Source organism: Mustelus asterias, chromosome 15 (genome assembly GCF_964213995.1).
Source record: "Mustelus asterias chromosome 15, sMusAst1.hap1.1, whole genome shotgun sequence".
NCBI lineage: Eukaryota > Metazoa > Chordata > Chondrichthyes > Carcharhiniformes > Triakidae > Mustelus > Mustelus asterias.
The window spans coordinates 14,566,646-14,710,824 of NC_135815.1; the positions used below are offsets into that span (position 1 = coordinate 14,566,646).

Consider the following 144,179-nt stretch of genomic DNA (forward strand, 5'->3'; position numbering starts at 1 on the left):
CCCTTTTGGGTACAGCTGCTCAGCTATTTAAGTTTGACCGGTTAAAGGTATGCGATAGTAATACAGATTAGAAACACTACTGGACACAGCATCTTGCATTCTGAATCATTTAAATATGCCTGTCTTTCCCACCCCAACAAAATAAAAACCCTAATCTATTCACACTTTTCAGAATGCCTTTATTTCCAAATGTCAATACTTGATTTAAAAAATCCTTAAAAGAAGTCAAACAATAGGAAAAGTTTGATGAATTGGATGGGGTCTTTGTGAAGGCCGAATCAAGCAGTTTGCGCCTGCAACAAATTATAGCAGGGTCCGATTAAGTATGCACCGATGGTATTATTTTCCTTTCCACCGCAACAAATTAAATTAGAGTGGATTGCATCCAAATTTGTGGAGGTAACTGGTTAACATAATTTCTCTTGGATATGTATTGCCATTAAAATATTTTGCATTTCACCCCCCTCACTTCATAATAGGCCTGGAGAATTGACGGAACCCATGCACTAAAATCTGGCATCTAGCCACTTGGATATTTATCTTTGTCCCTTTTGCCCTCAGATGTTGTTAGATCTTCCCAGTGGGAACGTTCATTAATTTACTAATTTGTCGCACAGTACTGCATTCCACTGTAGTGTGGCGTGGGCACAGATGTAAATTGTATCATTGAGAGAAACTGATAAGCACTTATTCGAGAAAGGGAGAAGGATAAACTAGTTACCCTAGCATCAGTTGTGGGCAAACTCTTAGAATTTGAGATATAATCAGTAAGCACTTAGAAATTCATAGACAAAAAAATGTCAACTTGGATTTGTTTAAGGGAAACCTTGTTTGAAAAACATAATAGTGTTTTTTTTAATGACCAATTGGATGTATTAAGGGAATGCACTGAAAGTACGCTAGATTTTCAGAATTTTTTATTAAACTGTCTCATAGGAGGCACACTAAAACAATTCAGGTGTTTGATATAAATGTACAAAATTAATTTAATTTACTGGCAGAGTTCGAATAACTTTGGCTGGATGGAAGTGGTGAATTCCAGAGTCACTTGTTTGTTCTTGGTAGGAAGTAATATCTAATTGCTGATGAGACAAAAGTAGGCAGTTTGGCAAACATCAAGAAGGCCTGTAAAAGACTCTGCAAGATGTTGACATGGAAAATGCAAACCCGTGGTCAGTGCAATTTAATACAGAAATGTATGAAGTCATACATTTTGAGACAAAAACAAGGGAACAACTTGGCGGGAAAATTATGAAAGGTGTGGATCAACCAAGTCTTAGTGGCATAAGCCATAAATAATGTTGCCAGTGGACCCAAAGAAAGGGAATTCATTGAATGTTTACAGGATGGCTTTTTGGAACAGCTTGTGATGGAGCCCACGAGGGAACAGGCTATTCTGGACTTAGTGTTATGTAATGAGCCAGACGTGATAAAAGATCTTAAAGTAAGGGAACACTTAGGAAGCAGTGATCATAATATGGTAGAATTCAGTCTGCAATTTGAAAGAAGGAAGGCAGAATCAGATGTGAAGGTTCTACAGTTAAATAAAGGTAATTACAGGCGCATGAGGGAGGAACTGACAAAAATCGACTGGAAGCAGAGCCTAGTGGGAAAGACAGTAGAACAGCAATGGCAGGAGTTTCTGGGAGTAATTGAGGACACAGTGCAGAGGTTCATCCCAAACAAAAGAAAGGTTATCAGAGGGGGGATTAGGCAGCCATGGCTGACAAAGGAAGTCAGGGAATGCATCAAGGCAAAAGAGAGAGCCTATAATGTGGCAAAGAGTAGTGGGAAGTCAGAAGATTGGGAAGGCTATAAAAACAAACAGAGGATAACAAAGAGAGAAATAAGGAAGGAGAGGATCAAATATGAAGGTAGGCTAGCCAGTAACATTAGGAATGATAGTAAAAGTTTCTTTAAATACATTAAAAACAAACGGGAGGCAAAAGTAGACATTGGGCCGCTCCAAAATGACGCTGGTAATCTAGTGATGGGAGACAAGGAAATAGCTGAGGAACTTAATAAGTACTTTGCGTCAGTCTTCACAGTAGAAGACATGAGTAATATCCCAACAATTCAGGAAAGTCAGGGGGCAGAGTTGAATATGGTTGCCATCACAAAGGAGAAAGTGCTAGAGAAACTAAAAGGTCTGAAAATTGATAAATCTCCGGGCCCAGATGGGCTACATCCTAGAGTTCTAAAGGAGATAGCTGAAGAAATAGTGGAGGCGTTAGTTATGATCTTTCAAAAGTCACTGGAGTCAGGGAAAGTCCCAGAGGATTGGAAAATCGCTGTTGTAACCCCACTGTTCAAGAAGGGAACAAGAAAAAAGATGGAAAATTATAGGCCAATTAGCCTAACCTCAGTTGTTGGCACAATTCTAGAATCCATCGTTAAGGATGAGATTTCTAAATTCTTGGAAGTGCAGGGTCGGATTAAGACAAGTCAGCATGGATTTAGTAAGGGGAGGTCGTGCCTGACAAACCTGTTAGAGTTCTTTGAAGAGATAACAAATAGGTTAGACCAAGGAGAGCCAATGGATGTTATCTATCTTGACTTCCAAAAGGCCTTTGACAAGGTGCCTCACGGGAGACTGCTGAGTAAAATAAGGGCCCATGGTATTCGAGGCAAGGTACTAACATGGATTGACGATTGGCTGTCAGACAGAAGGCAGAGAGTTGGGATAAAAGGTTCTTTCTCAGAATGGCAACCGGTGACAAGTGGTGTCCCGCAGGGTTCAGTGTTGGGGCCACAGCTGTTCTCTTTATATATTAACGATCTAGATGACGGGACTGGGAGCATTCTGGCCAAGTTTGCCGATGATACAAAGATAGGTGGAGGGGCAGGTAGTATTGAGGAGGTGGGGAGGCTGCAGAAAGATTTAGACAGTTTAGGAGAGTGGTCCAAGAAGTGGCTGATGAAATTCAACGTGGGCAAGTGCGAGGTCGTACACTTTGGAAAAAAGAATAGAGGCATGGACTATTTTCTAAACGGTGACAAAATTCATAATGCTAAAGTGCAAAGGGACTTGGGAGTCCTAGTCCAGGATTCTCTAAAGGTAAACTTGCAGGTTGAGTCCGTAATTAAGAAAGCAAATGTAATGTTGTCATTTATCTCAAGAGGCTTGGAATACAAAAGCAGGGATGTACTTCTGAGGCTTTATAAAGCACTGGTTAGGCCCCATTTGGAGTACTGTGAGCAATTTTGGGCCCCACACCTCAGGAAGGACATACTGGCACTGGAGCGGGTCCAGCGGAGATTCACACGGATGATCCCAGGAATGGTAGGCCTGACATACGATGAACGTCTGAGGATCGTGGGATTATATTCATTGGAGTTTAGGAGGTTGAGGGGAGATCTGATAGAAACTTACAAGATAATGAACGGCTTAGATAGGATGGACGTAGGGAAGTTGTTTCCATTAACAGGGGAGACTAGGACGCGGGGGCACAGCCTTAGAATAAAAGGGAGTCACTTTAGAACAGAGATGAGGAGAAATTTCTTCAGCCAGAGAGTGGTGGGTCTGTGGAATTCATTGCCACAGAGGGCTGTGGAGGCCGAGACGTTGAGCGTCTTCAAGACAGAAATTGATAAATTCTTGATTTCTCGAGGAATTAAGGGCTATGGGGAGAGAGCGGGTAAATGGAGTTGAAATCAACCATGATTGAATGGTGGAGTGGACTCGATGGGCCGAATGGCCTTACTTCCGCTCCTATGTCTTATGGTCTTATGGTCTTAAGCACGGTAGAAAAAGTATTTTAAAAAAGCTACTCGAGCCTTTGGATTTTATCAGTGTAGGTAGAAAGCACAACAAACAAATAATTTGTACAAAACATTGGTTAGTTTGAGTATTATGTACATTTTCAGGTTTCCCATTATAGAAAAGCCATTAAAGCTATCATACAGTTCACTATGCTTTGCAGCATAATAGTGTAAGAACAAACATAATGCATGGTTTAATATTATGAAGAGATTTGTTGAAATGAGTAGGAACAAACAGTTTCATCACGGTAGGTGGCGAATTAGTGACAAAGGGCTGTCAGTTTAAAATTATGCCAAAGTAAATAAGGAGAGAGAATTATGAGAAATGTCTTTGTATAGAAGTTTGTCAGAACGTGGCATGCTTTGCCACAGGAAATGGTTGAGGCAGAGACCATTGTATTCTTTAAAAGAAAATTTGCATGAATATTTGAGGTAAAGGGACAGGGATAGGCCATTTAGCCCCTTCTGATCTATTTTGTCATACAGTGAGATTATGGATGATGTGTACCTCAACTTAATTAACCAACTTAATCCATATCCATCGATGCCCATGCATTACAAAAATTAGAGTCGCTTGGTATCACAGTATTGCTGAAAAAAGAATCATGCTGTCAAAGCTTTTCATCTTGCACTTAACAGAACAGATGCGAGAATGCCAAATCTCTCGGGGAGCAATAATTTATATTGCATAAGAAGAGGGTGCTGATTGGTTGGCCAATTTACTAAGGTCGAGCATTGCCATGGATAATGCACCCACGGTTTTGTTTAATTGGAACAAGGTGTAATGAACTGACATGTTCTTTTTGCCTGCAGAGGACAGGTCCCTGCATATAAGTAGCTTCTAGTGAATGTAGATGAGCTTCATTGTGAGCCCAACTGATAATCTTAAATTGGTTACTAGCGTAATTTGTAGCACACTCAAGATTGTTCAGCAAATGCTGTCCAATCACATCTCACGTTTATTATATCTCATTACTATTATATTATGTCATGTTATGAGTTTGCGAGCCCAAGTTGGTTGAGTACGGTCAAAAATTACTTAAGATATATGACACAGATGCCCGCTGTTCGGCTTGGTGGGTCCATGCCGGAGTTTATTCTCCACTTAAACAGCTTCCCTTTTTTCTCACCTAAGATTGACATTTTAACTACCTATTCCCATCTCCCTCAAATGTTGGCCTGGTTTCCCCTTAAATGCATCTGTTCCATTCACTTCATCCACTCGCTGTGGTAGCGAGTTCCACATTCTTAGCACACTTTGGGTTAAATAGGCTTCTTTTGAACAAAGAACAAAGAACAGTACAGCACAGGAAACAGGCCCTTCGGCCCTCCAAGCCTGTGCCGCTCCTTGGTCCAACTAGACCAATCGTTTGTATCCCTCCATTCCCAGGCTGCTCATGTGACTATCCAGGTAAGTCTTAAACGATGTCAGCGTGCCTGCCTCCACCACCCTACTTGGCAGCACATTCCAGGCCCCCACCACCCTCTGTGTAAAAAACGTCCCTCTGATGTCTGAGTTATACTTCGCCCCTCTCAGCTTGAGCCCTATTGGATTTCTTGGTGGCTATTTTATTATCTATTGATATTAACACAGCATCCACAGCCTTTTGGGGGAGAATGTTCAAAAGTTACATTCTGCTTTGTGTGTGCAAAGAGACCACATTGGAATGAGTTCTGGATTGCTCTCGTAAAGAGCTGGCAATGAATTGTCGAACTAGATGGCCTACTTCTGTGCTGCAAACTTTGATGATTCCGTGCTTGAGGACATTAGTCTTCTGGGAAGATTATATGCACATTGTAATTCCAACTTTGTCTTGTATCTTAAATCTAGCTTCCACGTTGAAAAAAAATCATTCGTACAAAACTGCATGCAAAAGGTTATTTATTAGCAACCTGTGAGAGCTAATGTACTTAGTACAGGTCCACGTAACAGACACCTTCCTTGTTATTCAGTAAACTGCTCTTTTAAACAGGCTCGCTTTATGTGCTGGACCACAGTAATGCATCCTGAAACCTCTACTTTTGTTGGCTTGCTTGAGGCAGTTCTCCCAAGTTATGATATTGATTCATTGTGGTTTTGTTGGAGATGTATGTGATTATTTTAGGCCTAGCAGCTTGACATCAAAGTTACAGATATCTTGGAAATTCCCTGCTATGATGTGTGTTTTGAAACAGTAATGTCTTGCAGATTGAACCTAAAGAAAGTAATCAAAGTAGGTGATCTGGCCGAAGAAAGAGATCAAAGGGTCATGAGTTGAAATAAATGTCCCTGCAGACAACAGAAAGGGAATGTCCTGTTTAATTAAAATTCTCAGGTTATATTGAAACTTATGGTTTGAAATATTTTATGTGAATATGGAATTTAATTGAGTATTTATGCAATATAGTTTTCTTGTGGCTGATTTTTTACAAAGGTCAAAGCAATGTTTTGTGCGTGTCTTGTACTGAGACTCCATTTATTTTTCTCCCTGGGGTCACTCGCCTGTCGTGGACAAGTAGACAAATGATCATCTTCACTTTGAATCTTTTTGTACCAATAAAAAAGTTCAAAATTTAGCAGAGGAGGAAGAATTGAAATCTCTTCTCCTTTGTTATATATATAATAAAGTTGCTGAGTACATACATGGCTATTCTGCCTACCTGTTAAATTTTATGCTCATCAGAGATCTCCAAATATTGTAAACCTTTTTTGTAGTTTAGACTTAATGAAACACCATGCTGTTTAAAAAATAATCATTCATATGAAGTAATTTGACAATTCAATGAAACAGATATTTATAATCCAGAATTTAAAAAAATTCCTAGTATAGAACAAGTGACTGCCTCTTAATTGCAACAGCTCATTTGGTAGCACTGTCTCTAAGACAGGAGTTTGTGGGCATCATTCCAAGGCCACATAATGTGGATTAATAAATCAGTATGACATTGAGCAAGTGCTATGTTGAGACAGGTTTCCTGCTTCTTCAGGTGGATATTAAAATATCAATATTCTTATTCAAAGAGGAGTAACTCCTTTTATTCCTGGCCAGTATTTTTTTGCAGTGAGGCCAAAACATGTTTCACCTACTCATGAAGCACTGAAAAGTGAAAGGATAAACTGTGATGAAAGAGATCAAAATCAAAACCTAATTTCCTTTTGAACAGTCTGTGAAAAATCTTCTCTTTGTTACTCACTTCTAACAGTCGAAACAAGACTGGACACAAACTTCACATTGTCTAATTAAAAATTTTCAAATGTAAACCCTTTCTGTACCTACGAAGTACCTCCGGAATAGAGCTGCATTTTCTCCTTGGTGATGGTTATGGACTAGTAATCTGGCCACCCGACTTTATACTCTCGAGCGGTGCTTTCCAAACTTTCTAATATGACTTTTAGCACTTGAATTGTAACCTGACTCCAGATGTCAAAAAAATTAAAACGCCAATAAAGCTGTTTCTGAGCGAATGCACCCAGGTGTCATCTGCATGCTGAAGCGCGATGACTGAAATTGGAATGAGTTTGGTTTTGAATTGAATTTACTGTAGCTGTGTGTAGCATTGCAGTGAGGAAGATGGAGAAGAGGTTGGTTCAGCGACAGAGCCTTGTTTGACCACAATCTTCACTGAGTTGAAATAGAGTCTGTAGTGGTTCTGTTGGTGAGGATAAAGGCTTGCATGTCATCATGGAATAGGCAGAGGATACTAACAAATCTCTGAGGACAGCAAATTTGAGATGGATATGCCATAAACCTTCATATTTGACAAAGTCAAAGACTTTCATGAGATCGAAAAGGCCACGCAAAGCAATTGATGATGTTCCTTGCATTTTTCTTGGATTTGTGCACAGTGCAGACCATGGCCGGGATTCATTTAACATCTGGAGCTTATGACATTAACAAGGACCAATCCCCAATGTGGAATAAAGTGCTGCAGTGATTTTGAAGGCTTCCAGATGTCCATTGGGCATGGATATCAAAGCGACCAAGGCACTTCAAAGGTTTTAAAGGACCAAGACAAGAATGAATATCTTTCCCAGAGTGGTGTCTGAACTCTCCCTCCTGAGAGTGAATGCTACCTTTCCCAGGGCAATGAGGATAAGTGCAGTTATGAGATCCTCATCATGGGGGAGAGTCTCAAGGTCAACCCCTTCCTCCCAGCCTGACCCCAACCATCCCCCAGGTCCCTTGGGGAGAACCTCCCTCTTCAGCCTGGCAGCTGCAGAGGCACACAACTCCTAATTCCCTGCCCCACTCTCCCACCCCCTTGCAGTCCAAGTTGCTAGATCAGGCTGAGACTGCCAGGGGCAGTGCGAGGTTGGCACTGGAAGGGGCGGAGCCTGATGGGGCCCCATCTTGGAGTGTCTCTGGTTGGGGGTGCTAGGGGAAGTGGTTGAGACCTTGGGGTGATGGTGGTTGGGTCACCCTCGTGCCTGTTAGGGGGTGAAGGGTTGGCGGATGGAGGAGAGAATGCTCCTCTTTGCTGAGTGGTTGGGGTGCTCCCCTTGTCATCAGGGGTCACCATATCTGTTGGGGGAGGGGGGCTGTCTTGCAGTGCTGAGATCAGTGCTCCTTTAAAAAAAGACACCCAGTCTCTTTAATCGTGATTTGATTTATTATTGTCACGTATTAGTATACAGTGAAAAGTATTGTTTCTTGTACGTGATACAGACAAGCCATACCGTTCATAGAGAAGGAAAGGAGAGTGCACAGAATAGTGTTACAGCCATAGCTAGGGTGTAGAGGAAGATCAGCTTAGTGTGAGGTAGGTTCATTCAAAAGTCTGATGGCAGCAGGGAAGAAGCTGTTCTTGAGTCGGTTGATATGTGACGTCCGACTGATGGAAGAAGGTGGAAGAGAGAATGTCCAGGGTGCGTGGGGTCCTTAATTATGCTAGCTGCTTTTCTGAGGCAGCGGGAAGTGTTTTCAGTGTAAGTAGGTGGGAGGCTGGCTTGCGTGATGGAATGGGCTATATTCACGACCTTTGTAAGCGGGCTGGCTGGTGCGTTTTACGTTTTGAATATTTTTAAATGCTAAAGGTGGGAGAAACCCACCTGACAGGCGCTGGTAACACCAGCGGGAAACACTCCGGTTTTCTCTTGGAGTGCAGTCGAGTGAATCCTGGCCCATGTCTGTGGTGCCTTATCTTGGCAAAGGCAGACATAGATGACAAAATTCATCAGTGTCTCCAATGTGCCAGCTCAGCCTTAGACTGACTGAGGAAAAGTTTACAGTCATGGTTTACTGGATAGCAGTGTTCCCCATGCTCTTATGTGCTTCAGAATCTTGGACAACTGATAGTAGGCATATCAAAACACCGGGGAAGTACCACCAGCAGTGCTTTGCAAGCCCTTCCAAATCAGCAGCAAGGAAACTGATCCAAATCAGCGCCCTATCCTAAGCCAGTATCATCAACATCACTCAAAACCAGCTCCGCTGGGCCACACACATTTTTGTATTCTTGACACCAGACACCAGAAGCAACTGCTCTACTCTGATCTCAATGACAAGAGGCTCCAAGGGGACAGCGGAAATGCTTTAGGGATGTCCTCAAAGCATCCTTGAAGAGGTAGCACCCCGCTGACTGATGGGTGTCCCTGGCTTGTGACCAACCAAAATGGCGAGTGTTCATTTGGGAAGGTAGTGAACACGTAGAGAAACTTAATCAGAAACATGCAGAGACGAAATCAAGGCATCTGAGAGAGGCGGCAAACCTCCCAACAACTCATCTATCCAACCTGCCAAGCACCACCAACCCTGCATGTGGCAGAGTCTGCAGGTAATGTATTGGACTTATCAGCCAGCTCAGAACTTATTGAACTGGAGTGGGAGCAAGACATCCTCAATCCTGATGGACTGGCTATGAAGTGCTTTGAGATGTCTGGTGGGCCTGAGAAAAGCTGTATAGATGCAGGTGTTTTTCTTTTATTTACCTACAAATACACTACATTGTGTTGACAGCGTTATTTTTGTTTTTATGTGTTGTTTTAAATTGCTGTTGGTGTTCACATGGAACACCTGCTGATTGTATTAAAAATACATTTTTAAGTATTCCAAATGGTTTTGCATTTAGTCAATTTGCAAGTCTTGCCCAGAAGTATTTTCCATGATAGAGACAAGGGATCCAAGAGAGATCAGATATCTCTGCAAGATAAAACAAACAAATTAGAATATTATTGGAATTGAGGCTACTCCCTGTGGTAATGAATAGTGTAGAATTTACCCATTACGTTTTATTGCATTGGGAACCTGATGCTGCTGTATTGTTGACAATGACAGTTGCACATAAATGGTTCAGGAAATTCTATTTTCAGTCACTTTACATGATCACCTTGAATGGGAAGATACAAAGGCCCCAAAGGTTGTTTTCCTATTTTAAACCAGAAGTTGTTGCAATCCTAATAGAGACCGATAACTTTTAAAAAGATTTGAAATTCCAGTGTCTGACTGACTAGAAGGGATCACACAGGATTCCAAATCATACTGTAACAACCAAGCTAAAAGCAATGTTTGACGAAACACTATTTGAGTAGGGCAATCCGTACTCTAACGTACAGAAATGTTACCTCTTAACTTTTAAAACAACCAAAAATCCCCCTCCATGGTTATAATATACTCTGTCCGTTAAGTGTTCTCTAGGAACCAGTTCAAAGCAATTCTGATGGCTTGAAAACAAAATTGGAGGCAAGCAAAAAGACTTGTGGGCTGAGTCCCCATGTTCCCCCCAACACATCCAATTTTCAACAGATCCTATTCTTGCCGGTAAGGACAAGGGGCTGGGGTGGGGGATTTGGGGGGTGTGATTCACAAATGAGCACAACTCAAACTCAACAGGGCCATTTGAACATGGTGCTGAGTTCAAACATTCAATTTTCACAGTAGCAAAGGCCTTACCTGCAGTCTGAGAGTCACAAACTTTTAGAGTAGATGTAGATGTTTGTGAAGGGAGTACAGGGTCTGTAGAACTGTAAAACCAGAGTTTTTATCCGGCATATCTTTCTGGCACAGCACTGTCGTGGTGCCCTGTTTTCATTCCTTTCTAAAATAACCCGTACTTTAAAAAAATACCTTATTCATAAAATTTGGAAAAGTGCATTGCATAATCATTCAAATTAGGCATTATAAAAAGTGCAGTATAGTCAATTTCTCTCAGTACAGTATGTGGCACTCAGATGCCTTGCTACAGTTGCCAGTTATATTTATAATATAAATAATAATATAAATAATATAATATAAAGGGGTGGCACGGTAGCACAGTGGTTAGCACTGCTGCTTCACAGCTCCAGGGACCTGGGTTCGATTCCCGGCTTGGGTCACTGTCTGTGTGGAGTTTGCACATTCTCCTCGTGTCTGCGTGGGTTTCCTCCAGGTGCTCCGGTTTCCTCCCACAGTCCAAAGATGTGTGGGTTAGGTTGATTGGCCATGCAAAAATTGCCCCTTTAGTGTTTTGAGATGCGTAGGTTAGAGGGATTAGAGGGTACAATATGTAGGGATGTGGGAGTAGGGCCTGGGTGGGATTGTGGTCGGTGCAGACTCGATGGGCCGAATGACCTCTTTCTGTACTGTAGGGTTTCTATGATTCTAATATACATTTTGTGTAAAATATTTTCAAAATATTGCATACAAAATAACCCCCACAGAGTTAACATTCCTGGTTACTATCCAGTGACACACAGGCTGGAAAGTAAGTGTGAATGAATGCCTGGTGAAAACAGATGCCCTTTAAGGTAAAATAAGCTGCAGACAGTCAATATCGCCCGTGGAAAATGGACTGTCAGGCAATGTTTTGCCAGCAATATGGGAGTGTCCCTCTGAAGGTGCAGGTGTTTTACATGAGAAATAGTGAAAAATATAGAAGAAAAAAAGGGATGTTTTTTGATGGGATTCTGAAAACTATGGTGCAATAAATGAATATGTATTCTTCAGTAATGAAATTCATGTCCAACTAAGCTGTTTTTGGTATGTCAGTTGAGGGACGAACATTCACCAGGGAGCCAGAGGAACTTTCTGCCCTTTTAATCGTGCCTCGGGATCCTTGTCCACCTGAGCCACTAAAAACATCCTTCAATTTAAAGTCTCAACTAAAGAATGAGGTTTTGAATAATGTACCATTCCCCTGTGTTAATTCTAGCGTGTGAATCATGGCATGGGATATGAATCCCCAGTCTTCTGAATCAGTAATATGAGTGCTACCGACTAATTTAATTTTGAATGGTTTAGCATTCTAGAAGTTTTTAGATAGATTTTTTCTTGTAGTTATTATTGTAATATCACTTGGGCACATTAACTTGCACTGTAACTAGTTAATTATGCTGCACAATTTTCCAAGCTGACAATTAATGTTGATCAGCCAGTATTTCCAGTTGCTTGTTGCGTGGATTTTTAATATTGTGAAATGTACTATAAACATGCTTTTGCTAAGATCTCTTTGTGTAAATGAAAATAAATCATATTGTTCTACTCTAGCTTGCAGCAGAAATTGCTTAGAATTATGCTGAGAATGTCTGAAACACAGACTAGAGATGAATGTTTTTATTACAATTCAAATACACTTATCCAATGTTACATGAATGAGCAAGAGCCCATCTTTTGATGATGATGCATGAAAGTAGCGCTGAGAACTTTTGTATATGCTTTTAGGCAGAAAATTGCCTTTGTTGAACTGGTCCATTATAATGCTACAAACCCCGCCCTGTCTCCTCACAGTCCCCCATTGTACATTCCAGACAGCAAGTTTCTCATGAACTATAGGCGGCATTAGAAATGTGCCATACAGGAATTATATTTGCAAATCATTATCCCTATAAATCAACTTTCTGACTAATGAACAATGTTAGCGTAGTTTTTGAGGTCAATTGTAGCATCTCCGCCACTGCTCTGACATTTATGGCTCAGTACCACAATATTCAGTGCATTTATCCATTAGGGGAGCCTGTGGGGGGGGGAAAAAATGGAACAGAAAAACAATGATGTTTATCAGGCTCCTTCAGAGTAATTGTGAATGTACGTAAATAAGAAATTGTAGTGGAATTTGAAGAGGGATAAATTGCATTAAATCCTGGAATTCCCCCTCCTTTAACAACGCTGTGGGTGTACCTACACCTCGGGGACTGCAGCGGTTCAAGGATGCAGCTCACCACCACTATCTGAAGGGCAACTAGGGATAGGCAATAAATGCAGGCTTACCCAGCAATACCCGTAAATGAAAACTGCTGATTGAGATAATCCAAGGCATTGCTCATATTTCAGTGTGTGAATTAACATTTCTGATAGTGTTTGGACACATTTGAGAAATCTCATAGCTTTTACACACTGCTATTCCACTTTTGAAATGTATTGCTTCATTAAACAATTTAGCATCCAAATGTGAACTCTTAAAAATCTCCAGTGCTGAACAATATGACTATTTAAGGTGCTTTTGGTGTTGTGGTTTCAATTGTTCTTGTTGATCCATGGTAGTTTTTGTCACTGTCAGCAATCCTTATCAGCAGTTCAGCTATTATTCTGCAACACCTTGATAATATAGCTTTGATGTTGAAAGTGCTGGAATTTAATATTCAACATTTCCATTGCAGCAAGCATCAGAGAATTTTAAATGCCCTTAGGGTCTAGTTAAGCTTAGTGAAGAAAGCAGTATGTGGATATCTTTCTCCTATTTGTAATATTTAACATATTAATACAGATACATTATATATGTGTAATAATCTGATACGTCTGTAATTATCTTGTTGTGCCTGTGAAACATTTCCTTACTACCTACTATTTGCTGCCTTGGGTAACACTTTATTTTTCAAACATACCCAACGTGCATGGATATAACCTTACAGTGGAAGTCATCCAAAAAAGGTATTGCTGTTGGGACTCCATTCTCTGGCTCCTAACTGACCTGACTGTGACTTATGGTCTCGTCCTTGTCATTCCTGAACTGTCCATCTCCTGATGTCCCTGTCACTTGAATCAATGGTCACCCATCCTTTAATATGCTTGGCTTTCACTAGACTTAACTTTTGGCATGCCTTCCCACTGCTTCCCTGGAAATAAGGCAGCAAACTATTGTCCCTGTGTCACCTATGGCTCTGTAGCAGCCTTAAATCAGAACACATATGCTCCAGAGATGCGAGCTCGCAATTTGTATATGTACGAACATACAAATTAGGATAAGGAGTAGGGCCACTCTGCTTTTTGAGCCTGCTCCGTCATTCAATAACAGCATGGCAATCTGATTGTAACCTCAACCCCACATTCCTGCCTACCTCCAATAGCCTTTTGAAAAAGACTCTTCTTCCACTGCCTTTTGAGGAAGAGAGTTCCAAAGACGACCCTCTGAAAGAGATTATTTCTCCTCATTTGTCTTAAATGAGAAGCCCCTTATTTTTAAACGGTGGCCCCTAATTCTAGATTCTCCCACAAGAGGAAACATCCTCTCCACATTTACCTTGTCAAGACCCCTTGGAATTTTATATGTTTTAATCAAATTGTGCTTCGTACTCTTCTAAACTCCAGGGAATACAAGACTAGCCTGTCCAATTTTAGTTCCTAAAACACCTGTCCATTCCTGGTGTTAGTCTAGTAAATCTTCTCTGAACTGCTCCTCACACATTTGCATCTTTCCTTTAAAATAAGGACACCAGTACTGTACTCAGTACCCCAGATGTGGTCCTACCAATGCCCTGTACAACTGGAGCATAACCTCCTTACTTTTGTAATAAATTCTCTTCACATTAAACAATAACATTTTATTGGCTTTCCCAAATTCTTGCTGTACCTGCATATTAGCCTTTTCTGGTTTATGCGCTAGGACACCCAGATCCTTCTAAATATCAGACCCCAATCTCTCAGCATTTAGATAAAAAGTTTATCTTTTATTGTTCCTGTCAAAATGGAACATTTTACATTTTCCAAAATTATACTCCAGTTGCCAGATCTTTGCCCACTCTCACTTAACCTATCTAACCTTTGAAGCCTCCTTATGTCCACTTCACAATTTACTTTCCTACCTTTGTGTTAGCAAATTTCGCAACCATAGCTTTAGTTCCATCATTCAAGTAATTTATATAAATTGTAAAAAGTTGAAGTACCAGTACTGATCCATGTGGCACATCACTCATTAAATCCTACCAACCAGAAAAAGACCCATTTTTGCCAGCTCTGTTTTCTGTTAGTTAGCCAGTCTTCCATCCATGCCAATATGTTACTTCCTACACCATTGTTATGTTCGTTTTTCACGAGACTCTTCCGTCCTTGATACAAAGGCAAACACCAACCGTTGTCAGAATCAAAGTTCTTTATTTGTCCTACATATGTAGGCTGCCTAACCTTTGCTACTCAACTTCCACTCAGTGCTGGAAGTCAGTTAGCAAAAAGCGCCCCGAGTAACAAGGCTGAGCCCTTTTACTATTTTGTTTCACTATTGCATCAGGTAGATGTGATTTCAAACGAGACTTAAGCACACACCACCCGATTCAATCAAAAACGAGTAGTTACAGGAATTGCTGCATAAGAAAGGACATTCTATTCAAATACGCATTTACTAGTAACAACCCCCACCCATCAGAACATAAGCATGATGTCTTTAAGATACGCTATTTGTTAGCGCAAAAGAGAACATTGTCAAGTACTTAGCTAAACTCGCATCCCAGCGTGCCCAGCAAGCTGGAGCCTGTGGTTATCTTGTTTTGTCAGTTTGCACCCATGAGCTGTTTCTCTGCCGTTCTTGCAAGCCCAGTAGTTCACCTTGCCCTCTACAGTGGATATTAGCTCTTTAATATCTCACCGTGAGCTTTTATTTTCCACAATAACCTTTGATGTGGCACCTTATCAAATGCCTTCTAGAAGTCTAAACACAGTACATCAACAGGTTTCCTTTTATCCACAGCACATGTACCTTTAAAGAATTGTCATTTAGGCTGTCATTTCAATGCAATACACAGGGAATATTGCAGTGTTGGAGGTGTGGACAACAAATAAAATAAAAGTAATGTTTATTTATTAGTCACAAGTAGGCTTACATTCACACTGCAATGAAGTTACTGTGAAAATTTAACCAAGCTCCAGGCTGCCCTCTCAGACAAATGTAAAACATCTCATGGGGTCTGCTGCCACTCTGCCTGAGATCAGTGAGGGGGAAGGGGGGGGGTGTCCGCTGCCACTCTGCCTGTGATCAGTGAGGGGGAAGGGGGGCCCACAATCGGTCTGGGTGGCGGAGAGGGTGGGAGCGATGTGGCATGATGCGCATTCTATCACTTTTTCTGCACATGCGCAGTTGGAGGCGCCGGTTGGAACTGCAGGATTTCAGGTGGGTTAAGCCCCGCCCACGGGCTTGTGCGGCGTGATTCAGAATCGCTGATATTTTTGCAGGCAGAGTGTGTATGGTGGGGGGGCGGGGGGGGTGCCTGAGAACAGGTCTAAAGTCGGAAACACTCCCAGTTTCAAGTTCGCCCATCACTTAGAATCAAAATGGTAAAATAGGGTCCAAATTATGGCAAAGCCATTTGCTTACCAAATAAGCTTGGGGGGGCATTGATTTAGCTTTTCAAAACACATGGGATCAAGATTCCAGATAAATGTTTGAAATTCTGTTGCTGTGCTAGATTTGAAATAGCTGGATCACTCTCTGCTGGAAGGTCCCAGCTCTGCCCCATTCACATCTTTCTCAACCTGCAGGTGTAAAATCTGACTTTTAACAATTGTAAATCTCTACCACAACACCCATCACTTCCCATTAGAAAGGAGAGCAGAAACTGGTGGAGAAAGAAGCAGAGGAGCATTGTTGCTTAAAAATAAAGATAAGAGAAGACGGGTACAAAAGTGGAAGCGATGGTCAATAGGAAAGTATTAAAAATAGAAAACAACCAAAAGAGAAACTGCATTCTCCAATGTTCAATTCCAGTGATTTTGCAGACACCAGTTTTGGTTAAGGATGGCACAGTGGTTAGCACTGTGGCCTCACAACTCCAGGGACCCAGGTTCAATTTCGGCCTTGGGTGACTGTGTGGAGTTTGCGCCTTCTCCTTGTGTCTGCGTGGGTTTCCTCTGGGTGCTCCGGTTTCCTCCCCCAGCCCAAAGATGTGCAGGTTAGGTGGATTGGCCATGCTAAATTGTCCCATAGTGTCCCAAGATGTATTGATTTAGATGGATTAGCCATGGTAAATGTTTGTGGTTATAGTGTCAGAAAGTCAGTGCAGACTCAATGGACTGTATGGCCTCTCCTGCACTGCAGGGATTCTATGATTTTATGAATTTTAATATTGAAATTGGATAACAAATTTAGCATTTCAATTGAAGAATGCAAATTTACAATGAAAATGATTGTCTACCAATCAAAAAGTTTGAAAAATTTGAAAAAAGTTGTGTTGAATTGCAACTTCCTTTGCTTTTCAAATTCCTTTTCTTCATATAGTACCAAGCCTAAAGCTCCTTTATAAGTGAGTAAAGACTTAAAAGGAGATGACAAGAAAGCCGATTGGGAAAATATATCAGATGTTGAATGATGATAGAGAAAAGAACAAAAATTAGAACAGTAGAAAAATATGGAAGAAGAAAGAAGTCTGAATCACCAGTCGGTTCCTGTGGCTTGTCAGTGTGAAGGGATAGTTCGGCTGACCACATTGAATGGAGGGCTGAAGTCCTTGGGGATGATTTAAGCCTTCAAGGTGACCAAGGTGGAGTCTTAAGCTGCAATGTTGAGTTTGCCTCCATTTAGCACAAAACTTGGTAAAGGAGTTGAAATCGGTGCTAGAAACAGCCTCCCAGTGGCTTGTTAAACAGCTGATTGCTACTTAAGATGTCTGCAAGCACTCATTAAAGAAGCTTTGGTGCCAGCATTTCAACTCATTTATGCTTGTTAGACATCGATTATTTATCTATAACTTACTGTTCACAATTTGATTATTTTGAGAGTGCTATCATTCACTACCCTGCATAAATCCTTCAGTTGCTCCATGCAACTGGGATAATGCTATTTGTAGCATTGCAGTCTGGTTGGAATAGAAAGATTTATACTCTAGAAACCAGTTGTCACTTTGACCACCCCAGTGAGTGCTTAGAAGTATGATACTATGTTGACATACAATAAGTACTAGTGAGACAATGAGTTATTGTGTTACGTTAGTTGTTTTTTCTGCCTGTAGGTGATTTGCTTGTGCTAATCTTTGGTTCTGTTTTCAGCGTTGCAATGTCCACTTTGAACTGATTTTGCTAAACTGTAATTCCTTTGTCAAAATTTGACTATCCAAACAATATTATGAGCTTTTGATTAAATGGTTTTCTTCCTTCATCCCTTTTTCATACAGCATTCCTGAGTGGAGGAGGCTTTGTAAGGAAAGCTATGCCAGGGTTGCGCAGATGTTTATTTTTTTTGTGGAAAATTATGTTGTTTTGCCTGGTCTCTCTTACTACAGCACCTGACCAAATGAGCAGTGTGACTGCACGTCCAGGTTATGCTGCTCCTCAGTGCCTGTTTGAGACAGTTGTATGAATATGGTAGAAAGTGCAAAGGCAGCGTTAAAGTTTAAATTTAACATTAGATGCGCTCTCAACATGGATGTTTACTTGTTTGAGATATTGTTGCATTGGTTTTGCGTTCATATTATTTGCTTAAGGCAAAATTGAATTTCTGCCAGATTGTAAACAGTCACTTACCTCATTGACATTCTGTTGATGCATCTGTTTTCTCTCCAGGATTTGGAATGCACTGACCGATAACTATGGTAATGTAATGGCTGTGGACTGGAAGACATCCCACACTCGTGCTTTGCACCTGCCAACACTGAACCTGTCAGAAAAGACAGTGAGTGATTCACCATTACTGACTCGAACATCACTGAATTTGCAAATTTTGGTTTCTGCTTTAAAAAATCAGCTTATCAGTTGTATGAAACTGTCTGGCAATGTGATCTTTATGGATTACTCTATATGATTTATAAATAATAGAATTGTATTTCTAAGCCTAATCTTTTGGGAATCAGTGATTAAGGACCACAGAAACAGTTTGCTGCTGTAAAAAAGATGTAAATTTATGATCCTTTTTATATTGGTCTTTTCATTCAGAATTTGTCAGCTATGTGGCCTTCAATCTACTTTGCAGCAGACCTGTAACCAGACAAAACAGTGTAAACTCTTCCAGAATTCAAATGAAAAGACCACAAATATAAAAACAGCATTATAACCTTGTTCAGGCATTGCACATGGTGTAGCCAGATCAATTTCTGTTTGCAGTTTTGGTCTCCATATTTAAGGAAGGATATACTTGCATTTGACTATAGCACAAGTTCACTAAATTGTTTGCTTGGATGAGGGTTTATCTTGAGATGAAAGGCTGAGTACATTGAGCCTATATTTAGAAGAATGAGAGGTGATCTCATTGAAACATACAAGCTTCTGAGGGGGTGTGATAGGGTAGGTGTTGAGAGATTGTTTCCGCTGGTCAGGGAATCTAAAACTTGGGGGCAGAGTCTTTGGACTGAGGTGAGAAGAAATTACTTCACTCAGAGGATTGTTAACCCAGAGGGTTGTGTTTCTCCATCATTGAATACATTTAAGGCTGGGACAGATTTTCATTCCGTCAGGAAATCAAGGGATATGGGGAGCGGGTGAGAAAGTGGAGTTGAAATCTAAGATCAGCCCAGATGAATAGGGTATATTACAGTTGACTTCTGATGTAGGATCATTTTTTTGACTTAACATTGTCGCTGAATATGAATCTGTTCTCACATGACATCTAAACGTGTACCTCCCAAACGACACCTTCAAGTGTGTTCAGGCCAATTGGACTACCCTACTTGTGTAGTAAAGGCAGTGTCAGTAATCCCAGTACCAGACAGATCAGGCAAAAGCAAGACAGAGAGCAAGGGAAGTCCAGATTAAACTGCATTTATTTCAATGCAAGGCAGATGAACTCAGGGCATGGATGGGTACGTGGGACTGGGATATTATAGTAATTACTGAAACATGGCTAAGAGAGGGACAGGACTGGCAGCTCAATGTTCCAGGGTACAGATGCGATAGAAAAGATAGAACAGGAGGTAAGAGAGGAGGGGGAGTTGCACTTTTGATTAGGGAAAGCATCACAGCCGTACTGAGAGGGGATATATCCGAGGGTTCGGCCACTGAGTCTATATGGGTAGAACTGAGAAATAAGAAGGGGGAAATCACTTTGATAGGGTTGTACTAAAGGCCCCCAAATAGTCGGTGGGAAATTGAGGAGCAAATATGTAGGGAGATTACAGATAGCTCCAAGAAAAATAGGGTGGTAATAGTCAGAGATTTTAACTTTCCCAACATTGATGCGAAGTGATGCATTTTGGAAGAAATAATGTAGGGAGGAGTTATACAATAAATGGCAGAGTCATCAGGAGTATAGAAACACAGAGGGACCTAGGTGTGCAAGTCCACAAATCCTTGAAGGTGGCAACACAGGTGGAGAAGGTGGTGAAGAAGGCATATGGTATGCTTGCCTTTATCGGACGGGGTATAGAGTATAAAAGCTGGAGTCTGATGATGCAGCTGTATAGAACGCTGGTTAGGCCACATTTGGAGTACTGCGTTCAGTTCTGATCGCCGCACTACCAGAAGGACGTGGAGGCGTTAGAGAGAGTGCAGAGAAGGTTTACCAGGATGTTGCCTGGTATGGAGGGTCTTAGCTATGAGGAGAGATTGGGTAGACTGGGGTTGTTCTCCCTGGAAAGACAGAGAATGAGGGGAGATCTAATAGAGGTGTACAAGGTTATGAAGGGGATAGATAGGGTGAACGGTGGGAAGCTTTTTCCCAGATCAGAAGTGACGTTCACGAGGGGTCATGGGCTCAAGGTGAGAGGGGTGAAGTATAACTCGGATATTAGAGGGATGTTTTTCTCACAGGGTGGTGGGGGCCTGGAATGCGCTGCCAGGTAGGGTGGTGGAGGCAGGCACGCTGACATCGTTTAAGACTTACCTGGATAGTCACATGAGCAGCCTGGGAATGGAGGGATACAAACGATTGGTCTAGTTGGACCAAGGAGCGGCACAGGCTTGGAGGGCCGAAGGGCCTGTTTCCTGTGCTGTACTGTTCTTTGTTCTTTCTTTGTTCTTTATTGACTGGGACTGCCATAGTATTAGAGGGTTGGATGGAGAGAAATTTGTTGAATGTATTCAGGAGGAATTTCTCATTCAGTATGTGGATAGCCCAACTAGAGAGGGGGCAAAGCTTGACCTCTTGGGAAATATGGAAGGGTGGGTGACAGAAGTGTTAGTGAGGGATCACTTTGGGACCAGTGACCATAATTCTATAAGTTTTAAGATCGCTATGGAGAATGATAGGTCTGGCCCAAAAGTTAAAATTCTAAATTGGGGCAAGGCCAATTTTGATGGTATCAGGCAGGAACTTTCAAACGTTAATTGGGGGAGTCTGTGGGAAGACAAAGGGACGTCTGGTAAGTGGCATGCTTTCAAAAGTGTTAACCAGAGTTCAGTGTAAACACATTCCTCTCAGAGTGAAGGGCAAGGTTGGTAGAAGCAGGGAATCCTGGATGACTCAGGATATTGAGGCCCTGGTCAAGAAGAAGAAAGAGGCACATGACATGCATAGGCAGTTGAGATCAAGTGAATCCCTTGAAGAGTATAGGGGGTATAGGAGTAGAGTTAAGAGAGAAATCAGGAGGGCACGAGATTGTTTTGGCAGATAAGGCAAAGGAGAATCCAAAGAGCTTCTACAAATAAAGGGCAAAAGAGTAACAAGGGAGAGAATAGGGCCTCTTAAGGATCGACAAGGTCATCTATGTGCAGATCCACAAGAGATGAGTGAGATCCTAAATGAATATTCCTCATCAGTATTTACTGTTGAGAAAAGCATGGATGTTAGGGAATTTGGGGAAATAAATAGTGATGTCTTGAGGAGTGTACATATTACAGAGAAGGAGGTGCTGAAAGTCTTAAAGCACATCAAGGTCGATAAATCCCTGGGACCTGATGAAGTGTATCCCAGGACATTGTGGGAGGCTAGGGAGGAAATTGCGGGTCCCCTAGCCGAGATATTTGAATCATCGATAGTCACGGGTGAGGTGCCTGAAGATTGGAGAGTGGCAAATGTTGTGCCTTTGTTTAAAAAGGGATGCAGGGAAAAGCCTGGGAACTGCAGGCCAGTGAGTCTCACATCTGTGGTGGGCAAATTGTTGGAAGGTATTTTGAAAGACAGGATCTACAGCATTTAGAGACGCAAGTACTGATTAGGGACAGTCAGCATGGCTTTGTGAGTGGAAAATCATGTCTCACAAATTTAATTGATTTTTTTGAAGGGGTAACCAAGAAGGTAGATGAGGGCAGTGCAGTTGATGTTGTCTACATGGACTTTAGCAAGGCCTTTGACAAGTAACCACATGGTAGGTTGTTGCATAAAGTTAAATCTCACGGGATCCAGGGTGAGGTATCTAAATGGATACAAAATTGGCTTCTTGACAGAAGCCAGAGGGTGGTTGTAGAGACTTGTTTTTCAAACTGGAGGCCTGTGACCAGCGGTGTGCCTCAAGGATCAGTGCTGAGTCCACTGTTATTTGTCATTTATATTAATGATTTGGATGAGAATATAGGAGGCATGGTTAGTATGTTTGCAGATGACACTAAGATTGGTGGCATAGTGGACAGTGAAGAAAGTTATCTCCAATTGCAACGGGATCTTGATCAATTGGGTCAGTGGGCTGACGAATGGCAGATGGAGTTTAATTTAGACAAATGTGAGGTGATGCATTTTGGTAGATTGAACCAGGGCAGGACTTACTCAGTTAATGGTAGGGCGTTGGGGAGAGTTACAGAACAAAGAGATCTAGGGGTACATGTTCATAGCTCCTTGAAAGTGGAGTCACAGGTGGACAGAGTGGTGAAGAAGGCATTCGGCATGCTTGGTTTCATCGGTCAGAACATTGAATACAGGAGTTGGGAGGTCCTGTTGAAGTTGTATAAGACATTGATAAGGCCACACTTGAAATACTGTGTGCAATTCTGATCACTATTATAGAAAGGATGTTATTAAACTAGAAAGAGTGCAGAAAAGATTTACTAGGATGCTACCGGGACTTGATGGATTGAGTTATAAGCAGAGGCTGGATAGACTGGGACTTGTTTCTCTGGAGCTTAGGAGGCTGGGGGGTGATCTTATAGAGGTCTATAAAATAATGAGGGGCACAGCTCAGCTAGACAGTCAATATCTTTTCCCAAAGGTTTAAGGTGAGAGGGGAGAGATACAAAAGTGTCCAGAGGGGCAATTTTTTCACAGAGGGTGGTGAGTGTCTGGAACAAGCTGCCAGAGGTGGTATTAGAGGCGGGTACAATTTTATCTTTTAAAAAGCATTTAGATAGTTACATGGATATGATGGGTATAGAGGGATATGGGCCAAATGCGGGCAATTGGGATTAGGTTAGGGTTTTTTTAAAAAAAGGGCGGCATGGACAAGTTGGGCGGAAGGGCCTGTTTCCATGCTGTAAATCTCTATGACTCTATAACCCTGACTTGATGAAACAAGCCATCTGATTTTATTATAAAAGTGCAAAATTATGTTCAAAAAATGAAATTCAGAAGTAGCATTAAATCTAGAAATATTATTCTCGTCATACTTCTGGTCTGATGTGACGCACACAGCCACTTTCTTGTTTGGTACTAAGGGCATTTCATTATCGCTCTGCCCTAATACATCATTGACGCAGAACCTACCTTCACTCACATGAGTCACAGGCAGGGGGCAAAGTTCATTGGATAGAAACTATTGAAGATACTTTGTTGAGACAGCTGTAAGCATTTATTATTTATTTGTTTATTCAGAAATTGTTCTGGTAATTAAACTTGGCTTTTTCTGATCATGAACATCGAGTTTTGACTCCAAGCGAGCATTTGCTCACAGCTGATTTCACCCAATTGCAGAAAAATGTAAAAAGCAAAAATCAGAAGGCTACCAATGAGTTTCATTAATTGAGACACATGTCTAAAAGTGAGCATCTTCACTGTTGAACCAGTGAATTGTGTTGACATCTAAATAATTCCAGATTTAGTTTGGCCAACAAATGCACAGAACTTCACTTATGGCAATACACCTATCAAAAAATGTATGCAAATTGAAATGATTATTATTTACTCAAATCCAAAAATGTAATACCGAATACTGCAGTTATAACTAAGCCCTATTGTCCCAAAGTGTTGGAATGATGTCCTTTTGATACAGCTGGTAATAATTGGTATTATTTGGCAACAATTAGGGGAATCTCTCTTTTAATTGCCGTGCTAAATTAGTAGTTACACTATTTCCCTAAATTGATTCAGGTTTCATATTTGCAGGGGAACAAATGCGATTAAAAGCTATTCTGGTTTAAAAATAAAATGCAAATTGCAATCTTTTGCCCATCAGTATAATCCTATGTTCCCGTATATATATGTTATCTAATCTAATTAAATAAATGGTTGCTAATCTCTCCGTACTTGCTCATCGAGTTAGAGGATATGCTAATCCGAATAGGTAGGAGCCAACTGGAGCTCCACTTCCCTGACCATTGTCTGACTGTTTATTCCTTGACACAATTAGGATATGGGGAGTGGGTGAGAAAGTGGAGTTGGAAGTCCAGAATTAGGACCATATAGTTGAAGATTAACCCTGCCAAAGGCAGATTCAGGATCAACCAAGATCATCTACAGCTGATGGTGTGATGCCAGATCCAGATATGACACTGGCTATACGACAGATGTCCATTCGTGAGGACAAGCATGCTTTGCAGCGCTTCCTTAGTATGACTATCTTTCCAAGTTCATTCCTTGCTACAGTGAGGTCATTGGACTCCTTTGTCAGCTTCTACGCCAAGATGTTGAATGGTGTTGGCAAGCATTCAACAAACTCAAGCAGGCACACTCAGCCCCTCCATATTTTGACTTTTGAGCACCTGTACCCCTATCAGCAGATGCCCTCTTGGCACTGCATCCATAATGGCAGACCAGTAGCCTCTGCATCCAGGGTCTTCACTGAGCCTTGTTGTGCCCAGATCGAGAAAGAACTCCCTGCTCTCGTTTTTGCTTGTCAGAAGTTTCATGACTTCCTATATGATCATCCATAATTGTTTAAACTGATCATCAGCCACTCATAACTATTCTTAAAAAGCCTTTTCACACTGTATCTATTGGTTGCAGCACATGGTGCTCAAGCTGCAATACTACAATCTCCGTGTTATCTACAAATGCAGTTATACTATGCTGATCTTTCCAGAGCCCACCACTGACCAGTCAGAGGAGGACATCAACATCATGACTATAGAGGTACTTTCCACTTGTTGAGTTGAGGAGCTCAAGAAGGCCCTACAGGCAGATCTCACATGCAGGCAGCTCTACAATGCCACCATGAAAGGTTGGCCCAAGTACTCAAAAGTAGCTTCCCCATGAGCTCCACACATTCTTCTCCATGGAAGAATGACTGATACTGCATGACCAGCAGTCGTCCCATCTCTCTGCAGAGGTACTGTACCCAGCAACTGCACAAGGGCACCTAGGGCTGGAAGCAACCAGATACAGGGCAAAAAAATCCCTATACTTGCTCTTGATGTAGGAGGAAATGGAGCAGGAAGTATCCAGGTATGTACCGTGCAATGCATTCAATCCGCAGCAAGCCAAAGAAACACTATACCATCTCAGACCTCGCATGGTCACTCATGAATGGTAAACAGCACTTGGTCCTGGTCGACTTGTACTTTGTTTGGTTTGAAATCGACCACCAGTCAGATGTGAAGGATAACATAGTCATAGGCAAACTCAAGAGATACTTCATCACATACAGCATCCCTCAGAGGATAATGATGGACAACACTCACCAGTTTGTCGTTAGTGAATTCAGGGACTTGCATTTATACGGGACAATGAGCACATTATGAGTAGTCTCCTATACCTACAGTCAAATGGCCTAACAGAATGGATAATAGGCTCAGCCAAGCACCTACTTGAGAAATGTGCCTGAGACCACACAGATATCTATGTTGCACTCCTCAGCCTGCGAAATGTGCCTGAAAAGGGTCTGTTCTCATCAGCACAGCGAATGTTCTCCAGGACCACGATTCCCACTGCCAAGACCCTCTTGCAACTGAAAGCCAACCAACGTGAATGGCGCCCACATTGGAGCGGCAACAAAGGGGAAAGGGGGATTATGATCAAAATGCTCGCAGACTCTTCCCGTTAGCACCTGGTAATGCGGTCCAGACCCCACACGGCCATGACAAACTGATTTGATTTGATTTATTATTGTCACATGTATTAACATACAGTGAAAAGTATTGTTTCTTGTGCGCTATACAGACAAAGCATACCATTCATAGAGAAGGAAACGAGAGAATGCAGAATGTAGTGTTACAGTCATAACTAGGGTGTAGAGAAAGATCAACTTAATGCAAGGTAAGTCCAGTCGAAAGTCTGACGGCAACAGGGAAGAAGCTGTTCTTGAGTCGGTTGGTACGTGATCTCAGACTATTGCATCTTTTTCCTGACGGAAGAAAGTGTCTGGGGTGCGTGGAGTCCTTAATTATGCTGGCTGCTTTGTCAAGGGCTCCCTAAGCGAATGGAAATGGAGGCTCGTACAGAGACCAAAGGCTGCAAACCCTGCAGCCACAGGGTACACTGATGCGACCCACGCTGAGCGCATCAACCCAAGGGCATCTCAACCACAGCCAGCTGGCACAATCACACACTAAAGGCGAATGAGTAAACCAAATACAAGGCTCCAGGATTATATGATGAACTAGTCAACAAATGGCCTTGTTTTACAAAGTGGGGGAGGGGGGAGGATACGCGATGGGCTATCTGTCAGCTGCAGCAGCCTAATTAGTGTTTTGTACAGTGTGAATAGTTACTTGTTGGCACGTTAACTTCTGTATGTTGTAAATAGTTGACATTCAGTGACTGTTCTCTTAGACTGTTACACTTCCGTCCTAACTTAAACAGGGAAGATTAGACCAAGTGGTCTTGTGAATGCTGAATGACATGGACACAAAACAGGTCACGTGTCAGGAGCGTGGGAGTTCTCCCTGGAGCGTAGGCAGACACACACAGCATGTAAGAGCTGCTCAATGTTATCAATAAATCTTTACTGTTGTAAGTCCCTGGTCGTCAATCATTGCAACCCAGTGCTTTCTACAACAGTAATGGTTCACCATCATCTTATCAAGGGTGACAAGGAAAGGGCAACAAATTCCAACCTTGCCAGCAATACCTGGAGACAAAGTGTCAAACAAAAGAGAAGAAAAAATTGATAGATTGAATGCACACAATAGTCGGACTCCAAGTCTTGTTACTTAGTGCAGTACAGGCAGACTGTCTGACTGTAATGATAATACAAGAGCATGATGTACATTAAAACAGAATGCACAAAGGTAATTATTTTATAATTTCCCTTTTTCCAGTTCTCAATGTTGATTCTTACACTTCTGAGAATGTCTATGACGACATGAATATTATGCTAAATAGTGTTAATCTCACAGTGCTTTAATCTCAATGTTATATTGAAATCACAGTAGAACCGCCATTTATTGGTGATTATTGATGCACTGATTGACACCTGTAGTTAATTTTGTGCCTCTCATCTGTATAAAAGCATGCAAAATGTTTTTAATGGTGCACTGTGAAAGAGTCGGCAGCTGGCTTTGGGCTAGAGACGAGCAGCAAGCTCAAAGAAGAAAAATGAGAGAGGTTTTGGATTGAAGTCAATCGCCACTTTGTAGTGGCAACTGTCCAAATCAGAACAGCATGCATCCTACCACAGTGGGGAGTTTGACTTTTGTCAGTCACAGTTAAGAATTTGCAATTCAACTGACTTATAGTCATGAAATTGAATTCCAATTAGCAGCCAAATTACATCTCAATTTCCCATTATAAAATTTATCTGTCTGAGATTCCATGGGACTGCAATCCCTGTCAAAAGAGTTGTTGAACCTCGTCGTCCATCCAGTGTTAAGAGTACAGCTTACAGCACTCCTATCTGAGGATTTAACTGCTGTGAGTCGAGGGAGACACTAATCCCAAGAGGCTCCTATTGATGCACAGCAACCAGTCATCTACAGTTCTGTACAGAATATGGGTTAAGAGTTCATAGTTCACACACTGTCACCTCGGGTTTGCGTGGAGATAAAAAGGACTAGGCACATAATGAGATTTGAATAATTGAATAAATAACCCTTGATTCTTGGCCAGATTTATAAATATGCTTCTATATCTCTCTGTCTATATATCCATCTAGGATATATACTTCTTGCACGCTGGTCTTAATTATTATTGCCCATTTAAGCCTTACTTTGTGTCAGTAGTTAACATTATAACGTGTTATCTCATTTAGTTTTCCAATGCTTCCTGTCTCAGTAAATTAAGGATCTGGTAACTGCATCAATTTTGATACAATCTCCCATGAGGTAACCAGTAACCAAAATGATCAAATTTACCAAACAAACCACTGAAAGAAAAAATTACTAACAGGATTTCACTTTTTGTAACTTCTACCTCAACACACAATCAACACAAACTAATCATGAGTTAATAGGCAAATGGTACTTCAAATAAAAAGGCAAATTTTACTTTTAAGCATTTAACACAAGAAGGATCTGCTTTAAATGACCAATTGCATAATGCTATGAGAAGTGTGAATCAGAAGTTTTATTTTATCATGCTTTGAGAAATGTGCAGCATGCTAGGTACCCACGTTATTGAGATTGTCAATCACTTATGGTTGTCATGATAATGCTCAAAATTCACTCTGCTGGCTCTTGAGCAATGCTGTATAACACTGAATCACTAGGTAGGTACAAGCCCTTGCTTAAAGCTGTGGCCACATTCCTGAAATCACGACTAAGTGAATCATAGTTCTTTTGATTCATGGTCAAATTACATCTCAATGTTGCTGTGCATCAATTGATGCACAATGTTGCTGTGCATCAATAGGAGCCTCTTGGGATTAGTGTCTCCCTCGACTCACAGCAGTTAAATCCTCAGATAGGAGTGCTGTAAGCTGTACTCTTAACACTGGATGGACGACGAGGTTCAACAACTCTTTTGACAGGGATTGCAGTCCCATGGAATCTCAGACAGATAAATTTTATAATGGGAAATTGAGATGTAATCATGGTTCTTTTGGACATTTTTCACGTAGAAAAAACAATGTACAATGAAAATATTTTACCATACATGTGCAGCACTGTGCGGTCCTAGCTGAAATCACTTGCAAAATAAAATTACATCACTAATTATTAGAGAAATACAATATACAATACAATTGACTGCTTTAAAACAATTCTGCTACTCACCTCAGTGCAGTACTTGTAGATTGGCCAGGCTCCATCTAGTGGCAGAGCTTCATCAGTGCAGGCAGCATCTGAAGTCTGAAGATGACCTGCATTGATCAATTTATGCTACCATTTGGTGTCCTGGACTATAGTGTGAGATTGCGGGGCCAGCAGGGGAGCCAGAAGTTGTGATTTGCAGATCCTGAGGACTAAGGGAAGAATGAAGGCTGGGCGGCGAGGTTGGGAGTCAACGAGGTCAAGTGGCAAGGGCAGGGGGAAGAAGGGTTTTAGTTCAGTCGGGCAGCATAGTCGGTGCAGGCTTGGAGGGCCGAAGGACCTGTTCCTGTGCTGTAATTTTCTTTGTTCTCTTCGTGCACGAAAGTGGAAGCACTACGTGAGCAGACAGGCCATTGTAGAGGAAGTCTGTGAAAAATTACGTTAAACTGAAACTGGCAACATTAAACAGATATATTGTGATATAGATATATATAAACAGATATATTAAACAGATATATATCAAGTGGGGGAAGAAAAAAGAAATGTAGTAGAATTTGGGGATAGTACACTTTTGGATGCTGTTGGGGGGGATGACTTAGCAGGGGTAAGCCATGGTGTACAGGTCACTGGCTCAGAGTCTGTCCTTGTTGCTCAGAAGGGAAGGAGGGAGAGGAGTAGAGGATTAGTCATTGGGGACTCCATAGTTAAAGGGACGGATAGGAGATTCTGCGGGAACGAGAGAGACTCGCGGTTGGTGTGTTGCCTCCCAGGAGCCAGAATCCATGATGTCTCGGATCGTGTTTTTGAAATCCTTATGGGGGAGGGGGACCAGCCCCAAGTTGTGGTTCACATAGGCACTCAAGACATAGGTAGGAAAAGGAATGGGGGTGTAAGGCAGAAATTTAGGGAGTTGGGGTGGAAGCTTAGAGCTAGAACAAACAAAGTTGTTATAGAGATCATAGAATCCTACAGTGCAGAAAGAGGCCATTCGGCCCATCGAGTCTGCACCAACCACAATCCCACCCAGGCCTTATCCACATATCCCTACATATTTACCCACTAACTCCTCTAACCTATGCATCCCGAGACACTAAGGGGCAATTTAGAATGGCCAACCAACCTAGCCCGCACATCTTTGGACTGTGGGAGGAAACCGGAGCACCCGGAGGAAACCCACGCAGACACGAGGAGAATGTGCAAACTCCACACAGACAGTGACCCAAGCCAGGAATCGAACCCAGGTCCCTGGAGCTGTGAAGCAGTGGTGCTAACCACTGTGTTACCGTGCCGCCCGTAAATCTCTGGTTTGTTACCCGTGCCACGTGATAGTGAGGAGAGGAATAGGGAGAGAGAGCAGTTGAACATGTGGTTACAGGGATGGTGCAGGAGGGAGGGTTTCAGATACCTGGACAATTGGGGCTCTTTCTCGGGTAGGTGGGACCTCCACAAACAGGATGGTCTGCACCTGAACCAGAGGGGTACCAATATCTTGGGGGGGGGAAATTTGCTAATGCTCTTCAGGAGGGTTTAAACTAATTCAGCAGGGGGGTGGGTACCTGAATTGTAGCTCCAGTGTACAGGAGGTTGAGAGTAGTGAGGTCATGGATGAGGTTTCAGGGTCGCAGGAGTGTACTGGCAGGCAGGAAGGTGGTTTGAAGTGTGTATACTTCAACGCCAGGAGCATCCGGAATAAGGTGGGTGAGCTTGCAGCATGGGTTGGTACCTGGGATTTCGATGTTGTGGCCATCTCGGAGACATGGATAGAGCAAGGACAGGAATGGTTGTTGCAGGTTCCAGGGCTTAGATGTTTCAGTAAGTGCAGGGAAGGTGGTAAAAGAGGGGGAGGTGTGGCATTGTTAGTCAAGGACAGTATTACGGTGGCAGAAAGGACATTTGATGAGGACTCGTCTACTGAGGTAGTTTGGGCTGAGGTTAGAAACAGGAAAGGAGAGGTCACCCTGTTGGGAGGTTTTTATAGACCTCCAAAAAGTTCCAGAGATGTAGAGGAAAGGATTGCAAAGATGATTCTGGATAGGAGCGAAAGTAATAGGGTAGTTGTTATGGGGGACTTTAACTTTACAAATATTGACTGGAAAAGCTATAGTTCGAGTACTTTAGAGGGGTCAGTTTTTGTCCAATGTGTGCAGGAAGGCTTCCTGACACAGTATGTAGATAGACCAACAAGAGGCGAGGCCACATTGGATTTGGTACTGGGTAATGAACCAGGCCAGGTGTTAGATTTGGAGGTGGGTGAGCACTTTGGTGATAGTGACTACAATTCGATTACGTTTACCTTGGCAATGGAAAGGGATAGGTATATGCCGAAGGGCAAGAGTTATAGCCTGGGGGAAAGGAAATTATGAAGCGATTAGGCGAGATTTAGCTGGCATAGGTTGGGGAAGGAACTGCAGGGGATGGATGCAATTGTAATGTGGAGCTTGTTCAAGGAACAACTACGCGTCCTCGATAAATATGTACCTGTCAGGCAGGGAGGAAGCAGTCGTGTGAGGGAACTGTGGTTTACTAAAGAGGTTGAATCTCTTGTGAAGAGGAAGAAGGAGATTTATGTTAAGATGAGACGTGAAGGCTCAGTTAGGGCGCTTGAGAGTTACAAGTTAGCCAGGAAGGACCAAAAGAAAGAGTTAAGAAGAGCCAGGAGGGGGCATGAGAAGTCTTTGGCAGGTAGGATCAAGGGAAACCCTAAAGCTTTCCATAGGTATGTCAGGAGTAAAAGAATGACTAGGGTAAGATTAGAGCCAGTCAAGGACAGTAGTGGGAAGTTGTGCATGGAGTCTGAAGAGATAGGAGAGGCACTGAATGAATATTTTTCGTCGGTATTCACACAGGAGAGGGACAGTGTTGTCGAGGGGAGTACTGAGATGCAGGCTGTTGGACTGGACGGGATTGAGGTTCATAAGGAGGAGGTGTTAGCAATTCTGGAAAGGGTAAAAATAGATAAGTCCCCTGGGCCGGATGGGATTTATCCTAGGATTCTCTTGGGAGGCTAGAGAGGAGATTGCAGAGCCTTTGATCTTTGTGTCGTCATTGTCTACAGGAACAGTGCCAGAAGACTGGAGGATAGCAAATGTTGTCCCCTTGTTCAAGAAAGGGAGTAGGGATAACCCTGGTAATTATAGACCGGTGAGCCTTACTTCTGTTGTGGGCAAAGTTTTGGAAAGGATTATAAGAGATGGGATTTATAATCATCTAGAAAGGAATAATTTGATTAGGGATAGTCAGCACGGTTTTGTGAAGGGTAGGTCGTGCCTCACAAACCTTATTGAGTTCTTTGAGAAGGTGACCAAAGAGGTGGATGAGGGTAAAGCGGTTGATGTGGTGTATATGGATTTCAGCAAAGCGTTTGATAAGGTTCCCCATGGTAAGCTTTTGCAGAAAATACGGACACATGGGATTGAGGGTGATTTAGCGGTTTGGATCAGGAATTGGCTAGCTGTAAGAAAACAGAGAGTGGTGGTTGATTGGAAATATTCATCCTGGAGTTCAGTTACTAGTGGTGTACCGCAAGGATCTGTTTTGGGGCCACTGCTGTTTGTCATTTTTATAAATGACCAGGATGAGGACGTAGAAGGATGGATTAGTAAATTTGCGGATGACACTAAAGTCGGTGGAGTTGTAGACAGTGCGGAGGGAAGTGGCAGGTTACAGAGGGACATAGATAAGCTGCAGAGCTGGGCTGAGAGGTGGCAAATGGAGTTTAATGTGGAAAAGTGTGAGGTGATTCACTTTGGAAGGAGTAACAGGAATAAAGAGTACTGGGCTAATGGTAAGATACTTGATAGTGTGGATGAACAGAGGGATCTGGGTGTCCATGTGCATAGATCCCTGAAAGTTGGCACCCAGGTTGATAGGGTTGTTAAGAAGGCATGCGGTGTATTAGCTTTCATTGGTAGAGGGATTGAGTTTCGGAACCATGAGGTCATGCTGCAACTGCACAAAACTCTGGTGCGGCCGCACTTGGAGTATTGCATACAGTTCTGGTCGCTGCATTATAGGAAAGACGTGGAAGCGTTGGAAAGGGTGCAGAGGAGATTTACTAGGATGTTGCCTGGTATGGTGGGAAGATCGAATGAGGAAAGGCTGAGGGACTTGAGGTTGTTTTCGTTAGAGAGAAGAAGGTTAAGAGGTGACTTAATAGAGGCATACAAGATGATCAGAGGATTAGATAGGATGGATAGTGAGAGCCTTTTTCCTTGGATGGTGATGGCTAACAAGAGGGGACATAGCTTTAAATTGAGGGGTGATAGATATAGGATAGATGTCAGAGGTAGGTTCTTTACTCAGAGTAGTAAGGGCGTGGAATGCCCTGCCTGCAGCAGTGGTGGACTCGTCAACATTAAGAGCATTCAAATGGTTATTGGATAAACATATGGATGATACTGGAATAGTGTAGATTAGAGGGGCTTTAGATTGGTTTCACTGGTCGGCGCAACATCGAGGGCCGAAGGGCCTGTACTGCGCTGTTATGTTCTATATTGACACTACTTTATAAACAGCGTTAAGCATGTCAGAATTAAGCTCACATTTAGCACAACCTCCCCACCTACAGATCATCTTACTCTTGAACACTTAAGAGTCCTTATCCTTTTACAGAAAGTCATTAAGTTGCCAACTTTTTGACGTTTAAGTACATATAATTAAAACAACAGATTTTGCATGTTCACATGAGTTACACCTGAGTTAATATTTACTCAGTATGGATAACACACAAAACAAAACAAATATTACTTCCATAAAAATTATCCCAAATTGATCTGAAGTTGGGAATATGTTTAAACAAAACTTTTTTTTGAAAGTCAAAACCCATACAGACTATCTTTCCATTACCCTTCATTTGTCAAAAAATAAATTTCTTTATCCCCCAAACTTTAGGTAAATTCCCTATTTATATAAGTTGCTATTCCGTGCACTCAATTTGTTCATTCAATTAAATATTAGAAACAGAAGGGCCGACACTAATCACTTTAATTCAGAAGGTAACATAAATCTGAATGAGTTAAACTTTTCTACAAAAGGCAAAGACTTTAGGTTCCAATTATCACTGTGCTGTGATACACAATCTTGAAGCTGATAGATTTGTTTGTTGTCTGTAATTCATGATCGACCTATTTTGTAAACAAAACACAAAAGGTACATTCAGTTTGCAACCAAGTGAGTTAATTTGGCCTGGATATATGTCAAATTCTCATTAGCAAATTAGATATGTAATGAATTAAACAGAAAATAGTCAAGTTTCTGCCAGTTGGGGAAACAGAACAAAAGTTTCAAATGTAATGCAACGAGACATAGATAAGATGCAAGACTGGGCGGAGAAGTGGCAGATGGACTTCAACACAGATAAGTGTGTGGTGGTTCATTTTGGTAGGTCGAATAGGTTGAAAGAATATAATATTAAGGGTAAGACGCTTGGCAGTGTGGAAGATCAGAAGGATCTTGGGGTCCGGGTTCATAGGACGCTCAAAGCAGCGTCGCAGGTGGAGGCTGTGGTTAAGAAGGCGTATGGAATACTGGCCGCCTTCAATAGAGGAATTGAGTTTAGAAATTGGGAGATAATGCTGCAGCTGTATAGGATCCTGGTCAGACCCCACCTGGAGTACTGTGCCCAGTTCTGGTCACCTCATTACAGAAAGGATGTGGAAGCCATAGAAAGGGTGCAGAGGAGATTTACAAGGATGTTGCCTGGATTAGGTGACATGCCTCATGAGGATAGGTTGAGAGAGTTAGGTCTTTTCTCCTTGGAGAGGCGAAGCACGAGAGGTGACCTGATAGAGGTGTATAAGATGTTGAGAGGTATTGATAGAGTGGATTCTCAGAGGCTTTTACGCAGGGCTGAAATGGTTGCCATAAGAGGTCACAGGTTTAGGGTGCTGGGGAGTAGGTACAGAGGAGATGTTAGAACATAGAACAGTACAGCACAGAACAGGCCCTTCGGCCCACGATGTTGTGCCGAGCTTTTTCTGAAACCAAGATCAAGCTATCCCACTCCCTATCATCCTGGTGTGCTCCATGTGCCTATCCAATAACCGCTTAAATGTTCCTAAAGTGTCTGACTCCACTATCACTGCAAGCAGTCCATTCCACACCCCAACCACTCTCTGCGTAAAGAACCTACCTTTGATATCCTTCCTATATCTCCCACCACAAACCCTATAGTTATGCCCCCTTGTAATAGCTCCATCCACCCAAGGAAATAGTCTTTGAACGTTCACTCTATCTATCCCCTTCATCATTTTATAAACCTCTATTAAGTCACCCCTCAGCCTCCTCTGCTCCAGAGAGAACAGCCCTAGCTCCCTCAACCTTTCCTCATAAGACCTACCCTCCAAACCAGGCAGCATCCTGGTAAATCTCCTGTGCACTCTTTCCAGCGCTTCCACATCCTTCTTATAGTGAGGTGACCAGAACTGCACACAATATTCCAAATGTGGTCTCACCAAGGTCCTGTACAGTTGCAGCATAACCCCACGGCTCTTAAACTCCAACCCCCTGTTAATAAAAGCTAACACACTATAGGCCTTCTTCACAGATCTATCCACTTGAGTGGCAACCTTCAGAGATCTGTGGATATGGACCCCAAGATCTCTCTGTTCCTCCACAGTCTTCAGAACCCTACCTTTGACCCTGTAATCCACATTTAAATTAGTCCTACCAAAATGAATCACCTCACATTTATCAGGGTTAAACTCCATTTGCCATTTTTCAGCCCAGCTTTGCATCCTATCTATGTCTCTTTGCAGCCTACAACAGCCCTCCACCTCATCCACTACTCCACCAATCTTGGTGTCATCAGCAAATTTACTGATCCACCCTTCAGCCCCCTCCTCTAAGTCATTAATAAAAATCACAAAGAGCAGAGGACCAAGCACTGATTCCTGTGGCACTCCGCTAGCAACCTGCCTCCAATCCGAAAATTTTCCATCCACCACCACCCTCTGTCTTCGATCAGACAGCCAGTTACCTATCCAATCGGCCAACTTTCCCTCTATCCCACACCTCCTTACTTTCATCATAAGCCGACCATGGGGGACCTTATCAAACGCCTTACTAAAATCCATGTATATGACATCAACTGCCCTACCTTCATCAACACACTTAGTTACCTCCTTAACAAATTCAATCAAATTTGTGAGGCACGACTTGCCCTTCACGAATCCGTGCTGACTATCCCGGATTAATCCGCATCTTTCTAAATGGTCGTAAATCCCATCCCTAAGGACCTTTTCCATCAATTTACCAACCACCGAAGTAAGACTAACCGGTCTATAATTACCAGGGTCATTTCTATTCCCTTTCTTAAACAGAGGAACAACATTCACCACTCTCCAGTCCTCTGGCACCATCCCCGTGGACAGTGAGGATCCAAAGATCAAAGCCAAAGGCTCTGCAATCTCATCCCTTGCCTCCCAAAGAATCCTAGGATATATTTCATCAGGCCCAGGGGACTTATCGACCTTCAGTTTATTCAAAACTGCCAGTACATCCTCCCTCCGAACAACTATTTCCTCCAGCCTATTAGCCTGTAACACCTTCTCTTCCTCAAAAACATGGCCCCTCTCCTTGGTGAACACTGAAGAAAAGTATTCATTCATCACCTCGCCTATCTCTACTGACTGCATACACAAGTTCCCACTACTGTCCTTGACCGGCCCTAACCTCACCCTGGTCATTCTTTTATTCCTCACATAAGAGTAAAAAGCCTTGGGGTTTTCCTTGATCCGACCCGCCAAAGACTTCTCATGTCCACTCCTAGCTCTCCTAAGCCCCTTTTTCAGCTCATTCCTTGCTAACTTGTAACCCTCAATCGAGCCATCTGAACCTTGTTTCCTCATCCCTACATAAGCTTCCCTCTTCCTTTTCACAAGACATTCCACCTCTTTCGTGAACCATGGTTCCCTCACTCGGCCATTTCCTCCCTGCCTGACAGGGACATACCTATCAAGGACACCCAGTATTTGTTCCTTGAAAAAGTTCCACTTTCCATTAGTGCCTTTCCCTGACAGTTTCTGTTCCCATCTTATGCCCCCTAATTCTTGCCTAATCACATCATAATTACCTCTCCCCCAATTGTAAACCTTGCCCTGCCGTACGGCCCTATCCCTCTCCATTGCAATAACAAAAGACACCGAATTGTGGTCACTATCTCCAAAGTGCTCTCCCACAACCAAATCTAACACTTGGCCCGGTTCATTTCCCAGTACCAAATCCAATGTGGCCTCACCTCTTGTCGGCCTATCCACATATTGTGTCAGGAAACCCTCCTGCACACACTGCACAAAAACTGCCCCATCCGAACTATTTGACCTACAAAGGTTCCAATCAATATTTGGAAAGTTAAAGTCCCCCATGACAACTACCCTGTGACCCCCACACCTATCCATAATCTGCTTAGCAATTTCTTCCTCCACATCTCTATTACTATTTGGGGGCCTATAGTAAACTCCTAACAACGTGACCGCGCCTTTCCTATTTCTAACTTCAGCCCATATTACCTCAGTGTGCAGATCCCCCTCGAAGTGCCTTTCCGCAGCCGTTAGACTATCCTTGATTAACAATGCCACTCCTCCACCTCTTTTACCAGCTTCCCTACGCTTACTGAAACATCTATACCCCGGAACGTCCAACAACCATTCCTGTCCTTGTTCTACCCACGTCTCCGTAATGGCCACAACATCGTAGTCCCAAGTACCAATCCGCGCCCCAAGTTCATCTACTTTGTTCCGGATGCTCCTTGCATTGAAGTAGACACACTTCAACCCACCTTCCTGTCTACCGGTACCCACCCTTGACCTTGATACCTTCCCCAGTACCTCACCACCCTCAACACTGACTTCTGGACTACAACTCCTTTTCCCACTCCCCTGACAAATTAGTTTAAATCCCCCTGAAGAGTCGTAGCAAATTTCCCTCCCAGGATATTGGTGCCCCTCTGGTTCAGGTGCACCCCGTCCTGTTTGTACAGGTCCCACCTTCCCCAGAATGTGTTCCAATTATCCATGTATCTGAAACCCTCCCTCCTACACCATCCCTGCAACCACATGTTTAACTGCACTCTCTCCCTGTTCCTCAACTCGCTATCACGTGGCACCGGTAACGTACCAGAGATGACCACATGTTTTGTCTTGGCTCTCAGCTTCCAGCCCAGCTCCCGAAATTCCTGTTTTAAATCCCCGTCCCTTCTCACTTGGGGGTAAGTTTTTCACTCAGTGGGTGGTGGGTGCGTGGAATCGGCTGCCGGTAGTGGTGGTGGAGGCGAATTCGATAGGGTCTTTTAAGAGACTTTTGGATAAGTTCATGGAAGTTAGTAAGATAGAGGGTTATAGGTAAGCCTAGTAGGTAGGGACATGTTCGGCACAACTTGTGGGCCGAAGGGCCTGTTTGTGCTGTAGCTTTTCTATGTTCTATGTAATAATATAATCACTGCCTATTTTTAAAAAAACTAAGAACAAAGGTGGAAGCGCATGGTCTCCTGCCAAGCTTTAGATTTTTATTTCACAATTTGAACTGAGTATCCAGGATTACTTCATGCTCAAATGGGTTATTTTCAAATTCCAATGGATATACTTTGATTTTTATATTTTCCATTTACTTTCTATGAGTTGTGTTCAAAGGAACTTTCAAAATGTATATTATGTATAACCTATGGGGGCGCCCTTATTGTCTCATCACGCCAGTCGATGGGTGGGGTGAGCGATCTTGCCGGCACTGGATTGCCGGTGTGATCAGCCTCGTGTCCAGGACGCGAGGCTGATTATAATATTTAAATGTCAAAGGATAACTGACAGTACAAGTATAGGTGTTGCTTGCATGAGGGATGTTGTCGACCAAGTTAACCAGGCACCTCATAAATGGTGCAAGCGAGAAAGAAAGATATCATAGAATCCCTACAGTGCAGCAGGAGGCCATTTGGCCCATCAAGCCTGCACCGAGGACAATCCCACCCAGGCCCCATCTCCATAACCTCACCTATTTCCCTGCTGGTCTCCCTGATACTAAGGGGCAATTTAGCATGGCCAATCAACCGTACCCACATATCTTTGGAGTGTGGGAGGAAACTGGAGCACCCGGAGGTAACCCACGCAGACATGGGGAGAATGTGCAAACTCCGCACACTCAAATGATCCAAGGTTGGAACTGAACCCGGGTCCCTGGTGCTGTGAGGCAGCAGTGCTAACCACTGTGCCACTATGCCACCCCATGCCTTGATTTTCCTGGTTGTCTGGAATAGGACCCGAGCCCATAGGGGTTGATTTCACTGGTTCACCTCGCCCATCGATGGGCAGGGTGAGCCGGTAAAATAGCGCAAGAGCCAAGAAATCAGGCTTGCACCCCATTCCTCCCCTCTCGCGATCCCACTGGCACTGGATATCTGATGCATTCAGCCTCTCGACCATTTCTGGCGTGAAGCTAAATAAAGTATTTAAATTTATTTAAAATGTATTTGACATAGATTTAATGAGCCCAGGACACAATCGGAGGCTATTGAGGCCCCCTGGAGAGCTCAAGGGTAATTGCCAGCTTGGCATCCTGGCACTGCCCGGTGGGCAATGCCAGGGGGTGAGACCTGAAGGGGTGAGGCCAGGGCGGGCCGATTGGGTAGGGAGGGAGGGGGCTTGCTGCCACTCTGCGTCACAATCAGTGGGGAGAGGAAGCCGCTGTGACTCTGCATTGCAATCAGTGGGAGGGAGAGGAGTGACGGCGATCAGTCAGGGCAGTGGGGGGGATATTTCTGGACGATATGGGGCTTGTGATCAGCTGCGGGCCCCCACAATAACTGGGGGCTGGTCAAGGCCAGCTGCAGCAGCAGAGGCCTGATAGCACTCGCTTGTGCTCTCTCTCTCTCAGACCCGCCAGCCCTCTTGTTTGTTGCAATTGTGAATTTGCAGCCACAGATGTTTGCACATGTGCAATAGCTCCTTCTGCTGCTAAAGCAGGCCGACTGGCGATTTAAGCCCTGTCTACTCCATCTAGTGGCTAGAAATGGTCTAGTCCATTTTTTACTTGTCTAAGTGCAGAAGAATGTAATTTTGGACGCACCCAAGAAAACGGATCTGAAACTCTCCCATTTTCATGCTAGTTCAGTATTTAGAATTTTTCCCATAAAATTCTGCCCCTAATCTCTTACTCTTTTGTGGAAATGCCATCATTGTGTCCAGGTTCAATCTGTAATAAGTGAGTTGTGAGGCAGAGATATAGAAAGATTTATATTCTGTTTGAGTACTAAAATTTTTGACTTCTAGTACATTGTCTGTTCAGTCTTTGCCACAGTATCTTAAGGCTGAAAATAGCAAACAAAGTAGGATTCAAATGATTTTGATACAAGGAAAATAAGCAATGACCCTGAAGTACATGTGGATCAGACATCAGCGATTTCCTGTGAACAGTGGAGCCATCATTTCATCCTCAATAGACAAAATTCACATTTACGTTATTGAATTTTCTGTTGAGTGGTTCTGAAATGCCGGCATATCATCTCCACTGTCAGTATTGCATGCATTCCGCAGTATTGTTTGATGTATGTAGAAAGCCAGCAGAACTGAACTGTATTTGCAACACTTCACTAACTAACCGAGACCTGACTCTTATGAGTTCAGCTCTTCCTTCCATAGTCTGCTGCCATATCATTTTTTGTTTGTCATTTAGAAGATAACTGGTATAGTGCTAGGACTTTCCTTGTCCAATGCACATTTTAAGAACATGTAGGACACCAGGAAGTACAGAGGGTCCTTGAGGTGCATATCTAAAGATCCCTGAAGGCAGCAAGATAGGTAGATAAGATGGTTAAAAAGATATTTGGTATACTTGTCTTTATTAGCTGAGGCATAGAATTTAAGAGCAGGGAGGTTAAGCTGCATAAAACACTTGTAGGGCCACAACTAGAGCACTATGCACAGTTCTGGTCACCACGCTAGGAAATATGTGAACATATAGAACATAGAACATGTGGTTGCACTTGAAAGAGTGCAGAGGAGATTCGCCAGCATGTTGCCTGGGCTGGAGCATTTCAGCTATGAAGAGAGCGGGATAGGATGGGATTGTTTTCCTTAGAGCGGAGAAGGATGAGGGAGGAACCTCATCAAGGTGTACAAAATTGAGGGACATGGATAGGGGTAGATAGGAAGAAACTTCTCTTAGTGGAAGGGTCAATAACCAGGGGTGTAGATTTAAGGTAAGGAACAGAAGATTTAGAGGGGATTAGAGGAAAAACATTTTCACCCATTTGGTGGTGGAAATCTGGAACCCTTGCAGCGTTTAAGAAGCATTTAGATGAGCCATTGCATACAAAGTTATGGGAACAAGTGCTGAAAAATGGGGTTAGAGTAGATGGGTGTTGATGGCCGGCACAGATATGATTGGCCGAATGGCCTCTTTGTGCTGTAAAACTCTGTTACTGTGACTTTAAAAGGCTTTAATCATAGAAATCATAGAAACCCTACAGTGCAGAAACAGGCCATTCGGCCCATCGAGTCTGCACCGACCACAATCCCACCCAGGCCCTACCCCCATATCCCTACACATTTACCTGCTAATCCCTCTAACCTACACATCTCAGGACACCAAGGGGCAATTTTAGCATGGCCAATCAACCTAACCCGCACATCTTTGGACTGTGGGAGGAAACCGGAGCACCTGGAGGAAACCCACGCAGACACGAGGAGAATGTGCAAACTCCACACAGACAGTGACCCAAGCCGGGAATCGAACCCAGGTCCCTGGAGCTGTGAAGCAGCAGTGCTAACCACTGTGCTACCGTGCCGCCTTTAGCATTAAGTGTCTTTCCCCTCATTAATCGGAGGGGATTAATAATAGCAAAGTAGGTAGTAAAAAAAAATCGATAGATTTTTCCGAACAGATCAAGATAAACTCTCTAACTAACTCCCCTTGAGTTTTACCAAATTTTCTTTACTTCCTGAAAGTACAAAGTTCTTTTGGTATAGCACTCTCAGTAACACCAGTTTCCATATATCTTCCATGTAGCTAGTCTCCCCATGAGCCTAGACCTGTGGTCTTCTATTGGTATACTGTTAGTTTCTGGACCGTGAATCCTTTTTCTGCAGGTTACACAGAAGTTTGAGGCAAGACGTAGCAGAGCATGGCTCTGAGAGTTCATCTTTCATCTTACTTATGAAATTCTTCCATTCCAGTTGGTGAATTGTAACCTCGTTAATGTCCCTGAGATAAAAGGAAATCTGAAGTATTTTTAAATACTTTTCCACTGTCAACAGTGCTTCAGAGAGAATGCTTGTGTATTCTGATCTGGTCCTGATTTAAATAGTCTATTCGTTGCTGTTGGCTATTGCTAATAATACATTTAAAATATTAATAGTCTATGAATGAAATTGTTTTTGTACTTTAATTTTTTTTAGTTGTTAGTTTGCCGAAGGATGTCTGCTTTACTTCACTTAAAGGCAATGTGCATGGGGCATGGAGGGGATTGTGCCTGAAGGGGCAGGGCCATGATGGGTGGAGCCTGTTGGGAGGGAGGGGGGGTGCTTAAACAGTGGGGGCAACAATCGGGGCTTGGGGGTGGCGATCAGCCAGGGCGGCAATTGAGATGTGATGGGGTGTTGCACATTACTTACTCGTTGAAAAACCCTACTGTTTTCTCGCCCATTCGACCCTCAGAATGTTTTTGAGAAAATTCCACCCACAATCTTATTAAATGATGGAACAGGCTTGAAATGTCTATTGCTGTTCCTAAGTTCTACGTTCCTACATGTGAATTACTGATTTTGATTAGGACCATTCAGTGTTGTACCAAAACCTGTTGAAAGGGATCCAAGTAGAGTTTTGAGGAAGATGGGCCCCGATTTGGGAATTGACTACTTGTTCAGGGGCTTTGGAGAGGAAAGGATGGGGCAGTAATTTGCAAGGACAGAGGGTCATGGGTGGGTTTTTGAAAGAGGGATGATGACCACATTATAAGGGGAAGAGCGCCTGAGGAGAGTGAACAGTTATGAATATTAGCTTCTGTGAGGACCAAGAAGTTAATTTGGGTGGTCAGCAGTTTTGTGGGGATAGGATCCATGAAGCAAGGGCTGGTTTCACGGACAAGAAGCTCCTAGAGGCAAAACAGGATATAGAGAAAAGTGCAAGATTATGGCGAGGGGACAAGTGACACTTTGAACGTTTGATGGGTTGAGGAATGGAGAGAAGTGGCAGAGACAGCTGAATGGATATTCTCCATCTTAGTGACCAGAGTTCATGAGCTCCTCATATTTGTTTTTGGAGGTGGGGAAGAGGGGTTTCAAAATAAAAATGTTGGAATCTGTAGCAAGAACAGAGGATGCTGGGAAAACCCTGCAGGCCTGGTAGCATCTGTCAGGAGAGAAAGTCGAGTTAACATTTCGAGTCCTTTGGCACTTTGTCATAATAGAGCAGAGAAGCCAGGGCTTATCTTTGTATTCCAGGTTGAGCAGTTTTTGACAGAAGAGAGCAGGACACGATAGTGTCTTGTGATCCAGCCAGATGTGTCCACCATTATCATTCATGTCCCATGGACGTCAGGGAGCAGAGTTGAGGAATGTACCAGGGAAACAGGCAGGGAAAGAGCATCAGAGGTGGAGGTGAGGGTGCGATTGAACAGATTGGTAGCTGCAGAAATGTTGAGGGAATGGAGGGCCAGTGGTTGAATAGTTGGAAATTTACAAGTGACTTATAAGAAAAACCTTTAATTTTCATGACTGCTGATGGTTTGGATCTCTAAACCTGGAGAGAATGACTATCAGTAATTAGCTGTTTCATCAGCAAACAATATCCTAGGTCCCAGTAAAGATCAGCCTAATTTTCAATCCTGCAGATAGGTGTAGGTTGTCTAATTGAGTATCTTTCGATAATCATCTGAAATACTTATTCCTGATACTAGATTACAGTTTACCAGCTTTTGTTGCCTTTCTCCAAGCTGTATGAACAAATTAAATCCTTACTTTGTAGCACAAATACAAAGCCACCTGGCTTATCCCATAAGCCACTATTTGGAGCAGCATTGCATTTCAAGTAGTGGCGTGCCGCAGGGATCGGTACTCGGGCCGCAACTGTTTACCATTTATATAGATGATCTGGAGGAGGGGACGGAGTGTAGGGTAACGAAGTTTGCAGACGACACAAAGATAAGTGGAAAAGTGAATCGTGTGGAGGACGGAGAAGATCTGCAGAGAGATTTGGACAGGCTGAGTGAGTGGGCGAGGATATGGCAAATGGAGTATAACGTTGATAAATGCGAGGTTATACACTTTGGAGGAAATAATAACAAATGGGATTACTATCTCAATGGAAACAAATTAAAACATGCTACCGTGCAAAGGGACCTGGGGGTCCTTGTGCATGAGACGCAAAAGCCCAGTCTGCAGGTACAACAGGTGATCAAGAAGGCAAATGGGATGTTGGCCTATATTGCGAGGGGGATAGAATATAAAAGCAGGGATGTCTTGATGCACCTGTACAGGGCATTGGTGAGGCCGCAGCTGGAATACTGTGTGCAGTATTGGTCCCCTTATATGAGGAAGGATATATTGGCATTGGAGGGAGTGCAGAGAAGGTTCACCAGGTTGATACCGGAGATGAGGGGTTTGGATTATGAGGAGAGGCTGAGGAGATTGGGTTTGTACTCGTTGGAGTTTAGAAGGATGAGGGGGGATCTTATGGAGACTTATAAGATAATGCGGGGGCTGGATAGGGTGGAGGCGGAGAGATTCTTTCCACTTAGTAAGGAAGTTAAAACTAGAGGACACAGCCTCAAAATAAAGGGGGGTCGGTTTAAGACAGAGTTGAGGAGGAACTTCTTCTCCCAGAGGGTGGTGAATCTCTGGAATTCTCTGCCCACTGAGGTGGTGGAGGCTACCTCACTGAATATGTTTAAAGCGCGGATGGATGGATTCCTGATCGGTAAGGGAATTAAGGGTTATGGGGATCAGGCGGGTAAGTGGTACTGATCCACGTCAGATCAGCCATGATCTTATTGAATGGCGGGGCAGGCTCGAGGGGCTAGATGGCCTACTCCTGCTCCTGTTTATTATGTTCTTATGTTCTTAAGTAGTCACATATGGTCTTTATTGATACCTGTGTGGTACAACATAGACTAATGATTGGCTGCAGTAAAATGTCAGCAATGAACAAAAGCAAGTGAAAGATATGATGAATTATAAATGAAGACTTTGATTTATTAGCTTTCCGGTGAGCAAAGATTAGGCAATTTAAACATTGATTTTATTTTTGTTTTCTAGCTGAATGATAACCTTAACCTTGATCTTTCTGATGACGAGGAGCTACGGGATCAGTTGGACATGCATTCCATTATCGTCTCTTGTATAAACGATGAACCACTCTTCACAGCTGAGCAGGTGACTTCAGTTTCAAACAGATATTTTTAAATCATGTGAATTAATTAACAAAACAATTGTTCAACTGAAACTGTGTGACCTAATCCCAGCTCTTTTCAGTTATTCCAAGTCATTGTATCCATTATTTTACTGATATACTTAAAAGTGCTCATTTGATTGTTGCAATATTAGCAGTCTTTTATTGAAAAGAATGATAAGTACATGTATGTTTGTAGCAAAATATTATCCCCATTATATCTGTGTTGCCTCACATCAGACAGAAAATATGATCCACTTCTCCAACTTCTCTACTTTTACATGGCGGAGGTTGCACATCATTCAGAATGCCTAGCAAAATATCTTGTCCACCTTTTCTCTATCCTGTTGATTTATCCTAAAGTTATCCTATCCTGTTTTTAATTCTCAGCCCAGTTAAATAAACATATCAAAAGTAGGATTCAGTAAAGCTGATAAACAAATCATACAGCATTGTCAGCGTTAGGTTTCTGCTATATTACAGCATCAGTTGATATGAATATTGTGCCCCTTCACGACCGAGTGACTAAAATTACTCTGTACCTCAATATCAAGTGTTCTACTCAAAAAGATAGTGTTGAGAGTATTTCTGCAAAGTTCAGCAGCTTCAACTTCTGATTGTAGGAACCCTTTTCTTAGAGCTGTATGTTGTATTGTCTTGATTGGCCTATCTAAGTCAATGGTCATTGATTACAAACAACTTCAGTACCTTTACATCTTTTTGTGAATCCTTTCTGATGCCAGTTTCGAGTAAGAAATGTATGGGCTGTCGATCAGTGAACCATAGTTTCCCGGAATATGCAGTCTGCTGTAAGTTCAACAGTAAAGTCTATCATGACTGCTAAGAGTATATTAACCCTCCTTGTCCTCTTCAGCCTCTCCACAGCATTCAACATGGGTGGCCATGCCATCGTCCTGCAATATCTCTGTTGGCCAACTCATGGACATTATATAAAAAATGTTTAAATGATGTGGATGTTGCTGACTAGGCCAGCATTCAGGGATCCCTAGATCCCCTTGAGAAGGTGGTGGTGGTGAGCTGCTTTTTTGAACCGTTGTAGTCCCTGTGATGTAGGTACACCCAATGTGCTGTTAGCGAGGGGATTCCAGGACCTTGACCTAGTGATAGTGAAGGAACGGTGATATATTTCCAAGTCAGGATGGTGAGTGACTTGGAGGAGAATCTCCAGGTGCTGATGTTCCCGGGTATCTGCTGTTCTTGTCTTTGTAGATGGTAGTGTTCGTGAATTTAGAAGGTGCTACCTAAGGAGCCTTGGTGAGTTCCTGCAGTGCATCTTGTAGGTGGTACACATGGCTGCCACCACTGTTCATCGGTGCAGGGGGTGTGGTGAATGAGACGACGTCAGTAGCTCACCACCACCTAGGAGTGGACAATATATGCTGGCCTAGTCAGTGACACCTACATCCCATAAAATTAATTTTAAAAAACTACACTACTCTAGCTGGGCCTCTTGAGCATTTTATACAGCTCCATCATAACTTCCTTGCTCTTAATATATTTTTATTCATTTATGGGATGTGGAATTCATTGGCTGGGCCAGTATTTATTACCCATCCCTAATTGCCCTTGAGCTGAGTGGTCTACTGGGCCATATCGGCTAATAAAGGCAAGTATCCCATGCGTCTTCTTTCTCCAGTTCAACATTGAGAAGATCAAAATTGTCGTCTTCTGCCTCGACCACAGACGCTATTGTCTTGTCACTGATCTATCCTTGTCTGTATTGACTTTTCCAAGCTGAACCAGACTGATTACAAGCGTGCCATTCAGTATGACCCTGAGCTTTGCTGTAAACCTTGCTTCCCATCGATCACCCAGACCATTTATTTCCCAATCAGTAGTATAATTTGCCTCCAACTGTAACTTAACCTTCCAGCACTGAAACTTTTGTCACCTCCAGGCTTGAGTACCTTGATGCTCTCTCTTCTGGCCTTCCATCCTGCATAAATTTGCCCGAGCCTCCGTATTATTAGTCCAGTGGTTACTACTATGCCGCCATCTCCCCATGATAATCTAATTTGATACATGTCACTCTTAAACATGGCTCCATATATTCAAATAGTTTACCCATTATGTCGCTATTGATGATTCTAACTGTCTGCCCTGACATTCAAGAGAAACTGACAACTCTGATAAAGAATTGAATGTGCTTCATCAAGGACATTGCAATATCGTAACCAAGGTTTTCATCCCCCTTTAAATCAAGTGGCTGTCCTATTTCAGTATCATAAAGCTTAACATACAACAATAGCTGAGAAAACTCTCCTTTATTGTATCAACAATAAAACTGCTTCAATTTTTAGTGCATTAACTAATCCAATTTTCAGCTCCCACACTGCAGCACTAAAATAAGACTGATATAATAAAATTACTCTGATATCAAGGTTTATGGTGTTACTGGAATATTAACCCTTTAGAACTCGTACTTAACAATTCTGCTTGAACTGTCCTTCTAGTTTCCTCCTGCTGTTCCAGAACCATCGAATCGTACAGTGCAGAAGGAGGTCATTCGGCCCATCGAGTCCGCACTGACCACAATCCTACCCAGGCCCTATCCCATAACCCCATGCACTTACCCTAGCTAGTCCCCCCTGACACTAAAGGGAAATTTAGCATGGCCAATCCACCTAACCCGCATATCTTTGGACTATGGGAAGAAACCGGAGCACCTGGAGGAAACCCACGCAGACAGTGACCTAAGCCAGGAATCGAACCTGGGTCCCTGGTGCTGTGAGGCAGCAGTGCTAACCACTGTGCCACCCCTAATAATTCTAATCTAATAATTCTATTAATTTCTCCTGTTCTATTTTGATGTTCCATCTTCAATGTTACTTTTTTCTACCCATTTTTTCTTAACCGTTTCTCGACTAAAATTAAAGAGCCTTTAACTTCCTCTAATAGCACATGTAGTAGACAGAAAAATGTCGAAAGATCGAGTTTCGTTAGCCTAAAAAAAACTTTAAAAATTTTTTTTCAGCCAAATAAAAACCCAGAGTTTGAATTTAGTGGTAATTTCAGGATACAGCCACTGCGATAGAACATAGAAATAATACAGCACAAACAGGCCCTTCGGCCCACAAGTTGCGCCGGTCATGTCCCTACCTACCTAGGCTTACCTATAACCCTCAATCCTATTAAGTTCCATGTACTCATCCAGAAGTCTCTTAAAAGACCCTATCGAGTTTGCCTCCACCACCACTGACTGCAGCCAATTCCACTCACCCACCACCCTCTGAGTGAAAAACTTACCCCTGACATCTCCTCTGTACCTACTTCCCAGCACCTTAAACCTGTGTCTTCTCGTAGCAGCCATTTCAGCCCTGGGAAAAAGCCTCCGAGAATCCACCCGATCTATACCTCTCAACATCTTGTACACCTCTACCAGGTCACCTCTCATCCTTCGTCTCTCCAAGGAGAAAAGACCGAGCTCCCTCAACCTATCCTCATAAGGCATGCCAACCAATCCAGGCAACATCCTTGTAAATCTTCTCTGCACCCTTTCAATCATTTCCACATCCCTCCTATAATGAGGCGACCAGAACTGAGCACAGTACTCTAAGTGGGGCCTGACGAGGGTCTTATAAAGCTGCATCATTATCTCCCGACTCCTAAACTCAATCCCTTGATTGATGAAGGCCAGCACACCATACGCCTTCTTAACCACCTCCTCTACCTGCGAGGCCGATTTAAGAGTCCTATGGACCCGGACCCCAAGGTCCTTCTGATCCTCTACACTGCTAAGAGTCTTACCCTTGATATTATACTCCTTCATCCCATTTGACCTGCCAAAATGGACCACTACACATTTATCCGGGTTGAAGTCCATCTGCCACTTCTCCGCCCAGTCTTACATCCTATCTATGTCACGCTGCAGCTTCTGACATCCCTCCAAACTATCCACAACACCACCAACCTTCGTGTCGTCGGCAAACTTACCAACCCATCCCTCCACTTCCTCATCCAGGTCATTTATGAAAATGACAAACATCAAGGGTCCCAGAACAGATCCCTGGGGCACTCCACTGGTGACCGACCTCCATTCAGAAAAAGACCCATCTACAACTACTCTCTGCCTTCTGCAGGCAAGCCAGTTCTGGATCCACAAGGCAACAGCCCCTTGGATCCCATGCCCTCTCACTTTCTCGAGAAGTCTTGCATGGGGGACCTTATTGAACGCCTTGCTGAAGTCCATGTAAACCACATCTACCGCTTTTCCTTCGTCAATGCGTTTAGTCACATTTTCAAAGAACTCCACCAGGCTCGTAAGGCACGATTTGCTATGTTGAATCACAGCAGGAAAGACAGCTTCGGAGTATTTGTGCCACACATTTCAGAAAGCAATGTGGTGTTCTTTTGCTGAAGGTATTATGTTATTAGCAGATTCACCTCTGGATTCAAAACTCTCCACTCACCACCTTCAACAATTGGCTAAGCAATGGAAAAAGTTGGCTCGTGGCTCCAAATGCAGTACTAAGTTGGAAGGTTAAATTTATCCCAACTGTTGATTTGCCTGGGCACCCATTTCAGCCTCTAGGATGAAAGAACACTTTTTTGTAACTGTAGGCAGATGATTAAGCCCAGAGTTCCAATGTAGGGTTAGGTGGCAGTATGTAAAACGTTAGGATTAGTATCCTTGCTTCAGCATGCCATGGCATTCCTCAGAAGAGCTACTTTTTCCCACTTGTAGGACTGAAAGTAAAGCTGAGAGTTAGGTTTTTGACAAAAAATGAAATGACCTACCTCAGTATCCTGGAGAGAATCAGTCTATTAGCCGTGTCTTTTGTGGCACAGTATGTAGATGACATGAGCAGGAGCTCAAATCTAAGCTTTAAAGCTTTCTAATGTCACTGTCTTCTTGAAGGATCTGTGAGGAGCTAAAATGTGTTTCTTTGGGGCCAGCTGCAAGATGAAACTCTCCTAATGGTATTTTAGAACCAAGTCCCTGGGGTGAACTAGGTAAGCTGATAACTGAGCCTGTGAGATCTGTACACATTTGATGATTAATCAGCAAGCTGGGCTCATTTATGCCACCCGGAGGGGATAGACTAGTCAATGGCAATTGGGATTCTTGTTATTCGCCATCTCTAGGGCAGAGGGAATTCATGCCTTGATGCCATTAACTCCTGTTAGTAGAATCTGGGTAAAACGAAACAGAAAGTATCCTTACTTGCTACTGCTGCCTTCCATTATATTTGATTTAAATCAAAGCCTACATGAAACCTAGCTGTAACCAGTGTCCCAGGAAAAGAAAAAAGAATTGCATTGCAAGGCTAAATATATTGACTGTTAAAAGCAAATTACTGCGGATGCTGGACGCTTTGACAAAGGGTCATCTGGACTCGAAACGTCAGCTCTTTTCTCTCCTTACAGATGCTGCCAGACCTGCTGAGATTTTCCAGCATTTTCTCTTCTGTTATATATTGACTGTTGTTGTAGTCAAATATGGAAAGTCATTAAATACCGCAAGGTCATACAAATAGCAAATTAAATGGATGGCTAGCTTAATTCTGTTAAGAGATGTGGGCATTGCTGGCTAGAGCAGCATTTATTGTCTGTCCCTAATTGTTCTTGAGAAGCTGATGGTGAGCTGCCATTTCAGACAGCTGTAGTCCCTGAGCTATAGGATCACCCACGATGCTGTTATAGAGGAAGTTCCAGGATTTTGACCAGGGACAGTGAAGGAACAGCAGTATATTTCCAAGTCAGGATGATGAGTGATGTGGGTTTGGAGGTGCTGTCTAAGGAGCCTTGGTGAGTTGTACCTTGTAGATGGTACACACTGTTGCCACTGAACCTAGGTGGTGGAGGGAGTTAATGTTGACGGTGGTTGATGGGGTGCCAACCAAGTTGGCTGTTTTGTCCTGGATGGTGTCCAGCTTCTTGTGTAGAGGACCTGTAGATGGTGGCTAAGGAGACAGGAGGTGAATTACTCTCTGCAGAATTCAACAATCAGGTGAATTCTGCAGAATACTCTCTTGTAGCCATGGTATTTATAGCTGGTTCAGTCCAGTTTCTGGTCAGTGGTAACCCCCAGGATGTTAATAGTGGGGAAGTCAAGTTTAGTAGTGCCATTGAATGTCAAGGGGAGATGGTTGGATTCTCTCTCCCTGGAGATGGTCATTGCCTGGCAGTAGTGTGGCTCCATTGTTACATGCCATTTATCAACTCAAGCCGAAATGTTATCTAAGTCATGCTGCATATGGGCTTCAGTATCTGAGGTATCACAAATGGTGCTGAACATTGTGCAATCAGCAGCGAATGTCCCCATTTCTGACCTAATGATGGAGGGAAGGTAATTGATGAGGCAACTAAAGATGGTTGGGCCTCGGACACGACCCTGAGGAACTCCTGTAGTGATGTCCAGCTCTCTGACTGGAAATTAATGTAAGAAATGTTTGAAGTGTTATTAACTGAGTCAAACTGATTCATCTCTTTGAATAGTCTGATGGGATTTTTCCACATCTGCATCCTTAGTGCTGATCTGCTAGAAAGGGTCTTAAATCTCTAATTTTTCTGATTCAGAGACAAGAATTTCTGACAAAGCTAAGTTGAGATATAAATGCTACAAAAAGTTGTTAAATAGCAGTCAGTTCACAGTTATTGAGCAGAAAATTATAAATTTAATTAAATTTGTAGAAGCTGTTATAAACACATCCATCTGTTATGCAAATATGATGGGTTATGCTTTCAGCACATTAGGTGCTTGTAGTGTCATCTCAAATTACCTTTTACATGAAATTCTATTTCATGTTCTAAATTTCATAATCAGTTCTTGCTCATGCTACAAAGCAATGCATGTGAGGTAATTTAATTTAAGTCTTGAAAATCATTTTTGTTATTCTGTAACTTCCAAGAGTTGAAATCTTTCTGCAGTTTAAATGAGTTAAATTTCCCAAAGTATGTTGTATTAGTGCGTGTAAATTTGGATATTTTCTTAAAATTAAGCCATACTTTGCAATATCCGTGATTAAATTTTAGTTGATATTTCCTCATTGTACAAATTTTAAAACAGGCTCTGAAATTCTCCACACAGCTTTTTCCAGGAAGTGGGTGGTGAGAAAACCCTGTCACCCCTACCTTTCTATCCATTATGTAATTGGCATGATACTATAGCAACCCAGAACTTTAATCGTCAGAATGGAGCATGGAAATCATTCTATCTTAAGAATGGTGCTGTTTTAAGAAGACTTGACTTGGATCCAAATCAACAAAACTTCTCCTTCTAAGCTCTTTGTCAGTTTGCACATTGAAGACGTTGTTCCTTCCTGTTGTACAAAGGAGACTCAATATGAGTGTGTAGAGGCACTGATATTATGTCGTTATTGCTGGGTTCTCAAAAACCCTGTCTTGCATATCTGCTTGCAAGCCAAGCATGCAGCTGACAGAATAGGCACACATTTTACTGACCTGGAAGACTCCCAAAAATGAGTGTTCCTGCATTTTGTGTTGACAAAATCCAGAATTTTGCATTCTGATTTGATTTGATTTATTATTGCCACATGTATTAGTATACAGTGAAAAGTATTATTTATTGCGCGCTCCACAGACAAAGCATACCAAACGTAGAGAAGGAAAGGAGAGCGTGCAGAATGTAGTGTTAGCAGTCATAGCTCGGGTGTAGAGAAAGATCAACTTAATATAAGGTAGATCCATTCGAAAGTCTAATGGCAGCAGGGATGAAGCTGTTCTTGAGTCAGTTGTACGTGTCCTCAGACTTCTGTATCTTTTTCCCAACGAAAGAAGGTGGAAGAGAGTATGTCTGGGTTACGTGGGGTCCTTAATTATGCTGGCTGCTTTTCCGAGGCAGCGGGAAGTGTAGACAGAGTCAATGGGTGGGAGGCTGGTTTGAGTGATGGACTAGGCTTTGTTTACGTCCCTTTGTAGTTTCTTGCGGTCTTGGACGGAGCAGGAACCGTACCAAGCTATGATACAATCAGAAAGAATGCTTTCTGCGGTGCATCTGTAAAAGTTGGTGAGAGTCACAGCGGGCATGCCAATTTTCCTTAGTCTTCTGAGAAAGTAGAGCCATTGGTTGTCTGTCTTAACAATAGTATCGGCCTGGAGGGACCAGGACAGGTTGTTGGTGATCTGGACATCTAAAACCTTGAAGCTCTCGACCATTTCTACTTTGGCCCCATTGATGTAGACAGGGGCATGTTCTCCACTGCGCTTCCTTAAGTCGATGACTATCTCCTTTGTTTTGTTGACAAAATTATTTGAGAGATTATTGTCGTCGCACCAGTTCACCCGATTCTCTCTCTTTCCTGTACTCCGTCTCGTCATTGTTTGAGATCCAACCCACTGCAGTGGTGTCATCAGCAAACTTGAAAATCGTATTGGAGGGGAATTTGGCCGCACAGTCATAAGTGTATAAGGAATGTAGTAAGGAGCTGAGGACATAGTTTTGTGGGGCACCAGTGTTGAGGATGATCGTGAAGGTGGTGTTGTTGCCTATCCTTACTGATTGCAGTCTGGGGGTTAGGAAGTTCAGGATCCAGTCGCAGAGGGAGGAGTCGAGCCCCAGGCTTGGAGTTTGGAGATGAGTTTTGTAGGAATAATGGTGTTGAAGGCTGAGCTGTAGTCAATAAATAGGAGTCTGACATAGGGGTCTTTGTTATCTAGGTGTTCCAGGGTTGAGTGCAGGGCCAGGGAGATGGTGTCTGCTGTGGATCTATTGCAGCGGTAGGCGAACTGTAGTGGATCTAGGCAATCTGGGAGGCCGGAATTGATTTGTGCCATGACTAAACTTTCGAAGAACTTCATAATGATGGATGTCACAGTCACCAGATGATAGTCATTAAGGCGTGCTCCCTGACTTTTCTTTGGTACCGAGATGACGGTCGTCTTCTTGAAGCAGATAGGGACCTCAGATTGTTGTAAAGAGAGGTTGAAGATGTCTGCGAATATCCCTGCAACTGGTCCGGGCAAGACCCGAGTGCTCGTCTGGGTACCCCACCCGAGCCAGTTGCTTTCCATGGGTTGACCTTCGAGAAGGCTGCTCTGTTTGCAGCTAGCTACTTGAGATGTAGATTACCTTTACATCATTTAGCTTTGCCTTTAGCTCATTGATGTTGGAAGCTCTTTAGCGTTAAATGTGATTGTATTTTGATATGGATAAGCCCATGAGTAAGTCAGTACACACATGAAAGACTTATTTAGAAATCAAATTAATACAATAAGTATATTACTGTTATTTGTACTGCAGCTGCCATTAAAAGCTAATGGTAATATGTTGTATCAGCTATAAAACATAATTTCATGCTTTTTCACAAGGTGATCGAGGAAATAGAGGAAATGATGCAAGAATCTCCTGACCCTGAGGAAGATGACACACCCACACAGTCTGACCGACTTTCCATACTTTCCCAGGAAATTCAGACGCTCAAGAGATCTAACACCAGCAACAGCTACGAAGAACGTAAGCAAATTGAATGCATGTAATTAAAGCTGGGTTATGAGAGCAATGATATTTGAAATACTATCAAAGCAAAGCAAAATTTTCAATGTTATTGTCATAAAGACAACGTGGGTGTATAATCCCGTAATCGAGAGTTGTAGTTTTTATTTGGTGCAGGGTGAATGACCGGAATAAGATAAGATTGTTTGAAGTAGATATTTTAAAACCAATATTCTGATGTAAAACTTTGTGACTGTCCAGTTTAATACTGCCAAATTTGGTAAAGGTTGTGATGTGAGACAGATCGATAAGGCACGTGTTGAGCTGGTTGTTTTGTGCCACGGTGGGATTTAAAGTCCTATAGTTTATTTTGATTGTGTTTGGAACAGCGCAGTCTGTCTCAGAATGATGCAAACTTATCATGCTGATGTCTGGGGCTCAATCTGTCTTGTTCTAATGGTCACTTAGTCACTATGACTGAATATTCCTTAGGGCTTATTGCTTTTTATGTTTAACTTGTAAATATTTTTTGGATAAAATTGTATAGATTTAGACATACATGTTTCAGCATTTTTTTTTGCCTCCTGTTCAACAACACGAATTTACATAGCACCTTTAACACAATGAAATATCCCAAGGCACTTCACAGAAACATTATGGTGCTAGTTATTTAGAGCAAAATACAAATTAAAAGAAAATCAATGTTGAGGGATCTCAACGAACTATAAAATATCCATTCTTAAAACAAAAAGTGCTGGAAATACTCAACAGGTCTGACAGCATCTGTGGAGAGAGAAGCAGTTAACATTTAGAGTCAAACATGACTCTTCAGATGAAGTATCCATTATTTACATTAAAACACAGAAAAATTAGGTGGCTATAATTTATTGAATGTTCCATTTTTGTCTAGTTCATTAAGTTGTAAACTTTCCATGGACAAAAATTCACTGATCATCAGATGCTTGCTTTAAAGATTACCTCCAGGAGGACTTGAAGAGCGTTGCAAGTTCTTCTTGTGCCTACTTTTTATGTCCAGAGCACATCAAAGGGAAATGAGTTGGACAAAATCCTCGCACAAACTAATCTGGATAATAACACTAATTCCTTGCTTCACCACATTTGGAAGGGATTTATTCATTGGAGTTTAAGTAAAGGCATTTAGATTGCCTTAAATAAAGGCATTTTCTAATCATTTCTGAAGAATGTTCAGATTACTTTTTAAGAGGACACAAAGTAATCATTTTTTGTCAGAATGTAAGCTTCAGATTACTTTTGTTTATAGGGGCCATACAGTGTAATTAGAATTAATGGAATGAATTGATTTAAATAAGTAATATATTAGTGTACACTTGCCATTACGTAGTCCAGAGAAGTGACTAGCACCAATCTTTTTAGGTACGAAATATGAACATGGGATGTTTTGTTCCAATTGTATAGGACCTTGATGAGGCCACACCTGGAGTATTGTGTGCACTTTGGGTGTCCTTATCTGAGGAAGGATGTCCTTGCCATAGAGGGAGTACAGAGAAGACTTACCAGGCTAATTCCTGGGATGGCAGGTCGGTCATATGAGGAGAGACTAAGTTGGTTAGGCTTATATACACTGGAGTTTAGAGGAGTGAGAGGGGATCTCATAGAAACTTACAAAAATTCTAACAGGGTTAGACAGGGTAGATTCAGAAAGAAATTCATTACCACAGAAAGTAGTTGAGGCCAAAACGTCGTCTGATTTCAAGAAGAAATTAGATATAGCTCTTGGGATAAAGGGACCAAGGGATATGAGGGGGTGGGGGGGGAGGGGGTATTGAATTTGGTGATCAGCCATGATCAAAATGAATGGTGGAGCAGGCTCGAAGGGTAGAATGGCCTACTGCTGCTTCTAGTTTCTATGTTTCTATTTAGAATAATTGATTCTGCATAAGTAAGTCACACATTTACTAAGGCAAGAGAGCATTGTGGGAGAGAAAGAGCCTTCAATAGACGCATTTTCAGAAGTTGCAAAGTGTTATAATGGCCAGTGAGGCACAATTGTACTATTAGGGTGAGTTGAATGATCAGCCATGATCATAATGAATGGTGGAGCAGGCTTGAAGGGCTGAATGGCCTACTCGTGCTCCTATTTTTTATCTTTCAGTATTTAGTTCTTAGCAGTAAGGGTTGTAGGCCTGAGAGATTGCTATTGAAGAAAGATTGATAAGTTGCTGCACTGCATCTGCAGATAGCATCTGTTGCAGCCACAGTACAGTAGTGGTGGAGGGGTTGAATTTTGAATCTTTACTACGGGTGATCAGGTGCACTGCTTGGTCTCGATGGCCCTGAGGTTCTTGACTATTGCAGCTGCACCATCCAGGCAAGTGATTAATGTTGCATCACATTTCTCACTTGACCCTTTGGTCATGAGATGAACCACTTGTCAAAGATTACCCAGCCTGTGTCCTGCTCTTGTAGCTGCAGTGCTGACACAGCTGGTCCACCTGAGGTTCTGGTAAATAGTGACACTTCAGATATTTATTGGGGAACTTGACAAAAGGGGAATTGTGGAAATTCTAGAAAGAGGTAGGGGCTGGATTTTCTTTTTGGTCATTCCTGGCTTTTATGCGACATAAATGTTGTGTCATAACCCCAAGCCTGGATGATATTTAAGTGCAATTAAAGCCAACATGGGCTGCATCGTTATTGGAGGAGGACATTGTGGAACCATCAGTAAACAGTCACAGTCCAGATCATATAATAATAGATAAGCCATTAATAAAGCAGTTGAAGATGATTAACTCATTTGAAATCTTAATTCCTCGTTCCAAGATTTTACTTGGAATTAATATTTTTCATTTGTTCTTGGCGTTTAGCGCACTCTGGGCCCTATTTTACCATTTTGATTCTAAGTGCTGGGCAGACTTGAAACTGGGAGTGTTTCAGATCTGATTTTTAGATCCGTTCTCAGGCGCCCCCAAACACCTCCTGCCTGAAAAAGTATCAGCAATTCCAAATCGTGCTGCTTAACGCGCCCAAAACCCTGCAGCTCCGATTGGCACCTCCAACTGCGCATGCGCAGAAAAAAAATGATAGAATGCTGCTCCCCTGCTACATCTCCCCCCCCCCCCCCACTGATCTCAAGCAGAGAGCCGTCGGACACTCGGCACTTACCTCACTAAATGGAGTGCCCGAATCGGACTTTTGTGGAGCATGTCTGTTTCGCGCCAGTTGTGGATTGGCGAACGCGGTGACAAAGGAGGAAGTTCCGGTAAGATTGGGCATGCAGTCCATTAAATCAATTGAAATACATGCAAATGCATTTAAATGGCTGTCGCGCCCATTTTAGGCGTGGTCCCAATTGTGGTCACTTTTGGGCCTTGGTAAAGTGGGAACAGGCGCAGAGGCGGCCGCAGATTGCGCTACTCGCCTCACGCCTGGCTTTACCAAGTTTTCATGCCTGAGAATGGGCACAACCTGATGGTAAAATCGGGCCCTCTGAGTCACTTGCATGTTAACTGCCTTGGCATTTGGCTTCACTTCTATAAATTAAGCTCATAGAAGCAAAAGGGATAAATTGATCATCACCTTCAAATTACTTGGCAATTATACCAAATAGCAGAACTTATCAGCACAGAGCATATGGGTCCAGATCTTTTAAGTAGATCACAGAGGTAGACTTGAACTTGCGATTTCAATGTTGTGTGAAATGCATTTAGATTAATTTAAGCTCTTTAAGCAGCTCATTCAGTTGCATGTTCTGATAGCAATTTGTCAGGAGGAAACCCAAATACGGTCGCTGCGTTATGAAGGCCCCATCAAAGCTTCAGCCTCTTGATAAAATGCTGATGCTTGTGAGTCCTTTAGCTGCGAATATTGTAATTCTTTCCTGCTGTGTATCAAAGATAGCCACCCTGCCAGATGGGAACAGAAATGCTCATTGTGTGTGTCATGTGTTTTTCTTTAAAAGAAAACAGACCACCAAGCATATTGGAGCCAGTTTTCTTTTCAATAAGCACAGGGTCTGTAGAATATCAATTAGCGCTGTAGTTCATTTTGTTTTACGTATGTTTAAATGGAATTTTAAGAGTAGCCATTGATTTTACCAGGGCTAACATTTGATATGCTTGTTACTTTATTTGTTGGTTGGGATATTTATTAGCCTTGAGGCATGTTACTTTACTCTATTTAAAGTGAACATTTTTTTAATCGAGTTGGGTTGCTCATGCATTCAGATTGCTGTAATGCATCCCATTTATTGGTGTAAGCATGATAAATTTCTCGCAGTTATTTAGGATTACATTCAAGGGATACAAACCAGAGAAAAAGGCCATTCGGCCTAATCAGACTATGCTGGCATTTATGCTCCACTTGACCTTCTCCCATCATTCCATCTAAATTTATTATCACAATCTTCCATTCTCCTCTTCCTCATAAGCTTGTCTAGCTTTCCCTTGCATGTATCTGCAAACTTAACATATCAATATTCTGTATTATGTTACAGAAACTAGGCATGTAGTTAAACTCCCATCAATTCCAAAGAGTTGCAGAGGCAATCTTTTAAAGTAAGCTGCGAAATTCTGCTGCCAACCTTTGGAAATTTGGGTATTACCCATTAGCTTGGATCGCGGAGTGCCGCTGACAGCTATAAACCATAACTGTTGTCAGCATTGAACTTTCATCTACCACTTCGCATGGTGCCATGCTGGCTAACTCTCCCAGCCCACTATACCTACAGTTTCAGCAGATGAAGGAGGCCTCATCAGCATAGGCCAACGTAGGCGGTCTATTAAGTCCGTTACACGGAATTGCGATACATTTTGCTTCACAAAATATACACTCCCTATACCTCCCCAAACCACGTGATCTCCTAGGAGAGATGAAAAATCAAATTAAAATCCAGACCAATTTGGGGGAAACTTCTGTCTGACCCATCTAGGTGATCAAAACTAGTCTAGGTGATCACTCTTGCCCTCAGGTTACTGATGTTACCTACACTTTTTAACAAATGTAACAGCCATCGCTTGAGGAATTTGGCGAATTGGCATGATTCCACATGTTATCTTCTTGTTCTCAGCTAGGAATGGCACTGAGTTACCCACAAATGGGGAAAAAGTGTATTTAGGTGGATACTTTTTAGTACAGGTATCTGTGCAGCCATTGTGGAGTTTTAAGCCATCTTTGTCACAAAATGCAGATGTTTTAGCTTTGTGTGTCTGAGTTCAAATGCTGGTTGAGACACAAACCACTCTGTTTCAAAGCTAGCAATGCATAAAATCATTCTACTTGTGCTATACATTCTAATTGGGTGGCACAGTGGTTAGCACTGCTGCTTCACAGCGCCAGGGACCTGGCTTGGGTCACTGTCTGTGTGGAGTTTGCACGTTCTCCCCGTGTCTGCGTGGGTTTCCTCCGGGTGCTCCGGTTTCCTCCCACATTCTGAAAGACGTGCTGGTTAGGCTCTTTGACCTGAACAGGTGCCGGAGTGTGGCGACTAGGGGGATTTCACAGTAACTTCAATGCAGTGTTAATGTAAGTCTTACCCTTGTGACTAATAAATAAGCTTTAAAACTTTTACTTTAATTTTGTGATGAGTATCAAGTTGCAACACATCAAATCATAATCCTATTTAAATATCCAGTGTTTCCACAGGATTGTGTAGGATATAGAGCAAGGAAACACGAGTTTTGATCGAACTGAACCATGCTGATGTTTATACCCCACTCGAGCCTCCTCACATTTTCCCTTGCCTAAAACTATTATCGTAACCCCATCTCCCTCATATGCCTAACCTCCCTTTAAATGCATCTATAACTATTCGCATCAGCCACTCCCTATGGAAGTGAGTTCCACATTCCCACCACTCTTTGGGTAAAAAAAAATCTTCTGAATTCCCTATTGGATTTCTTGGTGACTGCAGTAAATTATCTCTCAAAATTATGCTTGCGTTCCTGAAAATAACGACTTTAAGTGAATCAGATGTTTCCATAGAAATCAGTGTGAAAGCCAGAGTTTGGTTCATTCAGACATTTCTGCTGGTTGGCACAGTGGTTGGCACTGCTGCCTCACAGTGCCAGGGAGCCGGGTTCAATTCTGGCTTTGAATGACTGTGTGGAGTTTGCATGTTCTCCCCGTGTCTGCGTGGGTTTCCTCCGGATGCTCCGGTTTCCTCTCTCAGTCCAAAGATGTGCAGGTTGGGTGGATTGGCCATGCTAAATTGCCCCCTGGTGTCCATAGATCTGTAGGTTGGGTGAATTAGCCATGGATTATCCAGGGAAATAAAGTATGCAAGTTGAAATACTGTGCCGTAAGTGTGCAGCACTATGCATTCTTAAGTGAAAAAACTTGCAAAATAAAATACACCACTAAATGTAAAAGAAATACAATATACAAATTAAATTATTAAATTACAGTACTTTTAGATTGACCAGGCTCCATCTAGAAGCAGATGTCAGTAGCTGCAGTTACCTGCACTGCTGCACTAGATGGTGCGCAGGATTTGACACGAGTTCAGGAACGAAGCAAGGAGTCGGGTGCCACTGAATAACAGACGCCAAGGATTTGAGTGAGAACAGAGGCCGGAAGACAAGAGGCGTCGGCAAGACTGAGAGAGACCATTAAGGCTGGTAGTCGGCACGACTAAGAGAGAGGCAAGACCAGGAGTCAGCATGGGGAAGAGAGGCAAGTCTGAAAGTGGGAGGAAGAGGGACTGAGGGCAAGGATAGAAGTACTGTGGGAAAAGTCATGTGAGCAGACAGACCACAGAAGAGGAAGCTTGTGGCAAATAATGTTAGTGAAACTGACAACGTTAAACAGATGTACTGACACAAAATCAACATAAAGTGAAACAGTGTTAACCAAGGAGGTTATAGCAGAATACTTAGAAAATTGTAATGTGACCAGGCAGAGTCAACGTGGCTTTCTGAAAGGAAAATCAAGTTTAACTAATTTATTTGAGTTTTTTGAGGAAGTAACAAGCAAGATGGATAAAGGGGAACCTGTAGATGTGATGCCACAGCAAAGCTTATTATACAACATAAGTATATGGTGTGGGGGCAACATATTAGCATGAATAAAAATAATGCTTAGCTAACTGGAGGCAGAGAGCAAGAATAAATGGGTCTTTATTAGCTTGGAAAGCTGTACATACTGGGAGGATATTTCCTCTTGTGATGTAGGTTAGAACTAGAGGACACCATTTAAGAATAAGAAGTCTCAATTTTAAAACTGATACGAGGAGATTTTTTTCCTCTCAAAGGGTCATTGTTATCTGGAATTCTCTTCCCCAGAAAGCAATGGCGGCTCAGTTATTGAATTTATTCAAGGATAAGTTAGATAGATTTTCGACGGTCAAGGGTTGTTTGGGGGATTGCAGACAGCAAATGAAGTTCAGAACACAACCAAAGCAGTTATATTCTTTTTGAATGTTGCAGCAAGCTCAAATGGCCTACTTCTGCTTCTAAATCCTGTTTCTAAGGTTTGTTTGCAAAGCAAGTTTGCCTGGTTTGTACAACTCTCCTCACAGGATAGGAGAAAAGCACAACAAAACTGGGAAACGTTTTAAACTTTACAAAAGCCACCAGTGACACAAAACTAATTTCAAAATGAAGACTTTTAAATAGCTGTTTAAAATGTTTCCATCATGGTGAACAGTAACAATTTTAATTTAATGCTGCAGGTGTGATGGATTCTATTATGGATTACTTTGGGGAACTTTGGCTGTAAAATAAGACAAATCTGTGAACTATCGGTCGTGCTTGTGAAACCAGTATGTTTTTTTCAAATTCAAATGTGGAAATTGGGTTGCTGGATGTTAACTTTCAAATACGGTTATAAAGGAAAACAATTAGCTGAAAGTTCAAGGAAGTTAAATTGTGTGTGCTTTTCAGTGTTGATTTATGGAATTAAAGGAAAATAAACATTGGGAGCATTTAGTATGTTTGAACCAGTGTGGAGGCAGGAGGTTGACCTGGATTATTGGTGTCCAATAATCCAAATTACTAGTGTCAAAAGTAGAAAAGCACCCATTTTATCTTTGCAAATAATAAATTAGTGAGCATCTTCTGACATTTCATTATATTTTGCCAGTTTTGAGTAAAGTTTGTTTTTTGCTGAATACAAAATTGAGATTTGGGGGCTGAGATTAGAGATGGCAGGAGTTTAAAAATAGCCCGGCCGACCTGCATGCCAGTTCCTTGGCTCCAACCCATCAACCTAACTGAGGCAAATTACAGGAAGCTGATCGGAATGTTCCTGTTATCAGCCTGCAGGTTCCTGTAAGCTGAAACCAATCCAATCCTGTTGAGCAATCATGCAGAATTAAAAATTAGATTAACTATTTAATTTTAAAGCCAAATAATTTGACATCATTTGTTGGGATTAATTACTCTTGAGCTCTCTTCAGAGCACTACAGAGTGCTGTACATCTATTATAGGTCACTGATGAGAGTTTTAAATCATTGTCTGAACCAATGCCTGTGAACCGTCGAGAAGACAAGGATACTCATATGTCTGAGCTATTGTTCAGAGAACCTGGCAGTACATTATTTCATCTCTGTTCAGGCAACGGTAACCTCTGTAAATGAATACTCTTCACAACTGATTTTGGCATTGGTGGAGTCAGCGCAGGCAAGTGTAGGTTTGTGCGCCTCTGTGTATAAAATAGTATGGAATTGATTATTTTCACTAATTAAATAGTTCAAGGGAGTTCAAAATTCAATAGTTCAAAGGATGCCCTTTTCTTTTGGGCTGAAATATCCAAATATACATGAAATAATGAATAATATAGATGCAGGCATCTTTGAAACCAGCCTTGTGGGACAAGGGAAGGGATAAGAAAGCTACTGCATATATCTTCTGTCATCTAGAAGGCTCATACTTTTAGTTTTACTCTTTGTTGAGCCCCTAGGATGGTTAGTTGTGGAGCAGATGAAGCAAAATAGCAAAAAGTAACACAGGAAATCTGCAATTTGCTCACATACAGGTAAACATTTTTACTTGCATCTGTGTGGATGCAAGGATATCAAGGCTAAATACTTTACATTAGATCACTTAGCAGTGACACCTTGTAGCTTCATGTGTGGCACTTGTGGCAGAACCTTCCCCTCAAGGATTGGCCTCTTTAACTATCAGCAAAGGTGCATCATATGAAAACCCATTATTGGCTACGTGTCCATTAACTTGAGAACAGCTTCTTCCCTGCTGTCATCAAACTTTTGAATGGACCTATCATGCATTAAGTTGATGTTTCTCTACACCCTAACTATAACTGTAACACTACATTCTGCACACTCTCCTTCTCTGTGAACAGTATGCTTTGTCTGTATAGCGCATAAGAAACAATACTTTTCACTGTATACTAATACATGTGATAATAAATCAAATCAAATCAAAATAGATGGACGAATGCTAATGCTGGGAAACAAATCACATAACGAGTGTACATAAACTAAGAGAAGGAAATTGCAGTAAACCATACTACTGCCGTCATATTTATACTTGTGGTTTTGTGACTGGACAAATAATTCTGTGGTAATCATATTTCTTGATATTCTGAGAGGATGCTGTTACTATTTAGTTTGCTAAATGGAAGGTTATTAGGTATTTGACGCTAATGTTCTGCTTTCCATTAACCTTGATGGACGACTGTAGATCATACCTATTTTCCCAAATACTATTTCATGGTTTGTAATAATGCAAAAAGCCGGTTTATTTGATCAGCCAAATAGTCAAAACACAAAATTGCTTAAATTTTGGATTCTGCAAGCTGCCACAGAATTCTTCATTCCACGCATTGGGCATTTCACTTAACCTTTCAAGCATTTCTCTTGACCATTTTTTCAGGTGTGAAGCGCTTGCCTATGGCTGAATTAAATGAGCTTCTGGAGGAGATCGAGACTGCAATAAAAGATTACTCAGAGGAGCTGATTCAACAGCTAGCCTTGCGTGATGAGCTTGAGTTTGAAAAAGAGGTGAAAAACAGCTTCATCTCCATACTCATTGAGGTCCAAAACAAACAGAAGGAGCACAGGGAAACAATGAAGAAGAAAAAGAAACAAAAGAATGGAAGCCCGCAAAATGGAAAGCAGGAAAAAAGTCACATGCCAGGAACGGTGAGTCATGGCTAGATTACCACAAGGACAAAGCTCTTGGCATTATCGGTGATTAATGCGCATTTTCTATTCAAATAATATTAAATCAGCAAACTATTTTGCAGAATATGCAGTGATTTTCTTTTCCCCCTATTTATTTGTGGAAGGAAGGTTATTGAGGAGCACAATTAAAAACAGTGATTAATTGCATCCAGCACGGCCTTATTGTGGCATGTAGTAAGCCAGCTTTCTCTCGTGTGAGGACAGTCTTGAGGGAGGAAGCAGGGGAGAAAACATTAATTTGAAACTTCATGGCTGTAGCACTGTTTGATCTATTGGCAGGGGAGATGGTGCTATCCTATTAGTTGACTGCAAGCTGTCAGAGATGTACTTTCTTTATTTCCTCAGATAGAATAATAATGAGAAGGGGGATACACACATAACTGCATGGTTTTGCTGTAGGTTTATCTAATGCACCATTTTAACTCCCATTTTAATGTTCGGACATGGATAATTTTAAGACTCCAATTGCTACATTAAATCAGTTGTGCTGTCAGATTCTATCATTTTAATTTTTTTTTATACAGCCAGGCTGACAGCTAAGGAGATGAAAGTTTATTTACAGGACCCAAATCAAATGATTTTCTTTTATGTTCGTGGAATGAATTCCCAGATGAAGGTATTGAGAAGTGCATGACTGCTTCTAATAGATGTTCCAAATTGTACTGGGGCTCCCAGTGCACCAAATCCTCCCCATTACCACTTCATGGCAGCAAAGTTGTCTGTGCATGAGCTCACCCAAAGTTGCATCTGATTTTCTGGATGTGGACCTTCTTCCATGTTGTCATGTTGATTGGTGTTGCAAAAGCTATACGGACCTTTTGTTATCAACATCACTGACAGATAACACAAATAAACCACTAAGCAAATTCAGTGAATTAACATGTCAAAGAAAACAGCAGTATGTGATGGCAAAACTAGAATGTTTCCCCGGAAGAAGAAAGATAATTTCACACCTGTTCTTGTGCCTGTGAGCACTCTTCAATGTCAAAGTGAGGACTTTGGATTGTTTCTGTTTTTCAAGTGAAAAGGCTTCCAAGTTGATCTGTGACTACAGCTCCTTCCCAGGGAGATTTTTTGATTAGTATTTTACCGACAGAATCATGTCATCAAAACTCTTCATTTAGTTATTTGAGATGCCTTGTTCTGCCTGCGCAGTTATCAAACACAGCATCCTTGTATTTCAGCTTGTCAAAATGCAGATAGTTTCCTCCTGCATCTTTCAAAAAACTAATAGAAGACCAATTCCTATAATAGATATGATAAGTAGGTCTCTTTCTTCCTCCCAGTATCTTTTTTCAGATGTATTTTTAAAAGTTTCTTCTCTCTGTCTTGGAGTGCTGGCTGTTTCATCTTTTCAACCTGCAGGGAAGTGGCAAAATTATTTTGACCAAGGCAAGCAAGTTTCAAAGACAGGGCCTCCGGAATTCAAACCTAAGGCAGGAATTCTCCAGTCCTGCTGCGGTGAATGGAGTTTTGGCTTGGCACCATATTCTCTGTCTCGCTTGCAGAGATGGTAGGGCGAATCAGATTGGAGAATCCCGGCCTAACACTTTAATTGAAGGTTTAAGCTTCAAATAGATTCTTCTTTGCTGTGAGATATCTGTCATCCTTTAATTTAAGCAGACTGATTCCCTACAAAGCATAGGATAGGAAATAACATACTTGGAGCTGTCACATCCAACTCAGAGTACTTTATTATTTGGTAAGTTAATTTTGTGTTTGTTTTTTGTCTTTTTGTGATTCCTAACTCCCCTACCCCACCCATCTAAAATGGATAGCAATGACTTTGATAGTAGATCGCAGATATCTTCAATCCTGTGATGATCTTCTACCCAAAAGAACTAGAGTAGTGATGGCACAGAACATCAAAACCCAAGTTGCACGCCACCCTGACTAATATTTCATTATTGTGGATCAAAATCCTATGCAATTATGGAATTTCCTATCCAAGACCATTATTAGGCAGCACAAGAATTGGAGCCATTGAAGGAGAAGGTCCAATGCCATTTTCTCAAAAACAATTACAAAAAAAACCTCGTGAGTATTAATGGTGATGCCATCAATAGGAAAGCAGTGTTGATACTTCTGTTTAAAAGTTTAAACTGATTAGATATTGTAAGACCAACAGTTCCTTATTGAGTCTTTCTGGTTGTGCCTGGTTTTCCTGGGTCAGTGCAAGCACGCATGCTTAACAGTACGGCACACTTTGATGCCTTTGTGTGCCACTATTTCCTCCCAGCGATACAACGTTGTCACTACTCTGCATGTGCATCCTTACCAAAATGTCTGTGCCAATGCAAAATGATGGCCACCACGGTGTAGCCAACTTCCATAAAGGCTGGTAGCACATAGCTTACTCTTCATAGAATCTTCATAGAATCCCTACAGTGCAGAAGGAGGCCATTCGGCCCATCGAGTCTGCACCGACCACAATCCCACCCAGTCCCTATCCCCATAACCCACATATTTACCCTGCTAATCCCCTGACAGGATCGATTTAGCATGGCCAATCAACCTAACCCGCACATCTTTGGACTTTGGGAGGAAACCGGAGCACCCGGAGGAAACCCACGCAGACATGGGGAGAATGTGCCAACTCCACACAGACAGTGACCCGAGGCCGGAATTGAACCCGGGGCCCTGGCGCTGAGAGTAGCAATGCTAACCACTGTGCCACCATACCACCCCAAACACCAGCTGCAATATCAAAGTGGCTTCTTATAAAGAGAGATATTAGGCAAGATTTTCCAGCCTCGCTCGCCCCGAAACTGGAAAATCCCACCCGAGGTCAACGGACCTTTCCATGGTCCGCCCCTCGCCCGCTCCTATTCCCGTGGCGGGTGGGATGGTAAAATTTCGGTCATTAGGTGGCCGCATTTGAAAGTGTTTCAACAATGTTAGTTGACAGAGCAGTTGAATATCTCTAAAATATGCCATGTAGAGTCTGCTTTATATGAAACTAATTAAATTATTTTAAATGATGAGAATTATCAGTTTGCTTCATCTTCACCAGTTTTGCTGTCAGGAGTTCTGTCGCTTTCATATTCTTACAGCTTCTTGTTCACAGCCCTGAAAATCTTCAAGGATGGAATTTAGAAAGACATTTTTTAAATCCCTCAAATTTATTTAATTTTTGGAAATGAATGGAAATATTCAGATGACAAGATATATTTCTGTATCAAAGTTGAATTCATAAGATTATTTACTTTTCTCTGATAGTCAACGTATCATGTTATAATTAGTGTTATATTCAGGTGAGTTTAACTAAATAACTCAAAAGTGAAGTTGTGAGAAATTAGATGTGATCCCTTATTTATTATATCACCGTGCTGATTACAGTGATACAGCTATTACTTTTCCACACAAGTGATGCAAAGGTTCTGATTTTAAAGATAAATTCTAGATCCGGAAACATGAAACTTGCTTGGGCTTGTTAATACAGTGCGTATCTTTCAACATTGTAAAGGTGATCTTTTAATGTGTGGTTTAATGCTTTATGTTTAATAGTTGGTCCTCATCTTGTATCTTCTTGCTCTTGTCCTTGCTCTGTGTGTTGGTTGCGAGCCTGTGATTTCATGTGCTCTTTCTCTGTCCTTTTTCTGCTTTCTGCTGCTTCAGCGTTTCAGCATGGAGGGACTCTCAAATGTCATTCAGAATGGCTTTCGCCAGACATTTGGAAGCTCAGGTGGTGAAAAACAGGTGCATTGTATGGTTTATATTTTTATTTCCCTTCCGGTCACCTTTTTTCATGTGGTTACTGCCCGCTTCATTTGTGATCATACGCTGGGTTGATGCTACATAAATTTTATGTACATAGTTTCTCTGTTTATCCAATAAGATTAAAATGCTTTTGTAGAGTTGGGTCTCCCGCTAACATGGGAAACAAAGCAGATCTTTGTTGTACATTAACAACCAGCAATAATGACTGCAGGACAGTCTCTTAAATAGCAAGTGTTTGCTATGTCACCCCAATGGATCGTCCCTTGATGATTAGAAGATATTCCATTGATAACATAATAGCCACCAGGAAATAACTTAGCTGTGTATAAGGAACTTAATTCAACCATTAATTATCCTAAGAATAAATTCATCAGGGGAAACCTAATTCTTGACTTTATAACAAACTTAGCATCTTGATTTAGAGCATGTTTCGTAAGTTGTGTAAAGTTTATTGAGGGAAACAAACAGCAGCACAGGCTAGGAGAAACACACACAAGCATAGCCTGTCTGGTTGGTTGCCTGGCTGAGAAATGGTAGTCATGATGTGGAGATGCTGGCGTTGGACTGGGGTAAACACAGTAAGAAGTCTAACAACAGGTTAAAGTCCAACAGGTTTATTTGGTAGCAAACGCCACTAGCTTTCGGAGTGTGCTGCTCCTTCGTCAGGTGGAGTGGGAGATCTCTCACTCCACCTGACGAAGGAGCAGCAAGCGCTCCGAAAGCTAGTGGCGTTTGCTACCAAATAAACCTGTTGGACTTTAACCTGGTGTTGTTAGACTTCTTACTGTGAAATGGTGCCATCTACTGGTAAAGAATGCTACATGCCTTGCACAATCCGTTCTTTCAGTAATTACAATTTATGGAGGTTTTTATTGGCCAAAAATGATCAGGTATGTTAACAATATGCAAACTAAGAAGTGACTGGACTGCTGAGTATAGGAGCATGAGTAGGCCATTCGGCCCTTCGAGCCTGCTCCGTCATTCAATACGATCATGGATGATTTGGTTGCGTTCTGAACTCTCCTTTCTGACTCCATAAATCTTGAGTCCCTTGTCTATCAAAAACCTTGAATAAATTCAATGACCTAACCTCCACAGCTATCTGGGGAAGAGAATTCCACATACTAAATGACCCTTCGCAAGAAAAGAATTCTCCTCGTATCTGCCTTAAAAAGGAAGACCTCTTATTCTTAAATGATCTCCTCTAGTTCCATTCACCCTGTGAAGAGGGGACACCTTCATATCATCTACCCAGCCAAGTCCCCTCAGGATCTTATGTTTTAATAAGGTAACCTCTCATTCTTCTAAACTCAGTGGTACAGACCCAATATGTTCAGTATTTCTTCATAAGATAAGTTCCTCAACCCAAGAATGGGAACCTTCTCGGTACTGCTTCTATCTAAATTATATATATATTTTCAAATAAACAGACCAAAACTGTATCCAAGATGTAGTCTCGCCAATGCTCTGTACAGCTGCAGTCAAACTTCTTCCTTTGCAGTAAATGGCAACATTTCATTTCCCTTTTGAATCACCTGCTGTACCTGCTACTAATTTTAATGATCCATGTACCAGTACAACCAGATCCATTGTACCTCTGCGTTCTGAAATAGCTCTCCAATTAAATAGTATATTGCTTTCTATTCTTCTGCCAAAGTGAATAACTTCACATTTTCTCTCTTTGTCCTCCATCTGCCAGATTTTTGACCACTTACTTAACCTGTCTGTATCTCTTTTTGGTGTCTCTGCCTGCTTTTGGCAACTTACTCTCGCTACCTATCCCAGTGTTATCAGCAAACTTAGCTACCAGACATTCGGTCTCGACACTAATCCCTGGTGATGACCCATTTATCCCTGCTCTCTGCTTCCTGTTAGCTAACTAATCCTTCATCCATGCTAAAATGTTACCCCCTACACCATGTTCTCTCTTAGCTTTCAGCTTCTTATTTCCAGCAAATAATGCATGAGAACTTTTCAAACCCCTTGACCACCTCCATTCGAGGGCCAGAGCGTCAGATAAACAGGGAGAGCATCACCTTCAACCATTCTCACCTGGCATTTATACAAGGATTGTTTGATATATTTTGGGAGCAGGAATCCAAGCTTACATTGCCTTTTCTTGGCTGAAGATACTGTGTGTTAATCAAGTTAAAAGGCTCAGGGTTCACTTCTCACTCCAGGATTTGAGCACAAAAATCAAAGTTGACACTCTAATACAGTGCCGAGGGAGTGCTGTATTGTTGTAGGTGCTATTTTTCAGATGAGATGTTAAACATCGGGTGGACATAAAAGATTCCATGACACTATTTCGAAGAACAGCAGGGTTCTGCTGTGTTCTGGCCTAAGTTTGTTCCTCAATCAACTTTGCAAAGGCAGGATATCATCACATTGCTGTTTGTGGGAGTTTGTTTGCTTGCTGCCATGTCTCTTTCTGCCCCCCACACGTAGAAGTGAGTTTTATAGCCAGTGAGATTACTGTATCATTTGGATGTAAGGAAGCACCTGGACTTCACTCAGCACCCTCAGGGCATTGCCAAAATCTAGAATTAGCTGCCTCAAAAGATAATGCTTGTACTTTAATGGGTTTTGCTGGTCACGCCACAGTTCTTTTTGAATCATGAGACATTCATATAAAGATGACACAACCAGACTTCTTGTCTTCATGTAAAGTTAAATAATGAAAATACTAAAATTGACTGGCTGAGAATTCACAAATATCGAAACTTTGCAAAAAAAACTTCGCTTGAATCATTATTTCTTGGTAAATACTTGGGAATAGGAAGTGATTTGATAAATAAGAAATTTCTTTGAACAGGATTATAGTTTGATCAGGTCTCCCTGGGAGAAAATTGCATCAAGCATCGTGCATTAAGTTGGCATTACATTAGTCCTTTGCTTACTGATGAAATGTGAAAGTAATTTTCATTCTCATTTCACCAAAGAATGATATTGAAAAATGTTGAAGTTGTCTTCTCATTTGACAAGAAATACACCTCTATTTCATGGTTTTTGGCATAAAAATATTTCTTATTAGTGTAATGGCAATATATGTGAGAAAACTGTCATAATTGTATTGGTCAGACCTGATGTCACTTTGCACTGTTCATAAATTCAAGGATGGTCCAACAAAATAAGCAAAACCATGAGCTGGTTTAACGTACAGTAAATGTTGAACCACATGTAGCTTGACAATTTGATGCCTTGATTAAAGCTGGCACTACCTCAGTGCAATACTAAAGGAAGGTGCTTCATGTGCTATATTTTCAATAAGTCAATAAACTGAGGTTCCCTCTGTATGGCAGCACTGTTGTATGCAGTTGGGGATGGAGTTGTCCTGGGAGTCCTCAATTTTAACTTCAGATTCCATGAAGCGTCTCATTGCATCAGGTCAAACATGTCCAAGCCAGAGGATCAACCCTGGTTCATTGAAGAGAGTGAGTGAGCGGGCGGGCGGTGCGAGCAGAAGGGCGGTGTGAGCGAGCACCGGGCAAATCTACAAATTAGGTGTTGTTAACCTGGTGAAGCTACCACACGGGGCTATTTGCGAGCCAAACAACATAAGCAGCAAGTGATAGAGCTAAGTGATTCCATAATCAACAGAACAGATCTAAGCTCTCCAGTTCTGCCACATCCAGTCATGAATGGCGGTGGATAATTAGAAAACTCATTGGAGGATGAGGTTCTACAAGTATCCCCATCCTTAATGATGGGGAGCCCAGCACATTAGTGCAAAAGATAAGGTTGAAGTATTTGCAACAATCTTAAGACAGAAGTGTTGGGTGGATGGTCCATCTCAGCCTCCTCCTGAGGCCCCAGCATCATAGGTGCCAGTCTTCAGCCAGTTTGCTTAACTGCGCATGAAATTAAGATATGACTGACGGCACTGAATACTGCAAAGGGTATGGGCCCTGACAATATTCTAGTACTAAAGGCTTCCAGAACCTGTTGAGCTCCTAGCCAAGCTGTTCCTGTACAGCTACTGATTTCTACCCAGCAATATGGAAAATTGCCTCGGTATGTTCCGTAAACAAGAAACCGTACAGATCCAACCCGGCTAATTATTGCCCCATCAGTATACTCTCAATCTCAATAAAATGGGGGAAGGGATTAACCAACAGTGCTATCAAGTGGCACATGAGTTAGCAATAACCTGCCCACTGACACTCAGTTTGAGGCCTCAAGGGCTACTCAGCTCCTGACTTTATTATAGCCTGGTTCAAACATGGACAAAAGAGCTGAACTCCTGACGTGAGATGAGGTGAGAGTGACTGCCCATTGACACCAAGGTAACATTTGATCAAGTGTGGCATCAAGGAACCCAGGCAAAACTGGGAGTACATGAAAATCAAGGGGAAAACGCTCCATTGGTTAGAGTCATACCTATCAAAAAGGAAGATGGTTGTGGTTGTTTGAGGCTAATCATCTCAACTCCAGGACGTCACTGCTGGAATTCCTCGGGGAAATACCTTAGACCCACCCCTTTTCAGCTGTTTCATCAATGACTTTCCTCATCATAAAGTCAGAAGTGGTGATGTTTGCTGATGACTGCACAATGTTCAGTGTCATTCATGACTCCTCCGATATGGAGCAGACCAAGTCCAAATGCAGCAGGACCGGGACAGTATTCAGGTACAGGACCGGGACAGTATTCAGGTACAGGACCGGGACAGTATTCAGGTACAGGACTGGGACAGTATTCAGGCTTGGGTTAACAGGTGGAAAGTAACATTTGCACCACACAAGTAACCAGGCAATGGCCATCTCTAACAAGAAAGAGAATCTAGCCATCACCCGTTGACATTCAATGGCAGTAGCATCGCTGAATCCCCCAGTGTTAACGTCCTGAGGGTCATTATTGAGCAGAAACTGAACTGGACTAGCCACATTAATACTGTGGTTACAAGAGCATATGAGAAGCTAGGGATCCTGTAAATTGCTTCCTGACTCTCCAGAAACTGTCTCCCATCTACGAGGCATAAATCAGGAGTATGATGGAATATCCACTATTCTACGTAGTGGTAAGGCAGTGGACAACATTAGGCAGGAAATTAGAGAGGCATGTAGCAAGGGCTACAGTGATCATGAGTGCCTTTAATCAACATATAGACTGGGCAAATTAAGTTAGCAATAATATTGTAGCAGATGAATTCCTGGAGTGTGTACGAATTCCTTTTAGATCAGTATGTCAAGAAACCAATGAGAGAACAGGCCCTCATAGATTTGGTATTGTGCAATGAGAATGATTAATAATCTTGTTGTCAAGGATCCTTTAGGGAACAGTGACCATAACATGATGGAATTCTTCATTAGGTTGAAAGTGAAGTAGTCCAATCCAAAACTAGGGTCCTAAATCTAAACAAAGAAAACTATGAAGGTATGAGGGATGAGTTGGCCACAGTAGATTGGGGAATTTCATTAAAAGTTGTGGCAGTGAATAGGCAATGGCTAATATTTAAGGAACGAATACATGCATTGCAACAGTTAATTCCTCACCTCAAGAATTCACCTCTTTTGTCCATGTTTGAACCAAGGCTGTAATGAGGTCAGGAGCTGAGTGACCCTGGCGAAACCCAAATTGGGCATCACTGAGCAGATTATTGCTGAGCAGGTGCTGCTTGATGGCACTGTTGATGACGCCTTCCATCACCTTACTGATGATCAAGAGTAGACGGATGGGGGCAGTGATTGGCCGGGTTGGATTTGTCCTGTTTTGTGTACAGGACATACCTGGGCAATTTTGCACATTTTCAGGTAAATGTCAGTGTTGTAACTGGAAGAGCTTGGCTAGGGGAGCGGCATCCTACCTTGTCAAAAACCTTGCTGAAGTCCAAGTCAAATGCATTGCCCTCATCTAGACACCTGGTCACCTCTTCAAAAAATTCAATTGTTGGTCAGACATGACCGCCCTTTAACAAAACCAAGCTGATTGTTCTTGATTAATCCCTGCCTCTCTAAATGTAGACTAATTCTGTTTCTCAGAATTGCCTCCAATAGTTTTCCCACCACTGAGGTTAGACTGACTGGCCTGCAGTTTCCTGGTTTGTCCCTTCCTTCCTCCCTTCTTGAATAATGATACCACATTGGCTGTCCTCCAGTGCTCTACCACCTCTCCTGTGACCAGAGAGGAATGATTGCCAATTCTATGCAGCTGTACATACTGTATGGTGCTCATCAGTCCTCTGAATAAATTGACGACACTCTGTCATTATGGCCCTTAAGTGTTTATAAATTCATGCATCCTCTTTTCTCATGGTTTGTTCAGTGTAGAGGAATACCTCCTCTGAGTATATTGTCTGTCTGCTATTGTGCTCTTCAGGTGCAGTAACAACTGTGATGTATGGTAGTTATTTACCTGCATGTTTGGTGAATTTTGAAGGCTTGATGTTTAATGTCAGATGCTAATTTGACATTTACCAGTGTCTGAGTAAAAAGCATGTAATGGTGTAATTGAATTTAGTACGATAGGACATTACTAGAAGCTTTCCCTCAGCCTCTCCTCCCACTGGCTTTAGCCTGCAGCCAGTGGTGATCCAGACAGACTTAATGGATAAATGCAACTTGTGTTACCAGTTATATCCTAATGTTGTACATGGCAGATTACTATCATCTATTTTACTCTTTTTATGACAGTATTTGACAACAGTCATTCCTTATGAGAAAAAGGCTGGTCCCCCATCTGTAGAAGATCTTCAAATTTTGACCAAAAGTGAGTATAAATGATTTTATAAATTCCAAATGTTAAACTGAGCTCTGAAAACACTGAGGGAAGAATTTATTTTACCATTATTTTGAATAAATTATTATTGTATTTTTTTATTCTCATAATTTACTGGGAGCAGATTGAATTCCCCCTGTTTAATTGTGCTTAATTACGCATGTTAGTGAGCTAAAACCAATTCAAATAAGTGGCTGAACTTAATTAAGCTGTAATTTGATGACCCTAAATAGGTATACAGAAGTGTATAGCTACAGATAGCATTCAGGTGGCCTTTATGATGGGTGCTGCCAGTATATGGTCCTAAAGACAGAAAGGACCAATGGTTCAAAGCATTACTGACTAAAAGCCCACCATGCTTGAATTATCCATAAACATGTTTGCGAACTGTTCCCAAATATTGTCCCTTAAAATTTCAGGTAGCCCACTCGGTGCCGTTGAATTGGTGGCCCAGCATTGGACATATCTCTGGCGCCATTACGGTACAAAAGATAGTCCCATGAAATTGGTTCATTGGTCTTACCTGGTTTCTGTTGTTCCTGATTTATGCTTCATGATATCTACTACAAAAAAGGGCTATGTGTTTGGAGGCTAAACCTGAATCAACCTGCAGTTTTAATTATTATTTGTTGCTAAAGTAGTGAGCACAAAACAATTAATGCATTTATTCATGCCCATTTCCATTTAAATAGTTTGTACTTTATATTTGTGACTGCTATGTGTTTAGTCTTCTGATTATTTAAAATATTGCAAAAACCGTTCTTTGCTTCATTGTACTTAGCTTTTCCTGAGTTAAGAAAGTGTTAATTTGGAAATCTAATTGTTGGCATCTCCCTTTAAGTCCTTCAGGCAATGAAGGAAGATAGTGAGAGAGTGCCAAGCTTGCTGACAGATTACATTCTGAAAGGTTGGTGCAGAATTACTTTCTAAATTGTTCACTGATCCGTTAATAAGTAAATTGCTGATAAATTTGATCTGTACTTTGATATTGTCTTATTTCTGCATTGAAATTTATTGCAATGATCTCTAACATGCTTCAACTAATTCTTTTATTCAAACGTGGTTATTTCAAACAGTATGGTGCAGTTCTGACCTGTATTGAGACTGCCAGCATTTGTTAGTACAGGAAGGAGACTAAAATGTTGCCGTACTTGATTACGTGAGAATTGCCAAGGAATACTTCAAGTAAGATCTTGGATGTGCATCAGCCAAATGTAAAATCAAGATCTGGTGACTATACTTAGAACAAATGGCCTACTAAAATCTAAGACTATTGAAAGCATTCTGATAGATCACCATTTTGCATCTTAACCTAATTTTACCAGCTCGGAAAGGTAAACTAGTGGAGATCTTCATGGATGTTAAACAGTCAGTATGTTCATGGAGGTGTTTGGCAAACCATTTTTGCCGATAAACGATGAACACAGTGACATTAAAACACTTGCCGTGATGCCAGCTAATATTAGCTGGAGTTTGTGCGAGACCTGTTTGAATACTATATTGCCATGTAAAGTGCTTGCATTTAGGCAACATCTGCAAGGGGTTTCCCCAATCTCCATTGGCCAGAAGTTCAGAGTAATCAGAGAAATGGTGATTCCTCAGAGACTCCTCTAAAGTAATGGAGGGTAATCCGAAGAATTGCTGTGGATATTCTAGGCGACAATGATTAACGCATGCTGGTAATATTGTTACTCGGAGCTAGGTATCTTTTTATAGGATCCTTTCTAAAATTGGATCTGAGTTTATTATTGGGACATGTTAGTAGATATACTGTATATCTTGCTCATTTCTATAACTGATCTAGTAGTGTCTGATGCTTACACTGCATGTTCAAATTAAAAGATGTTTTATTTTCCAGCACTATTGACCAGTAAATCATGAGGCATGACCATGCCTTCAACCTGCTTATAAAAATTGGGGTAACCATTCAGAAGTGATTCTATGCCTGTAAAGCTTGAGGGCATCAAATACATCAATTACTGCATGCTCTTCCTCCTCTTTCCTTTCTGGTTTTATTTCCTTCCAAACTAGAAATAATTTATTAATTGTTATTCATGAATACAACTTAAAATGAAACTAGATTGTTGTCAAAGTGAAAGCTTGTAGCAGAGAAATTTCATTTGAAGGGTTTTCATCCTGTGACAGCGCTTCAAACACAAAACCTTTCTCTGCATGCTGCACACACAATGTGCATTATCTGGAAACAATATGGCATGTTACTAAGCAACCTTCATTGCCTATAGGTGTACCACAAAAAGCCCTCATTACAGCGCTGATTTGCTGTAAGCAAATTTGCCATTGTAAGTTAATCTTCAGACACTTTACAGCAAGCTAACTCTAATTGTTCAACACATGACAGTGAAGATAAAGAGAAAAATGATTAATAAAAAGTAAAAGAACAGAGCAGAAAGATACACTTCATAGAAAATTGTACCACGGAGACAGATGGATTTGTTTCCCCCATTGTTGCTGGAGCTAGGTGAACCTGTGGAAATGGATAATTCAGTCACTGATAGTTTTGCAATTGACTTCTGGAAATATGGCCTATATCTAATCATTTAGCCAGAGTTTTCAACTTCATGGTTAGGGCTGGGATGGCACTTCAATTTTTAAGGAAAATTCTTATAGATCACTTTTACAACATTCATTTGAGTACAAAAACTGCAATGGCCACACGACTGTGGTAGGCATTTTGTGAAAATTGTCTTGAAATTTATGAATAAAAGGGTTATTCCTTTTTCCCCACCCCTACCCTACCTACACACAAGTCAGGCAAAGTACACCCAAGGTGGATTCTACCTGACCTGACTTGAAGCTGCATGTAGTTCTGGAGATTAAAGCTTTCTACATCGGTTTGACCTTCCCTCAGTGCAGAGGTATATCCAGAAATGAGAACAGAAATGTCAAATACTACCCTGAGGTAACAGCCACCAGCTTTGGGGCTGTTGATGGCTGTCCAAGATCAATAGTTGGAAGACCTCCAGTCGTAATGGCCATCTTCTTGGTCCTGTAAAAAGAAAAGACTTGTCTTTTCACTGCCTTCAGGACTTGGGCCTTGGATTTTCTCAGACTGAAAGTGGGTGCAGGAGCTAAGGGACCTGGATATATATGTGCATAAATCAGTGAAGATGGCAGGTCAGGTTGAGAGCGCGGTTAATAAAGCATACAGTATCATGGGCATTACTAACAGGGATATAGAGTACCAGAGCAAGGAGGTTATGTTAAACTTTTGTAAGTCACAAGTTTGGCCTCAGTTAGAGTATAGTGTCCAGTTTTAGGCACCACACTTTAGGAAGGATGTGCAGGATTTAGAGAGAGTGCAGGAAAGATTCATGAGAATGGCTCCAGGTATGAGGAACTTCAGTTATGAAAGTAGATGGGGGAGGTTAGGACTGTTTTCCTTAGAGATTTGATAGAGGTATTCAAAATTTTAAGGGATTTGGTCAGAGTAGCCAAGGAGAAACTATTTCCAGTCATGAAAAGATCGAGAATGATGGGACACAAATTTAAAGTAATTGGCAAAAGAAGCAAAAGTCACATGAGGAAAAATATTTTCACTCCGTGGTTGATTAGGGTTTGGGATGCACTGCCTGAGAGTGTGGTGAAGGCAGGTTCAATTAAAACATTCAAAGGGGACTTAGACTGTTATCAGAAAAGAAGGAATGTGCAGGATTATGGGGAGAAGGCAGAGAAATAGCACAGGGTGAGTTGTTCGTTCGGAGAGCTGGTGCAGACATGATCGGCGAAATGGCCTTCTCCTGCACCGTTACAATTCTGAGAGAGCAAACTCCATCAGAGAACCCCCAGGAATTATGTGGGCAAAACAAAGGGGTGTAAACCCAGCATTACAAGGCCCTTCTTCCCCCTTACCATGTCTTGCACCTGGGAAGTAAGTGTGCCTGAGTAAAAGCAAGAGGTGGGGGGAGGGGGGTGAGATCACCTCCATAGAGTCATTCAGTGAGATTTAATACATGTAAAGGAACATTTTAAAATCCAGTTCAGAAGCTCTTTGAACTGTTGAAAGTGATAGATAATCCAAAAGGTATCTCCAAATAGAAGTGCTTCAGATGTCATTATTTAAAGGTGTTCAAAATATCTTATAAAAAACTCACCAAACAGAATTGCAAAGATCTTAAGTGTATGGATGTTCAAAAGCAGTTATAAAGTTAATACCAGACTAATCCATTAGTCATTATGGTGACAGGAAGAGTGTGATTTTCCCCCAGAATGCAGGTTTGAGACTGTAGCCTGTTTAACAACCCAGCTTTGGTTGTGACAACCATGCAACCTTTCAGTTTAGCAATCAGACGGTGCAGCTTTAGAGAACTGAGCTGCCCATGAATAGAGATAGTTAACATTCTAGCTTTATTCCATTTTACACGTATGGGCTCCCTGTTGACCAACACCAATTCTGGTGCCTAGTGTGGAAAGTCCAGAGCTAAGCTTTGGCTTCCTTTCTGTTTGAGAACATACTGACCACATGGAGGTATATAGTTCCAGTGGAGAATCACTGCAAAATTGAAAGATCATTTGTGACACTAACAAACTCAAAGTCACCTAAATGAATTTAATAACGGTGGTAAAGTGGATTGAAAAACTGTTTTGGTCTTTAATTCTCTTCAGGTTTTTTTTTTCTTTTGTTTTTTGTTTCTGTTGAATTTACATTTTCTTTCCTTTCCTCTTTCACCTGACTTTTCTTTGTTTTGCTTTTTTGTTGTGCTAGCGCTCGTATAAAGGCTGGATTGACTGAGGTTTGTGTATTTGTCTGAAGAACAGGGGGCTCTGGGATGTCTAATGTAACTGGAACTTGTATATTTATGTAGCTCTTAGGAACTGGTATCCTGCTCATTTAACATGATGCAAAAGGATTTATTACTTGGATAGTGGGAGAGAGTTATGCTAATGAAGAGATTTCATGCATGCTTATCACCTTCCCAGAGATTCTAATTAACTACCTTTTAACCAATTCATTTTTAATATAATGTATACCATACCTTGTGTTTCACTCTCGAGCAGATATGTTTCATCACAGCACTGCTGGTAGAAAGAGGTTTGTTTATTATGTAAACTTGCGTAATAAGTCACCTGACTCCCTTTTCTCCACAAAAAGAAGTTGTTGTTCTTCTCTCCCATATCCATGGCATTCTCTGTGGATGAGAAGCAGCAGCATTCATGCTGTGCTTTTATCTTCATAGATCTGGTACAGTTAGCGAGCCCTTTTACTAAGTGAAAAAATAAACTAGATATACAGTCAGTGAAGTTTATGGTATTGGGAGAAAACCTCACATCTTTTGTGGAATGACATGCCTCATCTTCGAAAGAAATGACTGTTGGTTTGTTAACATCTGTAATAATTAAAGTCTCTAGTGATGTATAGGACAGCTAATTAGGGGAACTAAAGCCATATATGGACCCTGAAGCTGGAATGTAAAATTGCTGCAGGATAATGAACCAACCTCGAGGTAAATCAGCACATTGAGGATGAGGTTTTAAGGCCCTGTATCTTTTTAATTAATATAAGGGCCTGAAGTGTGTTCTCTGTCTTCCAGGAGACCAGATTCTCTACAATGAATACTAGCTCTGTGTTCTGTTTGTGATTTTTGGGTAGTGCTTGCATAAGATCGGGAAGGTGGCAGGACAGGTGGATAAGGTGGTAAAGAAAGTGTATGGAATCCTTTCCTTTATTGGATGAGGTTTCGAATACAAAAGCAAGGATGTAATGTTGGTTAGGCCACAGCTGGAATCTTGTCACAGTTCTAGTCACCACATTACAGGAACAATATAATTGCTGTGGAAAGGGTGCAGAGGAGATTTACAAGAATGTTGCCCGGGCTTGAAAATTGCAGTTCAGAGGAAAAAGTGGATAGGCTAGTGTTGTTTTCATTAGAACAGAGGAAACTGAATGGTGACCTAATTGAGGTATGCAAAATTATGAGGGGCCTAGATTGTGTAGACAGGAAAGATTTGTTGGCCCTGGCTGAGGGCCAAATACTAGGAGGCATAGAGTTAAGGTGATTAGCAGAAGGATTAGAGGGCATATGACAAAAAAGCTTTCTCACCCAGAGGATGGTGAGTGTCTGGAATTCACTGCCCAAATTGGTTGCGGCGGAGATGCTCAACTCATTTAAAGGGTACCAGAATCTATACCTGAAGGGCGGTAACCTGTTACGGCTATGGAGCAGGAAAGTGGGATTAAAATGAGGGGCTAGTTTCTATTTATTTTTTGGCATGCGTAGACATGATGGTCTGAATGGCCTCTTTCTGAACCCTAACTTTTGTATGGTTTCTGTGATTCTATCTTGGTGCTTTTGGAAATTGAGAGTTAGAAATTCATTCACATAGCACTAGTTATAACATTGCTCTTGAAGAATGCTGTGCAGGTAGCTGGTAGTAGTATTATGCCAAAATCTTTCTGCCCTGGTGAGTGTGTGGAGGGTGAAGGAAGTTTATGATTATGAAACACTTTTTTCACTTTTCCATCAGGTTTAATCTGGGATAGGAACCCTTCCCACTGAAAAACATTATAGCATCTTGGAAAAAAACCAAAACGAGCTTTCTCACAGGTCCCCTTTCATAGCAGATAAGCTTCTTTTTAGGTGCTTCTGTCTTTTCTCCCCCCCCCCTGCTGGCCCCAATTCTTCCCCATGGGCCACCAAACAAACTATAACACATTCTCTGAATAGAAAGCATTGTAGATTGTGTAGATGGGAGGTGGAAGGTACTAAGGGATGGAAACTAATTAAAATGAGTAAGCAAAATGTTGAAAATTGGAGTTCATTCTGGGGAAATGTGAGATCATCCACTTTGGATCCAAGAAAGATGATTAAATATTTTGATGCGAGACTAGAAGTGGTGGAGTTTAGGTGTGTCTGTACACAAATCACTAAAAACTAGTGCACAAGAATGCAAAGTAATCAAAAAAGCTAATGGAATGTTGGCCTTTATCTCAAGGAGGTTTGAATTCAGAATTGAGGAAGTGATGCTTTTGTGTAGATCCTTGTGTCCAAATTGGACATCATGGGGGGGGATTTTCCCATCCCACCCGCCACAGGAATCGTTGTGGGCAGACCACGCAAAAGTCCGTTGACCTCAGGTGGGATTTTCCGGTTTTGGGGCGAGCGTGGCCAGAAAAATCCCACCCCACATCTCAGACGGGATATATTGGCCTTGGAGTGGATACAGTGCAAATTCAGCAGAATAATATTGGGATTTAAAGGGTTAAATTATGATGACAGATTTCATAAACATGATTTGTATTGCCTTGAGGATGTCTCCATCAGGCTGTTTAAAATTACAAAATAAAAATATTTCCTATTGTGAGTAAATCCAGAACAAGAAAGGGTAAAGTTTAAATTAGAGCGAGGCCATTTCAGAGTGAAATCAGAAAGCTTTCTTTCCCCCCACACAAAAGGTACTAGAAATCAGGAACTCTTGTATTTCTGTCCCCACAACACCTACCGCACGCCACCTAACTGCTCACCTGTCTTGGAGGAGAATGTGCAGTGGGTGGTATTCCCTTAAATCTGATGCCCTTCTTCGAAATGGTAGTGTAGCAGGTTTAGATGGTGCTGTTGATGGATCCTTGATGAGGTGCTGCAGTAAGATGGCATGCGCTGTTGCTGCTGAGTGTTGGTAGTGGAGGGAGTGGACATGGAAGTTGGTGGATGGGATGCTTTGTCCTGGATGGTGTTGAGTTTCTTGATCATTTTGGAACTGCACTCGTCCAAGTGCACAAGTGGGAAGCATTCCATCACATCCTTGTGCCTTGTAGATGTTGGACAGGCTTTGGGTAGTCAAGAGGTGAGCTACTCACCTGCAGGATTCTCAACTTCTGACCTGATCTTGGAGCCATGATATTTATGTAGCTGGCCTAGTTAAATTTCTGGTCAGTAATGACCAAGATGTTGGTACAAAATTCAGCAATGGTAATTCTGTTGTTTGCCAAGGATGTGATTAGAATTGTGAGGTTATGCTCATCAGGTAGGCTGCATCTCTTCTTTTGAAAAGATAAGGCTGAGGAGTGACCTAATGTCCATCTTTAAAGACGGAATTGGCAAAAGGAGATAGTGAACGTGTTTCCACTTATGAGGAAGTGAAAAGCTAGAGGTCATCAATATGACACTCACAAAGAAATCAAATAGGAAATTTAAAAGAAATCTCTTTACCAAAGACAGTGGTGCGAATGTGGAACTTGCTACCATGTAGGGTAGCTAAGGCAAATGGTATATATTTAATGGCATGGTAAATGGTATTTAATATGGATGTATTTAAGGGGAAGTTACATAAACGTATGAGGAAGAAAGAAATAGAGGGTTATGCCGACAGAGTTAGTCAAAGTTTGAGTGGAGCATGAACAATGGCATGGACTGGTTGGTTCAAATAGCCTGTTTCTGTGCTGTAAATTCTGTGTAATTTCCAATTCTACTAATAATGTGCTTCTATTCTTTTTGCAGTGCTCTGCCCAACTTAAAGCCAGCACTCGTTTCTTCACACCAGAGGGGCATGAAGATCGCATTCTGCTGACTCCCATGAAGAGAAAAACACCTTTACTTTCCCATGCTTCCCAGTCTACTAATTTATCTTATCCTAGAATGTCTTGCTTAGCTTGTCCTATTTTAATCTCACTAGTCCTCAGAGAGTAGTTTTATCGCATGGCAGTGAAGATTTCTCCCTCCCCATCCCGGACATCGTAGCGACAGTGTTAGACAACCTGCCTGCAGGTTCAAGTGTTACCACCATGCCTCAGTGCAAACCCAGCTGGTTGTTTTTACCAGAGCGTAGAACAAAAGAACAGCTGTACAGTTTTAACCATGAGTATTGTATTAGCAGCGTAATATCTATTTTTACAATGTGTAGGATCTAGAGAAGTTAACTTTTTATCATTAAGGGAAACTGTTCAAGCAACAGTGGATGTAAATAGGCTCAAGAATTTTAACCAAACCCATAAAGCAGCAGACCTGTATTTTATTATTTATTCCAATTATGCTAATTTTCAAAAAGGGAACAAATAATTTAACTGCACTACTGAGGGACCCTGTCACATCATGGCTCCTGAATTGCAGTGCTCGCTAACAGCCCTTTTTGGGGGTTTTAAACGAGTGCCAGGTTTGAAAATGTAATAAGCACCCAAGTTGCTGCTGATTGCAAACAAACAGAATTCTGTAAATTTGTGTGATCTGTTTCTGAACATCCTCCCAGAGATGGGATTTGAGACCACGTGTTGTAATGAAGGAGGAGCTCATCTGCCAATAGATTTGCTTTTTCTGCCCATGCAACTCTTATTTAGATTGAACAATGCACAATGTTATTAAAGAATTACTCTTATTGGTTACAAAAGCTGAGACCTGATCCTTCCTCTCCCCTCCTCCAAAACCTGTCCCTCACTTGGGTATTTTTAAAAGTATATTTTCATAGCAATGTGACCATAATGCTATCGATATTGGCCTCCATTGTGTTCTTGTTGCGTCTTGAAAAAGATCTTTTGGAAGTTCATGTTTATTTGAGGAGAGTACTGAATTCTTTTAGGTGTAAAATGGAAGCTGAGGCAGGCCAACAACAGCAGGGAGGCTGAAATAAAATTGAGCATCAATTGGCTACACCATCTTTATGTTTACTGCACAAAAAGGAAGCGAGTTTGATTTGTGAATTGTGCCAGCTGAATCAGAACACTACTCAACCCGAACCGGACCCAGCACGCAGGCTTCTGTTTGATGGATCATATTGTTGGATGTTTTGTATTCATCCCGTGTCTCAGTTTATCAAAACATACTGATTTATGCTAATCATGTGCAATGAATGTTAATAGGTTCATCATTAGCAGTCTAGTTAAATTATATATTTCTTAATGGTAGACGTAAGAGGATATTATTGTGAATGTGTTTAGCCCATATGTAAATTAAAGGCAGCATGCTAACCATGATTGTAAACTGTGTACGTACTGTGGTTTTCAGTTAAGGTATAATAGGATTTTTTTAAAGTGCTGACTGTACTTCTCCTTTTCTCATTTGTCCCTCCTTTCTTTGCCTTTCACTGCCAAACTTAACAACAAAAATGATGGTAACTAAGCCCCTAAATGTGACTGAGAATCAGTTCACACTACATTGAACCCCAGTGCGTGCAGCAGTTTTGAAGTGAAAGTCCAGCTTTGATACGATTGCTTGCAAGTTTGGCTGGTGGTTCCAGTGAAGTGACTGCTGTGTGGGAAGCAGAGCCTTGTCGTTGTACTGTACCCATCACATGAGATTTACAGGACAGAGGAAAGTCGACATGCACAAAGCACACAAATTAAAAGCTGGTAATGCGACATTACTCGAGCTGCATGAGCAATTATTCTGAAACTATGCTGAAGCATATCACCTTCTAACAGTACCTGCGGAGTCTGTTGAACCAAGCATGCCTGTGTATACACATGCTGTAATAATCCTGTAACTTGGTATGGTTTTCTTTTGAGTTGTGAAATAACTTGTGGCAATGTTTTTGTTAATTCTCATGTAGAATATCAATATTTTTTAAGTGGCAGTAGTCTTAATTTATTATTCCTGTACCTTTGGCAGCTTGTAAAGTTTGTGGCAGTAATTTTATTTCATATTGCAACTCTTTGAGAACAAATAAACTTGATTTACACATTTTGGAGTGTGGAGAAAATGTGCATTGTAGAGTTTTTATCAAAGCAAAGAATGGGGAGATTCTCTGTGCCATGATAATAGGGTAATTGTGGTAGTGGAATCCAGTATTAGATACAATATGGTACACACCTTTGGGGGGGGGGTGTCAAAGGTCAGATGGCTCATGTATGAGAAGATTGTAACCGAATTATTCTTGTGTAACAAGGCTGCAGATGCCTTGTAGTTGTGTGTTCATGCTCTGAAAAATGTGTTGGTAATAGTTTACATCAATGATATCAGTCATTCTGCAATATAAAAACAAGGTAGCTGATCTGATTAATTCATTGAGTAACCAGGAGCAGGCCTTTCAGCCACAAACTTGTTCTGCCTTTTAGTTAGACTATGGCTGATGTGTCTCAAATCAGTTTACAATTTTGTAACCTTTAATGCTGTTACCTACCCTTGTCCATCTCAATTTTGAAGTTTCCATTTGCCCCCTAGCCCCAACAGCCTATTAGGAGAGTGGGTTCAGTTTACCAGTACTCCGTGTTTTGAAATTCTTCCTCACATCATGCTCGAATGTTCCAGTTCTCATTTTAATTCTACTGGAACTCCCCCCCCGCCCCCCCGCCCCCCCCCCCCCCCCCCCCCCCCGCCCCACCTTAAGAAATAGATTCTCACTATCTCCCCTTTTAAACCCTTTAACCGTTTTAAACATGTTTCAGTTAGATCACTCTTCAATCCATATTAGAGTGAATACAAGCCTAGTTGATGCAACTTGTCCTCATAATGTAACTCTGGTTGAGCCACAAAGACCAGAAATGATCCAATTTTAATCCCTATTCTGTACTGAGTTAATTGATATCAGGAGGTACAGGCCTATATCTGCAACTAGCCTCATATACCTGCAAATGATGTCATAGAAATCATAGAAACCCTACAGTGCAGAAAGAGGCCATTCGGCCCATCGAGTCTGCACCGACCACAATCCCACCCAGGCCCTACCCCCATATCCCTACATATTTTACCCACTAATCCCTCCAATCTACGCATCTCAGGAGACTAAGGGGCAATTTTAACCTGGCCAATCAACCTAACCCGTACATCTTTGGACTGTGGGAGGAAACCGGAGCACCCGGAGGAAACCCACGCAGACACGGGGAGAATGTGCAAACTCCACACAGACAGTGACCCGAGCCGGGAATCGAACCCAGGTCCCTGGAGCTGTGAAGCAGCAGTGCTAACCACTGTGCTACCGTGCCGCCCCCATTCTGATTGTTACCCATTGCACATGGATTACAGTAAAAAATACTGCTATCGCTTCTTAGCATTTTGGCTGAGATCAAGTGTTAGATCAAGCCCAAGATGGGATGCAATGCCTTATCTTGTCAGCTTGGATCTTGTTTGTCTCTCTCGAGGGAACCTTGAATTGGATTCAATTGGATTTTGAATTTGGTTTTTGGAGCAAGCAAGGAATGTATTTGGGTTTGCCCGGTCCATTCTGAGCATTGGCTTTGTAACTTAAAGGATGGGGTTAAAAAAATAAAAATAACACTGCTTTGAGAGAATAGGGAAAGAAGAGGAAAACGAGAGAAGACAAAGACAGGCGAAACAACGAAGTTGTGTGTATGCATAAATCACCCAAAGGAGAAAACTGACAATTAATAATAAAAGCAAATTACTGCGGATGCTGGAATCTTAGACCAAAAGAGAAAATGCTGGAAAATCTGAGCCGGTCTGGCAGCATCTGTAAGCATTTGTTTGACAAAGGGTCATCTGGATTTGAAACGTCAGCTCTTTTCTCTCCTTACAGATGCTGCCAGACCTGCTGAGATTTTCCAGCATTTTCTCTTTTGGTGACAATTAACAATGATGGGAGAGGAGTTGGGGGACGGTGTGAGCTATGTTCAGACCGATAATTTGTTTAGTGGAGGCTTTTAAAGGAGAGAGGTTGAGTAGGTATTTGACTTTGGATGTAACTAAATGAATATTTAAAAAGAATAAGAGAGAAATAGAAAAGCAATGGATGAAGAAAATTCACTTTTAATACCATATATAATATATATTGGAGAAAAATGAAGTAGACAATGCCAATGAGAAGGCACGGGCATGTTGTACTCTGGCTGTGATCAGGGGAGGCGATGGCCTAGTGGTATTATCGCGAGACTATTAATCCAGAAACTCAGCTAATGTTCTGGGGACCCGGATTCGAATCCCGCCACGGCAGATGGTGGAATTTGAATTCAATTTAAAAATATCTGGAAATAAGATGACTGTGAAACCGTTGTCGATTGTCGGAAAAACCCATCTGTTTCACTAATGTCCTTTAGGGAAGGAAATCTGCCATCCTTATCCGGTCTGGCCTACATGTGACTCCAGAGCCACAGCAATGTGGCTGACTCTCAACTGCTCTCCAAGGGCAACTAGGGCTGGGCAATAAATGCTGGCCCAGCCAGCAATGCCCATGTCCCTCGAATGAATAAAAAAAAATTAGCACATGGGTATTCCTGGCCAAAGCATTTCAGCATTGAAGCAGACAAAACCCACTGAATCACAGATGGAAGGGGAGCTCAGTCACCTGTTTCTCACCCCAGAGGTCATTCATTACATTGCTGCCTTCCAGTTATGAACTGCGAGATGTCAAGGGACATCGTATGCTATACGATTCCCTATATTAAATAATCATCTACACTATAATTTCCTTCTTGGGAATAGAGACAAGAAATTGGTTTTGGTACATAAACTTCATTTATTTCTAAAGTCTGTCTCAGAAAGAAGAAAACATTTGGATAAAAATGACAATCAGGTTTGATGTACCAAATTGAGCTTAATGACTCTATAAGATTGCTGATTTAATATTCTTTGAGGGGAGCGAATCTGCCCAATGTACTCAGTTTATACTGCATCCTCTGATGAGTCTGCACTTTAAAACTGTGCACCCTGGAACATTAAAGTATTAATATTTGATGAAAGAATTAACTGCAGCTCAAGTTAATTTCAGTTTTAAACATCCCATTGGATAGCTGGCAGTGCGAAGTGCATATTATAACTCGCTGAACAAGGCTGCAAAGCTTGCTCACAGGTGGAGGACTGGGCACCCTTATTAAAGATCAATAAATCTGCACAAGGTTACTATTCTCAAATACATCAAGAAAACAACAGATTGCCAATTACGTTGGTTCACGGAAGATTTTAGGTTTGTGATTATGCAGCTGAATATTAGCAGAAATCTGAACCTAATCTTAGCTAAATGCACAGTAAGAAGTCTCACAACACCAGGTTAAAGTCCAACAGGTTTATTTGGAATCACGAGCTTTCGGAGCACTGCTCCTTCATCAGGTGAGAGAGATCCTCTCCACTTTAAGCCGGCGGTTTGCGGTGTCGATGATAGCCATGATATGGGGATGTATCTGAATGCGACTGTAAATATGCTCTGAACAATGCTGCAAAACCTCGACCCCTTCGGTTTCATTCTGACCCAGACAAAAATACCTGTGATTGCAATTTACTATTACTGACAGAGGAAAAAAAACCATGAACTGGCCTATCTTACATAAGCAATAGTCAGGTACTCGTGGATATGTGCAAGTAGCCTCAGGTAACAGGGATAGAAGGGAAGGATTTCCCTTAAAAGTTCTTATTCCTTTCTCCTTTAAGCACAACAAATGTGCCACAATATAAGCACGGTGGCACAGTGGTTCGCACTGCTGCCTCACAGCGCCAGGGACCCGGGTTCGATTCCCGGCTTGGGTCACTGTGTGGAGTTTGCACGTTCTCCCCGTGTCTGTGTGGGTTTCCTCCGGGTGCTCCGGTTTCCTCCCACATTCTGAAAGACGTGCTGGTCAGGTGCATTGACCCGAACAGGTGCCGGAGTGTGGCGACTAGGGGAATTTCACAGTAACTTCATTGCCGTGTTAATGTAAGCCCTGTGACTAATAAGTAAACTTTAAAATACTCCTGCTAATGCAGTACAACTTCAGATTTAATAAATCTGTTTAATAAATCCACCCAAGACTGGCAATAAAATCACATGTTTACCTTGCTCAGGGGTGCTGGAAGACAGATGTTTTCAGCTACTGGTTAGGCAGATGAGCAGCTCGCATTCAAAGTGATGAGAGCAGAGAGAGAATCCTGCTAACTGCAGAACTAAACTTGTAAAGAAAACCTAGAGGATTGTGGCTTCAGGTATGTGTTGCAAAACAGATCAGATCCTCATGCGCACTGAAATCCATAGAGGGGCTTAATTAACAATTGCATTTTATCTATTATTTCTTTTAATCACATAAAAATATCTCAAAAGTGAACCACTCAAAGTTCTGGTGTCCACACTATAAAAACATGATTTAAAAGACTGCTACCAAAAAATGAGGGTTGCAGCTATAAGGAAATTGTGGAGTTTAGCCCCTTTAAAGGGCAATCTTCTGAAAAAGTCCCATGACCTTTTCCTGACCAATCGGGAACTGAGTTGGGTCTTCACTCCAACTTGTCTAGGCTTGTCCCAGCAGTTAGATCCTAGAGGCATAACTGTGAGCATTAAATCTGCATTGCCTTATATATATTTGTTACTGTTAATAAATGTTCTTTGTTTATTAGTAACTAGTGGAGCCAAGTTACCACAGAAATGTTGACGAGATTGGGGCTTTTGTCTTTAGAAAAATGACTTGGAGGTAACCTGAACGAGGTCTTTAAAATTATGAATGGGTTGAATAGGTTCAATGTGGAGTGAATGCTTCCATTTATGGAGCAATCCAAAACTTAGGAGGTCATCAGTACAAGGTAGTAATAAATCCAGTAGCAAGTGAGGAATGTCTTTACACAATGTGGTTAGATGTGGAATTCACTCCTGCAGGAAATGGTTGAGGGAAATAATGTCTGTGCTTGGGAAGGAAGTTCCAGGAATTTGTTCCAAAGGCAGTGAAGGAACAGCGATATAGTTCCAAGTCAGGATGGTGTGTGGCTGGGAGGGGAATTTGCAGGTGGTGGTGTTCCCATACATCTGCTGTCCTTGTCCCTCTTGGTGGTAGAGATTATGGGTTTGGAAAGTACTGTCACAGGAGCCTTAACAAGTTGTTGCAGTGCTTTTGTAGGCATTGCTGCTACTGTGCGTCGGTGGTGAAGGGAATTAGTGCTTCAGGTGCTGGATGGGGTTCTGATCACGCGGGTTGCTTTGTCCTGGATGGTGTCAAGCTTCTTGTGTTGTTGGAGCTGCACCCATCCAGACAAGTGGGGAATATCCCGTCACACTCCTGACTTGTGTCTTGTAGATGGTGGACGGGCTTTGGGGAGCCAGTTTAACAGATAGGTTTGGTGAAATTATCACTGTACCCTAGCCTGTTGTATTTGTGGAATAGGAAGCCAATTGACCTAAAGGTACAGTCTACGAGTGCTGTGGGAGGGAAGGTACAGTCTGAGAGCTGTGGGAGGGAGAGAAGTTACAGTGTGTGGGTGCTGTTGGAGGGGGAGGGGAAGGTACAGTCTGAGAGTTGTGTGGGGGAGTTACGGTCTGTGGGAGAGTTGGGGGGGTGGAGAGGGAGATATAGTTTGAGTGATATGGGGGTCGGGGAATATACAATTCACGAGGGCTGGCCACCTGACACTTCACTCACTTCATTTGCTTGGCCGCTCTTCATGAATGAGCCCCAACTGTAAACATTGGCTTGATAGCTGACCACAGAGGACGATGGGGTTACATTGCACCCAGTCTCTAAGATCAGCAGATTTTTGGGCAGTGCAAGAATTAGGGTTTGGATGGGAAAGTGGCGTTTACGTTGAAGATCAGCCGTGATGTTAGTGGATGGCCCAACAGGTTCGAGGGGCCGAATGGCCCACTCCTGTTTCTGTTTTGTACGTTCATTTGCTCTGATATTCCTCGCCCAATGGGCTTTCCAGTGGAAAATGCAAAGCGAAAATCAGGAGTAGAAACCCCGAGAAAAAAATTAATTTCCGTCCTTAGCCCAGGGTGCTGAGGTCAACTCACTCAGCACAGATCGTGATTGAGGGCTGGTGCTCCTTCTATTGGCTCAGTTTAATGTTGTTTAGATTTGATTTAATTAATTATTGTCACATGTATTGAGATACAGTGAAAAGTATTGTTTCTTGCGCACTATACAGACAAAGCATACCGTTCATAGAGGACAGTGGAGAAGGAAAGAGAGTGCAGAATGTAGTGTTACAGTCACAGCTAGGGTGTACAGAAAGATCAACTTGGTGCGAATTAGGTCCATTCAAAAGTCTGACAGCAGCACAGAAGAAGCTGTTCTTGAGTCGGTTGGTACGTGACCTCAGACTCTTGTATATTTTTCCCGACAGAAGAAGGTGGAAGAGAGAATGTCCGGGGTGCGTGGGGTCCTTAAATATCCTGGCTGCTTTTCTGGGAAGTGTAGACAGAGTCAGTGGATGGGAGGCTGGTTTGAGTGATGGACTGGGCTACGTTCACAACCCTTTGTAGTTTCTTGCGGTCTTGGGCAGGGCAGGAGCCATTCCAAGCTGTGATACATCCGGAAAGGATTCTATGGTGCAGCTGTAAAAAGTGGTGAGAATTGTAGCGGACAAGCCGAATGATCTATCAGAACGGAGGTTTAAAAAAAAATGAATTTACCTCATTTGGCCAATGCAAAGATTGACGCTTTAAATAGCAAATTAGCTGATCCTCGAGTTGTTTGCAATCAGCAAACCTGCCTCAATGTATCTAAGTGTGTATTTGTGCGTACATCCGACTGAGAAATACCCTGAAACCTTCGTTCAAACTTTGAAATGTGAATACTTCCATTTTCTTGCTGGGGCCGCTGTACAATGTGGGATTACTCGCCTCAAAACAGGGAAGTCATGTTGCAAATTGATTTTGTCACACGGGGCTGAAGGACAACAGATAACCCAGAGCCAGGAAGCTGCAATTTGGCAAAAACTACACCCAGAGTATATTGCGCCTCGCTATCAGTACAGATAAAGGTTCCGTGGGAGTCACACATCTGCTGAGGACAAGTGCAGCATAATGAGCAAGGGACGGGCGAGCTGGTTTGAGGATGGGGTGCCCTGTCGCTCTCTGCCTGCTTTTCTTCACTTTTGGTCATTTATCCATGTGTAGCAATTCTCCGCGACCCGCTGTCCCCAAGGAGGGAATACCAGTGGACGCCTTCCACAACAGAAGCATCATCACCAATCACCAGTAAGTTTGTTGCAAACTCTTGCACATATTTTTATTTCCTGTTATTATGGGCTTATTTTACCTGCTTCTGTCTTGTGATGTTGTTTCGGAAACCTTATTAAAACTCTGCCGTTACGCCGCTAGGTTTTTGAGGGAAATTGTTTTCCAATCATTGTTTAACTTTAAGTTTATTTATTAGTGTCACAAGTAAGCTTACATTAACACTGCAGTGAAGTTACTGTGAAAATCCCCTAGTCGCCACACCGCGCCGCCTATTCGGGTAACACTGAGGGAGAATTTAGGATGGCCAACGCACCTAACCAGCACGTCTTTCGGACTGTGGTAGGCATGGGATTCAAGATTGCTGTAGAGGCGTTTCCAAGACTTTCAGTAGAATAAGGTGAGAGAAGAGGGGTGGCACAGTGGTTAACATTGCTGCCTCACAGCGTCAGGGACCCGGGTTCAATTCTGGCCTCGGGGTCACTGTCTGTTCTCCCCGTGTCTGCGTGGGTTTCCTCCGGGTGCTCCGGTTCCCTCCCACGGTCCAAAAATATGCGGGTTAGGCGGATTGGCCATGCTAAATTGTGCTTTAGTGTCAGGGGGACTAGCTTGGGTAAATACATGGGGATAGGGCCTGGGTGGGATTGTGGTCGGTGCAGACTCGATGGGCCAAATGCCTCCTTCCGCACTGTAGGGATTCTATGAGGAATGAGAGGCACGGGAGCAAGGGGAAGTATAGAAACCCTGAGGAGAAGCGTTCTTCCCGGGAGGACGGGGCCAGTATCTGGCAGTGGGAGAAGTGTCTGTGATTTTGTCACATGGGATCGGAGCACTGGAGAAGGCCCTTGGATGGGGAGGACGGAGGGAGTTGGGGCTGCTGAGGCCTGGTAGCAGATTGAAATGTGACATGATTTTTAGCTCCATTATGGTTGGAGATCGGAGGGGCTGGGAGCTAATAATAGTCCTGTGGCTGGCACGCTGATTCCCAGCTCCTTCCTGCCATCCCCCCCCCCCCCCCCCCCCCCGTCCTCCCCAGTCATTATTTGCAGGATATGAGGGCAGCAGGCCCATCCATCTGTAAACGGGTGGCTACCACCCACAGCTCCTTAAGGGCCGCTTCAGGCCAATGAAAGGAGGCCGAGTGAGATTTTCCAGTTGGAGAGGGGACACCGCTGTTCAAAGTGCCCTCTCTCTCTTTCTCTCTCTCTCTCTCTCTGTCTCTCTCTCTCTCCTCTCTCACCTTCCAGTGTCGCCTGCTGGTCCTTCCCAGCTGGAAGGCCTCTGAGTGGCTCTCCAGTTTCCTCAACCCACCCACCATCCTGAACTACATGGTGAGCCCGGGGCAATCACAACGAGCGTTTGTCTCTCTCACTGTGTGTGGGTTTGTGACCAACATTTCAGCCGGCTGGCAGGGGTTCAGAACCCCACCAGGGAAAATTCTGCCCGCAGGGTCTGGGAGTGAGATCAGAAGGGGTGTGAGATCACAGCCTCTTCCTTGATGGATTAGCAAGGAAGAGCTCGTTCACTCACTCACCAGCTTGTGGGTAACTTAACCCAGGGTGATTAAATTAAATTCATTTTGATTGGAGTTGGATTAAAACTTAAGATCGTTTGGGACATGCATCAACCATCAAACCAAGTTGACGGTGTTGAACTGGATGGCTTGCTGGGCCATTTAAGAGTCAATCTGGAGTTACATATAGGCCAGACCAGATTTCCTTAGTGATCAGATGGGTTTTTATGACGATCAACATTAGACTTTTTAATTACATTTTTATTGAATTCAAACTTCACCATCTGCTGTGGTGGGATTCAAACCAGAGTCCTCAGATCATTACCCGAGTTCTCTAGATAACTAGTCCAGTGACAATACCACTACATCATCATCTCCCCTTAAATTCTAATCCTCGTTTTCAAATCCTCCCTATCTCTATGAATCTCCTCAAGTCCTACAACTCTCCAAGATCTCCGCACACTCATTGTGCATGATCCCCACTTTTAAACCCTCCACCAGACTTCAGTACAGCACAGGAACAGGCCCTTCAGCCCTCTTTCAGATGCCTGGGCCCAAAGCTCCGGGATTCCCAACCTAACTTTCTCCACCTCTCTACTTTTCCTTCCTCCTTTAAGACACCCCCAATAACCTACCTTTTGACCAAGTCATTAATCACCAGCCCTAATATTTCATTCAGCTGCTTATTGGTTGATAAAGTTCCTGTAAAGCACCCTGGTCGTTTTACACCACATTGAAGGTGCTATATAAATGCAAAATGTTGTTGTTGACCTTAGGACTGCAGGTGGGGATGGGGGTGAAAAGAGGGTTCTTCCCAGAATGGAAACTATACAAGAGGACAGTGAAGGAGACGACCAGGTTCAGCTGTCAGATGCCCCCACACTTAGAAACGTAGAAACTAGAAGCAGGTGTAGGCCATTCAGCCCTTCGAGCCTGCTCCACCATTCATTTTGATCATGGCTGATCATCGAATTCAATATCCTGCTTCCCCCCTTCTCCCCATATCCCTTGATCCCTTTAGCCTCAGGAGCTATATCTAATTTCTTCTTGAAATCAGAGGAAATTGTCAATGTGCATTGTCTGGCTCCATACCAAGAATTCTGGCTCTACACCATGAATAAGTGAGGGAGTTGCGGACATCTGCTGTTGTACAAGGAAACAAAGTCGAACTGGAAGTGCGTGCTATCTGGGTAAAGGGGTGGGGTGGTGGTGCAGGGAGGGTAATAAATGGAAGATTTTGTAGTTCAGGTTCCCTTTCCGACCATCCATAAAGGATTCTGCAAAGCTTGGAATGTTATATTCAATTTAAAACCACGTTTGTTTTTCAGTCACCTTGAGGAGGAGTTGAAACCTCATCTCGGAGAGCTTGACTTGGATAAGATGTCCGAACAGGAGCTGGAATTCTATTATTTCACGTGGGTCAGACATGTCTGCGCTTTTGCTGAAAATCTTCATTTCTGTTCAGTTATCTGTCCGGCCTCTGAGTCTGGTTTTTATCACGTTGCTGTCGGTGAGATTTGACTGTGTGCAAATTGACAAAAGTGCTTCCTGCATTACAACAGGGTCTACAAGTCAAACATACTCCGCTGGCTGTAAAGGACTTTGGGATGTGCTGAGATTGTGAAAAACACCCCATATATTTCTTCAATACCACTGTCCAATGCACTGAGTTACATTTGTCATCTGCAGGAGTCATCTTATAGAGTCAAAGAAATTATCTTTGTTAACTGAGCATTAATATGTAATAGAATAGAATCTTACTGTGCAGAAGGGGCCATCGGGCCCGTCGAGTCTGCACCGACTCTCTGATAAAGCATGTTACCCAAGCCCTATTCCTGTAACTCAATGTATTTACCTCACCAATCCCTCTAACCTCCACATCCTTGGACACTAAGGGGCAATTTAGCATGGCCAATCCACCTAACCTGCACATCACTGATTACTAAGGGGCAATTTAGCATGACCAATCCACCGAACCCGCACACCTTTGGACTGTGGGAGGAAACCCACGTAGACATGGGAAGAATGTGCAAACTCCTCAGACCCAAGGCTGGAATTGAACCCTTGACGCTGTGAGGCAGCAGTGCGTGCCGCCGTGCCGTCCCATCCGATCCTTGCAATTTTACCAACCCCCAGCCCCCCACCATGAGGTTTATCAACAGAAAAAGATATCACCCAGTGCTCATTCAAATGGTCTGTAACCCCCATGGACTCGTGTGGATGAATACATGGTTTTCAGAGAGTGTAGATTTTGGATCTCCTGTGCAATGTGCTGGGAGACAGGCCTGACAAAACAAACTCCTGAGACCTCTGTCGCTGTTACTCGACGCACTCTGCTGAATGGTGATCTATGAGCAGAATATACCACAAAACTGGTTAATGTGTCAATTTGAACTTTTGGACAGCTGACCAGTCACTTCCAATCTCTGGCCATAGTGATGTGGAACATGGGAGCCTCATGGTCCCCTCATGCCGACACTATAATTAAGAAAGCCCACCAACGCCTCTACTTTCTCGAAGGAAATCTGGCATGCCTGCTTTGATTCTCATCAGCTTTTACAGATGCACCACAGAAAGCATCCATTCTGGTTGTATCACAGCTTGGTATGGCTCCTGCTCTGCCCAAGACCGCAAGGAACTACAAAAGATTGTGAATGTAGCCCAATCCATCACGCAAACCAGCCTCCCACCCATTGACACTGTCTACACTTCCCACTGCCTCGGCAAAGCAGCCACGGACCCCGGACATTCTCTCTTCCACCTTCTTCAGTCGGGAAAAAGATACAAAAGTCTGAGGTCACATACCAACCAACTCAAGAACAGCTTCTTCCCTGCTGCTGTCAGACTTTTGAATGGACTTACCTCGCATTCAGTTGATCATAGAATCATAGAAACCCTACAGTACAGAAAGAGGCCATTTGGCCCATCGAGTCTGCACCGACCACAATCCCACCCAGGTCCTACCCCCATATCCCTACATATTTACCCGCTAATCCCTGTAACCTACACATCTCAGGACACTAAGGGGCAATTTTCTTTTAGCACGGCCAATCAACCTAACCCGCACATCTTTGACTGTGGGAGGAAACCGGAGCACCTGAAGGAAACCCACGCAGACACGAGGAGAATGTGCAAACTCCACACACACAGTGACCCAAGCCAGGAATCGAACCCAGGTCGCTGGAGCTGTGAAGCAGCAGTGCTAACCACTGTGCTACCGTGCCGCCCCTGATCTTTCTCTACCCCCTAGCTCTGACTGTAACACTACATTCTGCACTCTCTCCTTCTCTATGAACGGTATATTTTGTATGCATAGCAAGAAACAATACTTTTTACTGTATGTTAATACATGTGACAATAATAAATCAAATCAAATCAAAAATGTGACGCAGCTTTCAATGAAATGTTACCTGGATTGAAACTTTGAGTCCTCACCTTCCTTTTCTCAGGGAAATTGCACTCTCCAGACTGGGGAACCCACAGTGTGAAACTTATACACAACAAATGACTGTTGGGCATCTTTCTTACAGGAATTATCTAAATAACCATTTTAACCCTTTGTTTTTAACCGAATCTGAGGAACCTGAAAGAAAGGGGAATAATAATATGATTAATAATATAATTCCCATGTAGCCCTGCACTGGGAGTAGTCCCATTCTACCCGGCAGAAATACAGTTGCAGAATTTTTACATCTTATTTTACCTTTCAATATTGGATGGGTTCTTGAGGGAAATAAACTTTTGATTTGATTTATTATTATTGTCACATGTATTAGCATACTGTGAAAAGCATCATTTCTTGCGTGCTATACAAACAAAGCATACCGTTCATAGAGAAGGAAAGGAGAGGGTGCAGAATGTAGTGTTACAGTCATAGCTAGGGTGTAGAGAAAGATCAACTTAATGCGAGGCAAGTCCATCCAAAAGTCTGACAGCAGCAGGGAAGAAGCTGTTCTTGAGTCGTCGGTTGGTACGTGACCTCAGACTTTTGTATCTTTTTCCCAAACTTTCCATGCCACAGGGACAGAGCAGGACAAATGGACTGAGTGGATTGCTTTACAGAATTCTAGCATGGACTCAATCAGCTAACTGACCTCCTCCTGTGTCTGAATGACTCTATATGTGGAGGAGTGACACTTTATTACCACATTATACCACTGAGGCTTAGGGGAAGATTATATTAATAAGAAATCCTTCGCAATAAGAGGATTTCAGTGAATTTATATTCTCTCTCTCAACTGGGACAAGCCTATTATCTATTAATTCCTTATAATTGATCTAAGAATCCCTGAACTGTTGTCAGTGAAGTTAACACGATTCCATTTAAATCCAGCCTGCTGTGTCACCGCTGAGTTTGTGTGTTTGAGCAGATATTGACAGCAGGAGGGAGACTAACTATACTCCAGCTTCCATGGCCTGATTTATCCGCCTTTTCCGATTCCATCAGTCAAACCTGTTCAGCATGGGCTCATTAATTCCCAGAATGATCACACATGCAACTTGTTGCATTTAATCTGGAGCAGCTTACTAGTTCACAAACACAAAGTTACTCGGGCTCTCTGAATGGCGTTGTGGTTTTATATAATATATATATATATATACACACATACTCTGCATAGCGTGGCAGTGGGCCATAGAACTGCCCCAGTTTCACCACTTGACCCAAGTCTAGTTAGCTGTCTCAATCAAAACACTGTCAAAGCGGTTATAATCCACTTGTGTTGGGCAGGGTTGGAAATGGAGCCAAGGTTCCCTCATCTGTTTATTGAGAGTCTCTCACACACACACACCACCCAGACTTGGCACACACGTTGCTTGCTGTTCCTTAGTTGTTACTGAGTTAAAATCCTGGACCCCCTCCTCCCCACCCCACTACCTAAACTGTAAACCTGGGAAGGAGCGTGTTTGCCACACAGAGTGCAGCAGTTCAAGAAAGTGGCTCAGCATCACTTTTCCAAAGGCAACCCGCGATGGACAATAATCACTGGCCTTGTCAGCAATGCCCACATCTGAGGGGGAAAAATCCAAGAGAAATAGTAATAATGTTTACACGTTTGACTGAATTAATAATCTAAACATCTTTGAGCTGCAAATGGTTTCGGGAAAGAATTATATAATGGACTGTAAACTTTTATTTGGTTAAGACAGCCATACTATTTTATACTATACTATATATTATTTTATATACTATATACTATTTTAATATGTTATTATTTTTAGAGAATCAATTGTAGACATCAGTGGTGATTACTCCAACTTAATCCTTCACTATGGACATTATTACACCTGTTGAACATGGAATGCCCTTCCTGGGGATCATCATCATTATCATCATCATGTGCCAAAGGCAGGACCTTTGCTCGTGGCACTCTTGTTCTCCTGTGCTATTCCTTTCAGTTGCCAATAACTTAATTCAATTTTCAAGCCATCCGATATTGATATTCTCTTCCTCTCGCTTTTTCCTCACGGTCTTCCCTCCATAATGTCTCTCGCTGGTCTGTTTTCTCCTAAAATGGGCCCGACGCTGCTCTTTCTCAATAATGGTCATCAAATGTCTTTGTTTATTCTCCCTCCGCAGCACTGCATCATTTGGGACTTTTCCTGTTCAGCATGTTCTGTCCATTCTCCTCCAAACCCACATTTCACCCCTAGACAAAGCAACACTCCAAATCAACCTCTTTACAAGTTGCTTCTTGAGGTGTTTGCAACCATCTCTTCTTACCAAAAATGGTCTTATCCATTGCGATCTTATTTCTTTGTTTCATCTTCCATCTGCAGATATTATGCTTCCCAAATTCTTGAATTCTTGCACCTGTGCTGGTTCCCTTCCTTTTGTGGATATATGAGTATTTATTTCTTGGTGATTTTTATTAAAACAAACTTTATTTGACAATGCAGTTTAGCTATAACAAAAAGAATTAGCATAACTTTTAACAATTGAAATACTAAAACATGACAGGGTATAACAGCTATCTCTATAGTTTAAGCAATATCCCACAGACATGCATCCTTCTTTTGGATCAGCACAAAACAGATATGATCACGCGGGTGCGATGTTTCCTCTTCAAGTCCTTTCAAGTCCTCTGGACAGAGATCCAGACAGCCACCTGCCTTCTGACTCCCATACAGCAGTCTCCAGCGAAAGACCTAACTTCAAACAGCAGAACTTAAGAGAAAGAGACATATTTTCTGGCAGATCCCAGTCTCCAAATCCAGAGAGAAAGAGACACGGTGAAAGCTACCACTCTCTAAAGATCCCAATTAGCAATTGAGCTAGCTTTCTCTGTGTAAGCCTGATCCTGCCCAGTCACATGATTTTCTTCCTGTCAATTGACCTAATCAAGCCCTACTCTGAAAAAGCCCGGGAGAAACACTAAAATAACAGAACAGCATTAGCCCAGATTAAAACAAACATTTTAGCAATTAAGATCAATTATGCTATTGCAGTATCAACAGGGGCTGTCGGTTACAGACAAAGCAACAACGGGTGAATAGAACTAATTGCTAAAAAAAAAATTCTGCACAAGAAACATGACACAAATATATTTCTTAAAGGCACAGTATTGTCACAATAAGATATCAAAATTGTTAGTATCCGTTACATCATAGGGTTATTTCCAGGCACAGTAATACCTCACCATGTAGTCATCAGCCTGACTTGGAAATATATCACCGTGCCTTCACTGCCGCTGGGTCAAAATCCTGAAACTCCCTCTCTCACAGCACTGTGGGTATACCTACACCACATGGACTGCAGCAGTTCAAGAAGGCAGCTCTCCACAAGGGCAATTAAGGGATGGGCAATAAATGCTGGCCAAGCCAATGAGGCCTAAATCCCATGAATGAATTTTAAAAAAATAATTTGAACATAACTATTGAAAGAGCCTCAAATCTGTGACCTACTGTGACACAAGACTAAAAAAAAACGCAGCAAGGGGCGGCACGGTAGCACAGTGGTTAGCACTGCTGCTTCACAGCTCCAGGGACCTGGGTTCGATTCCCGGCTTGGGTCACTGTCTGTGTGGAGTTTGCACATTCTCCTCGTGTCTGCGTGGATTTCCTCCGGGTGCTCCGGTTTCCTCCCACAGTCCAAAGATGTGCGGGTTAGGTGGATTGGCCATGCTAAAATTGCCCCTTAGTGTTCTGGGATGCGTAGATTAGAGGGATTAGCGGGTAAAATATGTAGGGATGTGGGGGTAGGGTCTGGGTGGGATTGTGGTCGGGGTGCAGACTCGATGGGCCGAATGGCCTCTTTCTGTACTGTAGGGTTTCTATGATTTCAATGAAGGTTAAATTTATGTTATGACAATCCAGGCAGAAAGGAGAGTTTCACAAATATGTTTAACATAAACTTTCCTTCTGCATTCTGTTAATTTCTTTCCATATTTGGCAGAAATGACTTGTCCTCTCGAATTCATAGAGTTATTCGCCAAAATCTTGCTAACGTTCACGCTGGCGGGACCTTACGATCCTTCCAATGGCGCATCCCTGCCATGGGTTTCTCGGCGGCAAAGGATGCATTCAACAGGAAAACCTGTTGACAACGGCGGCACCATAAGACCCCGCTCCCAGCGAGCGGCGAGCTTTCCCCCCACCTCCACGAAACCCACTGCAGAGGGAGAGAAATCCCACCCAGTGACTCTTAGAATCCCTACAGTGCAGAAGGAGGTCATTCGGCTCATCGAGTCTGCACCGACCACAATCCCACCCAGGCCCTATCCCCACAACCCCACGCATTTACCCTAGCTGACACTAAGGGGCAATTTAGAATGGCCAATCCACCCTACATCTTTGGACTGTGGCAGGAAACCGGAGCACCCGAAGGAAGCCCACGCAGACACGGGGAGAACGTGCAAACTCAACACCGACAGTGACCCGAAGCCGGGAATCGAACCCGGGTCCCTGGAACTGTGAGGTAGCAGAGCTAACCACTGTGCCACCGTGCTGCCCATTCCAGGTCTACAGCACAGAAAGATGCCCTTCGGCCCATTGCGTCAGCATCAAAGAAAAACCACCCAACTATTCTAATCCAATTTTCCAGCACTTGGTCCATAGCGTTGTGTGCCTTGGCATCACAAGTGCACATCTAAATACTTCTTAAATGTTGTACCTGCCCTAATAACTCTCTCCCTCTTTGCAGTCTGCATGATTTTGACAAAAATATGCAGTTGGATGGCCTGGAAATAATGACTGCGCTGGAAGATTCTCTTGAAGACACCCTGGCTTTCTTTACAACAGAAGACACAATGAAATTGCTAATAGGTAAAATTTCTGAATTAAGACCCATGTTCGACTGGGTAGCAAAACATTCCAATCCTGGTTCGAAACAGTTTTGAATGAGATTGAGCCACTCCAGCCCCTGGGCAATAACTTTCCTGTGTCAAAAACCTTGAATTTTTGGCAAATTTCTTCAATGTCATCTTAACAAGGTCATCTGGGTGTCTCGGGCTGTCAGGGACAAGATGGGCCAAATGGCCTCCTCCTGCAACTTTTCAATGGTTCCAACTATTGCAAACACAATCCCCAACAGGCAAAAAGAAAACACACCCTCCAACTTACTACAAACAACACAAGAAATATGTTTGCATTTTTTAAAGTGCTTGGGATAGAGTTTCTACAGGATTGCACAGGTTTATCCAGAGTAATTCACCCAAAATTGGCCACTTTACTGTCTTCTGGCCCGATCCGGATCCGCGCTTTTAACGACCGTAAATAAAAGCCATCTCTCCCGCTCTCTTGCCCCTGCAGGGAAGAGTAACCTGTGGCTGGTAGTGTACCAGTGATGGTGTATCCCTTTACAGGCCCAGCTTGGTCCTTCTCCAGTGTCTCCTCTTGGACTTGTACTGATCTTCAGAGCTCCGATCGGTGCGCCAGCGCTAAGCCCCGTCCACAGCACGAATCGGACTGGAGCCAGCAAAATGCGCATGGGCGCGCTGGAAAGAGGATTCCAGGCGCGGATCTATTTGACGCTCGGATTCGGCACTTAGGGCCTGATTTTGCCATTTTGAGTCTAAGGGCCCGATATGACCAAAACTGTGCGCCCGTTTTCAGGCGTGAAATCGCGGTAAAGTCGGGCGTCGGGCCTAAAACACGATCCGCACCAGAGTTTTTGCAAATTGTGCCTTTACCGACAGCCGATTTTGGCGCGGTTCCGATGTGCGCCCGAATCGACCGGCGCGATGATTTAAATGCATTTGCATGCTTCCCGCTCACCTTCAGTCCTTCGACAGCCTGCAGCACGTTGCTCGAAACTGACTTCGAGCCACGGCTGAAGGGACCGGGCTTCACACAGGTCCGCTGGCATCTGCCGGGGGGGGCTGGTGGGGCCAGTTGGAACTCTGGTGGGGGGGATGAGGAGAGGGGCGGGCCCACATCGCCCTCTTGGGGGGGTGGGAGGAGGGGAGGGGGTGTGATGTATCATCCCATGGGGGGGGGGTGTGACTCTCATCCTGTGGTTGAGGGGTTCCGCTGTGTCTGCGGCCAGAGGATGAGAGTCACACCCCCTCTCTCCCCCACCATGGGATGATACATCACAACCCCCCCCCCCCCCCCCCGCTCCCCCCTGACCAGAGGATGAATGGCAGAGAGGCTCTCTCCGCTCTCTGCTTTTTTTTTCGCGCCCGGGCACGTTCTGTCAGGTTTTTTTGCGCAGTTCGGAGCTCCTATCGTTCCGGCGGCGCTAAGCCCCGCCCACTGGACCACGCCGGAAAAAAGTGTATGGGCGCGCTGGAGCGCGGCCTCCGGGCTCGGATCTATTTGGCGCCCGCACCCGGCACTTCGTCTCGAAATGGTCAAATCGGGCCCTAAGTCTTAAAATACACAGTATTTGTGATAAACAGTTCTATTGATAAAACTGCACCAATTTACTGCTCTTAAATACTATCATGGTATGTTTTTTAACGCTTCTTGCTTGAGTTGGCTGAGGGAAGATTTTACATCGGTGGTTGTGCAAATTAGTTTGAGTGGAATTTTGAAACTTAAAGGGTGGCGCGGTGGCACAGTGGTTAGCACTGCTGCGTCACAGTGCCAGGGACCCGGGTTCGATTCCGGCCTTGGGTGACTGTGTGGAGTTTGCATGTTCTGCCCGTGTCTGCATGGGTTTCCTCCAGGCACTCCAGTTTCCTCCCACAGTCTGAAGATCATAGATCATCATAGAATCCCACAGTGCAGAAGGAGGCCACTTGGCCCATCGAGTCTGCACCAACCACAATCCCACTCAGGTCCCATTCCTATAACCCCATGCATTTACTCTAGCTTGTGCCTCTGAGACTAAGGGGCAATTTAGCATGGCCAATCCACCTAACCCGCACATCTTTGGACTGTGGGAGGAGCTCCCGGAAGAAACCCACGCAGACATGGGGAGAATGTGCAAAGACACACAGACAATGACCCAAGCTGGGAATCGAACCCAGGTCCCTGGCGCTGAGAGGTAGCAGCGCTCACCACTGTGCCACCATGCCGCCCTATAAAGATGTTTAGGTTCGGGGAATTGGCTGGGTAAATGTGTGGGGTTATGAGAATAGGATGGTGGGCGGGCCTGGGTAAGATGTTCGGTCGGACAGTCGGTGCAGACTCGATGGGCTGAATGGCCTTCTTTTGCACTGACTGTGCATCTTACCCAAGTACAATATTGAGTGCAATTTGCATTGGACAGCACGCAAAGGGGGAAACTCCATTCCAACTTGCGCACTGTGCATACTTCTGGTAACAGTTTAAATACACATGATGCTGACACCTGCCCTGGTCTTAAAAACCAGATATAGTGGAACCCCGATTTTACGCACCCCGATTTAGTGTGAAATCGGATATGATGCGATGGACCCTTTTTTTTGCTATTTCCGGTTTCGTGATTTAGCGCGACCCCGATAACATTCGCGATAACATTTTATGGACCCCAACCATCGTGTTATAACGGGGCTGCACTGTAATTTAAATTGCTCAGATAAAAAGCAAGATACTGCAGATGCTGGAAACCTGAAATAAAAACAGAAACTGCTGGATAAACTCAGCAAATCTGCCAGCACCTTTGGAGAGAGAAACAGAATTAACGTTTCGAGTCCGTTTGATCTTGTGGAAGAGACATACAGGAACACAAAACGCTAACTCTGCTTCTCTCTCCTCAGATGTTGCCAGACCTGCTGAATTTATCTAACGTTTTCTGTTATAATTTAGATTTCTATTCAATTACCAGGCCTAATTTCACCATCAAACATTCTATCAGGTTGAAGAAATTTTCACACCAACTTTTCTGGGACTTGGGTTTACCCAATCTGCTTGGCTATCGCTGATATAGGGCTATGTTTGTAATACAGAATAACATTGATTTTACGCCATCCATTGGCCTGTTTTTCCATCTTATTTTCATTGTTTTCTTTTGGTACAGAAATGACGGATGAAGTTTTGGAAAAGGATGACGTTGACAGAAATGGCTATTTATCCTATTATGAGTATATGCACTCACAGAACAGGACAGCAAGTCCTACCACAATACTGGACAAAAGTGCAAAAGAAAAAGCCTCAACACAGCAAGGTTGATGCAGAGAATTGGAAGCAAAACGTTCTTAGAAAGCAATGAATCGAATAAAAATGGGCAAACAAATCTGTAATTGGCATTCTTGTGTGGAATCTGTCCTGAGTTCAAGATGAAAAGCTTCGACAGCATGTCTCTTTTTTTGTCTGCTATACTCAAGCTCTGTGCTACCAGGTGACTATATCTGTATCCCATCTTGTAAACGATGTCCTTCAGTTTCAACACCTTGGTCAAACACTGGCCGGAATTCTCCCATGTTTGCCAGCGGGAAAGAAGAATTTGGTGCTCAGCCAAATCTTCATTCACTGAGGCGGGACCGGAGAATCCCAGCTGGTTTGGTGGGGTGGGGGTGAGAGAATTCCAGCCATATCTGGCTCACTCTTGACTCTAGGGTTTGGATTTTACTGCCCCGGGTCCTGGGGGCCTCCAGAAAAGGCGTTCCATGGAGAAACCCTCTCAATAGAGCCATGGAACACCTTTTCTGGAGGCCCCCAGCACCCGGGGCAGTAAAACCCTCTCAATAGAGTGTCCCATTATCTGCTTCCATTCCTATTAAGGTTTTTGATTGCCTAGGAAATATGCAATTTCTCTTCGTAGCCATTTTCATTTCGTAACAATTTTCTCTGAAAGGCTTGGTCCCCTAATTTGTTGCTGAGTTAACTTATCTCAGCTGCTTTTCCAATGAGGACAACGCAATGGAGTAGTGCCTCAGGACTGGAATCTGCGTCTGCAATCCTAGTCTCTATCACTGCTGGACCTCAGTATCACAGGTGATGATAAGATGGTTGCATAACGTACTGGCACTGGTGATAATAACAAAGTATAATTAAAGGTGGCACGGTGGCACAGTGGTTAGCACTGCTGCCTCACAGCGCCGGGGACCCGGGTTCAGATTCCCAGCTTGGGTCGCTGTCTGTGCGCAGTCTGCATGTTCTCCCCATGTCTGCATGAGTTTCCTCCCACAGTCCAAAAGAAGTGCTGGTTAGATGTATTGGCTATGCTAAATTCTCACTCGGTGTACCCGAACAGGTGCTGAAGTGTGGCAACTAGGGGATTTTCACACTAACTTTAATGCAGTGTTAACGTATGCATACTTGTGACAATAATAAAGTCTCGCACGTCAGCTTGGCTTGGTGGCTGTGTTCTGGTGCCAAGCCAGGATTCTAGTATTTAAACATGTAATCTTTCATTATGGAGGGAGTGCTGCAGTGTTGGAGGTGCTGCCTTTTGAATGAGACATCAGATCAAGCCAACGATCTGCTGATTAGGTGGCTAAAAGCTCCCACAATATGAAGAGCAAGGGTCCTCGCTCCTGGCTGACTTTCATCCCTCAAGTCTGAGCAATGAAAACAGATGAACTCATTATTTAGCTCACTGCTGTTTGTGAGACCAGGCTGTGCCTCAACAGGAAGGTCCCTTCACAAAAAGTAGCCGGGTGGCTTTAAAGCACTCTGGAACATCGAGGGTGGGATAAACTCTATAAATGGGAGCCTTTTCACCCCACTAGCCGCTGGTCAAGGTACGCAAGGGGAACTAGACATCACGTTTCATGGTAGCTATACTTTGTACATGGTTTGATTTTAGCAGAGCCTTCGAAGCCAATTCAAATAATTGAGCTGGCACCCATTCAATCAGATAGCCGAGGCCATTTGGGCCATCGTGACCGTGCTGGTTCTTTACAAGCGCTGTCCAAATAGTCTCGTCAAACATACGGTGTGCAAATTTTCAAGTACATTGTTCTTTTTTTGAAATGTACTTCATTATTCTTCTCTCCCCTTTCCACTGAAGTATGAAACCGAGAAATAAGGTTACATAATTTGTTTTAATAGTTTTTTTTCAGAGCATTCTGTCACACCCTCACATAAAACCATAATTCAAATGCTCACCGGCATGTTGCACACATCTCTACTTCACCAAACTGCATTGTTTTGCTGTACATGAACATAGAAAACATGGCAAAATATATCGGATCTTCATTAACAGTGGAATACACAGTCATTAGTTTACAAGGCATTAATTCCTCAGTAGTCGGTGTGGTCTTGTTTGTAAACCAATTGTTGCATTAAAAAAAGGGCTAGTCAGACTGAAAAAAAACCTATTTAAATCAAATCTGATACGAAAGTATTTTGTACAATGAACAATTAAATGCCAACTTTGTAATAGATAATAACTGGATATGAAACTCTTTTAAAAGGTCCAGTTCCTAGTAAAAGATTAGTCCCTCTTAGGCAGCAATGGATATTCAGTCATCAATAGACCTTTCTCGTACAGGGCGGCAGCTAAGGAGATCTGTGGAGAGAAGGAAAGCAGGCGGTTAAGTGTGTTTTCTTCCCTCTTTGTCAATAAAAAGACATTTACTGAGAGCCTCCCTCACTGCGTTTATCGAGTGAATAGCCACTCCATGCAAGAGTACTAACACTCTGGGGCTGATCCCCTGGACTGTGCTGAGTTAGCTCTCCAAGGTTCCTGTAATTGGCCTCAGCGTCCCTTCGTTTCATCTGCGGTTCCCACTGGAGATCGCTATTGAGCCGAGGGGGGTTTGTCGGCTGAGCATAGAACCACACTCTGCACGCTCAACAGTAACTTGGCACTCAATTGCCAAGGTCCATGTGTGACTAATGGCCACAGGGCCAGCTAATGGGCAGCAATCGGCATCTGTGGAAACATCAACGTCTACTATACTCCTTATACACCTATGACTCTGGGTTTTCGCCTCTCCCTGGAGATCACATGGTCTGGAATGGGGGGGTGGGGGTAAGTTAATAGGTTGTAATGAACAAAGCATCGTAGCTGTGAGGGACAGCTCGGTGGATAGGATATTGGTATGTAGATAGGCTGGAAAATTGGGCGGGGATCCTGGATTCAGGATTCAATCCTGGACCGGGGAGCGGCGCGGGCTTGGAGGGCCGAAGGGCCTGTTCCTGTGCTGTATTGTTCTTTGTTCTTTGACTGTGTGGCCTAATTCCCCATCCAATTCAATTTTCAAGTTTGCTGACGACACCATCATAGTGGGTCGGATCTCAAACAATGACGAGACAGAGTACAGGAATGAGATGGAGAATCTGGTGCGGCAACAATAATCTCTCCCTCAATGTCAACAAAACGAAGGAGATTGTCATCGACTTCAGGAAGCGTAAAGGAGAACATGCCCCTGTCTACATCAACAGGGGCAAAGTAGAAAGGGTCGAGAACTTCAAGCTTTTAGGTGTCCAAATCTCCTGTCCTGGTCCACCCATGCCGACACTATAGTTAAGAAAGCCCACCAATGCCTCTACTTTCTCAGAAGACTAAGGAAATTTGGCATGTCAGCTACGACTCTCACCAACTTTTACAGATGCACCATAGAAAGCTTTCTTTCTGGTTGTATCACAGCTTGGTATGGCTCCTGCTCTGCCCAAGGCCGCAAGGAACTACAAAAAGTCGTGAATGTAGCCCAATCCATCACGCAAACCAGCCTCCCATCCATTGACTCTGCCTACACTTCCTGCTGCCTCGGCAAAGCAGCCAGCATAATCAAGGACCCCATGCACCCCAGACATTCTCTCTTCCACCTTCTTCCTTCGGGAAAAGAATACAAAAGTCTGAGGTCACGTACCAACCGACTCGAGAACAGCTTCTTCCCTGCTGCTGTCAGACTTTGAATGGACTTACCTTGCATTAAGTTGTTCTTTCTTTACACCCTAGCTATGACTGCAACACTACATTCTGCACTCTCTCGTTTCCTTCTCTATGAATGGTATGTTTTGTCTGTATAGCGCGCAAGAAACAATACTTTTCACTGTATGTTAATACACGTGACAATAATAAATCAAATCAAAATCTTTAGGAAAGAATGGGGGAGAAAATACACTGAGATCATTTCATTGACAACGTTGCAATGTTTATTCACAAAATCTAAACATCAGCTTGAGTCAGCTGCAAGAGTCGTGATGACTGGATGAATAAAAACAATGTTCACTCCTACTAACAAAAAGCTTTCCTATGCAAAAGTACAATTCACTGAATTGTTACATCACTCGGTCCACCATGTCTGTACTCTTTTCCCCGAATGAGCAATTCATTTTAGTGCATCCTCCCAACATTCCCCTGTAGTGATGAACAAAGCATCGTAGCTGTGAGGGACAGCTCGGTGGATAGGATATTGGTATGTAGATAGGCTGGAAAATTGGGCGGGGATCCTGGATTCAGGATTCAATCCTGGATCGGTGAGCGGCGCGGGCTTGGAGGGCCGAAGGGCCTGTTCCTGTGCTGTATTGTTCTTTGTTCTTTGTAGCCCTGCACATTCTTCCTTTTCAGGTAACAGTCTTATTCCTTTTCGAATGCTTCAGTTGAACCTGGCCTCTAGTCTCAGGCAGTGCATTCCAGATCCTAACCACTCGCTGCGTGATAAAGCTTTTCCTCATTTCTGTTTTTTTTGCATCTTTTGCTACTTACTTCCAGTCTATGCCCTCTCGTTCACAATCCTTTCATAACAGGGAATAGCTTCTCCCTATTGACACTGTCCAGACCCCTCAGTTTTGAACACCTTTATCAAATCTCCTCTCCGCCGCCTTCTCTTCGGGGAAACAAGTTTTAACTTCTCCAACTTTTCTTCCTATATTTACTGTGTCAACATCACAAAGCTCTAACACAGTGTTATTGTCCAAGTGGAAAGGAGGGCCTTAATAATTAAGATAATTGAATCCTCACTGAGTTATCAGGCAATTAGAAACATATTTAACTGCCACCCTGATGTTAACCAGGTCAGTAGTTGAAATATTACAATTCACCTGAATGCCATACCCCTGAGGGTAAAGTATATCACAACCAGGGCACATTCATTGAACGATGCAGCAGAGAGGCCATTCAACCCATAGAGCTTGTGCCAGCTCTTTAAAAGTGCCATCCAATTAGCCCCACTCTCTAGTTTTTTCCAAAATGTTCATCTTCAAGTTAAATTCTAAAAATTATTACTGAATCTCCTCCAGCCAACCCTGCAGGCAGTGCACTCCAGATCACAACTCACCTTCAAAAGTGATTCTCATCTCCACCTCTGGTTCTATTGCCAATTTTTAAAGAATCTATGTCATCTAGTTCCTGGCCCATTAACTAAAGAGAAGCTCTTTCTTGTAGACAATCTATCCTTCACAATTTTGAACACCTCTTATATTAGCCCCTTAACCTCCTTCATTATATACAACTCCATGTAAACACCTACCCAATTTTGATTATTGTCACATGTACTGCGGTACAGTGAAAAGTATCGTTTCTTGTGCATCATACAGGCAAAACATACCGTCCATAGAGTACATAAGGGAGACGTAAAGGAGAGAGTGCAGAATGTAGTGTTACAGTCATAGCTGGGGTGAAGAAAAAGATCAGTTTAATATAAGATAGGACCATTCAAAAGTCTGATGGTAGCAGGGAAGAAGCTGTTCTTGAGAGGGTTGGTACGTGACCTCAGACTTTTGTATCTTTCTCTCGACGGAAGATGTCCATCACAACTGGTACCTTGTCGGCTAAGATAGCACAAACCAAACAAGCAAATATTTCTTGGGTTTGAATTCTTACCATCGCCGCGAAATGTCATACCTTGTCGTCCAGATTTCCAGCTGGAAGACTATCAACCTTTATATACTGAGGGTATGAGCAAAGCAGGAGCTCTACCCCGTCAGCAAGCTGAAAGAGAAATGGAAACACTTTATGTTTGCAGAAAATATATACATTTCTTGAAGCACCTTCTAGCTGGAGCCAACGCATGACCCAGAGGAAATAAAACACAGATGCTCCAGCAAACATTTTCCTGGCCATACTGTACAGATGATTAAACTTGGAAAGAAAATTTCAATGAAAATAGAAGCATTTTTTGAAAATATTGTAGATGAGTCATCTTACCTCTGGATCGATTTCTATACATTTTTGATCTTCCTTGTGGTAGTCTCTGGAATTTTCTATTGTGTAGTAGAGCAATATGCTGCCATTCTCACCACATAATCTATGGAGGACAAGCAATGCAGACAGTCTTATATAAATAAGCATCCCTTTGACTCACTATTAGCAACCGGGTTTTTGGTAGTTTAGGCTCTTAGCTCTGGAGTTCTCTCCCTCACTTCTGCATCTCTCCAACTCTCACCTTATAGAACTCACCTTGATGCCTCCCTCTTTCACTGAGCTTTTAATCGCCTGTTCCATTACCCTCTGTGGCTCAGCATGAAGTTTTAGAATCATAGAAACCCTCCAGTGCAGGAGGCCATTCAGCCCATCAAGATGGCACCGACCACAGTCCCACCCAGACCCTATTCCCATAACCCCATATATTTACCCTGCTAGTCCCCCTGAGACTAAAGGACAATTTAGCACAGCCAATCTTCTTAACCTTTCGACACATCTTTATATTATTAAAACCCAGGGGAAGTGTCTTGGACTGCGTCCCTACTTCAGGAACTATATAAACGCACACAAAAACAGAAGATGCTGGAAAATCTCAGTAGGTCTGACAGCATCCGTGAGGATAGAACTGAGTCTCTCTCCACAAATGCTGTCAGACCTGCTGAGATTTTCCAGCATTTTCTGCTGTTTCAGATTCCAGCATCTTCAGTAACTTGCTTTTAACTATATAGATGCAAATGGTTAGTGTTTATGAGGAAAATATTCAGTGCCAATCACTGCTTCCTTGCCTTTCTTTAATTTAGGGAAACAATTTTTAAATTCAGAGAAATCCTCAGCGTCTTCTCCAGTCAAGAAGCAAGCACAAACAAGTCAGGTTGGTAAAAGACCCAATTTTAATGCAGCATCTGACAGCAAGTGCTGGCACTGACCCAACAGAAATCGGTGTGCAGACAAAAAGAAATGCTGTACGAATGAGAGTTATCATAAAAGCTCTTGAAGATTTCCAACAGATAAATTATAAAAGGAGGGAGCGACAAACTTTGCTGTAGAAGATCCCCCCGTTTTGATCTATTTGTGAAAAGTCATTCAGGTCGTCCCAAAGAGCTTCCCTGGCAACCACATCTGTTTTAAGGTGCAGTCACTGTTGTAATGTGGCACCACTTTGTGTATGGCAAGATCCCACACACAGCAAGAAAAGCAAATTACTGCTGATGCTGGAACATGAAACCAAAAGAGAAAATGCTGGAAAATCTCAGCAGGTCTGGCAGCATCTGTAAGGAGAAAAAAGAGCTGATGTTTAGAGTCCAGATGACCCTTTGTCAAAGCTAAAAGGCATAGAAAGTGGGAGATAATTATATGGTAGGGGGAGGGAATAAAAGATGAGTCATAGCCACTAAAACAAGGGGAAAAGGCTGCTAATGGCTGTCCATAAAGAGAATAAAGGTGTGAATGGCCAAACAGCAGAGAAGCTGAAATCAGAGGGTAAGCTGTGACAGATGAAGGTGTGTTTGTGTGTGTGTGTGCGTGTGTGTGTGTGTGGGGGGGGGGGGATGGGGACCGAGATGGGTGGGAGAGCGGTAAAATTGAGAAAAAGGGGTAAAAGGGGAAGCAAAAGGCAGAAAAGGTAAGAAATGGGGGGATAAAATAGGGGCAAAGAGTGGGGGGGGGGGGAAATAAAAATAAAGAAAGACAATAAAGAAATAAAAGGTAGAGAACAGTAAAAAATGAAATAAAATGAAAACAAAGCGGTCGAGGTGGGGTAGAACTAATCATCTGAAGTTGTTGAATTCGATGTTGACCGGACAGCTGTAACGTGCTTAGCCAGAATGCTGATAACTGGCCGGATATTCTGTCTTAATGCTGTTGACTGAGAGATAATTGTTGGCCAAGAACACTGGGAGAACTTGCCTGTCCTTCTTCAATACTACTATTCTGAAACATGCTGTACAGAAAATCAAGTAGAGAGGAGAGACCTGGCAATGTTACTGCGAAGCATTCGTATCCGGGTACTTCCTCGTATCTGCAGAACGACGTTGCGTGGTCCACCATCTCTCCATCGGGCTGGTGCACTGTACACAGTACATGCTAGCTCCTCTAGGAGAAAAAATGCAATTGCCTTCAACACTGAGAACTTGCAGCTTTGCTTGTACACACAGAACACTGCACGCTATTTCAGGCTGAAACTGAACACTGCTGATCTTTAATCTCAATTAATCTTTGAACAGAAATAGCTAGAAAATGCTACCCAGCACTTGAAATTTCCATGAATGAGCCCCCACACAGATGTCTTGTAATTACCAGTTTCTCACATAGTGCTCCAATGGAAGGCAATTCTTTCATGAGATGAGGCAAGAAGCAAAGGTCAGGGGGAAAAAAAGAAGCTATGTTTACATTCTGATGTGCAATTGATATTAAACACTGGTAGGAGTCACTTAGCGAATAGCTGTGTTTACTGAGGATAAAACAGCATCTACACCTACACACTATTTATCTCACCTCAATAATGTTTTCAAAGCTTCTCCCTTTCTAGTAGGATTTTGGTCAGATATATTTTCTGTATTTGTTGGTACAATATTAGCAAGGAGGTAGTTTACATTAAAAAGAAAGGGGAGCTAGTTTAACCTCACCTTGCATGCAGAAATGTGGCTACAGCTTTCTTTCGAGTCTAGACCAACTCTTTGTTCATGTCATAAGTAAACTAGCCTTAGAGGCCACGAGCTCCATGGTTCTCCCTTCTGTAAAGTGTGCAACCTCCAGTCAACAATCTCCTTTGCCTGTTTCACCATCTTGGCTTTTGTCTTTCATGAGGATCTCAAGATGTGGAGATGCCGGTGTTGGACTGGGGTGGGCACAGTAAGAAGTCTCACAGCACCAGGTTAAAGTCCAACAGGTTTATTTGGTATCCCAAGCTTTCGGAGCACTGCTCCTTCACCAGGAATATCAAATAAACCTGTTGGACCTTAACCTGGTGTTGAGACTTCTTACTGAGGATCTCAGGTGAGACCTTTTCCCTCAACTACCAAAGTACCAATCAGAAACCAAATAGCACGCGCATCTGCCCATCACCCTCTTGTTTGTACATGTAGCCATTGGCTAACGATTAACTGGTCTAGAAATTTTACTTGGCAGAAACATACATTTCAGTAGTAGCTAAGCCAGCAGAACCACACATGGCTCCATCCATGGGGATTAAGCAAAGAACAGCAACATGCGTCTCCCTCACCAAAAGAAACTGGATCATTATTCAATGAGGGCAAACCATACTACACTTTAGCATGGTGAGTAGTTCTCACAGCACAAGGGACATAGGGCAGCATGGTGGCACAGTGGTTAGCACCGCTGCCTCACAGCGCCAGGGACCCAGGTTCAATTCCGGCCTCGGGTCAATGTGTGAAGTTTGCACGTTCTCCCCGTGTCTGCATGGATTTCCTCCGGGTGCTCTGGTTTCCTCCCACAGACTAAAGAGTGTGGGTTAGGTGAATTGGCCATGCTAAATTGACCCTACTGTCAGGGGATTAGAGAGGTAAATATGTGGGGTTACGGGAATAGGGCCTGGGTGGGATTGTGATCGATGGGCCGAATGGCCTCCTTCTTCACTGTAGGGATTCTATGATAAACATGCAGGAGACAAAAATAATGATCCAAAGAGAAAAGTATGGGAAGTGTTTGCAATCTAGAGAGATGGTCGTCAAAAAAAGGGTGACTTGTCCAAGTTATTAAATGTCACAGGTAAGGTGAACCAGAACAGAACAAGAGGAGATAAACTGGAGGTGAAAATAATATTTAAAACAGGTCTTATGAAAATAGTCTTAAAGACACTTCCGATAATCTACAGGGTTAAAAATCAAAGGTGTTAGGGGGGAGTCTCAAAGCCATTGGATGCTTGGTTGGCTGAGGTCAACAGGGATTTTCTCTTATGAATGAACAATGGGAATACTAAAACAGGGAACGTTTCCTGGTCTGCAGCATTAAAAAGGAACTGTCAATGACAACAATGATGAGGTAAACCTCGTGCTTGTATGGTCATTTTGAGGCAAAGTGGCAAAATGTTAAAGGAACAACATTCCCTTTAATCTTGTTTCAATATTGGTAAAAAGCTAAATGTGTGTTATTACTCTTCCCCAGTCCATTAAAATGCAATCGGTGATCTGCCTCAGGGCTGCTTCTCTGCCCATTTCTTCATGCCCTGTACTTTTCTCTTTAGTTGATTGTTACAGAGTCTCCCATTTTCAGCTGGAATGAGCAATGTGATTGGGGCAAAGAGTACAGGAGGTTGTTCCCCATTGCCTTCCCCTAAAGGGAACACAAATCATCTCACCCAAAGATCCTCCTCCTGAGGTAACTGTTGCCCCTCGAAGTTCGAGCTCTTCCACAATTGCCACCGGAAATCCGCCGGTTTCATCATTGGCCGCAGCTCGTAACCCTGAGTATGGGATCCTTACCTTTGGTCTGGGTCAACTTGCAAAAAGGACAGGGATGACCATCTCGAGGTCTCAAATGACCCTGACCTCCATGAAAACACAATTAATAAAATAAACAAAATACCTTTTGTAAGTACAGGGGGTAGGCAGTCATGAATATAATCCTTGGCTTTCTGATCAACAGCTGCGTCAATTGGTGCATATTTGAGCAACTTTCTCATTAAGTTGTATATCTTCTTATTAAACGATTCCCTCCGTGGGTCATCTTCCTGAAAAAGAAAATTCAGACGCAGTCAAGCATTTACAGTCACAGAACTGGAAGTGCACTGGTCAGGAACACCAGTCATACCAGCACCATCTCCATACCAAAAATACTTGTAAGGGTTTATTTATTAGTGTAACAAGTAGGCTTACATTAACATTGCAATGAAGTTTCTGTGAAAATCCCCTAGTTGCTACCTGTTCGGGTACACTGAGGGAGAATTTAGCATTGCCAATGCACCTAACCAGCATGTGTTTTGGACTGTGGGAGGAAACCAGAGCACCCGGAGGAAACCCATGGAGACACAGGGAGAATGTGCACACTTCGCGCAGACAGTGACCCAAATATAAAACAGTCGAAAGGCACAGCTATTAGGCTCTGCTGACTTTTGTGTAGGTTGCTATGATCAGGCATGGCTCAGCTCCTCTCTCCATATCCAACTAAATCTCAACTTCAGGGCTCACACAGGATGCTGAAGGATAGCTGGGAGTTGGGGAATGCTTTGGGACTGGAAATGCAACTGTACTGCAATTCAGTAATTGCCTCGCGCCTGCCACTGGAAATAAAAACATAAAAAGGTTATGTCTGGTAGAAGAAAGGTTAAAATCTCCAAGGATTGAAAAAACTTCTCCCAGAAAGCAGCAACAGCAAGGCAACAGCGACAACTGATGGGACAAACAGTGTGGAGGATTTTTCTCAAGGGTGTGGCACTTATCCAGCACATGAACAGGGAAGAGAAGAGAAATTGGCTCTCACTAGGACACCATATGGAAAACTCTTACAGGACATACTGATTGTGATTGCTCAGTTTTACAACTGACACATTTTTGACAATAAATTAGGAAGATTTGTTCTGGTACCCGAAGATAATTCTGACATTAACCTTCTTTGACCTTGGAAACAGCGTTCACATTTTCACACGAGAGAGGGGTCGGTAACCACCGTGCTTTCAACGTTATGATGTTTTTATGGTATTGATTGATGCCAATCAACTTGAAAAACTTTGTAATCTAAGAAATGTAACCATTTAATTGATGAGATTAGGAGACATACATAACAAGGCCAAACGGAAACGGATTTGGACATGCGCTTGAATTGCCTGCTTTCCTGGAACCAATATAATCTTGCATTTACAGTCTGATTTTAGAGTTCAAGCAATTAAAACATTATTCAGTCATTTGTGGCACAGAAGGAGGCTGTTTAGCCCATTTAGTCCATGCTGACTCGCCGCGCAGCAATCCAGGAAGTCCAACTCTCCCAATTGATCCCGGGAGCCCTGCAAGTTTACTTCCTTCAAGTGTCCATCCAATTTCCTTCTGAAATTATTATTTCCCATTCACCACTATTCAGGGTAGTTCTTCCGCGCATTCCTTCCCGGCATCTCCAGCCCAAAATCTGTGTGTGTCCTCCTAGTCCTTGTATGTTCAGCTAAAAGGAAGAGCTTTTTCTTGTGCATCTCGTATACCTCTATCAAATTCCCCCTCAAACTCCTCTGCTCCAAGGAGAACAACTCAAGCCTTTTCAACCTAACCTTATAACCAAGCACCACCTCATCCCTGGTACAATTCTGGTAATCTCCTTAGCATCCTCTCAACAACTTTCACATCCTTCCTAAAGTGTGGTGACCGGAACAGGATGCAATACTCTAGTTGGGACCTAATCAGAGCTTTATAAAGGTTCAGCATAACTTCCCTGCTTTTGTACTCAATGTCTCTATTTATCAAGCCCAAGATTTCATCTGCTTTGCTAACCGCTTCCTCTATGTCCTGCCACCTTCAAAGATCAATGCATACCCAAACAGGCGCCGGAGTGACTTCATTGCAGCGTTAATGTAAGCCTATTATTGTGACGCTAATAAATAAACTTAAAACATGCACTCCCAGGTCCTTCTGTTTGTGCACATGTTTCTGGAATTCTGTTTAATAGCTGAATTAATAGCTGAGTGGCTATAGTAAGGCATTGGAATCGGAATTCCAGAGCTTGAGAATTAAATTCCCACCATGGTAAACTGTGCAACTGAATTCAATAGATCTGGCAATTTTTGGGCCAGTAATAGTAAACTACATTACATTGAAGACGCAAGATTGTTAAAGAAAAACCCTGGCTGTTTAATAGTGTCCTAAATGGAAGGGGCCTGAGCTACCTTGTCTGACCAAAATGCTACTCCACTTTTCCAGTGGTTGCCTTTCAACATATTCAAGCAAAGACAGGTTAGATTGATCTCCCATGAGTTAATGGAATCCAGGCCAATTGGTGAAGTCCAAACCAAGACACAGAGCTGTTCTTTACTGAGAGATGGTGTGGAGATGCCAGCTTTGGACTGGGGTGGGCACAGTAAGAAGTCTCACAACACCAGGTTAAAGTCCAACAGGTTTATTTGGAATCACGAGCTTTCAGAGTGCTGCCCCACTCACCTGATGAAGGAGCAGCGCTCAAAGCTCGTCATTCCAAATAAACCTGTTGGACTTTAACTGGTGTTATGGGCCTTCTTACTGTACGGAGAGAGTTTACTGACTTTGTTCCAACTCAGAGCGCTGTTCCCACACTCCCAATGTCCCAGCTGTCCCCGATTTATACATGCTCAGAGTACTTAATTAAACAATGTCCTTCGCCTATGTATCCTAACAATTTCATTAACACACCATTAACACAAAGGAATCAAGGGATATGGTGGGCAGGCAGCAAAATGGAATCGAAGTCACAATCAGATCAGACATGATCTTATTGAATGGTGGAGCGGGCTTGATACTCTGCTCCAATTTCTTATGATCTCATGATCAATCCCAAGGACTATCAATAAATAATGCTGCCTGCACCTCAAAACAAAATATAAAGAAAAGAAAATTAATCCCCCCCCCACCCCTTTTTAAGAGGTTATGGGGCAGCAGGTCAAAAGACAGCTTAAAACACTGGCTTGTAAGCTTTGCTCATAAGGTTGGTTCTATTCTTAAATCCCTGATGGAAACTTTAAAACACAGAATTGCAAAAGTAGACAGTTACCCTTTCAGAATTCTGCACTCCCATATAATCTAGGTAATCAAGAGGCAAGCCCTCACGGAATTCTACATCATCTTCTATAGCCAAGTCCAAGGCACCGGGAAAAAGCTGCAATTTAAAAAGACAAAGCATATTTTAAGGATACCTTTCTTTAAAACAAAAGATGAAGTTATGGTGGAAAACATGCCCACACAAGACCAGCCCGTGTGTTCAATTTTCACAAATTACTTTCTACATTTACTATATGCCAGTATGAATGCATTTTTAAAAATCACGTGTATCATTTGCATTTAGCTAGATTAGTTACATCTGGAGACAATCTTCCTGCTAAGAAAGAAATCTAACAAGGTCAGACATGCCATGCCTTCACCCCGATACAACCTGCTGCAAACAGATGATCATAATGAAATTGGAAATCACAACGCATTTTAACATTGCTAACTTAGGATGTTTGCAATTATAGAATCATTAATCAAAAGGCTGAAAACATCCAGTGATTCATAGTTTAGGATGTGCTTTGTGGAACGTGGTCCCTCCATTCTATGAATGATCCAGGAAAATGATGCTGTAGCCCACTCTTGCCACTGGAGGCTGCTGCAGATCTTCTACAATCACAGTAAACAGCATTCTCTTATAATTATCTTAGGATATACAGGGCCAGATCTTACTGGATGAATAACTGTGTTAAATGATGCACACCGGTGCTCAAGTGGGTCAGCAATTTTCGGGGATTAAAAGAAATGCCGCAAGTTGCGAATCTCTAGAATTTGCTGGTTGATTTACTCTGTTCCACCATTTTCATTGCACCAACAGGACCTCAGCCTTAACCTTTCCGTTACTTCCAAGGACTTCCTGGATTTGCACGCCAATTGCTTATTAAACTCGTAAAACAAACTCGTATTAAAGTCCAAGTACCTCTTTGACAACAGGATAATTGTTGTAGCAAAGGCAATCTCACTGGCCTGGAAAGGGGACAAACTAGTCAATCTCATCCCACCTTACATAATTATAGTTTTAAAATTTCAATTCTTCTCTTACTTTTCCTTTGATAATTTGCCCCTTCCTTGTAATCCAATCGTACTGGAGTTGACTTGAAATCATCCATTCTAATTCACCCCCACTTTTCCGTTATTCCTGTTTCTTGCTCAATCCTTAAACCATTTTGGATCCGGGGGTGGGGGCACTGTTGGTCCCTCAAGTCCCAGATGTCCACTGTTATCAGCTTGCGTTTCCATCAAGTTGTTGTGGTGGAAAACCCTTTCAAGCTAAATAGTGAAGGGAAAGGTCTAGCGAAGAGCGGCGCCTCACCCATGTGAACAGTACTCAGATGTGCAAGTGGAGAGTGCTTGCAAGGTTTGCTATCACGGAATCCACAAACTGAATTGTATTATCGCCACCCTCTGTAAAGGCTGACCCGCAGCGGCATTACACTATGGGTGACCTTCGCAGGCAGAGGGTACAACTTACGCTCCAGAAAGTCTCACCCTCATCTGATTAGTCAACAGCTCTCGAAGTCCCAGCAGCACCAGAGGAGAGTAGTGGCCACTGCTGATATTGCAAGCAGTCGCACAAAGAACATTGTTGATGATTGGACCCAGGTAAGCCCAGGGTTTTTTGGGCAGGGAGCAAGTACTAGAGAGGACGCCCCTGATACACACAGGGCACCCCTCCCAAAGGATGCACAACCTCCCCCTTCCTTCTCGCTCTTTTGCCAACGTTGGCAAGAAAAATAGCCTTCCCATTCTTATCCACCTTTCAGTGCCCAGCATACGATGTTACCCACCAGGCATTATCATTTCAGCAGGTTTGGCCCACTGGTTACAGCTGTGAAGTGGAGAATATTCAAATAAGATTATTTTGGAATCAAAGAACCATTTATGAAATTGTTTGCCACAAAACAATAAAACTGCTGCTTGCAGTACTCTTCAATGCTACTAATATCCACCTACTTTATGTAGCAGATCTCCCCAGGAGTTTCTCTGATAAGTTGAAACAGTGATGTGCAGGGAATGTACATCAGCTGTGCAGGTTGCTTGGTGGGTAAAGCCTCTGGGAAAGTACAGCATGTCACCAGCTTCGAGCACAGTATCCATTATCGGAGTGCCCATTTCCTGCTGTGTAAAGTTACCTGGGGTAGACAGCACAAAATAATCATGTGAAGAGAGTTGTTGGTGTAAAGTGTCTCCACAATATACTAAAATGTAGAAATCAGAGCTGAGTACAGCTTTCTGAAAGTACTCACGGCTTGAAATACTTGGAAGAATCTCTTCATTTGATCTGTGAATGGACCAGAAAGCACAATAATATGCCCATTTGCAACAGAAAAAAGGAAAGTAACATCCATTTGTAACAGTAAGCCTGAAGCACAACATCAAGAGTTATAGAGGTTTACAGCATGGAAACAGGCCCTTCAGCCCAACTTGTCCATGCCACCCAGTTTTTAACAATAAGCTAGTCCCAATTACCCACGTTTGGCCCATATCCCGCTATACAAATCCTACCCATGTAACTGTCTAAATGCTTTTTAAAGGACTAAATTGTACCCGCTTCTACTACTACTTCTGACAGCTCGTTCCAGGCATTCACCACCCTGTGTGTTAAAAAATTGCCCCCTGGACCCTTTTGTATCTCTGCCCTCTCACCTTAAACCTATGCCCTCTAGTTTTAGACTCCCCTATCTTTGAGAAAAGATGTTGACTATCTACCTTCTCTATGCCCCTCATTATTTTATAGATCTCCATAAGTTCACCCCTAAGCCTCCTACGTCCCAGGGAGAAGGGTCCCAGCCTATACAGCCTCTCCTTGTAACACAAATCATCAAGTCCCGGTAGCATCCGAGTAAATCTTTAATGCACTCTTTCTAGTTTGATAATATCTGTACAGAGTATTCCAAGTGTGGCCTTACCAATGTCTTGTACAACTGTTCCAAGACAACTCCTGTATTCAATGTTTTGACCAATGAAACCAAGCATGCTGAATGCCTTCTTCACCACCCTATCCACCTGTAACTCCTGTTTCAAGGAGCTATGAACCTGTACCCCTAGATTTCTTTGTTCTATAACTCTCCCCAATGTCCCACCATTAACTGAGTAAGTTCTGCCCTGGTTCGATCGACCAAAATGCATCACCTCGTATTTATCTAAATTAAACTCCATCTGCCATTCATCAGCCCACTGGCCCCCCAATTGATCAAGATCCCGTCGCAATCCGAGATAACCTTCTTCACTGTCCACTATGCTACCAATCTTGGTGTCATCTGCAAACTTACCAACCATACCTCCTAAATTCTTATCCAAATCATTAATATAAATGACAAATAACAGTGGACCGAGCATCGATCCCTGAAGCACACCGCTGGTCATTGGCCTCCAGTTTGAAAAACAACCCTCCACAACCACCCTCTGTCTTCTGTCATTAAGCAAGCCCATTTTGTATCCAATTAGCCACCTAGATCCCATGAGATTTAACCTTATGCAACAACCTACCATGCGGTACCTTGTCAAAGGCCTTGCTAATGTCCATGTAGACAACGTAGATTGCGCAGCCCTCACCTACCTTCTTGGTTACTCCTTCAAAAAACTCAAATTCGTGAGACATGATTTTTCACTCACAAAGCCATGCTGACTGTCCCTAATCAGTCCTTGCCTCTCTCAATGCCTGTAGATCCTGTCTCTCAGAATAACTTCTAACAACTTATCCACTACAGATGGGTTTCTTCTTATATTTTCTAATCATAAGACAATTTACATACACTAGGCATAGTGGGCAGGAGCTGCCTACAGAATAGGACAGTCATTCTAGGTCACAGTTTTATTCCACATAGTAACGTTTAACAGGGTAGCATAAACAACAGCTTTCAAGTGATTCACCTCATTCATACCTTCTCAGATAGATATGGGGCACAGTGATCTGAAGGAATTAAGAACTTACTCGTGTATAATGACCATCTCTCTGCTCCCAACAAAGATGTGTCGTATAGTAAAATGTGACATGGTCATGGCACACGATAACGTTAGCAGAAGCATCTTTATCTTCCACTGTGCCAATGGCGTTAACAGTGATGGCAACGTAGAATAATGGGGAAGATGGTGGTATAATGGTAATATCATTGGTCTAGCAATCCAGAAGCGCCCAGGCTAATTCTCTGGGGAGACACTGGTTCAAATCCCACTATGGCAACAGATGGAGTTTAAATTCAATTAATAAATCTGGAATATTAAAACTAGTTTATAGTGATGGTGACCACGAAACTATCATCGATTGTCATAGAAACCCATCTGGTTCACTAATGTCCGGAATTCTGCCATCCTTATCCTCACCTACACATGACTCCAGGCCCACAATGAATGTGGCTGATCCTTAACTGCCCTCTGAAATAGTGTCGCAAGCCACTACATTCAAGGGCAATTAGGGATGGGTAGCAAATGCTGGCATCACCAGTGATGCCCATATACCATGAAAGAGTAAAGAACCTCAGCATCGAGTGATACCATTTTCTTTTAAAGCAGGCATTTGCTGTCTTCAACAGATACACTCTGGGATGCACCTGTTGATGATAATATTGGAGTGGACCAACAATGAGATACAGCAACCTGCTAGTCCGGCACTTCGACAATTATGTTTTGTAACGGCTATCAATTGGGAAAGGGGCGGAAATTAACCTGAACCACTCAAGTCCTTTCTATAGAAGTCCATCTCTTTTAAAGTTGTGAAATGAATGCCGGGTTAAGCAGCTCTAGGAGGTAGCTTTTACAGTGTCTATGAACAGACCGCATTCTACATACCTAGGATCGTAGACACGCCAGCTCTTTTTCCCTTCCAGCTGAATCACAAATGCTTCAATATCATCAAAATGTGGTGCAAATCCCTGGTTCCCAGGAGGGGTCAGATAACTTCCACAAGAAAACAAAAAAAGATGAATATTAAAAACATCCTCATGACAGCTCAAAAGCAGCTTCATTAAAGCTGAATTTGGCAGTTTTAGAAATTCCCAGTGGATACGAAATTTCCAGCGATGGGAACTGAATGACAAGGAACTTGGCAGGAGTTCCAAATATATTATCATGATTTTTAATAAAATAAAATACGGAAGTAATATCTGTTTATTCAATGAAATGAATATTTCTACACATAACAAATACAAGTCGGAAGAGAAAAATGAGCTCACGTCGCTTCTAGTAATTTCATTTATTACAGACTACAGGACAAAGAGCTGTCACAAAAAAAACTGTGAAGCTACGGCAATGCTTGCGGAAGCCAGCTGTTTTTAAATAATTAATTTACTATTTTAACAAAAGTATAACAGTTCAAAATTTGATTGCCTTCAGTCCATTTTATAAACAACATTACACCTCTGATGAGATGAGCAAAATACTGCTGATGCTGCAACCTGAAACACCTCTGATTATAGGACTTGAAGTGAGAAACAAAAATGCTACAGAAGAGAATGGGTGAATATATTGCCCATGCTTTAACATGTTAATGACATACGTGGTTGGTTTGTTATTTTTAGCTGTGTGTGTTGTGGCGGTGGTGGTATGATTAATGGGGAAAAAGAGCGAGACGGAGAAACCAAGGCATGGATTTGACTCTCCACTGTGGCAAAAATGACGCAAGTGTCTGAAAATCAGAAGTTGTGCACACCCTCCCCACCCTCGCCCGCCCCAAACATGATACTTCCCATTTTCACTGGGGTGGGAATGGGAGTGGTTCATTTTGTGCATGTGTGGTTCATAGAGGCAGCTGGCCATTTAAATCATCATCTGCCTCCACTCAAGTCAGGCGTTGGTGGCCCAGGCCTCTTTGGTGCGCAGAGTAGACTTGGTAAGAGAGCAGGTCTGAACTTGGTGCATTTTTGGATAGCCAACCTCGACACCTCTGTGGGAGGTTAGATGCCCTTGGTGAGAGGTACGCTGCCCTGTGTAATTGCTAAAGGTAAGCATAAACGTGTGTAAGAAGTGCACAAGCTCACTAACATCAAGCTCAACATACCTATCAAAATCAACTGTCAAAAGGACATTTCAAATGGAGCTGTCGAGGTTCTTAAGTCCTGCCCTTTATATCTTTACAAAAATTGTCCGGACTATTAAAAAATCACTGTTTGATATTTCATTCTGTCTGTTGACAGTAATCTGAGGTTTCCATTATTGGATTAGTGCTGCATGACTGATTTCACAGCTATCCATTACCGCAGTGGTGTGTCTGTCATTTTAGTTTGATTGACAGCTACAAATGGCTATAGTCTCTTTGAAGTGGGACCATGAATTCCAATGCTTGCTGTTGTAAGATTTTATGCAGTTGAAGGAATGTAAATGTAGTAAATGGGTTTTTATGAAGGAGTGTACTTTTTTTTTATATAATGAGAACTTTACCTCAACTCTGCATGGGACCTGAGGTCGGCCCATGGTGGATATTGGGTGAGTTGACATGGCAGGTATATGGGCAAAGGATGGTGGGTGGGAGACCATGGGTTGGTGGAGGGGCACAGGTTGGTATTGAGGGTATAAATGGTTACGGGATGGGTGCAGCGTATTCTGCCCCATGGATTGGAATGAACAAAGAACAAAGAACAGTACAGCACAGGAAACAGGCCCTTCGGCCCTCCAGGCCTGTGCCGCTCCTTGGTCCAACTAGATTGGGCATGAGTGTGTGAGGGTGTTTCATGTATTTTTTTTTCTTTCTAAATTTTGGACAGGATGTCAGAATGCAGAGGTAGGCCTTTTGTCCAGCCCACTGGTGAACCAGGCATCTTCCTCAGTATTTCCAAGGTCACTTGCCCTGATTTCTAATGTAGCCCACTCCTCTGGATCAAAACGCTGACAATCGGGCAGCCTTTTTAAAAGTTGGGCTCATGGGAACTGGGAATTCTCCTGACTCTGGGCACCCAACTCACGGATGAAAATCCCGGCCCAAATCTTATTTGTGTAGCAGCTTTGTGATTTCTCCGAAAGCGAGTTCAATGAGAATTGGCGGAAGCACAATAACCCTGTGCAATCCCTACGGAGCATAGAAGAAGAAAAAATATCCCTTTCTATGTAAAAAGTACATCAATATTTTACCTCAATTCATTCAACATCCTGAATCAGAATTACATTAAAGTTTGAAATGGAATTGCCATGAGAATTGCTCATAGAACATAACATTTTACTCTTGAAGTACAAGGGTCTTCAAGTATACACTTTTTGATTTGCTTTTATACAGTTCCCCTCAACATAATTTTACTAGAATCATTTATTAGCAGAAAACAAAAAAACCAAAAGAAAAATACAGATACTTGCACATTAGCCCCAACCATGCTCCCAAAAGACTCCTGAAGAATAGACAGGATATTCCAAACAGTGCCAGAAAAGGCTTGAGGATTCAGCAGCCGCAAAGAACATCCATTCTGCAACAGATATATACATTCTATTTAATAGTTAATTCCTTGACCAGTTCAACTCTCTCAAATAGAATGGCTTCATAAATAGCAGCTAGAAACTCGGCAATAAAAAAAACCTTTGATTGAAAACTGTTTATTACCCATATTTATCACTGCGTTGAACACAATTCTGAACATGCGTGCCTAACGGCAACATTCCTGTCAATACAGCAGACGAACAACTTGTAAATGTCTCTAAGGCAGCTCATATCTAACCTGCATTGCATCAAATATTCAACTCTTTTCTATGTGAAGGTGCAAGTAAATGGCCGAGTTCCAAGCTGACGAGCTAAAAATTGAAACTGCACAGCAGATAAGTCTGCATCTGGGGCTATTCGTCTCTGGGTCTTTGGTTTCAGTCCAGTCTGGCCTGGAAGGACAGTCTCCTGGTTTTAAGTGTCCTGCTGAAAATTAATCTGTCCAGTCACAAATTAGGAGGGATAAAAATGGGCAAACTCACTCTGAGGCCATCTGAGGCCACAGGATGGCTGAGGTGCAGATGAGTTAACTACTAAAACTCACGATGTAAGTTTGTACATGAAGAGTGACCATCGGGGGAGGGGCGACACGGTGGCACAGTGGTTAGCACTGCTGCTTCACACCTCCAGGGACCAGGTTCAATTCCAGCCTTGGATGACTGTGTGGAGTTTGCACATTTTCCCCGTGTCTGGCTGCTCTGCTTTCCTCCCACAGTCCAAAGATGTGCATGGTTAGGTTGATTGTGTCAGGGGGTTAAGCAGGGTAAATCCGTGGGGTAACAGGGGATAGGGCCTTGGTGGGATTGCTGTGAGTGTAGTCTCAATAGGCCAAATGGTCTTCTTCTGCACTGTAGGGATTTTATGATCTGGACAAGGTATCAGAGAACTGGCAAAAGGGCTATATTTCATCCACAGCCAGTATCTTTGGGTAGTGGGGGAGGGAAGGAAAATCATGTTTATTAACTACATAAGAATCAGGGGCAGGAGTGGGCCATTTGGCCCCTCGAGCCTGCTCCGCCATTCAATAACATCATGGCTGATATTTTTGTGGACTCAGCTCCACTTATCTGCCTGCTCACCAGAACCCTTAATTCCTTTACTGTTCAAAAATTTATCTATCCTTGCCTTAAAAACATTCAATGAGGTAGCCTCACTGAGCAGGGAATTCCACAGATTCACAACTCTTTGGGTGAAGAAGTTCCTCCTCAACTCAGTCCTAAATGTGGGCGGCACAGTGGTTAGCACTGCTGCCTCACAGCACCAGGGACCTGGGTTCGATTCCCGGCTTGGGTCACTGTCTGTGTGGAGTTTGCATGTTCTCCCCGTGTCTGCGTGGGTTTCCTCCCACAGTCTGAAAGACGTGCTGGTTAGGTGCATTGACCCGAACAGGCGCCAGAATATGGTGACTAGGGAAATTTCACAGTAACTTCATTGCAGCATTAATGCAAGCCTTACTTGTGACTAATAAATAAACTTTAAAACTGCTCCCCCCTTAATTTGAGGCTATGCCCCCTAATACTGGTTCCACCCGCCAGTGAAAACAACCTCCCTGCTTCTATCTTATCTATTCCCTTCATAATTTTGTATGTTTCAGTCAGATCCCCCCTTAGCCTTCTAAATTCCAATGAGTATAGTCCCAGTATACTCGGTCGCTCCTCATAAGCCAACCCTGGAATCTCAACTCTGGAATCAACCTCATAAATCTACTCTGCACCCTCTCCAGTGCTAGTATATCCTTTCTCAAGTGAGGAGACCAAAACTGTACACGGTGTGGCCTCACCAGCACCTTATATAGCTGCAACATATTGAAATGCAACAATATTTATAGATATCTTGCTTCACAGCATGAAAAGCTGTATCCTACCAGTTCCACTCTACTGGTGGGGAAGTGCACAACAGAGCAGAATGTTGACGATTCATTACAGTTTACCTAATTGGTGCCACCTGGTAGCTTTTCCCAAGTCACCATGTCAACAGGGTCAGCAACAAGAACATTATGTGGTGACAAAGCTAACAGAGCCTTAAACCAGAGCATCGTGGCACAAGCTGCATTAGAGCGTCTTTATTCGTATCTCCCAAGACTGTGTTTTTATATCCTGCTGAGTGGTCAATTGGTGAGAACTGGACATACTGTTAAGTTCAGTCTGACGTTAGATTGAAGGAATTACTACCTAACTTGATCCCAATTCTCTTCACTAGAAGTAATGCTCCATTAACTCCTAGAAGCCTCACATTGGTCATCGTCAATGAGGAGGAAATTGAGCACTACTGTATTTCCCTTGTTCAGACACCTTGCATGCATTTAAAACAAAGCACCGTCGACAAATGAATTTAAGTATTAGTCCCTGGTTTGGAATCATCTCCACTTTCTGGCTGTTTGGCCGCCTCTAAAAACACATGCATTCAGCACTAATTACTGCTTACCTTATAGAAGTCCCACACCACTACAGGTAGCGCTCTGCCAGTTGGAGTATGGGTTTCCTTCTCCCCGTCAAAATAACTTGTTACATCCAGGTTTATTCCAAAATTAACACGGTCCTTTAAAAATAACAAGTCAATTATAAAACAGTGCTTGAAGTTGAGATAGAGCTAAACACTTCCATGTAATATATGTATATATATTCAGCAATTCAAAACAATGCAGTGGTAGATGTATTAAATCAGTACAACCCTAGTACTCATAGTTTGGGCATTTATATGAATACAATCTGTCTTCTACATATTATGTCTGGTAAAACATAGTACTGGAGATTATTCAAGGATTAGAAGAGCAGAACTGTCATTTTAAGCATTCTATAAATGTGGATCCTGCCAAAGTAAGTGACAAGATATGAAGTGGGGCGAGAGTACAATATGACTAATAAGGTGTGAATACTTGCAATCAGTACTTAGAACTGTCAGAATTGTTACATTTTAAAGAGGAGTTTAATTGGTGCAATACACATCTAGAAAGAATAGGTTTTGTTTCATTTGCTCTCCCATTCTCACAGGAGCATAGAATGATATGCAGCACAGGAGGCCATTTGGTCCAGCGTGCCTATGCTGTAATGTTATTTATCCATTTAACGCAATCCGCAATCCCAGGGGCGCTGCAAATATTTCATTTCTCGCCACTATCTGATTCCCTTTTGAAAAATTATTACGGAATCTGCTTCCACCAACATTTCGGACAGTGCGCTCCAGGCAGCCTGGATCTTCCTAGCAGCAGCAATGATCATTGGATGGCTGTTGTGCTCGTAAATTCTCCCAAATCAGGCAGTAGTCAGAGGATGGGGGGAGGTGCGTGGTTACCCAGATATTAGACTAGGTTTTCATCTTTCTTACATTTCCTGGGTAACTACTCTGGATCTGTCCAAAGCCTCTGACTCTTAACTCAAGAGTCGGAGACACTTGTCTAAGGTCCCAGGGAGCATGGGAATTGCCCGTCGGAAGCTGAAACTTCCCAGTCCGTTCCCGTGTAGGTCGGTGCATAAGGTGTCGACATGCTTCTTCAGTCATACGTCTGTCTCAGATGATCCGGAGACCGAAGCTGTGACCTCACCGCAACTCAGCGTAATTTTACTTTGATTCTCACTGGTTCTTTTCAGTGTCCTCTCATACTGACCCTTCTGTCACTGGAAACAGTTTCTCCTTATTTACTTTATCAACATCATTCAACCTCTCTACCAAACCTCCCTTCAACCTGCAGCTTGTTTTACAATGGGTTCTTCCATTACCCTCTCAGACTCCATGTACCCAAAAATGACAACCCTGTTTAAGAGATCATAGAATCCTACAGTGTAGAAAGAAACCATTCAGCTCACTGAGTCTGCACCAACCATAACCCACCCAGGCCCTATCCCCATAACCCCATGCATTTACACTAGCTAGTCTCCCTCACACAAAGGGGCAATTTAGCATAGCCAGTCCACCTAACCTGCACATCTTTAGACTATTGGCGCAAACCGGAGCACCCGGAGGAAACCCACGCAGACATGGGGAGAACGTGCAGACTCCACACAGACAGTGACCCAAGCCGGGAATCGAACCCAGGTCCCTGGCGCTGTGAGGCAATAGTGCTAACCACTGTGCTGCCCAGATCAATTCATTTTACTGCACTTAATTATAAAAGGTGGAACTTCAAAAGCACCGGTACTCGCAACTTAATATGGTATGAAAACCTTCCATTTGTTAACATTTCACTTTAGGGTAAAAAAAAAAACACTATGGTAGTTCAGAAATTTAATCTTAGCTACGAGAGTAAAAACATTGCTGGAGTATTATTTTTTTTTAAATCGTACAGCTGTGGTGTGAATAACGCCACTACCTTCATTCTTGTCTTTGTGTGAGATTAGAAAATAACAATATTCAGTGTAACTGGCAGTGGAGAAACATCGACACTTCGTGAAAATGTTTTATTCGAATCAGACTTTTCCCATAATGGAAGTGAATGTGAAGTGATCCGGCAAATTGAAAACCTGTACTTGAATAGGATTGTGTTTTGATCAGGTAAGTCCCAGGAGAACATTACAGCTGTATTAAGGGACGTTTTGCATTTAGTAGGATTGTAAAGGCTATCTGATTATCCGTAAAGTATGGGTTTCATACTAACCCACCCCTTCCTCATCCCATTAAGTAGATAACAGAACCCAATCAGTATGGAAGATATTCCAGTTTCCTTCTCCAATTAAAATACTGACAAGTATCCTCACTGCCTCAATAAAGTATAAATGCCAGTGTAATTGTATTTTTAACACCATTCTAGTTGCAATTAAGAAACTGTTCCCACTGGTGGAAGGATTGACAACTAGAGGATGCAGATTTAAAACAATTGGCAAAAGAAGCTATGGCGACATGAGGAAAAACTCTTTTACATTGCGAGTTGTTAGGATCTGGAACACACTGCCTGAGAGGGTGGTGGAGCCAAGTTTAGAGAGAGAACTGGATAATTATCTGAAGAGGAAAGATTTGCAAGGGAAAAAGGTGGTGCCACAGCACTAGGTGAATTGATCTTGCAGAGAGGCGGAACAGACATGACAGGTCCAGTGGCCTTCATCTGTGCTGGAACCATCCTATGATTCTAAGTACAAGGTTAAATAGCATTTATAATTTTCAAATGACAACTTGGAAAAATAACCATGGGCTGGATTTCATGCTCCAGAAAGTGACCTCCCTGCATGTGGGGTGGCGAGGGCCATCCTCCCATCTATGGGCCTACTGAGCCCTTAAATGATCAGTTAGTGGCCACTAAAGGAACTCATCCATCCCTGTCAGTATTTTACCTGTGGAGTGGGGAGGTCCACACTATGTGGCAAGTCCGGCTGCTCTGGTTGTGTGGGCAAGGGGTGGGACCTCCATAGGATGCTCCCCCAGAGGCACTCCCCAAAGGATATTCTCTCCCCCCCCCCCCACCCTGCCCCCAGGGTCCACATTCATTTCAATTGTTTTACTAGATTGGTTTGTGTTGCTCAGAGCTTGTGAAGTGAAGGTAATGGGGAGGTGGTGGCGCAGTGGTATTGTCACTCTACTATTAATCCTGAGACCCAGGGTACTGCTCTGGGGGTCCGGGTTCAAATCTCATCACGGCAGATGGTGAAATGTGAATTCAATAAAAATCTGGAATTACAAGTCTAATGACGACCATGAAACCATTGTCAATTGATGCAAAAACCCACCTGGTTCACTAATGTCCTTTAGGGAAGGAAATCCGCTGTCATGACCTGGTCTGGCCTACATGTGGTTCCGGACCCACAGCAATATAGTTGATTCTTAATTGCCATCAGGGATAGGCAACAACTGCTGGCCTTTCTGGTGACACCCACATCCCATGAAAGAATTTTTTAAAAAGAAAATATTGAGTGAGTTTACCTCTCTCAAAATTCTGTCAAAATCTTCTGAGGAGAATAGTCCTTTGTAGTAGTTGCTGTTATGACGCCTAATCAAAGCTGGGGTCTTCTCCCAAATGTCGCTGAAATGAAGAAATCCAGAAGTCAAACTTACACACTTCACAAGTGTTTTTAAAAATTTTGTATGTGCTTAAATGGGCGGCACCGTGGTTAGCCCTGCTGCCTCACAGCGCCAGGGACACGGGTTCGATTCCCGGTTTGGGTCACTGTCTGTGTGGAGCCTGCACGGTCTCCTCGTGTCTGCGTGGGTTTCCCCCGGGTGCTCCGGTCTCCTCCCACAGTCCGAAAGATTTGCTGGTTAGGGTGCATTGGGCCATGCTAAATTCTCCCTCAGTGTACCCCGAACAGGCGCCGGAGTGTGGTGGCTAGGGGATTTTCACAGAAACTTCATTGCAGGGTTAATGTAAGCCTCCCTGTGACGTTAATAAATAAACTTAAACACATGGTTCCAGTTATTTGCAATTCATTTGCCCAACTCAAACAAGTTCAAGACAACGATCCTCCAATTCAAATGCTGCCCAATTTAATTATTTAAAAAGCGTTAACAGATTGCTGGCAATTTCCTCTCCACATCATAAAAAATATTTCTTCCTTTTAAAGTTACCACAATCACACGTGAGTCATAGGCCTAAAAGGAAGGTCTGCTTCTGGGAGGCTTGTAAACAGCCTTGCTTGATTTGCAACTTCACTTTTCTAGCTGTGGCCTCCCATTTGTCAGAGAACTTTTACAAGGGCCACCAGGATTCACACTGTCAGATATTAATGCAGGCTGATATTTCAGTCTGCCTGCTGTGTGACTGGTATGAGGTCTATCAGCAACAGTCAGTACTTCTGATAGTAACTTATTTTTGGAGGAAGTGCGTTAACTTAGTGCATATGGTGTTATTAGATTCTTGTGTGGTAATCATCTAGCATTGGAAACAGAGAATCAGAGAGATTGTGGGGAACAGAATCAGGAATGCCTCCAAACCTACTCTGGTTCAAAGTGGAAGCAAACGCTTTTGTACTGGGTTGATGTTGAGTTTCACAACTTTATTTTGAACAATTTAATCCCCTGAGCCTCTCCTGCCTGTTGTGGGGAGGCTAATTTCCGTTCCCGAAGATCTAGCCATGAAATCTGCTTGCCACATGGTTTAGAAGGTCTGTGAGGAGTTGCACCATCGTGGCAATATGGAGAGCTCTGCTTCCAGCCTTTGTGGTGTTGTCTCCTTGGGTAGCAGTATTCCAGTCCTCCTTGGAGAGTTTGGCTACCCTGTGGGATGCTGCAGCCAGATCCGAACAATGAAAGAATCAACGTGCACAGCCTTTGTAGCTGTAGTGGAAGTTCAGTCTGCTGCCATGCACAGGATCTAACAGATGGAGCTTTCAAAGCAAGTAGAAAGAAATAAAAATGGTCTAATGATGAATCAAAACACAAATCATTTGTGGACCACTCTTGTATAATCTTAGAATTTACTGCAAATGGAATGCTAGGATCATATTGCCCACTGAACACAGTGATACCGTTCAGCAAGATTGACAGAAATGGGAAAACTAATAGACCTTTTTTTAAATGAGGCTTTTATTTGCCCCATGTAAGAAATGCAATTACTCTTCCATTGCAACAATTACAACCTTTATCCAAAATGCAAAAAAGTACAGCCTTAAAATACAGTTTTTGGGAAAGCTGCCATAAAGCATAACCCTCTGACAATTACAAAGAAATTCTGATTTGCAACTGATTTTGACAATTAACTTGTTTCACTTTGAGCCAGTTAAGAGAGGATATTTCAGGCACCATGATGTTAAAAGATTACACTCCACATACTTACCTGAAAAACTTTTTTGGAGCAACCGGTGCTATTAACCATTCAAAGAGTTTAGCCGATCTTTCCTTACTGTTCTGTATGTGGCGTAGGTCCCGAAGAAGTATTGACAATGATGGTCCTGTCCAAGGTCTTGAATCTTTGCTCTAAGCAGAGTTGAAAACCACATCTTTATTTTCTAGTCAATGCTATATTTTTGCTCCAGAAGAGACTACACATTTTTTTTTACAGATTTTGCATTTTGAAAACTACACATTTTACAGAGCATTTCTCGGCCAACTCCAAGCCTCTTTTTTTGAGAAACAAGGTGATGATTTTGGGGGTCTACATTTCAGGTGGTAAACACTGATGACGCAGAATGAAACGCATGGGGAGAAAACTGCCCACTCCTTTGGCCAGCAGCAGCTCTAGCTATACCTCAAGCAGAATGCTCATAACTTATTAACAACGTGAAACTTCTGTACTTCCTTCACAAACCATTCTTATGACCTCTTCAATTGAGGGGGCTAGCTTAATGTCAAGTGACCACTGTACAACTATGAGAAACTGATGTTAAGGTACTCAATGGTTATATCAGTGGATATTTGACACTGTTGAATGGATTTGAATCAAGTCCCCGAGACAATGCTTCAACCCACTGTTCACTAGCTTCCCTATACAAACAATAAACTGTCATCTTACAAAAAGGTACAATTTGTTTTTACTTTTGTCATTTGGCTCTGCAAATAGCTTTCAGTGAGTCAGAACAACATTCTGTAACTAATTTGTGCTCAAGACAGTGATTCACATACTGCATAGTTGTGATGCATTGGCTCATGTCTAACCTATCTATTTTTTAAACAAACAATGCAAGTCAATGAATTAGGTACATTGTTCAAACATGATCCAGCTCAGACTTTGAGGCAAGATTGTAACCTTGATTTTGAGCTGTTTTACATAATGATGGCTCACCAACCAGTTTGAAAGCTTTGTGATTGCAATGGCTTCTCCTGCTCTCAAACCATTATGTGGAGATGCCGGCGTTGGACTGGGGTAAACACAGTAAGAAGTTTAACAACACCAGGTTAAAGTTCTTTAACCTGGTGTTGTTAAACTTCTTACTCAAACCATTATCCAGTGCCCAAAGAATCTATCCTAGGTCCCCTTCTCCTTTTCATCAACATGCTGCCTCACGCCATTTTTGGAAAAAACACCACTGAATCCACATCAATGCTGACAACACGCAGGTTTACTTCACCATCACCTCTCTCAAACACTCCGCTGCCACTATTTGTCATGCTGTCTGTCCGATATCTATTAGATGAGCAGAAATCCTCTCTTCAATTTGGCGTTTGGAAGACTGAAGCCACTGTCTTCAACTCCGCCATAACCTCTATGCACTCATCACCAATTCCATCCTACTCCATGGTCACTGTCTGAGGCTAAACTAGACTGATCATAACTTCAACATCCAATTTGATCCTGAACTAAGCTTCCGAGCCCATTTCTGACACCCAAACAACCTACTTCTTTCTCTGTAATATCACCCATCTCCTGCTTTCACAGTCCACCTGCTGCTGAAATCTTCACTGATACTTTTATTACCTCCGGGCTCAACTATTCTAATTCTCTCCTGAGCAGGGTACCTGAGCAACGTTGGCTTAAAAGCAAGTGGATACCATCACCTTCCAGGAAGTTACATTAATATTGGAAACGGAGTAGTAATTCAACTTACATTCCAACATCAAGCACAACAAACAAGAGACTCTGCATGCTTTACATGGTGGGGAAGAAAATAGATTCTGAGAAAGGAGGAAAAACAGAAGGCAGGGAAACTGGTTAAATATGTGGGCTGGGATTTTCTGGTCTTGCCCGTGGTGGGAACCGGCACAGGCTGCAGCAGAAAATTTGGAGAGCAGCAAAATTTGGAAAAGAAATCCCGATGGTTGAAGACCTCATTGCCATTTTAGGTGGAGGCAACAATGCAAATGGGGGTATAAGCTCAGAGGGCAAAGATACAGTGACTGCAAGCTTCAGTATGACAATCGTTACAGCAAAATAGGAAATTGTAGGGATGTCCACTAACATATGGCTAGGGGAACTCACTGATGTAGGATATAAAAAGGCTATAGAGACATTTGAAAATTAAGATTATGTTGAAATCCATTCATTGGGGCACTGGGAACAAAATGACTTTGGCTCTCTGCCAAGAGTGATGGAGGTACAGGATGTTTTGTGGACGTGAGTTGCATTGAACTGCACTGTGTTTGAAGGTAGAGGTCAACCAAGACAACATTAGAGAGGCTGCCCCTCAAGATGATAGCATCATGAATCGGGGTTTCAGCAACTGCCCAAGAGGTAAGGACATAGGCAGCAACATTGTGGAGTTAAAAACTAGTTTTCTTGGCGATAAAATGGATATTTGTTGTGACAATTGATCAAGAACAATAGTTTGGATGTGGCTTTCAGAGGTGTGACAGAGGTAGTGGAGAGGTACATAAGCAGGCACGGTTGCAGTCAAACAAGCAGTGCAAACATTCAATATAATAAATCCAGTGGTCATTACCCAAAAATCAGTAGTATGTGATGTGTTAGTCTTACATCTACTAATTATCCTTATCACTTAAACATTTTCCTAAGAGCACCGTTATTGATGCATATGAAAGAACATGGACAACTAATAGACTTTGCTTGTAAGATTCAAACCCCAGTACTGGTGGTCAAGATACAGAGTCAGACACATGGTAATTATTCTGATTGTAGGCGAGTGCATATTGTAAAACAGAAAAAAGGAAATAAGCTTGTCCAATTCTGAGTCCATCCTACCCTCAAAAATTGTTTATTTCACGTTAACTATATTCTAAAAATTGGAAAACCATAAAGTTCTCTAGAGTGTTCTTGGGGCCTTTCATTTCATCAGCACAGACATATAAACTGTGGCAAATATTTTAATCAGCTTTTGAAGCTACGAGATTCTGCCAAAACCTCAACTTGTGACTCTAGAATATACATCGTGGAATCATAAAATGGTACAGCATGGGAGGTTGCCATTCGGTCCATTGTTCCTGTGATGGCTCTATGGTAGAGCAATCTAATTAGTTCTGTTCCCCTCTTCATACCCCATTGCTCAGTAAATGTTTCCTTCAAGTATTTATCTTTTGAATGTTACTAATGAATCTGCTTCCATCACCCGTTCAAGTTGAGTCTCAAAGTGGAGCGAATTCAACCAAATCTAAATTTCTCACCATTCACGATGAATTTAGTAACTGACAGTAATTTCAGTAATTTAGTAACTGGATGGCACTGTGGCACAGTGATTAGCACTGCTGCTTCACAGTGCCAGAGATCCAGGTTCAAATTCAGCCTTAGGTGGCTGTCTGCGTGGCGTTTGCACGTTCTCCCCTTGTCTGCGTGGGTTTCCTCCCACACTCTAAAAAGGTGTGCGGGTTAGGTTGATTGGCTATGCCAAATTGATCCCTAGTGTCAGGAGGATTAGCAGGATAAATATGTGTTGTTACTGGGATAGGGTCTGGGTGGGATTGTTGACGGCACAGACTCGGTGGACCAAATGGCCTCCTTCTGCACTTGATTCTATGATTCTATGATATGAACATAAAGAGAGACCTTCCAATTATTCTATGAATTTATCTATTGAGTAATGAACTTAGACAGGGGTGACGCATGGTCAATCCCAAGTCTGTGATGGGTTAGCTCAATAGTCAAGGAGGCGGTAGGGGCAATCCAAATGGGCGTGGCAATCTTAGGTCAAGGGGTCAGACACAAGAAAGTGACAAGTATTAACGGAATTGCACATTCATCAAGAAACCTTGCAAAACAGGTAGGATGGTGGGAGAGAAAAATATAGTGGAAGTTCTACTGGGCATTGATGTGACTGCCCCTAATATGAACAATGCTGAAAAGTGGTTGCGGATATTGTTAAATTTTGACAGTATATCCCAAAGAAACCATGTGATTCTGTTGCATGATTGGAAAACCCAGGGTGCAGTAAACGAAAAAAAATCCACCCCCAAAGTTTAGAGCAGTCTCACCTCAGGAATTCCTTCATTCCGCTCCATTTTTAAAATCGATACCTAGGAATATTTCTGTTCTCCGTCAAAATGTTAAATTCATTAGCTTGTGAGATTAACACGCCGACTAAAGCATGTTGTCTTCATGTGAATAGTGGTGATGATCTGTACAATACAATGCGTGGCACCTGGGCAGTGTGATGCCAGTATCTGACTGAGCTACTTCAATTGTCGCTGAAGTGATCATGCGCTCCACTCTCCTGTCATTGCACTCCTGTGAGAAAACTCCATTTAAAAAATCCAAACAATTCTGCCAACATTAAAACGGCGCAGTAAATTCAAAGCACATGACAGGAAAGCCCTCGGTAACAATAGGAATGGACCCAGAACAACCCACTCAAGGGCACTTTCAGATTTCATACCCATAATTCTAAGCACTACGAATCTGCATCCCCCGGCAACAGAATGTTACCATGACAACATCACAATCAAATTAAAGCAGGGAAGAATCACATAAATAATGGCCAAAGACTCCACAGCGCACACGACAAACCCATCAAAATAAACAGGTTTCAAATTATTCCGTGGGGGTTGGAGGAAGGAGACAGCTGGTGTTTAACATGTATTGGGTTCTAATTTTCTAAATCAAGTTACTGACATGTCCACGTAAGTTTTGATTTGATTTATTATTGTCACATGTATTGACAGTGAAAAGTATTGTTTCTTGCATGCTATACAGACAAAACATACCATTCATAGAGAAGGAAAGGAGAGAGTGCAGAATGTAGTGTTACAGTTATAGCTAGGGGTGTAGAGAAAGAACAACTTAATGCAAGGTAAGTCCATTCAAAAGTCTGACAGCAGCAGGGAAGAAGCTGTTTTTGAGTCAGTTGGTACGTGACCTCAGACTTTTGTATCTTTTTCCCGAAGAAGGTGGAAGAGAGAATGTCCAGAGTGCTTAATTATGCTGACTGCTTTGCCGAGGCAGCGGGAAGTGTAGACAGAGTCAATGGACGGGAGGCTGGTTTGCGTGATGGAGTGGGCTACATTCATGACCTTTTGTAATTCCTTGGGTCTTGGGCAGAGCAGGAGCCATACCAAGCTGTGATACACCCAGAAAGAATGCTTTCTATGGTGCATCTGTAAACGTTGGTGAGAGTCGTAGCTGACATGCCAAATTTGCTTAGTCTTCTGAGAAAGTAGAAGCGTTGGTGGGCTTTCTTAACTATAGTGTCAGCATGGGTGGACCAGGACAGGTTGTTGGTGATCTGGACACCTAAAAGCTTGAAGCTCTCGACCCTTTCTACTTCATCCCCGTTGATGTAGATAGAGGCATGTTCTTCTTTATGCTTCCTGAAGTCAATGACAATCTCCTTTGTTTTGTTGACATTGAGGGAGAGATTATTGTTGCCGCACCAGTTCACCAAATTCTCTATCTCATTCCTGTACTCTGTCTCGTCATTGTTTGAGATCTGACCCACTACGGTGGTGTCATCAGCAAACTTGAAAATCGAATTAGAGGGGAATTTGGCCGCAGTCATAGGTGTAGAAGGAGTATAGTAGGGGGCTGAGAATGAGGATGATCGTGGAGGTGTTGCCTATCCTTACTGATTGTGGTCTATGAGTTAGGAAGTTCAGGAAGTTGCGGTTCGGTTTGCCTGGTCAAATTAATACACATTCCCTGTACAGACACTTCACTCTACCCAAAATAGGATACCTTGGGTGAAGATGTCGTCAAGGTTTAGGCATCTCTAGATGGACACTGCTGGGATTTAATCATCACAAAACACTCGCCTATAAATTTTCCATTGCTTGGTGTCAACCAAGATTACCTTATTTTTTGAAGCACTGACTTGCACAACCATTTGAAGTGAGAAGGCAGGATACATAGATTGGCTGTTTTGAGTGTTTGAGGGGATAGAGTTATAAGATTTAGGACAGAGAGCAGGAGAAATTTCTCTTATTTATTTTTTATTCATTGGTGGGACATGGGCATTGCTGGCTGGACAGCATTTATTGCCCATCCCTAGTTGCCCTTGGACGGCAGTTGCTGTGGCTCTGGAATCACATATAGGCCAGACCAGCTAAGGACTGCAGATTTCCTTCCCTAAAGGACACTAGTGAATCAGATGGGTTCTTCTGACAATCGACAATGGTCATCGGTAGATTCTTAATTCCAGATATATACAAAAGCTTGTGAGGATGGGAAGAAAATTAGCAGTTTAAAATAAATATTATTACACGAAATAAAACTGAAGAAGCAGGGGATCATTTTTTGACTCAGCTTTCAAATAATTAGCTAAACATGACCCAGTCAGGAGCCTCCATCTCCAGAGAGTCTACAGGGTGCTCATTAAAGTCAAAAACTGCTCAACTTTATATATTTGTCAGAAATAAGAAATTAAATTGATAAGTGCTTTAGCGAATCATAAGTCAAATGCTCAAAGACCAAGATTAGCCAAAACTGCACATGAAGAACACAACACTACACTTACAAAACATTCCTGACAAACTACAAAATAGATTCTAAACATCTACCACGCAAGGAATTCAATGGATGGAAAGGAATGCAAGGGTAAGTAAATAATCACGCTTTAAAAAAAAATATTTCCTTGCCAGTATTTGATTTATTATCACATGTATTGGTATAGAGTGAAAAGTATTGTTTCTTGCGCGCTATACAGACAAAGCATACCGTACATAGGAGAGAAGGAAAGGACAGGGTGCAGAATATAGTGTTACAGTCACAGATAGGGTGTAAAGAAAGATCAACTTCACATAAGGGAGTTCCATTCAAGAGTCTGATGGCAGCAGGGAAGAAGCTGTCCTTGAATTGGTTGGTACGTGACCTCAAACCTTTGTATCTTTTTCTTGACAGGAGAAGGTGGAAGGGAGTATGTCCAGGATGAGTGGGGTCCTCGATTATGCTGGCTGCTTTTCTGAGGCAGCGGGAAGTGTAGACAGAGGCAATGGATGGGAGGCTGGTTTGTGTGATGGACTGGGCTTCATTCACATTTCTTGTGGTTTTGGACAGAGCAGGAGCTATACCAAGCCGTGATACATCCGGAAAGGATGCTTTCTATGGTGCATCTGTAGAAATTGGAGAGTTGTAGTGGACATGCCAAATTTCCTTAGCTTCCTGAGAAAGTAGTCATTGGTGGGCTTTCTTAACTATAGCATCAGCGTGGAGGGACCAGAACAGGTTGTTGGTAATCTAGACACCTAGAAACTTGAAGCTTTCAAACATTTCCACTTCATCCTTATTGATGTAGGCAGGGGACATATCCTCCACTATGCTTCCTGAAGTTGATGACTATCTCCTTCGTTTCACTGACATTAAAGGAGAGATTGTCATCGCACCAGTTCACCAGATTCTCTATCTCTTTCTTGTACTCCGTCTCGTCATTGCTTGAGATCCGACCCACTACGGTGGTGTCATCAGCAAACTTGAGAATTGAGTTGGAGGGGAATTTGGCCACACAGTCCAAGGTATATGAGACGACATCCTTGCGGGGCACTGGTGTTGAGGATTATCGTGGAGGAAGTGTCATAACCTAGTCTTACTGATTGCAGTCAGTGGGTAAGTAAGTCCAGGATCCAGTCGCAGAGGGAGGATTTGAGCACTAGGCCACGGAGTTTGGAGGTGAGTTTTGTAGGAATAATCGTGTTTTCACTTCACCCTTCCTCTCCTGAAGAGGCATTAAACCATAGAGGGTTACTGCACAGGAACAGTCAACATCCCTTGCTGGACAATGGCACAGTTTGTAGCAATCCCAGATCAAGTAGGCAATATTCACAAGCCATAACAAGGGCTCTCAGGTCCTGACGCAGATAGCACTACAGATGACCCTAACCCACTGTCCAAATCTATAGAACTCACAATTAACCTTTAACATGTTAAACTTTACAGCATAGCATGCTGCTATGTCTTTACCAGCTTTTTGCTTAGAACAATCCAAATCTAATCCCACTGTCCTGTACTTATCTATATCCATCTTGTTCAAGTATTTATCCAATTTTCCCTCAAAACATACAGCTGTCTCTGCACCATTTTTTTTGTTGCAAAGCATTCCATGCTCCAACACCCTTCTGTGTAAAGCAATTATCGACTACTAACAGATTGCATTTTTCACTGCCATGTTGAGGCTAGTGAACAGCTGGTCACGCCATCTTTGTGAGTCAGTGACTGTAGAGTTTGGAAGACCCGAGGTGCAGCGCTAAGTCACACTGGCTCATCTTTGGCTGCTCATCCTTTTGTTTTGGTTAATTTTCTTGCCGAGGCTCATTGATTTCCTCTTGCTAGCCAGCCATGTTTGCTGCCACAATCAGTGCTCATTAGTGTAAACTGTAACTGGACACTAATGACAGGAGATTAAGCAGTCACATTAATTGCACCTTAATGAGGTGCCAACTGCAGAATGAACATCTGAGGCTGCCCGAAGTAACTAACGTGCTTCGTACGATGCAGGCAGTGCCTTTGTCACTGACCTCTACTTGAATGACAAATAGTTAGCATTGAATTGTCCAGTATTGACGGTTGTCTGCAATGACAGCAGGTGGTCTAAATGGTGGGGGCTGTAGTGTTGACGCCTGGTGGCACCTGTACCTTCAGGAGTGGAGAAACCTGAAACAATCCCACGCAAAAAGTGTAATGTTGTTATTGTTGGCAGATTTCCTCTGCCCACTTAAGTCATGTTTCATCTTGCAAGGGTGTGTTTTTAAATGGACAGTTCAGTCTGCAGTTTTACCTATAGTCAGATAGTGGATAGTCAGATGCTCTTTCTTAGGGTAGAAAAGTCAAGTACTAGGGGACATGGGTTTAAGGTGCATGGGGAAAAGTTTAGAGGAGATGTGCGAGGTAAGTTTTTTTTAAAAACAGAAGATGGTGAATGTCTGGAACGCCCCCCCCGGGGCGGGGCGGGGGGCGGGGAGAGAGAAGAGAGAGAGAGACAGGTACGATAGCTGCATTTAAGGGGCAACTAGACTAATACATGAATAGGATGGGAATGGAAGGATACGGACTCCGTAAGTGCATACGGTTTTAGTTTAGGCAGGCATCATGATCGGCACAGCCTTGGAGGGCCGAAGGGCCTGTTCCTGTGCTGTACTTTTCTTTGTTCTCTGGATTACAATAATGCATTTTACAACCATTCCCATTTTGTGGATTTCAACCATCTTCCTCTAGGACCTAACCCAGCATAAAATACACTAAACATACGGAGACATCTGTAACAGCATAAAATGTTCCACTAATGTGGAATTGCTTACAAAGTCATGTTTAAAATTAGTGATTGATGCTGGCAAGACTTAGTCAAGTTTTCTTTCTCATGCAAAATTGTGGCAGTATGATTGAATCCATGTTCTCAAAACATGTCTAGCCACAGTTATCACAACCCCTGTGGACTTACAGGA

The 144,179-nt window shown here is 42.6% G+C and overlaps 3 protein-coding genes across 4 annotated transcripts in view; 2 read left to right on the forward strand and 1 right to left on the reverse strand.

Annotated features, from left to right (window-relative positions):
- The first annotated feature begins 9,354 nt into the window (after positions 1-9,354).
- fez2b (fasciculation and elongation protein zeta 2b) lies at positions 9,355-85,962 on the forward strand. The gene is made up of 8 exons (XM_078230646.1): positions 9,355-9,377; positions 18,417-18,525; positions 45,230-45,346; positions 54,654-54,798; positions 64,591-64,859; positions 75,252-75,327; positions 76,178-76,243; positions 83,790-85,962. Exons 1-8 carry the CDS (start codon positions 9,355-9,357, stop codon positions 83,804-83,806), a joined length of 822 nt encoding a protein of 273 aa, XP_078086772.1. The 3' UTR covers positions 83,807-85,962.
- A 6,977-nt stretch (positions 85,963-92,939) lies between these two features.
- LOC144504788 (multiple coagulation factor deficiency protein 2 homolog) lies at positions 92,940-106,200 on the forward strand. 2 transcript variants are annotated; one of them, XM_078230528.1, is made up of 4 exons: positions 92,940-93,105; positions 95,926-96,012; positions 102,738-102,859; positions 105,981-106,200. In XM_078230528.1, the coding sequence occupies exons 1-4, from the start codon at positions 92,963-92,965 to the stop codon at positions 106,130-106,132; spliced, it is 504 nt and encodes a 167-aa protein (XP_078086654.1). In that variant the 5' UTR covers positions 92,940-92,962; the 3' UTR covers positions 106,133-106,200. The 2 variants fall into 2 exon arrangements, with proteins under 2 accessions (XP_078086654.1, XP_078086655.1); XM_078230529.1 differs by lacking the exon at positions 92,940-93,105 and adding an exon at positions 93,931-93,971 and having other exon boundaries at positions 105,981-106,141.
- Positions 106,201-107,930: 1,730 nt separating this feature from the next.
- riox1 (ribosomal oxygenase 1) overlaps positions 107,931-144,179 on the reverse strand; it is a 44,833-nt gene continuing 8,584 nt past the window's right edge. The window contains exons 3-15 of the mRNA XM_078229545.1: positions 134,767-134,906; positions 132,918-133,017; positions 129,495-129,608; positions 126,953-127,059; positions 124,460-124,567; positions 121,918-121,952; positions 121,625-121,803; positions 119,679-119,783; positions 116,541-116,685; positions 113,969-114,089; positions 112,002-112,101; positions 111,699-111,785; positions 107,931-108,416 (exon numbers count right to left, since the gene is read on the reverse strand). Coding sequence (XP_078085671.1) covers positions 108,342-108,416; positions 111,699-111,785; positions 112,002-112,101; positions 113,969-114,089; positions 116,541-116,685; positions 119,679-119,783; positions 121,625-121,803; positions 121,918-121,952; positions 124,460-124,567; positions 126,953-127,059; positions 129,495-129,608; positions 132,918-133,017; positions 134,767-134,906 — 1,416 coding nt within the window. The 3' untranslated portion in view covers positions 107,931-108,341. The remainder of the gene's footprint in view (positions 108,417-111,698; positions 111,786-112,001; positions 112,102-113,968; positions 114,090-116,540; positions 116,686-119,678; positions 119,784-121,624; positions 121,804-121,917; positions 121,953-124,459; positions 124,568-126,952; positions 127,060-129,494; positions 129,609-132,917; positions 133,018-134,766; positions 134,907-144,179) is intronic.

What these genes read in the sequence shown, in the direction of transcription:
- fez2b (XM_078230646.1), top strand. Translation starts at nt 9,355, where the DNA reads ATGGCGAGTGTTCATTTGGGAAG. An exon ending in AAAGTCACATGCCAGGAACG is followed by an intron (nt 64,860 to 75,251) that starts GTGAGTCATGGC and finishes TTTTTATGACAG; the next exon opens with TATTTGACAACAGTCATTCC. An exon ending in TCTTCAAATTTTGACCAAAA is followed by an intron (nt 75,328 to 76,177) that starts GTGAGTATAAAT and finishes TCTCCCTTTAAG; the next exon opens with TCCTTCAGGCAATGAAGGAA.
- LOC144504788 (XM_078230528.1), top strand. Translation starts at nt 92,963, where the DNA reads ATGGGGTGCCCTGTCGCTCTCTGCCTGCTTTTCTTCACTTTTGGTCAT. An exon ending in CTGGAATTCTATTATTTCAC is followed by an intron (nt 96,013 to 102,737) that starts GTGGGTCAGACA and finishes CCCTCTTTGCAG; the next exon opens with TCTGCATGATTTTGACAAAA. An exon ending in CACAATGAAATTGCTAATAG is followed by an intron (nt 102,860 to 105,980) that starts GTAAAATTTCTG and finishes CTTTTGGTACAG; the next exon opens with AAATGACGGATGAAGTTTTG.